Below are 132,500 nucleotides of genomic sequence, written 5' to 3'. Positions count from 1 at the left end.
AAGGCTGTTGTAAGTTGTTGAGTACTTACGTCTAGCGCGAGAATATTTTTCTAATTCATCTTCTAGTTGTTTTTGTATATTACTAATGTGTGCCAGTCTGAATTGTTGACTTTCTGCTGCACTTTCATCAATATTAGGATAAAGCTTCACACTGCTAGTCATCTTTTTAATGCAAAATATAAAATATTTATCTTAATTCTCACTGGCCAGTGTTTCTGCTAAGCTTTGAAGCTGTTCATTGCTTAACACCTTATCTGTATAGTAGAAAGCAATCAAATCAAGATAAGTAAGATTAATACTTCTTATTTCTGTTAAATTATTTATATCTGCGTTAACAACAACATTTTGGTTTGACGTCTGTTTTTTTATTGTGTTAGAATCCTTTTGAACAGCAATAAATACTCTGACTTCTTCAACATTTAATGGTCTCCAGTTGAGATTTATTCCTCTCATTAGAACAGTGTTTGTGGTTTCTTCCCTTTTCCTGACAACTATATCAAATATCATAGTTGCATTCTGCCCTATTGGAAGCTTGGGTATAAAATCGACAATGGTGTCAGCGTCCTTTTCAACACTTTGTTTTCTGTGAATGAGATAGTTGTTCTTATGGAAAGGTTTAACTGCAACTTCTCCCCTGCTGTTAAACGCAGGAACAAGGCTAACAATTAGTGGTTTAGCATTGATTGACTTACGGAATGTGTCGTCTTTTCCAACAAGAGTGTATGGACTCACAAATTCAAACTTCATTTCCCAGTCAATCTTTTTCATAACAGGACTAAGTACCCATTTTTTATTCTGATGTTTCCACATGTAGTATATGTCATCGACAATTGGATCAGGTACATTAACATCACGGATTTGACCTAGTTTGAGAAATCTTGGTTTCTTTTCATCGTCGATTTCCTTTCTCTTGTAATAACCAGTGTCTGTAAACTCGAATGCATACACTGCACCAACTTCAGCATTGCTCTCAAAGTCGATAGCGTCTGCTAAATCTTTCAACTCTATAGTTGAACATGCAACAGGATAAGCTATTGTAGGTCCACTCGACATTTTAATACTCAATATTTTATGGAACTATTTCCAATGTAATGTTAAACAAACAATCAACTGGTTGTCCACTTTGATTTTTCAGATCAATGTGTAGGAATTCATGACACCCTTCCTCCAAGTCCTTGAACTGAAGTGTCTTAAATGTTGGCACGTGCATTTTACAAAAAGAGGCATCACTCGGTGGAAGAATCCTAAGCAGATCAGAACGCTGATCATTAAACAGATTATAGGATGTGTTAAGCTCTCTCATGTGAACAAACAGTACACTGTTAACATCCATGTCAATGGGACGTGTTCCCTTGTATATTTTTGTAATTCCAAGCATATCAAGGAGTTTGGTTGGAAACTCAAATGATCTGTTTACTTCTCTAGTTTTGGGCATAGTAAGAGTAGCAATGAGACTTGCATGATTTAAACTCGCTGTAATACCTACTGGAGCAAACAATTCTTTCTCTAAAGTGCAGAAGTCATAGTAACCATCTTCTACAGAATGTGTTTTACCATTAATTCTAACCCAGTTGTTATTCTTTTTTTTACTGATATTATACCAAGTAACCTTGTACATAATTTCATGCAGTGCAACTTTCATTCCTCCATTTTGATTGTTGATAGGGTTTGCAAGTTTAACTGGCACACCAGTCTTCACATTTGTTAGTGTGATAAACATTTTTTATTCAACAACAAAAATGATTCAGTATAAATTCAACAAAGACGTTAAATACAAAACTGGACCATATTACAATCCAAAGACTATTTCTTTCCATGAGTTGGACTTTGCTGTAACAGAAACAGAATCCATTCGCGTTAAAGTGCCTGACCCATTCCATTCTTACCTAAATCCCCCAATCAAAAATGATAGTGTTCCAAAGATGTGGAACTCTCACCCAATTCAGTTCTATCAGAATCAGTTAAACTTTGCAATATTCTGTGCAACCACAGGATGTGGAGTGTCCTATGCAGACCACATGAATAATTCAAACTTACTGACAAAGTGTGTGTACACATTTCACGTTTACTATCAGTGCAGGAGAATCTTGTCTGAACTTCAGGCACCAATGCCGCATGAAAAGAGCTGGAACCCATTCAACAATAGGATAAACATGAAAGTGTATGAGCGTCTCTGCAATGAATTCAATATAGATTTTAAGACCGACTTTAGGCAAAAGCAAGACAAAAACCATGGCATGGGAACACTATATTTATGGGGTGTCCACAGGAGGTATAATTTTGATTACTGGCCAGGTCATACATCTTTTTCTTCAAATGTGCAGGTACAGTTAGGATCAATAGAACAACAGCACCACAATGCATGGACTACTTTTATATTAGACACCGGCAAAGGTTTCACTGGATCAGGTGTTGAAAGGATCAATGAATCTATCCGAACATATGCGTGGTGCTTGCTAGGCTCGCAGGCACAGACACGATCAAACATAATGAGAACAAGCACAGGGTTTGGTGCACAGAAACAGTTGTTATCAAATTTAGAAGATGTCATAAACTCTGCAGTTGATCTGCCTTCCAGCATCAAAAGGTATCAAGACTCTCTCCGTTATGCAAGATCAAAAGTTGACTTTGCTGTTGGTAACGGCCTTTACATGTTACCTTCTGATCTCCAGCTGCAGATTGGAACAATAACAAATTATAACAATGAAATCATTATTGCTAGTGACACCCAGCCGCTTGGAAAGGGTGAAGAACTGAATTCAGAAATCAGAACGATGTTACAGCCATATCACAATGAACAGAAACAAAGCGTGACAAGTGAAGATCACGCTGCAGGTGAAGATCATTCTGTCACTAGTGATGATCAAGCTGTTAGTATTAGTGATGATCATGAATCGCAGAAGACTGCTCTAGTAATTGGTGGAGTGGGTGTAGGCTTACTTTTGCTTTATTCTCGTTAGCAGAACACCTGCAATTAAAACTATTAGAGTCCAGAGATGTTCAGCCATGAAACCAACAACTTTACCTGCAAAAGATAACAGCCAGCTAACAATTGAACCAATGATTCCTGGAAGTGCATCCAAAGCTTTTGCTGCTAGTTTCTTTAATAGTTCTGCAATGTGTTTGAGTTGTTTCTTTACCCATCCCGGATCAGATGGAGGTGAAGGTGGAGGTGGAGGTGGAGGTGTGACAGTGCCACCTGTGAGTGTTAACACTAATGTGCTTATTGCAAATCCTAACGCAGTTAGTATACTAGCTATTGTGATTCCCTGCTCTCTGAAAAGCGTTCTAATTCTTTCAGCAAGAGTTGTGTCTTCGTAAAGGATTCTTTGAATTGTATTTTTTATTCTGCTGACCTGTGTTCTCAGTTGTTCTCTATTGTTACTTAGAACTTCTAACCTTATGGCTTTCTCCTCCTGCAAATCTTTTAAACGCTTAGAAATTCTGTTTTTTACTTCTTGTTCTAGGTTCAAATCATCAGCATCAGCAAGTTTTTGTTTCTCTTTGTTTATATCTTCATCCAGCTGACCTAGTTTTGACAGATTATTTGCTATTTCACCTCTGATGGTTTGTAGTGATTGATTAAGGGCTTCTATTTCTCTCATAGGTAATAGTTCATGTGGAGTCTTCAGTGAAGTTTCCTCAGAAAAAGAAGTCTCTATCTCTTGTATAAGTTGATCAGCCTCATCTGCAAGTTTATTAAGATCTTGCAATGGAACAGATTCTATTTGAGTAGCAGTTGGTAGTCCTAGTTCTGCTTTTTGAAGTAAGGAAACAACATGGGAAGGTGATGACCGTGTGCTAGGCACAATATCTAATTGCCTAAGTCGATTAGCAGTAAGTTTTTGTTTTAGTGAAACTTTTGATAGAAACTTAGCAGGATTAGATTTATATGTAAGTTGGACTTTTTCTCCTTTATCGCTAGTTGTATATAAATGATTTGCTTCCATTTTGAACTGGTTTGGATCTAAAACATCAGGTTCTTCTCCTAAACTTTTGTAGAAATCTCTAACTTTACCTTCCAGAAGTTCATGTCGTGCCACCTCATAATGCAGTGAATGATGGTAGGGAACCAAAGGGATTGCTTCGCTCATGTCGTCCGCTGGCTCAAATAAATCTTCAAATCCACCTTCTGCCATTTGTAACTTATTTTTTATTTTGAAAATAAAAAAAGATGGCACAATCGTTCGGTTCTGTTCTTGATCCTTACAGAAGGCTGAAAGAACCTCTCGGGGTAAAAGGAATAAGGCAAACAGTTATAGTTACAAATAATCCTTCTACTATTGATCAGAATGAAATACTTACTGTTAGGTTTCCTAATCTAGGTAAGAACGATGTTATTGTACCGGGCACTGTAAGACTATCATTCAAATTAGAATTAGAATCTGGCTCAGATGAAAATAGGACTTTGGCTTATAATGTAGGAAGAGCAATTGTGAGGAAGATTACTGTCAAACTGGAAGGGCGGGAAGTGATGTCATTGAATAATGCAGATGTATTTTTAGTTTATGCAGATAATTGGTTGACTGACAATGAAAAGAAAAACAGAGTGTTTCAAGGGATTCAGTCAGACAATGGGATAAAAGTTAGAATAGGAGCAGGAGATAAAGCTGACAATAACAAAAAAGATAACGCTGTCAATGTTGCTTTTGGAAACAAATTTTGTATTCCACTTGACTTTGAACTCATAAATTCACATCCTCCCTTCTATCAAGGAGCATTGCGTGACAGGCTGTCATACGACCTGACTTTCAATAGTTATGATCGTGTTATGCTTTCACAAGATCCGGAAGCAAAGTATAAGGTGTCTGGAATTTCTTTAGAGTTTGATGTTGTAAACCATCCTGAACTGGCTAGACTTATAGAAAATCAGTACAGTTCTAAGCTGCCTATCTATTATGAAAGAGTGTTGAATCACAGTACACTTTCAAAAAGCCAGGCTGATCCAATCTGGAACATTAACTTGAATACACCAGCTAGGTCAATGAAGGGAATACTTATGTTGTTTGAGGAACCAAAAGATTCATATGAAAGGCAAATAGAAAAGTTTTACAATCCACTAATCAATAGAGTATATTGCACAATTGAAGGGCAGCCAAACCAAATATTTGCATCTGGCATGCTGCCATACCAACACTATGATGAAGCAAGAAAGTACTTTACTGGAGGAAGATTGAAAGACCCAACATCTGATCTTGTGGCTAAAGATCTACATTTACACGGTGTTGGCGTAGAAGATTTCTTGACAAATAAATATGCGTTATGGCTGGATCTCAGAACAACTGACGACAACAAACTGCATGGAAGTGGAAGGCGAATTGAAAACGGATCAGAAGGAATCACAATACAAATTGAAAAGGAAGTAGGGAGTAGTAGTAAATCAGTTAAGATCTACGTGTTTGTTGTGTCAGATGCGCAGTTAAACATCTCTGAAAGCAGATTACAGGATATTGTTTATTGAACGTGTTAAAATGAAGTATCTAGATTTTCTTCCAAAAGATCCACACTGTTCTTTGATTTGTGGGGCAACAGGTTGCGGCAAAACAAGATATGTTTTGGATTTATTACAGACTGTTTACATAAATCACTTTGAACACATAGTCATATTCTGTCCAACCATAAAGCATAACAGAACATACAAGGAGAGAAAATTCATATGGTCTGATCAAAATATATTTATTGTAAATCCTTCTGATCGTCTAAATGTTTGCTTGGAGCATTATTTCGATCTTTTTCAGAACACACCAACACTGTTTATTATTGATGACTGTGCAGCAGAACGTGACATTGTTAGAAAGAAAAGTGCACTAGCAAAGCTTGCATTCAGTGGACGACATGCATTAATATCAGTTTGGATATTAACACAAAAATACAATGCAGTTCTGAAAGACTTTAGAGAGCAACTCAAAACAATAACATTGTTCTATTCAAAGGACCGTGACAGTTTTGAAGAGTGCCTTCGAGAAAATGATGTCATTGAAAACAAACAGGAGAGAGAAAGAATAAAGAATAATCTGAAATCTTCTAAGCACTCGAAACTGGTTTTAAAAACTGATCAACCAGTTCAGTATGTATGTTTGTAGAAATCCTTGCTAAGTTCTTGTCAAGTTCTTACTCAAGTTCTTGTCAAGTTCTTGTCAAGTTCTTACTCAAGTTCTTGTCAAGTTCTTACTCAAGTTCTTGTCAAGTTCTTACTCAAGTTCTTGTTAAGTTCCTACCTAAGTTCTTACTCAAGTTCCTACCTAAGTTCTTGTTAAGTTCCTACCTAAGTTCTTACTCAAGTTTAATTACTAGATTTTTATTTTATTCTGCATCAAAATAAAATGAACTGTGATGAATTGCTGATGCAGACTGCTACAGATATTGAAATCTGTGACAGTAGGACTATACCTGATAAAAAAGAAAGATTGTATTCACTTGCTGTTTGTGGAAAAACAAAACACTACCTTGGGCAGCAGTTAACTGTGGAAGAAGTACAACATCTTTCCTCAGAAGATATAGAAAAGTATCATGGACGGTATGAATCAGTGCTTGGTTCTAAGATGGTTAGAAGTATTGGACAGACTGTTATAGGTTTGTACACAAAGATTTTTGGACATTTTACACCTCTCGACTCGGAGGAAGACTTAACACATGATCTAACTCATGACCCTGTTGTTTCCAAGTCCCTCGAATCTCTTGCCTGTGGCCTGTATTATCGATTTGGTGCTTTATTAGTACCATTTGTTGCTGGATTAATTACTTTCAAACACATTAATTTTCAGAATAAAAAAGATGACAGATCAGTTGAAGCAGACAGTGGAGCAGACGAAAATACCAGAAGTGAACACAGTGACAAAGAAACCTGGTAGAGTAGAAGCAGGAAAAAAACTAGCCGAATGGAACAGACAAAAAAAGTTAAATCAAAAGGCAAAGCAGAACATTATGTCTGAAGTTGAGCAGACACCAAACATTCCTGAAGTGACTAAGGTCACACAAACTGATCAAGAATTAAAATCTTCATTTCTATCATACAGAAAAGTAGCTGTAGCAGCTGTTGTTGGAGGAGGTGGATACTTGCTTTACAAACTTTGGCAAGGCAAATATAAAGTGTCAGAAACACCAAAATCAGAAACACCAAAATCAGAAACACCAAAACCAACAAACAAAGCAGTACAAACAATAAAAAAGCCCACAGTAGTACCTGCAGTGGATTCATTTCATATGGAATAATTTTGATATTTTAATTTTGATAACATAAAAATGAGTTCTGAAAAGACAATAGTTAATCTAGTTTATCACGCTGCAGTGATTGGAGGCTTGAGTGTAGGTTACACAATGCTGGGTAAAAGTCTCCTCAGAATGAAACCAGCCGACTTGGGAAAGTTAGACTTCGAAGACGGTGCTAAACTAATTGGTGTTGTGACAGCTTCCTTTGCAACAAAAGACTTCCTGGTGAAGCAAGGAATTATTCCAGAAAATATAAACATGTAAGACAATAAAATGGCTAGCTTGGTTATGATGGTGGGAGGTGCGATTGTAAATGCGCTTGCATTTTCTGGCAGCAACTATTTGTTTTCTAAACTGCAAAATGGTGAAGAGAGGGAAAGGCACAACAAAGCCATGGAACAACTGGCGAAAGCACAGGATGAATACGAGAAGAAACGAATTGCGCAGTTAGACTTTATGAATGATAAACTCAGGCAGCAAGGACATGCAAACAAAACCTTTGACAATGTTGATGCAGCCATTCAAGAATACTATCTTGTAACTGGAAAGAAAATGAAGACAAGTGCTCCTCCAAAACTGGGTGACTTTTATCAGCCTTCAGAAGAGCAGAAGGTGGGCGAGATTGTTTTCATTGTTATTGGTATGGCTGTTGTTTACTTTATTGCGCGTGCTGTCAAATCTTAATATTCTGTCATTTAAAAAACCATGAGTGATGCTTTGTTATCTAAAATATATTATTCCCCAAAAGGATACTGGAAAGGAAGAACTGCTATTGACAAGCTCAGTGACGCAGCAGGTGTTTCTCAAGATATAGCAAAGAAATGGTTGTCAAAGCAGGCAGTTTGGCAGATCTATTTACCTGCACCAAGAAAAATTACACGACCACACTTTGTTAACATTAAACCGAATGACACTCATCAAATAGACCTGCTGTATTTACCGCATGACACAGTCAGAAGGAAGAAATATAAGTATGCACTGACTGTAGTTGATGTTGCAACAAGATACAAAGATGCTGAACCGTTGACAGAGAAAAGTGCTATAGCTACAGCTGTTGCCCTGCAAGAAATTTACAGACGTGGACCACTAAAGTATCCCAGAATGATTCAGTGCGATGATGGTAAGGAGTTTAAAGGAGCTGTCAACCAGCTTCTGTTAAAACATCATGTTACAGTGAAGAGAGGTATTCCAGGAAACCACAGGTCACAGGCTATTGTTGAGAGCTTTAACAAACAGTTGGCAGAAAAACTGTTTTCATATCAGTACCATCAGGAATTTTTGGACACAGAAAGTAAATTGCGTAACACTGAATGGGTCAAAAGATTACCATCAGTACTTAGAGCAATGAATCTGGAGGTATTTAAAGCTACAGGGTTAAGACCAGTTGATGCAATCAAACAGAAAACAATACCTGTTGCTCCAAAGTCAACAACACCAGTGGCATTACTACCTTTCAATCAGAAAGTCAGATATTTATATGTGTTCTGCGCGAACTTAGAATCCGGTTTCATTCTAGAATGGACCGGGTCCAGGTTGGAATTCTAACCCTGCGCAAGTACAGGGGTGCCATTCTAGAATGAAACCCTTGAATAAAGGGGGCCGTAATGTTTGTAGGTAAGACAGAGTTGTCTTCCCTTGAATTATCTCCACCTGCACCTTCCCTTTGATAAAATGGGGCTGTATTGTCTACCCCTGAAAAAAATCCTTTGGCGATCTTGCGATGTCATGTCATGTCAAGAAAGTTGACACTCCTGAGTACGCAATAAACAAAGGCAGACCATAGCAAGGGGGACTACCAGGGCGGTAATGTTTGCAGGGCAGTTGTTTTTGTGATGAGAGCCGGTTGCGGCTGCTTGCAATGTCAGCGCTGTCTCCCTCTGGGAAATGTCCGGTTTTTTGACAATTTTTTTGACAGACAGACAGACAGACGGTCAGTCCGACTAACCGACAGACAGACCAACAGAAGGACAGAGTGAGTTATAGAGCTGTTGTCACAGGTTTAAAAAAAGTTGACATTATATCTTCACAATTCAGAAGACCAACTTCTTGTATATGAATAAGATTAAAAGTTACAAGCGAGATCGGCAAAACACTGTCAGTCCGGAAATATCCGTTCGTAGCGATCAGTGCTGAGTGTCTCTCAAAATCGTAATCACTTTCAGAACATCACAATCCCAATTCACGATGTCTTTGAGTAAAGTGTAAAAAAACCCGAGAGAAAAAACCCAACCAAACACACAAAAAACAAAAACAAACAGAAAATCCACATTTGTGGCTTTGGCTGTTAGATAGTCTAACTGAAATGACTATTCCAACTTGGACCCAAATTCCAACCTTGCGCACGGCCGATTCTAGAATGGACCAGCAACAAGGGTTTCATTCTAGAATGGCACCCCTGTACTTGCGCAGGGTTAGAATTCCAACCTGGACCCGGTCCATTCTAGAATGAAACCGGATTCTAAGTTCGCGCAGAACATATGCACCCGGTGAAGCTGAGGGTGACAGCAGGAAGCGTGCAACGGATCCAATCTGGAGTATTGACATTCATGAAATCAAGAGAGTAGTAGAGACAAATCCACCTATATATTACTTGAGAGAACCAGCACCGCAAAGAGCCTTTGTAAAAGAGGAATTACAATTAGTTCCACGTGGTACAAATGTTAAATGATTTTTTATTTCAGATTTTATAGTGTTAACAAAAATGGAAGCTCTGAGAAAGAATTCTAAGCAACTTCATTTTTTTAATTTATATTTTTATTTTGAGTTATAAAATCAAACTCACAGCGATGGAAGACTCTGTATTAGAATCTTTATCGACAGTATTTGACACCGTTGAATTACAAGTAACGGATCCTCAAAATGTGCAGTCCAGTGTGCAAGACGCCATTGAACAAATTCCAAACAATTTGTTGATTGAACCTCCAGTAAAAGCGCAGATAGTCAGTTTAATAAAATACAAAACAGTCAGTGATGAGGTGCTAGAAGTTCATGTTTCAACCAGACAACTAGCACTTAATTCTATGGCAGAATTGAATGGAAACTGGGCAGATGAAATGATGAAACGGTTTGAGCAAGCTGCAGAGGATGCAAAGATGAAAGGATCCGGATGGTCAGAAGGTGAAATTCTAAAAATAGAATTGAAGCTAAGTAAATTTGCCCCCATCAGAGGTAGAAGTTACATACCTTTACCTCCTGCTCTTGTCAAAAAACGTGCTGTGCTGAACATAAAGAATGATGATGACAAATGTTTTATGTGGTGTGTTCTGGCAAGACTGTACAGTGTAAAGAAAAATGCAGAAAGAGTGTCTAACTATCATGCATACAGAAATAAACTAAACTTTACTGGTATTGAATTTCCTGTCAGCATTACAAGCATTGACAAATTTGAACAGCAAAACAAACCCATCACCGTAAATGTTTACACGTGGGATGAGGAAGATGAACTGAAACCAGTCAGAATATCAAAGAACTCACCAACGATTGGTGATTGTGATACTAACCATGTTGACATGTTACTAATGACTGATGGTGTAAAATATCATTACACTTTGATTCGTACAATGAGTAGACTGATGGCGAGCACAAGCAATCACAATAGTAAACAAGACTTTTGTAGGCGATGTCTCTTGCGTATTCCATCAATTATAATTCATGCAGCACTTATACACAAGCAACATTGTAAGAGCGTTGATGATGCGGTTGTGAAGTTAACAACACCACCGCCAGACAGCAAAGTGTATTTTAAGAATGTATGCAAACTACAGAAAAGTCCTTATGTTGTTTATGCTGACTTTGAATCTATCATTGTGCCATATGAAGGACCTTTACCAAAAGACCTACCTAAAACAGTAACTCTAAGTAATCATCAAGTCTGTTCATATGCATTTATTGTTGTTAGTTCAGATGGTAAACATTCTAAACCGCAATTGTACAGAGGACCTAATGCAGCAAAGAACTTCTTACAGCAAATGAACCAAGTGCGAAATGACTGCTCCAAACAACTGAATCTTTCAGACATTGTTATGAAACCTGAAGACCAAGAACAGTTTAACTCTACCACACAGTGTTGGATATGCGAACAAAGTCTAACACCAAACACAGACAATCCAATAGTAAGAGATCATGATCATGTAAGTGGGCAGTTCCGAGGAGCAGCACACAGCAAATGTAATCTACAATTAAAGTTTGATCCTAAGACTTGGAAGCTTCCAATCTTCTTCCATAACTTGCGCGGTTATGATTCACATCTGATCATGCAGGCAGTAACTGATGAATACAAAGCAAGATGCATTGCGCAGTCTTCAGAAAAGTACATGGCCTTTACTCTGAATAGTTTACACTTCTACGATTCTGCTCAACATCTGATGGGAACACTTGAGTCTTTATCTTCATCACTAACTGCTTTCCCAATCACATGTAAGTACTTTGACAGTGACTTAGTTAGAAAGGGAGTCTATCCATATGAATACATGGATTCGTGGGAGAGGTTTGATGAAGATGAGTTACCACCAAAGGATGCTTACTTCTCACGGCTGAAGGGTAAAGGTATAAGTGACGAAGACTATGAACACGCTAAGACTGCATGGAATAAATTAGGATGTAATACAATGGGTGATTATCATGATCAATATTTGTTGGCTGATGTTTGTTTACTTGCAGATATATTTGAGAATTACAGAAGAACATGTATGAAGCACTACAATCTAGATCCTTCACATTACATATCTGCACCAGGCATGAGCTGGGATGCATTTCTTAGATTTACAGGAGTAAAGATTGACTTGCTATCAGATCTACCTACACTTCAGATGATTGAAAATGGACTACGTGGAGGAATCAGTATGGCTTCACACAATTACTGCAAAGCCAACAACAAATACTTGGACGACTTTGATCCTATGAAACCTTCTAATTACATCATGTATCTAGATGCAAACAATTTGTATGGTTGGGCAATGTGTCAGACGCTTCCACTTCGGAACTTTAAGATCTATTCAGGACCATTTTCACAATGTGTTGTGCTGACAATATTAAAAGCAGGCCCAGACAGTCGAAAGGGATGGATACTAGAAGTTGACTTAGACTATCCACTATCACTTCATGATCTACATAATGATTATCCTTTAGCGGCTGAGAGGTTAAAAGTAAACCCAAGAGAACCTCCAAAGCTGGTGCCCAATCTGTTTCACAAAAAGAAGTATGTGTGTCACTACAGACTGTTACAGTTTTACATTAGACATGGATTAATTTTGAAGGCTGTTCATCGTATAATTTTATTTGATCAAGAACAGTTTATGAAACCTTACATTATGAAAAACACAGAACTGAGAACCAAAGCCGCTGATGCATCAGAGAAAGACTTTTTTAAACTGATGAACAACAGTTGCTTTGGTAAGACAATGGAAAACCCACACAAGAGAAAGGATGTTAGACTTGTTACAAGAGAAAATGAGGCCATCAAGCTGACATCCAAACCACAGTATCAAAACTTTAAATACTTTCATGAACAGCTGTATGGTATCTTAATGAAAAAACTTGTAGTCAAGCTTGACAAACCAGTATTCATAGGCTTTACTGTGCTAGAGTTGTCAAAACTGTTGATGCTTGAGTTTTTGTATGATTATTTGAAACCAAGATATCCCAAATCGAGAGTACTTTACACAGACACAGATTCATTCTTACTTGACATTCCAGCGGATGACATTTACAAAGATCTAGAAGCTGAAAGTCCTGCAGTAAAAGGAAAAGATTCTTTTTATGACACTTGCGACTACCCTAAAGAATCACCATTGCACTCAAATGTTAACAAGAAGGTTATTGGAAAGATGAAAGATGAAATGAATGGGAAGATAATTAAGGAGTATGTTGGATTGCGTGCAAAGATGTACAGTGTTGCAAGTGAGAAAGGGGTGGTTAAAAAAGCAAAGGGTGTAAGCAAACAGGTTGTAAAGTCGAGCATATCGCATGATAACTACAAGGAAGCACTGTTTCAGAAGCGAGTGTTTCACCATGACAACCCTAAGATCAGTTCCGCGCTTCATCAGATCAACACAACTATTGTAAACAAGAAATCTTTAGATGCTAATGACACAAAGCGCGTTTATTCATCACCAGAATATTCTTATGCAATTGGACACTGGAGAACAAACGCGACTCCAAATAGTCTGAGTGTGTAATAAGAATTTTTGTCAATCGGGAAAACCCGCTATGACAGCTTTGTTTTGACTGCAGCGGGGAAAAGGACGTTGCTTGTGAAAGGGGAGTGTTTGTGAAAGGGGAGAAGGCTTTGTTGAGTTTCAAAGCAGCCGCCAAGTACACTTATCAAAAGCTTGAATCAAATAAACAAGTCAATTGAATAAGTTAACACTCGGCGGCCGCCCGAAGGCAGCCTTTGAAGCGAAGCGAAGCGAAGCGAAGCAGGGTGTTGACCTATTTTGGCGCAACTGGCAGTTGCGTGACCTGATTGCAGTGTTAGCTCTAACTCTTTTTTCCTACTCTTGTGATTGCTGTTGATGTATATTTGGAACCATTGACGTCACTTTCTCAGCCCAATCGCGAAGCAGGGTGTTGACCTATTTTGGCGCAACTGCCAGTTGCGTGACCTGATTGCAGTGTTAGCTCTAACTCTTTTTTCCTACTCTTGTGATTGCTGTTGATGTATATTTGGAACCATTGACGTCACTTTCTCAGCCCAATAAAGCCTGATATCCTCATTCTTTTCAAACATGGTTTTGAGTTCTTTTCTCATGTTGAAGACTTCATAAAAAGACATCCCAACTGTGCTGAATTTGGCTCTGTATGGAAATAGTAAACGGGCAATCTCCCTCAATCTCCGTGCATACGTAGAAGAAATTTTAACGTTTCTTTCCAACCAGCCATCCCAGGTCTCATTATGAATGCCTTGTTCTGCTTCATAAAACTTAAATGCGATTTCTAGAACCATTCCATATTGCAAATTGAAGCCCATTGAAGTTGCCTCCTGTCTTTGTATGTGTCTATATCCCTCAACTAACTTTTCAATGGCACTTGCTGATGATGTGATATCTTCCGGATTAAAAAAGAACACTTCCTTCCTAACTTTCATGCTTACATCAACAATTTTTGACTTTAAATATTCGTGGAGTTCATTGAACGTCATTGTTGTTTTGGTTTTCTTTGGTTTTCCTCCATACAAATCTGAAAGTTTCCGTTTTGGGCGTGAAGGAAATTTAGGTAGTTTTCCACTCTGAGATGGCCCTTCATTTTTCATTTGCGATAATACTTCAACAAAATTGTTGAGGTAACTGAGGTGCTCTTCAATAGTTAAAAACTGCTCAGAATTCCATTCACTCAATGATTCCGGTATATCCATAGTTGGTGAATGTAAAATTAAAGTTGATGACTGTGTTGAAAAATCTAATAGATTTTGATGAGCAACTTGTGATTCAAGAATTTCTCTCTCTAATTCTTCAGAAATGCTATCTTGAGACATAAATATTTAGCAAATATAGTGACAGTAAAAAACACTTCTCTCACAGAAAACACAACTGCACGGCAGGCGAGTCCGGAATGAAATGGCAAAATCACTAGGCTATGTTACTATCAACACCAAGTGGTGGGCGGACGTGACGTAACTGTTGCTATCACATGATTTAATCTTGTCTTGCCATTGGAGGAATCAGTATAGAAGACAAGCTTGCAGGATGACTGTTTGTTTTTACCAGATCAATACGGTAGTCTTGGGCTTGGCTACGACGGGCAGATTGGATTAATATTTCAATGGAAACTAAATTTAGCGTTGTATCAGAGAAAGGGGGAATGTACGTTCTGGGTTACTGATTCCGACAGACCCGGCATTGGTTCAAAACAACCTTACTTTACTGTATTTTTTTTGTATGGATTTATGCAGTATTTTTCTGATTTTGTCGCATGTTTCATTTTAGTAAAAGTTTAGTCCAGAAGCCTATTTTGCGTTAATATTTAGGGTCTGTCGGAATCGGTGAGCCAGAACGTACATTCTCCCTTTCTCTGGGCTATATTCTGCCGCTTCTTTGGCAGCGACATCCGCCAGTTCATTTCCCCGGACCCCTACGTGAGAGGGGACCCAGAGAAATGATACGGATGTGCCGGATGAGATTAACTGGTGACATATAAAGAGGATTTCTCTTTGTAGCTCTGCCCGATTTGATGTGTTTCGATGCAGAGCTTGTAATGAAGAGCGCGAGTCAGAGCAGAAAACTACCGCACGCGGTGTGACTGGGAGGTCATTTATAAAAGTGCATGCCATGAGCAGGGCAAATAGCTCGGCTGAGAATATGGAGATGTCTTTATTAAGAGTATATTTCCTTGAGATTTTGAGATCTGGGATCACAAAGGCGCAGCCAACGCTGCCGTCTGCAAATTTGGATCCGTCAGTAAAGACTTTTAAATGCTCCGAGAATTTGTAGTTTAGGGTTTCTTTTGTAACAGTAGCTAGGTAGACGGGGTTATCTTTTTTGGTAGTATTATCTTCACTGTCGTATATGATAGTAGGGGTTTCCTCAAGCCAAGGCGGGTAGGAGGGCGGGGGGACCCTGGCCAGCTCACTGACCTTCACCCCGCTATCGGCTAGAATGCGGTTTACTGTGTCGGATAAGGGTAGCGTTTTGGCCAAGAGTTGAGTGCTATGTTTGGTGTTGGCCTCATAATTTTGGTGCTGAGGAAAAAAGTCAGTCAGGACCTCGCAGGCAGAGTTCTCTACCGCGTGGGCTCTGACAGCATACTGAGCTGAACGGAGTTTTATCTCATCCACAAGGGGCAGCCACCCACACTCGCTGTAGACTCGACTCTTACTCGCTTGTTGGGAGAGTCCCAGAGCTATTTTGAGCGCCCTGCACTCTATAATAGCCAGTTTTTTCATGAGCGCCGGGCGCGTCGCGAAATAAGCTTCGCACCCGTAAAGGAGGCGGGAGCGAATTAATGCCCGCACTACCTCTGTGACACACTTACGTCCTCTGGCCCAGGATTGGGACGCCAGGTAGCGTATGATATAAAGATCCTTGTTGGCCTTATTGATCAGATGTTCGATATGACTGGTCCAGTTAAGTCGGGTATCGATGATAACGCCGAGGAACTTAACTTCTGAGCTCGGTTTGATAATATCACAACCTATCTTTATACTGCAGTTCCTGTACAGTTGTCTACGGGAGACAACAAGAAAGACTGTTTTATTTGAGGCTAGTTGGAAGCCGTTGGTGTACATATATTGACAGAGGTTGTCGATTTTAGTTTGGTAAGAAGATAAGTCAACAGTGTTGGTAACTCTGTTATGGCGTGGTCTATTAGTGTCTATTAAGGCGAGGTCGTCCGCATACAGAAGTACACTGGCACCGTCAACCTTAACAGAAGTAATGTCATAGAGCATGATGCTGAATAAGTTTGGCGCGATGATACTGCCCTGGGGAACCCCCATGTCCAGCGCATGGGTTTCGGACACCGAAGAGCCCACTCGGACAGACATCTTGCGATTGCTGATGAAGTTTTTGATGAATTGGTACATGTGGCCAGAGACACCGATTCTGCCGAGTTTTAGGAGTAGACGAGCATGCCAGACGCTGTCGTACGCAGATTTAATATCAAAGAAGGTTCCAAGAAGAGAATTATTACTATGTGCCAAGGTCTTTTTGATTTTTTCAGTGACGTGCACAATGTGGTCCGCACACGAACGACCTTGCCTAAAACCTGCCTGGCATGTAGGAATGATATTGTGTTTATTGAGGTGGAACTCCAGCCTCTGGTTCACCACACGCTCAAAGATCTTGCTGAGGTGGGGGGTTAGTGATATGGGGCGGTAACTGCCAGGTAGATTGCCCGGTTTTCCGCTCTTCAATACTGCTACTACTTGTGAGTCTGACCACGCTGCGGGGATAGTATCCTTTAACCAGCATAGGTTGAAAAACTGAGTGAGCAACTTAACAAAGTTAGGTGGTAGATGTTTTATCATGTGATATGATATTGGGTCTAAACCTGTGGATTTTTTTGGGTCTTTCACAGAAGAGATGGCGTTTTGGACTTCTTTTGCCTTAAACATGCAGTTTATAGGCAACTGGTTGTCATCTGGGGGGTATGTGAAACCCTTCTCCTGATCTAACCTATAATTGAGTCGTTCAGTATCTAGGGATTTTGATTGACTATTTTTGGCAAAGGTATCTGCTAATAGGTTTGCCTTTTCAGAGTCAGTTGTGGTCATTTTATCACCCGATAGTAGTGGCTTTTCTTTAGTTCTGTATCTACATTTAAATCTGCGGATTTTCTTCCAGATTTTGCCACAGTCTTTGTAATCTTTAGTTTCTTTGTGGACAAAGTTTTCCCAGTTTTGAAGTTTAGCCTCAGCGGTGATCTGGTTAAATTGTATTTCAGCTGACTTCATATTCGTGAAGTTAGCGTCTGAGCAGTGCCTGAGATATGTCCTAATGTGATATCGCTTGTTTGCCAAGGCTTCATCACAGTCTGCATTCCACCACTCATTCCTTTTGGCCTTACAGTTAGGATTTACTGATTTAAGCGGAATGTGATTATTGGCAGCAGTGAGTATACATTGACGTATGTTATTGTAAGAGGCTTCGATGTCATCCGTAAGGAGAGTTTCCTCCCTGACACCCTCGAGCTCCGCACGGAAGCTGTCCCAATTTGCCTGTTTGTAATTGTACTTTTTTCTGACCTCCGAGTTATTGCGATTAGGGGCGAAGTGGCGGAAGGTAAGAACAATGGGTAAGTGATCGGAGCCGAGGGCGTCCGGGAAAACGTTCCAGTCGATGTCAGTGACTATGGCATTTGAGCAAAGGGAGAGATCGATTGCTGACGGGGAATGGTCAGCTCTGTCTGGAAGTCTGGTTGCCGAGCCATCGTTTAGTATACAAAAGTCAGTTTCCAAAATGACGTCAGCAAGGTTGCTATTGGCATGTTTGTATCTAGGGTTAGCAGAGTCCCACAGAGGGTGGTGATTATTAAAATCACCCATCACGCACCAGTGTGCCCTGCCATGATCCAGGGATTTTAGCCAGTCGGTAGTTCCTTTTTTATTACACCCGTGGGGGTAATATATGTTAACTATGTTGAGGTTTTTGGATCCTTTTATTTCGATTTCAACAGCACATGTACTGAGATTTTCTGAACTAGGGATGAGAGGTGCAAAGGGTTTGTAATTTAAGGAAGACTTTAGATAAATAGCTGTTTGAATGAGTTGCCCTGAGCCCTTTTGCTCTACTATGGGAGGGAAGTCAAAACCATCTATAGAAGGCAGTAGGGAGCGTTTTCTCTTGACTGACTGGATAACTAAGATGTCAGCAGAGTGATTTGATATATAATTATATAGCTGAGAGAAGTTAGAGTTGATAGAGCGACAGTTCCACTGTAATATGATAAATCCGTGACCGCTTTCACTTTGTTCAGCCATTTTAACACGCACAAAAAAGGTAAGTTAAAGGGCAGATTTAAAATAGGTTAAAAAGTGGTTTTGACAGCTTTCATATCCGTCACGGACAACTGCTTGGCACCAGCAAGGGCGCCCAGCGCCAGAGTGGCGCCGCCCGGAATGAAGCGTTCAACCTTGGTGTTGGAGAGTTGTGTGTATGTAGCTGAGAGGGAGTCGATCAGGTCGAGAGGACTCTGCATCTGTCTGGCCTTAACCATGAAGCCGAGGCACTGCTCGATGAAACCTTGAAGGCCTCTTTGTTGTTCATTTAAATTTGCATATTGCTCTCCTGTTTTTAGCTTATCTAGTGCAGCGTCGGCTAGCTCAAGCTCTGCCTTCTCCTGCTCCTCCCTCATCTGCTGCTTTATTTCCTGTTCAGTTTTAAGTTTGTATTCTCTGAATCTCTGGGCCAATCCCTCCTCCATTCTCCCCATCAACCTCTCGAAGAGCTGCTCTTCTTTCGAGTCCTCCTTCCTGTTCTGGGCTTTGCGTAGGAGGGAGGCCTTTAACCCGGGGGTCCCATGAAGCGGCGCCTCTGCCCGAGCCGTCTGAGACTTACAGGGCGCCTGGGGGCCAGGATTTGGATTTTGCGAAGTTGTTTGGTGCTTCGCGGTTGCAGCAGAACTGTCCGCATGAACTGGAAGGAGTGTATTGTCATGTTCGGTCATTTTGTTTTTGATTTCTTGTATTTTATTTACTTGCCCACCCAGGGGGGGTCTCTGGACAGCCAAAGAGTACCCGGACCGGGGGGTTGAGGTCCGCCGGATCGGTTGCGGAGGGGGACGCCAGAAGGAGTCCCTCATTTCCGCTGGGGCAGTCGCTGTTTTATTTTGTTGTTTGGCGAGCTCGCGCCGCGCCCGATCCAGGGCCTCAGAATATGGTATGTATACTTGTCGACGACGCCCTAGGTACCACATCACAAACAGAACTGTGCAATACACAGGTGTTTTGTACAGACACACTCAAACACACACACACACACAGAGAAGCCGTATATATATATCTATATCTATTGTATAAATATATAGAGATAGATGAGAGTGTATTTTTCGCGTGGCTATAAATTGATTCGACCTTTGCACTTTTACAGTGAGGACAACTTACGGGTCCAAGGAAAGCGTTCTGGACACTGCGATGACCTTCTAAAAATAGCCGGTAACAGAACGCCGGGAATATCCGAAAAACCAAAATCCACCAATAACTTCCTAACCGTGTGTTTGACTGGTCCCAATTTTTGTAAGGACCGTCTCAGGAATGTATCGAACCTGTTCACCAAGTTTGGTGACGATCGGTCCGTTCATTCTTGAACTGTAGTTGATCCCCCAAAAAAACCAAAATCCACCAATAACTCCCTAACCGTGTGTTTGACTGGTCCCAATTTTTGTAAGGACCGTCTCAGGAATGTATAGAACCTGTTCACCAAGTTTGGTGACGATCGGTCCGTTCATTCTTGAGATCTACTTGCGAACACAAACAAACACACAAACATACAAACAAACAAACACACAAACAAACAAACACACAAACAAACAAACAAACAAACACATCGACCGAAACCTATACACACCCCTATACCGGGGGTGTAAAGAGAGAGACAAACATAAAATTATCATGCTTGCGTTTTGGACGCATATTATCATAAAGAAAACAAATAATGGAACAATGAAGAACGAACACAAGCAAAACAAATATAAAACAAACTGACAGGCAAACAAACAACCACACAAGCAGTCAGAAAACAAACTGACAGGCAAACAAACAACCACACAAGCAGTCAGAAAAGCCCGAGAGCTACTCTGAATTTATCACAGACTTTTGTTTTTCAGAAGCTATTTTTCTTTGTTTCGCCCTGTTTTTGACCAACATATGTATACACGTGGATCTATGTACTAGTAATGGCAAACGTCGTCAGTCTGTCCGTGTGTGTGTTATCACAAAACTGAACCTTCCGGAACATTCCGGAGCTGTGTGTGTGTATGTGTGTGTGTGTGTGCGTGCGTGCGTGCGTGCGTGCGTGCGGTGTTCTCGTACCATCACGCTATACATACCAGTTCAGTTTTCAACCAGTCCAAGGCGTGGTTGATTCTGTCCTTCCTCTCCTCTGTCAGTTTCTCCTTCCTGCTCTCCACTCCTGCCGGATCCGGAAACTGTGGGGGCGCGGATGACTTTTCCAACCATTTTGACCGCCATTCCAGGAAGCTAGAAGTGCGCGTGCGCAGCTTTAACCTCACCGCTGTGGCTTTCAGCAAAGACATGTCAGAGTTCTCCGGCACTTCGAGAAAGTTAGGCGAGCTTAGTCGGGAGTTTGAAGGCGACACTGAGGGTGATGGAGTTTTACTTGTATTCGTTTTTTGAATCGACGAGGTCCTTGCATCATCGTTAAATGTTTGATTGGCTGATTTAGTCACGTGATTTGTTTGCTCTTGTTTGTGATTGGTGTCAGGGTGAGTCTCGTTGTCGCTACACTCGTCTATCTGGATGGTGATTGGACAGAACGTGTTCAGGTGGTTTTTGAGAGTCTCCGTCCGGGAGATGATTTCTTTGGACAAATGTTGCGGGTCGTCCATTAAGGACAAGCACCTGCGAAGATCTCTCTTGCCTCCCATGTTGAGATTGTCTCCACGGGTTGTTTTTTTTAGTTTTTTTTATTCTCTTTTTGTACAGTTTTTTTTTTAACATGTATATGCAGTACATTACAGGACATCACCTAACCGAAAGGACAGAATCATATAACAGAAAAGCACACTTGGACAATTACAACATACATGGGGTGGGAGGATGGAATGGGGAGGGGGGGATGTTCAGTGGTTTGGTGGTCGCATTATCAAAAGGTTTTAGGAACGAAAAAACCTAAGGGTTACATCAAAACGTGCATATACAGGCGCCAATCCTTGTAGAATTTATCTACTGTATTATTCACAACTGCGTTATACTTTTCACAAATAAATCTTTGCTTAAAGTTTCTACTAAATGTCTGAAAATGAGGGGTCTTTTTGTTCATTTTGGAAATATATACATGGTGTTTGGCACAGATTAATAACACATCAAAAGCTTTATCGGTGACTACATTGTTCGCCACTCCAAGAAGAACCAGTTCTTTAGACAGTTTTACATTGTTGCAATGGGTGCAGTTCGCCTTTAGCCAATTTACAAATTCTATCCAAAAAGTCTGCACTTTATCACACTCCCAAAACATATGTAAAAGGGTTTCTTCATTTCTACCACAAAATGTACACAATGACGTATCCACAATTTTTCGCAAAAATAGAAACCTTTCTGTGGGCAAAATTCTGTACAATAATCGGTACTGGAACCATCTCAGACAAGTGTCTTTTGTTGTTTTAAAAACATGTTGAAAAATAGCCTTCTTATCTAACAAACAGTCTAAAGATTCAGACCATTTTTCGATACATTTTGGGACCGTAGCATGTTCAATTAGTTTTTTTGTAAATAAGTTGTGTCTTACCTTTACAAATACATTTCCACACAATGGGCTCTGTCATAATAAAATGTTTATCAAATTCTAAGCCGATTTTTCTCTGATATTTCTTAACAGCCTGGATTACACCTTGATACAATACAAAATCGCCTCGCACATTTGGATATTTGATTTTAAACGCATTATAGGATAAGTATCCATTTTGTCCCAAAATATGACCAATCTGAGCTATTCCATTGTCGATCCAATTTTGAATGTACACTGTCTTTTTATCTCTCCGAATATTAACATTATAATGTAAACATTCTGATACAAAATCGTTAAAGGTTATAGGGTCACATTTTCCGTGTAGTTTCTTATAATGTTTAAAAACATTGGTCCAAAACGGGTTTTCCATTCTCTGCATCAAAACATTTGCAAATTCCTCTCCTCTCATATTAATTGTTGTAACAGATGGACATGCTTTAAACAATAATCTTGATATTAATCCAGTAAGACCATCAACTCTTTTTAACCAAACAATTTTTAGAGATGACAAAAAACTTTTCACGTCAACCATCTTTAATCCTCCATCTTCATAGGGTTGGGTGACCGTAGTTCTTTTAATTTTATCTCTTTTTCCATCCCAAAGAAATTTGAAAAAAATATTATTTAACTCCATCATAAACTGTTCGTCTGGATCAGGTAAATTAGTAAACAAATGTGTCAATTTGGAAATAGCCAAGGTTTTTAGGACTGTTATTTTACCAAAAGGTGTCAGGTTCCTTCTGGTCCATGAATTCAGAAGTTTTTGAATTTCCTTTAACTTATTTCTATAGTTAAGAAAAACAACCTCGGATACATTCACCGAAAAAATAACGCCAAGTGCTTTAAAATTATCCGGGTTCCAGGTAAAATTCATATCAGGCAAAAATCTTCTTTTGCAAAACTTTAAAGGTCCTAACCAAACTACAATTGTTTTATCATAGTTCATTCTCAGACCTGACAGTGATGCAAAATGTTGTAACACTTTTATACTTTCGCAAAAAGATTGCTCTGTACCATCAAGAAACAGACTGGTATCATCGGCGAATTGTGACAATAAAATATTTTCGCCAAGAATATTCATACCACCAATCTTTTTGTTCTGGCGTACCATAAGAGACAATATTTCAGCACAAATCAAAAATAAATAAGGTGACAGCGGATCCCCTTGCCGGGTGCCTCGACCTACATTAAACCATGCTGAATACCGACCATTGACTGAAACACAGGACTTAATTTTGCAATAAAAAGTAGAAATCCATCGTTTCATGTCATTTCCAAAGTTAAATTTGCTCAAAGATTTTTCAATAAATGACCAGGCAACACTGTCGAAAGCCTTTTCAAAGTCGACCATCAAAAGTAGGCCAGGTATATTATGTTTATTTGAGTAGAACAGGGTATCATATATTAATCTGACGTTTTCACCAATATATCTTCCTTTTAAGAAGCCTTTTTGATCATCATGAATCAAATTTGGCAAAACACGTTTAAACCGTTCTGCAATGCACGTTGATGCAATCTTATAGACCGTATTTAACAGAGTAATTGGTCTCCAATTTTTCAAAAGTGTTTTATTTTTTCCTTCCTTTGGAATACATACTATAACGCCCTGTCTCTGAGTCACTGACATTTCTCCTTTCTCAAATCCACAATTTATAGACCGTAACATAAACTTTCCTAAGTCAGAATAGAAAAACTTGAAGAATTCCGCAGTGTACCCGTCTGATCCTGGGCTTTTGTCGTTGTTTAATTTTTTCACAGCTTTGAGTAGCTCACATTGAGTAAGTCTACCTTCCAATTGTTTACTCTCAGCATCTGATAATACAGGATGAGCCAGGTTTTCATCAATCTCTTGATTTACCAATTCGGCTTCTCTTGAAGTATATAACTCCTCATAAAAAGTCTGTGCTTCCTTAACAATTAAAGCATTATCATGAATAACTTCACCATCATCTTTCTGCAAAAAACACATGGACTTCTGGACAAACTGTCTTTTCTCCAAATTACAAAAATATTTTGTATTTTTTTCCCCTTCTCCAATCCACTTCGCACGGGATCTAATTATCATACCATCCACTTTTTTCTGCCTTATTTGACTTAACTCCTGTCGTGTTTGCTCTAAAAGTTGAATATTATACTCTGTCAAGTTACTTTCCAAAGTGTATATTTGAGAAAGAAGATCTTTTTCTTTTCTGTTACTTTCCTTTTTTTTATATGAGGAATATGAAATGCATTTACCTCTTATTTCCATCAACAACATCTCAAAAAACAACTGATCATCAATCAATAGCTGTAAATCATCATCGTCAATCAAGTCAATATTGTCCACATTATAAACAGGTAAAGCATATTGTATCTTTACATCAACAATAACCTTCTTCACTATATTTACAAATTCCATGTCTGTCAACAGTGAATTATTAAACTTCCAAAAGGGTCTATCACGTTTAACAACATCAGTTCTAAAACTTACTCCAACAATTGAGTGATCAGAATAGTAACCTGGTGTAATATCCGCTTTCACAATCTCAAAACCTAACTGCTCTGACACAAGGAAATAATCAAGTCTGCTTCGCTGTGAACTATGAAACCGCCTCCATGTATACTGTCTCATATTAGCATGTAAGGCTCTATATATGTCAATGAGATCATACTGCTCCATAAAATCAACAACTTTTCTCCTACTATTGACTTTATAAGATTTGGCCGGGTAGTTTGTATCAACATTGGGGTTTATAACAACATTCCAATCACCTCCGATAATAATTAACTCATTATCCATCTGCACAATTCTCTCAAACAGTTTATCAAAAAAACCCAGGACAATCAGCATTACTTGGGCCATAAACATTTGCAAGGGTCAGACGTTTTTTCAAAATCTCAATATCAATCAAAATATACTTTCCATCATCATCTTTGACAATATTATGAATCTTATAATCAAAATTATTTTTAAACAATACAGCAACACCTCTACTTGCACGGGTTGTTGTTGTTGCTGTTGTTGGTGGTGGTGTTGTTGTTGTTGGTGTCGCTGTATTATTTTTCCCTTCACAAAGCAAATCTCAGCATGATTCTGCGGTAGCTATTGCGATTAAACACGCACTGATCAAATTTTTTCACACATTTCGATTTTTAGCAGTGGTTTTAGCAGTATATTATATTCAAACGGTACGGTTAAAACCGCGACACTTTTATTGCTGAAATCGATGTGACGAGGGAGAAATATAAATCCTTCCTCTATGAACGCACAAATGATTTGATGAAACTGAGGTTTAATGATCTCGCTGGGAACATCCGAATGATATGCCTTTAAATCACACACGTCTCTTCCTTTCACAGCAACTCGACGTGTTAAAAACACCTACCAAACAGTTCTAGACCTGTTTCAAGTTTCTGGACATTTATTTGCTGTTGTCTGGTCTTGCATGCCTGGCATTTCTGTTGGCTTCGGTCTGGGTCGTGTGTAAACTGCTGTGATGAGTTGTGGTTCTTGGTTTCTGTGAGGACATGAGGTTCTTTCTCGTGTGTAACCTATGGTGAGTTCTAGTTCTTGGGTTCTTTGGCGAGTTGCATCCCTTCCATCAGACACTCAGGGGGGCATATCTGGAAAGAGAGAGCAAACAGGTGAATCACAATCGGTCTACACTTTTATGTTTCGGAAACGACAGTCCTGCAACAACAGTTACACACACACGTACTCACGCACGCACACACACACACACACACACACACACACACACACTCACACACACACACACACACACACACACACACACACACACACACACGCACACACACAAACACACACGAACGCACATACACACACACACGCACGCACATACACACACACAAACACACACTGCATACACACACACAGACACACACACGCACACACACACACGCACACACACGCACACACACACACACTTTCTCGTCACAAAATATATCCGTTTTATGACATCACAAAATCTGCACGTCCTATTTCTTATCCCCTCTCTCTCTCTCTGTCTCTCTCTCTCTCTCTCTCTCTGTCTCTCTCTCTCTCCACCTCCCTCTCTCTCTCTGTCTGCTACTATTTGCGTGTCTGTCTGTCTGTCTGTCTGTCTGTCTGTCTGTCTGTCTGGCTCTCTCTCTCTCTGTCTCACTCTCTGTCTCACTCTCTGTCTCACTCTCTCTCTCCCTCTCTCTCATCCTCTCTCTCCCTCTCTCTCTCGCTCTCTCTCTCTTTCTCCTTCTCTCTCCCCTCTCTCTCTCTCTCTCTCTCTCTCTCTCTCTCGCTCTCTCGCTCTGTTTCTCTCTCTCTTATTCTCTCACCCCCCCTCTCTCTCTCTCTCTCACTCTCTCTCTCTCTCTCTTTCTCATTCTCTCTCGCTCTGTCTCTCTCTCTGTCTCTCTCTCTCTCTTTCTCTCTCTCTCCACCTCTCTCTCTCTCTCACTCTCTCTCTCTCTCTCTCTCTCTCTCTCTCTCTCTCTCTCTCTCTCTCTCTCTCTCTCTCTCTCTCTCTCTCTCTCTCTCGTCGCGATATAACCTTGAACGGTTGAAAACGACGTTAAACACCAAATAAATAAATAAATTAATAAATAAACTCTCTCTCTCTCTCTCTCTCTCTCTCTCTCTCCCGCCCACCACCCCACCCCCCCCTCCCCTAAAGCAATAAGAGCAGTCAAAAATATCTCCACTCAGAACGTGACAAGCTCCACTTCAAGATAAAACCCTTCATGTCACCCATGAGGACATTCGATACGAAATATATATCCCCTCCGATGTTTTCCAAGGACGGAATCGTGACACTCACAAGCACCCTTTAATCAATATGGCAAACAATTTGACCAGAAAGAAAGTTTCAAAGCAAGGAGGACCTTAGGCCAAAAAAAAATAGGTCTGTTTACGGTAACATAGGCCAAAAAAATAGGGTCGGTAGGTCGGGATTTTTTTTTTTTCCAAAAAAACATATTTCTACGTTATTTTGCCAAAAAAACAAGATTTTTTTTTCTTTTTTCCCAAATGCCAAATAAAAGTCTAGGGTCGCGCGAAAAAACTAGGGTCGGTCGGGTTACCGTAAACAGACCTATTTTTTTTTTGGCCTTAGCACCTTCAAACCTACACGCGATCACACCTGTAATGTGAGAATGTAATCCCTACTTCAAACAAAAACTGATACCATCTCTTTCAACTCGCCGTGAAAAGGTGTTGTTGTTCACACCAAAGTGAAACTACTTTTTAAGTCCCAGTGAAAAGGTGTGGTGTTTGAGTCTGGACAGAGAGCACCCCTGATAAGGATTGGCTCGAAATATTTAATCTTAATGTCAAACATGAGTGAAGCAGGTATCTTTTACCTGATGTCAACATGTCCAATAAACGAGGACTTTTCAATAGTGAGGTAATTTTCATTTTGCGTGTCTGCGGATCTGACACTCTGGTTACATATTTAACACTAGAATGAATACCCGCTTCGCCGGGTAGCCGGCTTCGCCGGGAAGAAGTACTTAGAGCCGTACGCCGGCTTCGCCGGGTCCGAACAATGGACCCGCCAAGCTTAGGTCCCTCCCAGATTCGTGGAATGGGAACAGCACGAAAATGATTCAGTGGCCATAATGCCATTCCTGGCCATATCGAGTCCCATCCTTGTCGACGAATGTAACCGTGTTAATCACCTTTGGAGGCGAACTCCACTCAAACAGGACTGAGCAAGTTATGGCTTCTCAACGGAAGGCCAGTACATAAAATTACACAAAAGCCGCCAGACCACATCACAAACAGAACTGAAGAATGCACAGGTGTTGCTCATATAGAGACACACACACACACACACACACACACACACACACACACACACACACACACACAAAAACACAGAGAAGCCGTATCTATAGAGAGATAGATGACAGTGTATTTTTCGCGTGGCTATAAATTGATTCGACCTTTGCACTTTTACAGTGAGGATAATTTACGGGTCCAATTTACGTTCTGTACACTGCGTTGACCTTCCAAAAATAGTAACAGTAACAGAACGCCGGGAATATCCGAAGACGCTCAGCGCAGTGGACAGCGCAGTGACATTCTAAAAATAGTAGTAACTTACAACTGAACGGGAAAGCCACACGAAGGAAGGGAGATAAACGCCAAACACTGGATAAGATAAGGAAGAGTTACTTATAATGGTGAAATGAACAGAAAAACGAAAATCAGTTCAGCGCTGCGCGCTGAGAGCACGTGTTGAAATATCTCATGGATGATATTGTGTCCGGGGTGTAGCTGAATACGGTGTCCAAATTTGAAAAAGATCCACCGAGAACTTTGGCGTTGTGATGTGGTGTAGCGGCTATGGTGTGTCGGTATGGGGGCCCTGGTAGCTGAGGTGGAACCAAAATAGCTGAGGTGGAACCAAAATCGGTTCCGCGCTGCGCGCTGAGAGCACGTGTTGAAATATCGACCAGGTTGTGTCGTGTCCCGGGTCTACCTGAATATGCCCACCAAATTTGAAGCAGATCCATCGAGAACTTTGGCCGTGCATGGCGAATACACAAATACACAAACACACAAACACACAGATACACAAACACACAGACACAAGTCGTATATATATATATAGATACTAAAGCTTTTCAAAGCACAACCAACACGTACCCGGTTATGATCATATTAAAAACGAACCAAGAAGAATCCCGGTATTCGATATGAGCGTGAAATAACCTGACATTCAGGTTACATATCTGAAAATAGTTCTAGATAAAGTTCAGAACAAAAAAGATAACCCCACCACCAAGTTGACACCGCTACTGGACTTCGTAGAGCACGCTCTAATTGGCATGGTCGAAGCCAGACAGAAACAAAGTCCAGGGGCCCTCATAGACTCACTTGTGGGCATGTTTGATACAATCACTGGCACCAGCCTCGGGCCCATTACACCCAGCGATATAATGCTGGCCCTGGGATCCCTGGCAGGATCAAAAGAACTAACTGCAAAAGAAATACACCAACTGAAACTAACCCTGTAATGGAGGGTAGGGGAACGAAAACACCCCCCTGTCTACTTTTCCTTTTCCTCTCCTCTTTTGCAATGGCGTCAAATAATATAACCCCAGCCCACGCCGGCAATAACAATAAACTAAACATATTACAATGGAACTGTAGATCAATTAATACCAACAAAGCACTACTGCTAAACTTCATAAAAGAACAAAATAGTGACATCCTGCTCCTACAATCACTCCATGTTCCTCTCTCTAAACTGCCGGAGATCCCAGGGTTCTATTTCCCTCCCACGATTGATCTGGCCGACAGGGATAGTGTTCAGGTAGCCACATATGTTAAAATTGGACTTAAATTTTCAGCGCTGGCCTCCCCAGTGACGGCAAGCGAACATTGCCACTCCTGCCTAATTCAGGTCAATATACCAAAATTAAAAAACCTAAATATTTTAAATATTTATTACCCCCGGGCATGCCCGCAAGAAAATACTACGTCTTGGCTACGGGACCTAACCAGTGACACCTGTCACTGGGTGATCGCCGGAGACTTTAACGAACACAGCAGACTCTGGCAGCCTAGCGAAACCAGACCTCACTACTTTTACTGTAAACTGGAAGACAACATAACTAACTCCGAATTATGTATTCTAAATGATGGCAGTGTCACTAGACTGGCTCAAACTAAAGACCAGCGCAGCACTGCTATTGACCTAACATTAACCAGCCCCGAATTACTCCCTCTCTCCGAGTGGACTACTTTCCCAGACACCCTGGGCTCTGATCACCTCCCTATTCTCCTAACCATTTTTAACGGCGGAACCGAACCCGAAGAACCTATCTTAAACAGCGCTTTTAATTATAAGAAAGCAGACTGGGCTCTTTTTAACTCACAGTTAACTACTGTTGATCTGAACGACGTCTATTCTGAGGACATCAAAACGTTTTATTCTAACCTCAGAGAAACGGTGTTAGACGCCGCAAAGGTCAGTATACCAACCACAAGAAATAGTAATAAACCAAAACTGTTTAAAGGCCACGATTGGTAGAACGAAGATTGCGATAAGGCAACAAAGTTAAAGCGATACTATACATCGCTATATCAAAAAAAGAGACAACTATAAACTGGGACCTAATGAAAGAGGCACAAGTAAACAGTAATAAAATTCTAGCCCAGGCAAAGAAAGACCACTGGGAGAAGTACATTTTAACATCAGTACAAGATCCTAAAGATATAGGCAACGTTTGGAGCAAAGTAAAAAAGATGCAAAATAAATATAAAGTCCCAGAACGACCACTCATTGTGAATAACAATCTCACAAAAAATAATAAAGAAAAGGCAAATGCGCTGGCAGAGGTCTTTGCAAAGGCCAGCCAGTCTAAATACCTACCGGACGACAGACTAAAGTTTCGTACGGACGCAGAAAAACTCTTTCCTAAATTAAATGAAAATAATGAGAATGTCATTAACAGCGCCCTTAAGATAAAAGAACTAGTTAAATGCATTAAGCGGATCAAAAAGGTAAAGAAAGCAACGGGAGCTGACCCCATTTCATATGCACTGATCCGTCACTTCCCACCCTCGTTTTTAAATGTCTTACTGCGACTTTATAACGGCTGCTGGGAGAAACAACAAATTCCTATGGCTTGGAAAGAAGCCCAAGTGATTGGCATTCCAAAACCTAATAAACCAAAATCCCTACCAGATAGTTATCGGCCTATAGCCCTCACCCCACACCTGGGCAAGGTCTATGAACGACTGGTAAAAGACAGACTAGACTTTTACCTAGAAAAAAATAACCTCATCCCAACATGCCAGGCGGGCTTTCGTAAAAACCGCTCGTGCCAAGACACCGTTGTAAACGTTGTTGACCGTATAAAAAAACACTAGCCCACCAGAAAGACACTCTCTTAGGCACCTTCTATGACGTGAAAAAAGCTTTTGACACCGTGTGGCACGCTAAATTATTAGATAAACTACAACACCTGGGTATCACAGGCCGTATCCTGCATTTTATTAAAGCTTTTATTTCAAATAGAACCATTAACGTTAAAGTGGGCTCAGCCATCTCTGATAAACATGTCTTAGACATGGGCGTGCCCCAGGGCTCAATTGTCGCGCCGACACTTTTTTCCATCATGTTATATGACATACACACAGTAAATGTGGGCGGGGCTACCGTTCTGCTCTATGCAGACGACCTCGCACTGCTAGACTCTAAAAGACCGTGTAAACAAGGAAAAACTGGTGTTGATATGACGTCCTATCAGAGTGCAGTCAACAACCTGTGTCAGTATATGGTAGAGAACGGCTTCGAACTCTCACCAGAGAAAACAGTTTTCATGGTAGTATCCAGAAAGACGGTCTTTAAAAAGATATGCTCTATTACAATAAATAACCAAATCATAAAACCCAGCACAACGGTAAAATTCCTAGGGGTAACCATCCACGAAAAGCTAACATGGACCCCCCACATCAACAACCTAATACAAAAAGCCTCAAAGGCAATAAACGTAATCAGATTCCTCAAAAATAAACCGTGGGCAAACAGCCAAAAAAGTCTAACAATGGTGGTAAGAGCCCTTGTCCGCTCGCGTCTCGAATACGGACAGGAATCTTTCTTCGCCGCATCTAAAAGCACACTGAAAAAACTGCAAACTACGGAAGTAAGGGCCTTAAAAATAGCGCTAGACATCCCAAGCTGGGCCTCTGTAAAAGCCACCTACAGAGAAGTGGGTTGGCTCCCCCTCGATGAGGAACGCCTACTGCGAACTACCCAATATTTTATAAGACAACAAAGAGCCCCTAACAGTGTAACTCAGACCATAAACGACCCAACCATTTCCTACAAAACTAAAGCTTATACAAATTTATACACCCCCAAACTCCACGAGAAAACCCTTCCCATCAAGCATTATGCAGAAAACCTACTCAACAACCTAAACGAGCAGATTAAAGACATAGAAATTATCCAGGCCCCAAAATACCCTCCGTGGTTATTGGAACCCCCAAACATTACCTCTAAGAGTAAACACAATTTAAAGAAGAAAGACCATCTGCTGTTCCTAGCCACACTGGCAAAAGAAAAACTAAACAGAGATTACAGCCACTTTTTAAAAATATATACAGACGGCTCGAAGCTGCCGGACGGCAGTGTGGGCTGTGCTTTTGTAATCCCAGAACTTAAAATTGAAAAGTGTCACGTTTCAATATATCACTTAAGGTGATTATGAACCGGTTAATTACTACTAATTAACTAACCACACCACGATCCACTCTCGCAGTCATACAATTAAATAGAGTCAACAAAAGTATAAGTTTCAGACGCCTGTTTATGTATAAACTCTCCACCTCCCTCGAGCCTTCACTCAAAATATGTTCCTTTTACGTTCTCAACACGTAAAAAAACAGTGTTCACTGACAAAATGCCAGTAGTATATAGAAAATTATAGTAACACGCTGAACCCGTGTAAATATAGTTAAATGCGAATGTTCTGTTCGAAAAGCTCTAGTTCGTGCAGGGGTCACACCCCACGTTGTCACTACTCCAATGAAATCATAGATACGAAAAGACAACGGTGGTCAACGGGGTGCGTACGACATGGTGCACTTAGCTTTATCTCTGCTGCTGCTGCTTAGCCGGTATGCTGGTTAGTCGGTTCGCTGGTTAGCCGGTCCGCTGGTTAGCCGGTTCGCTGGTTAGCCGGTCCGCTGGTTAGCCGGTCTCCTGGTTAGCCGGTCTCCTGGTTAGCGTAGCCCCAACAGTTCCCGCCAGAGTCAGCCGTGCCGATGTTACGGGAACGTAACGAACGAACGAAACGAACGAACGAAGGAAGGCTGCAAACAGAAAGCATCGGTGCACTAAACATGTCAGCTACCCCTCACCCACCACCTTAAAACATGTCATCTTTAAATATCTCATCGAGCACGTGGGCCTGCACAAAACTGACTTTTTACAACAACAAAACAGCCATTTTCCGTCCTTCTCTCCCTATCTGCAAAAACCATATACAGATTAGTATTTTAGCGTCACAGAGAGTAAATTATGCGCTAACCTGGAAAGAACAACAGAGAGTATTTCATTCCACAACACAGACTCATCAACAGCGTTAAATAATGATTTATTACCTCAAAAGCCTATGATTGTAACTCTCAATGGAAGCAAAGTCCGCCTCCTCCCTGGAACAGTCTCTGTTCGTCAACAGTGACCCAAAACGTCCAGAACCCCTTGTCGAATCCTTATGCGAAAGCCATCGCCGACGAAGGAAATGTGACGACTTGTCCTCAGCAAAATACGTGGCAGAGGAAAGGAATAACTTGTGGAAGTTCCCCTAGAGTGCCGAATATGATACTCGGTGAAAAACCATCATACTCTAGTAACTGTGTGTTAGGTCCTTCCCCTTCTGCCGCTGGGTGTCAAGTGTGTCGTCCTTGAGTCTCTGACAGACCACCTAGCCAAATACACGTGACTGACCTTGTCACCAAACCAGTCCAGCTATACACAGTTTTGCCTCCCCAAGCAGGAAAAAAGACACGAGAAACTCAATCCCTGAAAATCCCGTGCGCGCTGTCAGCTAAAAAAACCGTCAGCCCTATGACAGCAGAAACCTGCACTGTGAAGCTCGTGCGTTTCAAAACATCCGTGCTCGGGAGCACTGTCAGCAAAAACTCTGCTGTGTCCAATATCACGCACAGGCGCTTTCTATCATACATTGACCCAGAACAGGCACTCCACTGAGTGACGCTTTCTTGGTCTCTGTCACCCGATCGTGACACACCTCCCCTCTTCAAGACGAAACCTCGGTTTCGCTCACAGTCATGTTCTCCTCTACCGCCCGAGAGAGAAAGTCAGCTCCAACATTGTTGGCGCCCGGAATGACGCGTACCGTGAATTGGTACGGTTGGAGAATCAACGCCCAGCGCATAAGTCTGGCGTTTGCCAACCTTGCAACCTGAAGATATTGCAGAGGTTGATGGTCCGTCTCCAGACAGAAAGGTCGTCCTCAAGAACGAGCAACCCCTCGTTTCACCCCTGATAACTGCAACCTTCTCTGTCTTCTTGTCTTTGTTCTTCTGGTCTTTGTTCTTCTCCCCGTAGGCAGTCCTCTCTATGTAGGCGCGCAGCAGGTTGGCGTGGTACAGGCGTGCTTTCCCGTGCATCATGATCCTGTAGTCGTTCTGGCCCACTTTCGCTGTCACCTCAAAAGGTCCTTGCCACTGCAGTTGTAGCTTGTTGTGTTTGACAGGTAGAAGTAGCAACACCCGTTCTCCAATCTTGAAGCTGCGCGGCCGTGCCTTGCGGTCGAATCCTCGCGCGTAACGCTGTGCTGCTCTTCCCAGGTTCTCTTGAGCCAGTTTGCAGGTCTCTTCAATCCTGTTCCTGAGTTCTACTATGTAGGTCGCTGTCGTCTGCACCTCCTCGTCAGCTTCTTCGTCTGTCCAAGCCTGACGCAGGATAGCCATGGGACCGCGTACCTGTCTGCCGTACAACAGCTCGAATGGGGAAAAGCCCAAGCTCTCCTGAGGAACCTCGCGGTATGCAAAAAGCAATGCTGGGATGTACCTGTCCCACGTGCGTGGTTTCTCCTGAGCTAGTTTCCTCAGCATGGTCTTCAAGGTGCCATTGAACCTCTCCACCAGTCCGTTGCACTGAGCATGGTAAGGAGTGGTGAAGTGCTGCTCCAGTGATAGCAATCGTGCTGCCTCCGCCATCACTCCTCCCGTGAACTGCGTGCCTCTGTCGGTGAGTACCTCTGATGGAATTCCCAGCCGGGACCACATAGTAACCAGAGCCTCAGCTACTCGCGTGGCTTCAATCGATTTCAGAGGGATCGCCTCTGGGTATCGAGTAGCGTAGTCCACCATGGTCAAAATGTATCTGTTTCCGTCCTCAGACGCAGGCAAGATGGGCCCGATGATGTCCACTGCCACCCGACGAAAGGGTTCGTCGATGAGCGGCATCTTCTCTAAGGGGACCTTCCTCACCCTTCCTTTGGCAACCACCTTCTGGCACTTATCGCAGGACGCACAGAAACGTCGGACATCCGTGCAGATGCCTGGCCAGTAAAAGTGGCGCCAGACACGATCCGTGGTCTTCTTGGTACCAAGATGACCTCCCAGAATCGAGTCGTGTGCCGTTGCCATGACACCCTCGCGAAACTCGCGAGGCACGACAACCTGTTTGAATGTACCCTCTTGGTTGCTGAACTCACGGTAGAGCAACTTCTTGTCCCTGAGGAACCTTGACCTCCCATGCTTCCCGCTCAGCTTCACCTTCCCCGACTTCGCGTGCTCCCGAGGAGTCGCTAATGTCGGATCAGATGCCTGAGCCTTCGCGAGAAGCGCGGGGGTCACGTTCCCCAGGGCAGCTCGTGCAGCAGGTAGGGGTTTGAGAGGTTTGTCCTCTCGCTCCGCCTGTGCCCGCGTGAGCACTGAAATGACGTCGGGAGACCGGTAAACGGGAACCTCCCTGGTGACGCCGTCCACAAACTGAACCCGGTTTCCAATGAGCAGGTCGCATGGAGGATCGTCCATGACGACGGCCACAATGGTCCCCGTGAACAACGGGGTTACGACCTTGATCACTGCCGTGTTCAAGTCGTAAGCGTAAGATGCCTCGGCCATTCTCACCCTGATGCTGTCTCCTGTGTAGGCCATAGCTGGAACTAGACTCGCCCGAACCACTATCATGTCTGCCCCTGTGTCCCGCAGACCTTCGCCCTTCACTCCGTTAACGTAGACGTTGCAGTGGGGCTGGAAATGTTTCCTGGAGCACGGAACGCAGAGTTGTGGGATGGTGCATGAGCTCGTGACGTCCCTGAACTCCTCACTGCCAACGAAGTGAACGCCCTTCTGGTCAGCCTGTCTCTTGTGGCAGTCCTTCTTCACGTGGCCCCGCTTGTTGCAGTAGTAACACTGGATGTCAGTTCTGGAACTCGATCCCTTGTGTCCCTGATCGTCCTTCCCGTCCTTGGGTCCTGAAGAACCCGAATTTCCCGTTTTTCCTGGCCGTGAGCCTGAAGATTTGCCGGAGATCGCCTGGGCGTCCTCGTGCACTCTGATCCAGTCGGCTGCCTCCTGAGTAGTCTTGGGCTGGTGCTCCTGCACGAAGGTCACCACCTCAGGTCGCAGGCTGGACATCAGTTGTTCCATGACTATGAGGTCGGCAAGGTCGTTGACGGTCCAGTCCTTTTCGGCCATCTCCACCCAGCGCCGCAGGTAGAGATTAAGGCGTGCCACAAACTGATGGCTCAGCTCGCCGCTCAGTCTCTTGCTGTTACGCAGACGTCGTCTGTAGGCTTCAGCAGTCAGGTTGAAGCGCTGGAGTAACGCCTTCTTAAGTGCCTGATAGTCTCTCGCCTCGTCGTCATCCAAAGCGTTGTAGAGCTGCAATGCGCGTCCTTTCAAGCAGGTGCTAAGGCGGCTAGCCCACGTGGCCTCTTCCCACTTCTGGTCAGATGCAATGCGCTCAAACCGGCGTAAAAAGTCGTCGAGCTCGTCCTTGTCATCGTCGAACGTCGGCAGTCTCGTACGGTCGGCAACAAACGTCGGCGCGCTAGCCTGAGTAAGCGTACCCTTCTCGGCCTGTAGCCTAGCTAGCTCTAGCTGGTGATCGCGATCCGCCTGTTCCTTTCGGTCTAGTCTGTCACGTTCGTCTTTCTTTTCTTGTCTGTCACGTTCGGCCTGTCGTTCCCTTTCTTGTCTGTCAAGTTCATCTTTCTCTTTCCGTTCTTGTCTGTCACGTTCGTCTTTCCTTTCCTGTCTGTCTCGTTCAGCCTGTCGTTCCCTTTCTTGTCTGTCAAGTTCGTCTTTCTTGTCCTGTCGGTCACGTTCTTCTTTTCTTGTCAGTCGCTCAAATTCTTCCTTCCGTTCCACTTCTAAGCGTTTTAGAACGCTTCGGGCTCTAACGCGTGCGTCTCGCTCAGTCGGTTGCTCGCTCCCAGGAGTCTCGAAAGTTATTCTCCTCGTAGGAGATCCCCCTGTAGCCATGGTTAGTTTTAGCAAAGCTTTATTACCAAAGTAAGTCTAACGCAGCTATAGCTAGACCACGCGGTGATGAAATGGATAAAAAAATCCAGCAACCGGAAAATGCAGAAGAAAAATCCAAACGGTGTAGAACAAATCGCGTAGCCTACTTTATGGCTGCTTTTTGCGGTGAAACAAAGTGTTTCCCACAGCCGTGGCCTACTTTATCGGCTGCTTTTTGCGGTGAAACAGAGTGTCTCCCACAGCCTTGGTTAGGACAGAAGTCCTCGGACCCTTCCCCCCCAAAATTCCAACAAAGTCAAAATATGGAGAAAAATCCAAGTAAAACAAGACGGTAGAAATGTAACCTGTTACAGAATGCGAAACAACAATGTAGAGAAAACTGAGTAAAACGAATAACAAATCCGCTAACCCTGCTCAGCTCTCTGCAACGGAAAACTATGAACGTACAACAACAAAGATTCACAAACAAAGGAAAGGGAGGTAATCACAGTTAGCGCATACAATAACTCACAAATTACAATTTACATTCCCTGCAAGATGTGAATCGCTTAAGGTGTGGTATATGATCAAAACTATACAAAAAAGGGTAGCACCAAGCAGAAAATAAGTCGAGCACTGACGAGATTATCTGCTCTTAGTTATCCTTAATTGGTGGGTCTTTATCAGTCAGAAATTAACTGAGTAAATCCCGGCTTGGCCCCCATGTGTCACGTTTCAATATATCACTTAAGGTGATTATGAACCGGTTAATTACTACTAATTAACTAACCACACCACGATCCACTCTCGCAGTCATACAATTAAATAGAGTCAACAAAAGTATAAGTTTCAGACGCCTGTTTATGTATAAACTCTCCACCTCCCTCGAGCCTTCACTCAAAATATGTTCCTTTTACGTTCTCAACACGTAAAAAAACAGTGTTCACTGACAAAATGCCAGTAGTATATAGAAAATTATAGTAACACGCTGAACCCGTGTAAATATAGTTAAATGCGAATGTTCTGTTCGAAAAGCTCTAGTTCGTGCAGGGGTCACACCCCACGTTGTCACTACTCCAATGAAATCATAGATACGAAAAGACAACGGTGGTCAACGGGGTGCGTACGACATGGTGCACTTAGCTTTATCTCTGCTGCTGCTGCTTAGCCGGTATGCTGGTTAGTCGGTTCGCTGGTTAGCCGGTCCGCTGGTTAGCCGGTTCGCTGGTTAGCCGGTCCGCTGGTTAGCCGGTCTCCTGGTTAGCCGGTCTCCTGGTTAGCGTAGCCCCAACAGTTCCCGCCAGAGTCAGCCGTGCCGATGTTACGGGAACGTAACGAACGAACGAAACGAACGAACGAAGGAAGGCTGCAAACAGAAAGCATCGGTGCACTAAACATGTCAGCTACCCCTCACCCACCACCTTAAAACATGTCATCTTTAAATATCTCATCGAGCACGTGGGCCTGCACAAAACTGACTTTTTACAACAACAAAACAGCCATTTTCCGTCCTTCTCTCCCTATCTGCAAAAACCATATACAGATTAGTATTTTAGCGTCACAGAGAGTAAATTATGCGCTAACCTGGAAAGAACAACAGAGAGTATTTCATTCCACAACACAGACTCATCAACAGCGTTAAATAATGATTTATTACCTCAAAAGCCTATGATTGTAACTCTCAATGGAAGCAAAGTCCGCCTCCTCCCTGGAACAGTCTCTGTTCGTCAACAGTGACCCAAAACGTCCAGAACCCCTTGTCGAATCCTTATGCGAAAGCCATCGCCGACGAAGGAAATGTGACGACTTGTCCTCAGCAAAATACGTGGCAGAGGAAAGGAATAACTTGTGGAAGTTCCCCTAGAGTGCCGAATATGATACTCGGTGAAAAACCATCATACTCTAGTAACTGTGTGTTAGGTCCTTCCCCTTCTGCCGCTGGGTGTCAAGTGTGTCGTCCTTGAGTCTCTGACAGACCACCTAGCCAAATACACGTGACTGACCTTGTCACCAAACCAGTCCAGCTATACACAGTTTTGCCTCCCCAAGCAGGAAAAAAGACACGAGAAACTCAATCCCTGAAAATCCCGTGCGCGCTGTCAGCTAAAAAAACCGTCAGCCCTATGACAGCAGAAACCTGCACTGTGAAGCTCGTGCGTTTCAAAACATCCGTGCTCGGGAGCACTGTCAGCAAAAACTCTGCTGTGTCCAATATCACGCACAGGCGCTTTCTATCATACATTGACCCAGAACAGGCACTCCACTGAGTGACGCTTTCTTGGTCTCTGTCACCCGATCGTGACAAAAAGCGTTTTAAACTAAACAAAGGCATCTCAATCTTCTCAGCAGAATTGTATGCTATTCTCATGGCAGTCTCATTTATCAATGATATGCCTGTCTCCCCCACAGGCGTCGTAATCTGCACTGACTCTAAATCCTCCCTAGAAGCCCTGGTAATTCATGTTTAGGTCAGGCTTTTTAAGGATAGTCTTTATAGTATTGTTAGCCACAAACTGTATATAGAATATTGATATTTTATGATGCAACGCGCCGTATTGCCGCGTTTCGGTATATAGACGCGTGAGGCAGGAATAGCCTCCCTTGACCTATCGGCCATACTGTCTAGGGTTTGATCATTTTGTTTGGATCATACCTCGTAACACGTTCTTCTAGAGCTATATACTCACCGCCAAACATCAGTCTCTGAGCGCTTTGAAAAAGTATAATAGACAATAGAAATTCAACATTTCATTTATGAACAAAACAAATCAACATTTTAAATATGAATAACAAAAACATAACACCACCCCCACCCCCACCCCCACCAACAACAACAACAACAACAACAACAACAACAACAACAACAACAACAGCAACAACAACAACGTACCCTGAAAACGTTATTTTTCGAAAAGAGCGTTTCCTCTCTCTCTCCCCTTCATATTTTTGGTTTGCTTCTGATTTGATTTTCCTGTTCTTGTTTTTTATTTTTCTTACAACAACAACAACAACAACAACAACAACAACAACAACAACAACAACACCAACAACAACAACAACACCAAAATCAAAAATCCTCAACAAAATTGCAATCACGATCACCTGCAGAATCTCAATCTATGTTTTGCAGGTGTGTCAGAAGTTCAAGGATTATTGCAACGGGAGAGGAGGGTTCCCACAATGCTGCCCTGGACTTGCCTGTGTCAACGAACGTTGCACTGGTCAGTTCACCGGAAGTCAAGTCGGAGGAATTGGCGGTTTTAACAACGGAGGATTTAGCGGTGTTAACACCGGAGGATTTGGTGGCTCGGATAGTTCTGTCATCGTAAGTACGCATTCACATCGGCCAGCAGATCGCAGCCATTTCGGCGCATATCCTACTTTTCACGGCCTATTATTCCAAGTCACACGGGTATTTTGGTGGACATTTTTATCTATGCCTATACAATTTTGCCAGGAAAGACCCTTTTGTCAATCGTGGGATCTTTAACGTGCACACCCCAATGTAGTGTACACGAAAGGACCTCGGTTTTTCGTCTCATCCGAAAGACTAGCACTTGAACCCACCACCTAGGTAAGGAAAGGGGGGAGAAAATTGCTAACGCCCTGACCCAGGGTCGAACTCGCAACCTCTCACTTCCGAGCGCAAGTGCGTTACCACTCGGCCACCCAGTCTCAGTGTACGAGACATACGAAGACGCTTTTTATTGCAGTTTGCTCATTATGTATTTTCTGCATGCTATGGTCTAATTTCAGTGTACCAGATATACGAGGACAATTTGTATTGCAGTTTCCTCGTGGTCTTTTTTCAGCATGCTATGTTCTATTTTCAGTGGGCCAGACATACGACGAAGACTTTTATTGCAGTTTGCTCGTGATCTATTTTCAGAATGCTATGGTAAATTTTCAGTGTACCAGACATACGAAGACGTTTTTATATTGCAGTTTGCTCGTGATCGATTTTCAGCATGCTATGATCTATTTTCAGTGTACCAAACATACGAAGACAATTGTTATTGCAGTTTGCTCGTGGTCTATTTTGAACTTGCTATGGTCTATTTTCAGTGTACCAGACATACGAAGACATTTTTTTTATTGCAGTTTGCTCGTGATCTATTTTCTGCATGCTATGGTCTATTTTCAGTGTACCAGATATACGAGGACAATTTGTATTGCAGTTTGCTCGTGGTCTTTTTTCAGCATGCTATGTTCTATTTTCAGTGGGCCAGACATACGAAGACGATGTTGTATTGCGGTTTGCTCGTGGTCTATTTTCAGCATGTTATGGTCTATTTTCAGTGTACCAGACATACGAAGACGATTTTGTATTGCAGTTTGCTCGTGGTCTATTTTCAACTTTGTGTGGTCTGTTTTCAACATGCTATGGTCTATTTTCTGCATGCTATGGTCTATTTTCAGCATGCTATGGTCTATTTTCAGCATGCTATGGTCTATTGTCAGCATGCTATGGTCTATTTTCTGTGTACCAGACATACAAAGACAATTATAAGGGCAGTTTGCTCGTGGTCTATTGTCAACATTTGTGTGGTCTGTTTTCAACATGCTTTGGTCTATTTTCAGCATGCTATGGTCTATTTTCTGTGTACCAGACATTCAAAGACAATTATAAGGGCAGTTTGCTTGTGGTCTATTGTCAACATTTGTGTGGTCTGTTTTCAACATGCTATGGTCTATTATCAGCATGCTATGGTCTATTTTCAGCATGCTATGGTCTATTTTCAGTGCACCAGACAGGGCGACACCTGCGGAAGACAAGGACCCTGCTGCCCAGGCACTGTGTGTGTTCAGAACAACTTCAACGGTGGCTTCAATAATGGTTTCAATAATGGCTTCAATAATGGCTTCAATGGTGGCTTCAATGGTGGCTTCAACAGTGGAAACAGCGGTGGCCTCTGTACCAGCATTGGCAACCTCCCCGGTTTTGGCGTTGTGGGGGGCGTCGGTACTGGTTTTGGCACTGGGCCCTTCTTGGACCAGCCGTCGGCTGATAACAGTGATACTGTCGCTGATGGTACTGCTACTGGCTAAACGAAGAGAGAGAAGAAGAGTGAGGGGGTTGGTTGGACTGTGTCGTATGTAATTTTTTTTTAGAATACAACAAGTCGCGTAAGGCGAAAATACAACATCTCGTCAAGCTCAGTCGAAATCACAGAATAAAACTGAACGCACTGCATTTCCGCAAGACCGTACACTCGCAGCATCGTCTGTCCACCGCTCGTCGCAAAGGCAGTGAAATTGACAATCCAGAAAAGCGCGGTAGCGGTTGCACGCTTTTCTATATCTCTATTCTTTTTAACGTTCTGAACGTGTTTTTAATCCAAACATATCATATCTATATGTTTTTGAAATCAGAAACGGACAAGAAATAAGATTTCGGAAATTTTATTTTAATCATATTTTTTATATTTTTAATTTTCAGAGCTTGTTGTTAATCCGAATATAACATATTTATATGTTTTTGGAATCAGAAAATGATGAAGAATAAGATAAACGTAATTTTGAATCGTTTTATAAAAAACAACAATTTAATTACAATTTTCAGATTTTCAATGACCAAAGTCATGAATTAATTTTTAAGCCTCCAAGCTGAAATGCATTAAAAAAGTCCGGCCTTCGTCGAAGATTGCTTGGCCAAAATTTCAATCAATTTTATTGAAAAATGAGGGTGTGACAGTGCCGCCTCTACTTTTATAAAATGCCGGATATGACGTCATCAAAGACATTTATCCAAAAAATGAAAAAAACGTCTGAGGATATCATACCCAGGAACTCTCATTAGTAGTTTACTCTGAATCGCTCTACACACACACACACACACACACACACACACACACACACACACACACACACACACACACACACACTCATACACCACGACCCTCGTCTCGATTCCCCCTCTATGTTAAAACATTCAGTCAAAACTTGACTAAATGTAAAAAAAGTGAGGTGAACGTAACGTTTTGTTTTGTCAATAATTAAACGTTCCAACAAACGTACCTTTCTTGTTATTTCATTCTGAATTTTGGAACGTTGGCAGTCTATTTTTTAAATTTCTTATTTGCTTAGGTGTTAGTTGCTGCCGTCGAGAATGATATAAGAAATTATGGATTTTGTGTTGAGTTTATTAGATTCTGTGTGTGGAGTGAAAGTGTTAGTAAATACTCGGGATGTTTTGGAATAAAGGCTCTACACGGCCCAAAACAAACAAACTGTGAAGCCATGGATCTGAATGAGAAAGTTTTGCATGTCTATGTCTGTGTCTTATCTAGATTAAGATCTTGATTAGAATCAGGATCCGCATCTGAACTAGGATCTGGATTTGGATCAGGATCAACTAACACACACACACACAAACTTTAAGGCAGCGTCTAGATTTCACTTTGTAATCTCTAACATAATTATACAGAGAATGACGTACTTTTTGTTGGATACTTTACACGTTGTATACACCTTCCACACACACACACACACACACACACACACACACACACACACACACACACACACACACACACATACACACACAAACACATGCACACACACAAACACACACACATGCACACACACACGCACATACATACACACACACACACACACACACACACACACACACACACACATACACACACACCTAGCAACGAGTAAACAATAACGACCAAGGTCATGCTTTGAAAAGACTGAGCATGCGATTATTGATCACCAAAGCTGACAGGTTTTCCTCCCAAACAAAAAGGGACAAGTTCATGTCTGAGTTCAAGCGTGCGTTTCTGGAAACGCACTTTTGCTTTCCCTTGGAACCAAAAATAGATCTTGTACAGTGTGGGTAGACACACACAACCACGACAACTTTCATACACAATGCAATCAATCAATCAATATGAGGCTTATATCGCGCGTATTCCGTGGGTACAGTTCTAAGCGCAGGGATTTATGTTTTTATTTATTTTATTTTTATTTTATGCAATTTATATCGTGCACATATTCAAGGCGCAGGAATTTATTGATGCCGTGTGAGATGGAATTTGTTTACACAATACATCACGCATTCACATCGGCCAGCAGATCGCAGCCATTTTGGCGCATATCCTACTTTTCACGGCCTATTATTCCAAGTCACACGGGTATTTTGGTGGACATTTTTATCTATACCTATACAATTTTGCCAGGAAAGACCCTTTTGTCAATCGTGGGATCTTTAACGTGCACACCCCAATGTAGTGTACACGAAGGGGCCTCGGTTTTTCGTCTCATCCGAAAGACTAGCACTCGAACCCACCACCTAGGTTAGGAAAGGGGGGAGAAAATTGCTAACGCCCTGACCCAGGGTCGAACTCGCAACCTCTCGCTTCCGAACGCAAGTGCGTTACCACTCGGCCACCCAGTCCCTACCTTATTGCAAGTAAGGGCTGCGAACGTGACTTATTGCAAAGCAAACAGAAGATTTTTTATTCTCACCGCCCCACTAACCCGCAGTGTTTGTTCTGGGTAGTGTTTTGTGCAGTCGCTATAGTGCATGATAAGCAGACAGTTCGGAGAAGAAATCACAAGTTGGTTGTATGATTTTATGGGACAACATTAATGTATGTGACCGCCGGTCAAGGAAAGCATCTTAGCAGGTGGGTCAAGCACCCTGGAATTTGCACTGAGGTAAGTGATTGTGTGTGTGTGTGGTCAGTTTAGTTATCTTTTAATTTATCAAAATCGCAATGTGACAACGCAAGATAGCTTCATTCATTCAGCAAACAATATTAAAAAAAATGTATCAACTTGCCTCCAAAATATGGTTTTAGAAATCTATAATGTACAATTCACAATTAATTTTGTTTAACAATTATGTTTAACTGCGTGCGCGTGTGAGCGCGCATGTGTGTGCATATATATATATATGTGTGTGTGTGTGTGTGTGTGTGTGTGTGTGTGTGTGTGTGTGTCTGTATGTATGTGCGTGCGAGATTGTGTGCGTGCGTGCGTACGTACGTGTGCGTGCGTGTGTACGTCACTCGTGCGTGTGCATGCGTGCGTTCCTGTGTGCGTCACTCGTGCGTGTGCGTGCGTGCGTGCGTTCCTGCTTGCGTGCGTACCTGAGTGTGTGTGTGTGTGTGTGTGTGTGCGCGCGTGCATGCGTGTGTGTGTGCGCATGTGTTTGTGTGCGTGTGTTTGTGATTGCGTGCGTACGTGTGCGTGCGTGTGTGCGTCACTCGTGCGTGTGCGTGCGTGCGTGTTTGTGTGCATACGTGAGTGTGTATGTGTGAGTGTGTGTGTGTGTGTGTGTGTGTGTGTGATAACACGTATGTGTGTGTGTGTGTGTGTGTGTGTGTGTGTGTGTGTATGGAGGTCTCCCTTTTGCGTACTTCGGAGCGGTGTCACGTGATACGCAGAAATGGTTTGGAGGGCAAGAAGCGGAACGGCTAGCGTCAGTGCGCCGCTCGATGATTCGGGAGTGTGTGCATGAGTTTTCATTTTGTTATTATTCAAGAACTTGTAGTTCTATTTCTAACTTTGTATGTTTATGTGTGAAGCTCTTTAGTTTTAGATTACCTATTATTTCTGCTTCAGTGTGTGTGAGTTTTCATTTCATTGTTATTCGAGAAATGGTATTTCTAACTTTGTATGTTTATGTTTGGAGAAGCGATTCTTTTTTCCTTTTTGGGATCAAGTCTGGTGTCTGCTTTAGTGCTTACTTTGATATTACCTTGAACATTTATTGTGAACCTGTAAATGTGTAATGTGTGTGTTTTTTTTGTTCTTCTTTTTTATTTTTTTCTATTTCTTTTTTACTTTAGTGCTGCTGAAGACAGTAACTAAAAATTTCCCTGAATTCAGTGTTACGTGTTTTTTGTTTTTAATTTTTATATATGTTGACAATGACAGTTCAGTTAAATAAAGCGTTGAACACATTATATGTATTTTAATTTTTACCAATCTGTCACTCTGTGAATGTGAAGCTGGTGTGAGTGTGATATTTAACACATTACTTTTGATTTGTACCTAATCTCTGCCTTTGTTAGCTCCAGTAGGTGTGTTTTCAACAGTTTTGATCAATTTTGTGAAACGTTACTGTTTTGAGACAAACCAGACACATATTTTTCCGTTTAGGACAGCTGGGCTCAACATATTAACTTTGTTGACTAAACAAAGGAGCCATTACACAGATACACACTCATTCTGACAATCACTCACCAGATTCTTCACAATTAAGACATGTCTCAGATAAGACACACGCAAGCTTAAAAAAAAGTCAACAACAATGTATTTATTAGTTCTTACTAAAATCACATGCTTCAATAAAATAAAAAAAGCATAAACTATACAGACATGCTAACCAGCATTGATTAAGGCACACACTTGAGTCAAAAAGCTATGGCATTAACATAAGCAGTGTTGAATCTTGTTTCAAACTGCACATTTCAGTCAAAAAGCGAGTGAATCGGTGTTTCAATCATTAGCAAAATTAATACTGCTGTTGAGGTTTGGAATCAATGAACAATAACTGTTCACACATCAATACTGTCAAAGTGTAAAAAGAAAAGAACTGTACATGCACCCACATACTAAGCATCATATCTCAAGATCAAATAAGGAACAGTGTTGAGCCCTTGAAAATGTTTTCAATAATACACACTTCAGTCAGAAAGCAAAAACAAAAAAGTAAATACACACATTCCTGCCAGCACAAATCAGATAGATACATAAGTAAAATTAATACTGTTTTTCTGGTTTGGCATCCACAGAAGTTATGTTTCTGTTTTAAAGCACACACTTGTCAAGGTATTTATTAGTTCTTACTAAAATCACATGCTTAAATAAAAAATCATAAACTGTAAAGACATGCTAACCAGTCAAAAAGCTATGGCATCAACATAAGCAGTGTTGAATCTGTTTCAAATTTTACACTTCAGTCAAAAAGCTATGGCATCAACATGAACAGTGTTGAATCTGTTTCAAATCTGTTTTAAATTTTGGGATACAAAGCATGGGGGCCTCTTTATTTATTTATATTCCACATTGAATAAACACTGACACATGACCTTCAGGTCAATGTTCACCCAAATGAAGGGGAGGCACCCATTCCTCCACCCAAAATTCGAACCAAGGGAGAACCATTTTTGTTAGAGTTTCTTTGCAAACATATGTCGGTAGAAGTCCAGCATTTTGCATGGCAGCTGATCCAAATAGGAAAGGTAACAGTTCGACTGCCAGTCCCCAAGCACCTTAATGACCTCACCGGGAATCCCACAACTGAGAGCGTGGGTGGCACCACCTCTTCGGAAGCTATGGCTAGAGTAATCTTTGCCTGCCAGTGTTTTTAATTTGGCATCGAATTTCGAGCTGGCCATTGGAAAGGCCTGAGAGTTTGGAGCAGCGGGCGTAGTGCACTGGAACGATTTCACAACAGCTGTCACTGGACAGAGCGGGTGTGGTGCTATGCTTGGTAACACGATAGTGTGAGTCCGTTCTCGCCGCTGAATTGTTTTGCTCCAACGGACCACCACAGTTAAAGGCCTACTAAAGTGCAACATTTTTATTGCTTCAATGGAAAGAGCTGCATAACAGGATACCAAATATATTAAACAAAACAATTTCTTCCGCTCCGATCACCCGTAGTCGGCCTGAGAAAGTGCTCAATCTCACCTGTAATCAGCGAGAAGGGAAGCAACAGACAATTTTTTGCTACTGCTTCTCTCCCCTGCCAGTGACGTCATGAGTGGTTGATGGCTACCAGAGACTGCAGAGTACACAAACGCGGATGATGAGTCTGAATTGCAGCTTTCGTGCGAAAGCAATGACTTTGAATCGGAGTTGGAAACATCGGAACTACCGTATTCTGGAGCGATAGGCATAGAGCCATACCAGTTGGTTCGAGTGATGAAGACGAAAGACCAGCAGAAGAGGTTGATCGCAGTCGTCTGTTGTCAGGGAACGCATTGGTATGTATACATCACACCGTACGATTGAGATTCTGTATAAGTGTATTGATTTTTGTTGTGCAAACCCCTGATTTCGATCATCTTGAACTAGCGACGACAGTTGCGATTGTAAAGAATAGCTTTTCATTTTGTCAATCTTCAGTTGATGTGCAGATAATTTTGCAATCTGTACGTAAAGTACTAAAGATGCGTCTCAGTGTGACTGTGATTAGGCCAAAAAAAAAAATAGGTGTGGTTACGGTAACATAGCCAAAAAAAATAGGGTAGGTAGGTAGGCAATCACTTTTTTTTTTAAAACTTTTTTTTCTAATGTGTACAAATTAAACCTACCGTACTTTCCGGGTGACAAGGCGCTTTGTTATCTAAGACGCACCCCCTTCTTTAAAAAAAAATCCAGTCACCCATTGGACGCAGGGGGCCAATAGGGCGCACCAAAATGACCCAGTTTTTGCCATGAGAGGTGGTTCCCCTGTCATATCTGAGAGAGGAAACATTTCCTGCATCGGGGTCAGTGACCAAAGGCATTGTGATAGCTGGGTGGCCTTGTTAAAAGACACGACCTTCTTCCCAGGGGTCAATGACCCAGTTTTTGCCATGAGAGGTGGTTCCCCTGTCATATCTGAGAGAGGAAACACTTCCTGCATCGGGGTCAGTGACCGGTCAGTGACCGAGTTTAACAGAGTGGAAATCTGTGTGTGCGGCCAGATCAAAGGCAGGGCAGTACCTAGTAGCTGAAACATGCATTATCACAAGTTGTTTGACTGGTGCTCAAGCGGTCTCTTTGATTTTTTTGTATTTCATACACGGATTAGGCGCTTCGTTATACAAGACGCAGGGGTCGAACTCGAGGAAAAAAGTCGCGCCTTATGACCCGGAAAGTACGGTACTTGACAGGGAAATAAGTGTGCGACACGGGCGCTTTCGCTTTCATTGCGTTTTTTTGCACTCGTTTTTTTTTGTGTTTTTTTGACAAATGTAATAAAAAGTTATAGGATCGGCCCCTAAAAATAGGGTAGGTCGGGTTACCGTAACCACACCTATTTTTTTTTTTAGGCCTTAGGACGTCAGCCCGGTTGTTTTAATCCAAATCACATTTATTCATGTCAATGTACAACAGTGATTACTGGAAGTAGTGTGTCTTTAGTGTAAAAATGAGAGAAGGCTGACACATGAATGATGAAAAGTGTCAACTTGGTTTCCTTAATTGTCATTGCAGTTTGCACAGTGCATGACCAGTTTGCTTGTTGCTCACATTTTTTGTTGCAATTATTCTGAAGAAGTGGCTTTACACCTCGGCATGTCAACCATTCACACGATTTTTCAGCACACATGCACACAGATGTATACACAAATAATTCAAAGCAAAATGAAGATGTTTAAACAATGCACAACTTAATTTTTATTGAGCATGAAGAAATATGATCTTATGCACAAATAAATTATTCTGTGCTATCTTTTTTTTTATGAGGTGCCAGTGTGGGAACTGTGGTGTTATGGACACAATCAAGGAGTGTTGCTGCTGTACCGAGATAGAGGAGATGGGTGCTGTGATGGGGGAAGAAGGTGTGAACTGTATTACTCTGCATCCTGGGTTGCCTCCCCTACATACTGTTAATTGTGTTAGAATTTGCTGAATCGAGACTTGAATTCTGCGACTGCCTCAATCTTGTTGGGCTTTTCGAAATCAGCAAAGAGTGGTGGTGGCAACGGTTGAGCGCCTCGCTGTTCCTGGATGTATCGCTATATCTCCTGAGTAGTGTTATTGGATGTCAAATCGACAACCCGCAGCATCAGTCTCTCCACATATACTGCAAAAATACACAAAGACTGCTCTTAATGACCCCTTTGAAAAAAAATAGCAATGCACAGTTAGCTAAAACTTTTGCACGTATGTTTGTATATTTTTGTTATGTGTGGGCTTTTGATCTTGAACTTTAAAACAAGTCAATACATTTATTTCAATCAAAAAGGGATTCAGTCTTATTTCTTCCTCTATTTGAGGCACTGACTTTCATACTCATGCAGCTTCTTTCTCTCGTGCTTGTAAGTTGTATACCTCCTTGTTTGACATGAAAAGGCAAAATGACTGCCGGAATGACAACATAAAGTCTTTGCATGCAAAACTGACAAAATTGTTTAAAAAAAGTGCAATCCACTTTCACTTCCCAGAGGGAATAGTCTTTTTTGGACTTCCTGAAGCCAACATTGAATCGAGCCTTTCCCGCACCATCAGTTGCCTGCTCCCTGTTGCTGTTCTCGTTAAAATGCAGAGTAGCAAGAATGGTCCTGAAACAGTGCAACACAATATAATTTCTATCTCTCTATCATTAACAGTGGAATCATTTAAAGATCTAAAAAAAACGAACTTAGAAAACTAGGTCTAACATAGTTAAAGGGGAAAATTTTCCGTTGTAAAGGGGGGGGGGTCTAAAAAGGGAGTATTACTGTAGTAAATGAATTGTTGAGGGCCTGGTAAAGGGAAGCGGGCCCTTGCTCAATGAGAAAAAAGTACAGATTTCTACTCAGTTAGGCTTACCAGTCCATTTCATGGTCGCCCTCGCTGTGCATATCAACTGCCTCATCACAGGATGGAGTATATTCATCATCCTGCTCTGGTTCGCTGATATGAGATTCTGGGTCACTGCCAGGTGGGTCACTGTCATTGTCGGGTGACCTGTCTCAGCTCCTATACACATCAATGCAGCATTGTGTACCCTTGTTGATTCCTGGTAGGCTTTGTCGTAAATCACACTGCACACCTTTTTAACGGAAAATTGCATACATGTGTGAGTGTCGAAAAGAGCATAAATGTATGTGTTCCAATGTTTGACTAGCTATTCTGACTTGAACCATGCCACAAATCATGAACCATGAACTTCAAGTGTGTGCATGTGAAAAAATAAAAATGACAAACACCACAGTGCAGATGGTCTGATGCTTTCATGATTGAATGCCCAATCACCTTTATTTTTTACAGTTTAAAAATAATATTTGAAACAAGACTTGAACCTTATTTTAACAGTGATTTACCTACTTTTTGTTTTACTTACTTTTTGTTGCAGTAGAAGAAGGCCTTGGAGTGACTTGAACTTTCTTGTTTCTTTTTACTTTGCAATGCATCTGGAAGGGGAATATATATATATATATATCTGATAATGACATAGCTAATAGTAATTTAAGCATAGAATAAGCAGGCATGGGAATTGTCCGCCGAAAGGCAAATTTCCGCCGAATTATTTTTTTGTTCCGCCGAAAAAGCAAAAGTGTCCACCGAAAAATTAAGTGGGGGAGGCAAAAATGGTTCTAAAAACTGAATTTAATGGCAAATTTGGAGCTCAGATGACACCAAATTGCACCATTCTTTGTTGAGAAAAAAATTCCGGACCCCCCTAGTAAGGCTAGGCGCTTTGCGCCTTCGACATTGCCATTACTTAAATATTTTCAGCCTTTTTGACTTTTTTCAATTCCCATGCCTGAATAAGTTCATTTGCAAATTGGTTGCTTGATAATTGCACACACCAATTTATTGATTTTATATTTTACAAAGAACACGAAGCAGTTCTAAAACAGAAGGAAGTATATTGGCTAAGTTGATAAAATGTAAAGAAGATGTGTAATCACAAAAATTGATTGAAATAACACTGACAAGACTGAATGTGACAACAAACAGATCTATACTGGCCAACCCGAGAACTATACCTCTGTCTGAGTGCTGACATGTAGGGTATCGCTGAGAGGCTGATCAGTCACAATCACATCAATATGAGTTTGTGGTGAATCAGTTGAATCATCACAGGACTGAATATCAGGAGTCGCACCCGCCAACATGTCTGCAACAACCTGCAAACAAAAGCATTCCCCCAAAATTATACCAACCACCCATCGACTAAGAGACAAAACATCAAAACTTTATTTTCTAATAGCTAGTGCACTATCTTGACCATGATGCATACACCCTCTCATTCCCACACTAACATTCTCACTAACACTCTTCATATTCATAATCAATGCTCATACTGACGGTCTTTCCTTCTTCAGGTGCATTGCCTGATCATGAAATTTTAAAATATCTTGATCTTCATGTCCAGTAAGAATATTCTCAGTCAATACACAAGAATAATATTGGAAGAAAGTTGACGAAAACCATGCAGTGACATTTGTACAAATGCACAATGAATGTAAATTTGTCAGAAATTAAATGTAATGACTCCAAACATTGTGCAACTTCATAATTTTTCTCCTTACCCTTTGGCGTTCCCGTTTAGCAAAAGCTCCTCTGCTCACACTTTGGCCCACAGTGGTGGTACAAATCGGCGTTGTGATAGCCATTGTCAATTCTGTCACAGTGCACCTGGCTCTGGATACTGAGGTGACAGTACTTGACTTCGTCGCCGTCAAAAGTGATGTTGCCGTCAATGGTAGCAGACGACATGGCTTCTGCACTGTAGGCACTGACTTTGGAACTAGCCTACAACTCGTGTTTAATCCAAAGCTTGCTGCAAGTGCAACTTTTGCAGGATAGCAGTCAGAGTTAAAATGCAAACTGCATATTCTCGAATTTGGATTTGGTGTCCCAAACTTCGGACCAAAATCCGCTCTGGAAGTTTGCACAAACTTGACCCACTGCCTCCGAGTTTCGGTATCATCAGGAAACCTGTGCATGGTATGGCCCTTACCATGATTGTTGCTGCACTCAGCGACAGCACAGGCGAAGCCATATCTTCTCTGCTTCGAAGATGGAATCTCTTTTGGAACATACGTACTAGCAGTGGCAGCGCTACTATCACCGTCGGCCATGTTGCTCTTGTAGGCCGTGTTACACTCATGACGTCACTGGCACCGGGGGCTGTCTCTCGCAGAATGGACAGGTGCGCGGAATCGGTTTTTATTCAATAAAAAATCAGCCACGCAAAATTTTACAAAACGGTCTTCGGAACATTTACCAGATTGCTATTACACATGTTTTAGGCGAATAAAAATGTTGCACTTTAGTAGGCCTTTAAAGACCCATTCTCGTCAGCAATAAAACTGTCCCTTGTCAATTGCTTCTCAGGGTCAAACACCTGGCCGAACACATTGGACTTGCGTAACAACCCGAAAAAGAGGACAAGACATGCTGCCCAAAATATGCAGTCCTGTGTTACATGCAAACGCAACTTTCCTTTTATTTTCATTAACACCTCTGGTGTTATGGGTGTCTTCCGCTGCACAGCACATCCTTTAATCCGTTCAATGCCTTTTAGTGTACTTTTCACAAGCCACGAGTCTTGCATTGGGTTGACCAATCCACACTCTATGTGCAACAGCCTCACAATGTTAAGGTATTGTCTCACAGTTGAAGGCTTTCGAGTGCGCGCTAAATATGCAGCATATAATGTAACAGTCTCTTCATCAGCAGGCACCGGCGCAATACACAGTTTTTCACAAAAGTCAAGGTAAATCCTCAGATGCGTCGAATATGTTCTTTTAGTGTTTGTCGCAAATGTCTGTCCTCGAAAAATCGCCACTTCCCGTCTGAGCTCAACCTTGAGACCACTTGACTCTCCTAATGGACAGACATAACAAAGCCTTAGTAGACATATGTTTGGTTAAATCAAATATTTCTCCACCTTTACCATGCCACCAATTGGACAACAACACAAACAACTTAGCTATGTTGTCTCGTTCATGCAACCGAGACACAGTATCAGCCACAATATTGATGCTTCCTGACACAGAAATAGCCCGCACAACACAGTCATGTTTCGCACATATCCAAAACATTTGCCTGAGAAGCCTGTTCACAAACGCATTTCGCGAACGTCCCTTGTTGATAATGCCTTTTGTGACGGTACTATCAGTTTGCACTATTAGCGTTCTGCCTCTCCACAAGGGGGCCCACTGCTTCACAGCCTGAAAAACTGCACAAACCTCTTTATAATTTATATGCAGCTTTTCCGCTGCTGGCAGATCACAGTGAAACACAGTATAGAGCCAATCCCCTTGGCAGAATGCACCCGCTGCTTGATTACAAGCGTCCACATGTACGTGCACATTTGTTTGCTCGTTGAAAAACACAGTTCCGTTGAAAACTCGTAGATAAGTAAGCCACCACGAGAGATCGCCTTTAAAGCCTGAGGTCAATCTGACCTTGTGGCTTTGCTGCTGCAGCGGGGCGATTAAGTCCAGAATAGGGCGAAGAAAAAATTTTCCTCCTCGCACTGCCTGGCACGCCCAATTAAGAAGCCCAGCTATGCTCTGCAATTGGAGTTTCGTTGCCCGCTTTCTATGCTGAAACTGCCGAAGCCGCTCTTCCAGTTTGTTGAGTTTGTCTTTACCCAAGGACAAGGTGCTCGCCCGCGTGTCGATGTCCACCCCCAGAAAGGTGATTTTCTGGGTTGGCCCCACCACTTTTTTCCAGCTAATAAGGAACCCTAACTTACGCAACAACCTAATCAGACAATGCAGCGCTGCGTTGCACGTGTCGTACGTAGGGGCTACTATCAAGAAATCATCTATGTAAACTACCACATCTTTGTAACCTTTCCTGGCCATGCACCTCCTTACAGCTTGTGACAAGCGGTGAAATATAGAGGGTCCCAGACAGGACCCAAAGGGCAAGCGAGTATCAAACATATACGTAGAGTGAGTGTCATTATGAAACTTCCATTTCAATCCCGTTACGCTGTAATTATCAGGATGAATGGCGACTGAGCGATACGCTGATTTTAAATCCACTTTTGCACACCAGTACCCAGGTTTTGCTAGTCTACAAGCCTCTTCTAGAGTTTGGAACTGAACTGGGTCAGCAGAGACATAATCATTCATAGCTGCCCCACGTGGCCTGCTGGGGTCGTGAATGACCCGTATATCACCATCATCTTTAGGTATTGCTGCCAATGCACTCACAATGTCTGGCTTAGTGTTAGTAACAATATAATGTCCTTTGCTAATCTGGTCTAGGAGTTCTTTCTCGACCCCGTCTTTATGTTGTTTGGCTGACTGATGATTTCTAACTTCAACCTTATCTACCGCTATGTTTTCAGGTATCAAACGAAATCCGTGTCTAATTCCGTCTAGCAAATATTTTCTGTCTCTATCATGCCGCAGTTCTTCTTCCCACACGTCTAATTTGCTATTTATGGACCCTGTTTTTCCAACAAAATTCCCAGAAAAAGTTTTTTCAGTTCTAACTAAGCTGGAAAGTGGGGGACCTACCCTTGCTGAAGCCTGCTGCGCGTTGTCCTAGGCGATGCTAGTAGTCGCCGCGGCCGCTGCTTTACCGCTGCCTGCCAGTGCGTGATCTTTAGACGGATGGTCCGCCTTACCACAGGTAGCACAACTATGGTCAAAGTTGCACCTGTCGCCGTAGGTGCAGTTCCCTTTGTTCCACTGTAGGCAGAACGGTATTCCCTTCGCGTTAGTCCGACGCTTGTTCGGTGCCGCCACGTTGGTACCAGGTTGCTGGCGCTGTTGTCCTGTCCCTATGGGCTTCTCCCGCAACGCCACCACTGACAGGTGAGGAGTATCGGCCCCCCATCGATGGCCGGTCGCCGCCTGCAGACTCCTGTACTCGTCGTCGTACATGAGTACAGAAGCCCACGTGTATCTGCACGCCAGCTCCGACACCTTCACCGTGTAAGCAATGTAATCAAACACTGACTCTTCGGTGTCCAACTCTCCGTTTTTGATGAGTTCCGCCATTATTCGGCCGTTGGCCGCCATCCACATAGCTGGGCTCACTCTTTCGAGCTTTTGTTTTTGCCCTGCCATTTTCAGAGATATCCCTCCACCCAGGTCGATCTCTTCACTCTCCCTTGCCGCTGATGAAATAAAATCCACCACCCTAAGGGCTGACTCACCTGAGTCTTTTCTCCTGGCTGTCAGGTACACGCTTGGGTCCAGGTCGACCCTGTCCGACCGGGTCTGTTTGCCTTGACCCTGGACAGGCTGTAGCAGATCATCCAAAGTCATTCGGCTCTGCTTTTGTTTCTGAGCTGGAGCCCCTAGGGGGACACCGATTGTTGGTCCACACAAAGGCCCGCCACCATTGTCTTCTTGTATCTCTTTCACTGCTTCCTTCAAAAGCAGAAAGTCTGCCTTGCACAACCGCAGGTCTTTCAAGTCCTGGTTTTCAATCAAGCAAAGGCACTTATGGGCCTTTTGGCCAAGCAAGCCTTCTTTTTTCAATGCAGCTTGCACATCCTCTCCAATTTCGTGTTTCTCTATCCACTCGGATAGCGAAAACTCCATGCCGAATTGAAATTGCTGCTTTGCTGTAGCGCGGCTGGCGACTGAGTGACCTACAACTAACCCTCAGTTCCCTCCAGTTCCAGAGTTTCACCCTCCCTTCCTCAGTGACTACTTTCTCACGCCCACGCATACCCACCATCCGCACTCTACCTGCCCTCCCCTCCCCGCCGCTACCCCTGCTAGCCGTCAACTGTCAGATTTCCTAATTCTTCCGTTCCCATCCCTCTGCCCTAGATCTTACCCCCCCCCCCTCTGACCGTGAGAACTCTTACAGCTAAACTGCAATTTTACAAATTTTCACTTTAAAGCACACACTTGTCAAGGTATTTATTAGTTCTTACTAAAATCACTTGCTTAAATAAAAAATCATAAACTGTAAAGACATGCTAACCAGTCAAAAAGCTATGGCATCAACATAAGCAGTGTTGAATCTGTTTCAAATTGCACACTTCAGTCAAAAAGCTATGGCATCAATATGAACAGTGTTGAATCTGTTTCAAATTGCACACTTCAGTCAAAAAGCACATCTCAGACAATAAGTGAATTAGTGTTTCCAATCATTAGCCAAATTAATACTGCTGTTGAGGGTTAGAATCAATGAATGGTAACAGTTTACACATCAATACCGTCAAAGTGTAAAAAAGAAAAGAACTGTACAATACTACACACACCCACACACTTAGCATCAGATCTCAAAATCAAATAAGGAATAGTGTTGAGCCCTAGAAAAATGTTTTGAATAATACACACTTGAGCCAGGAAGCAAAAAAAGTAACTACACACATGCACGCCAGCACAAGTCATACAGATACATAAGTCAAATTAATACTGTGTTTCAGGTTTGGCATCCACATAAACAGTGTTGTTTTTGTTTAAAATCACACACTTGTCAAAAAACATAAAAGTAACTGTACACAGTTCTGTTCAGGTTTAGCATCACTGTAAACAGTTTCAAATCAGGTAGATACCAGTCAAATACAAAAATAACATAAAACTGCACATTGGTCCAACTAAAAAAAAAAAGATTCAGACTTGAGATCAAAAGTAAATAGTGTTGCATTTTTTTTTCAATCACACATTTCAGTCGAATTGCATAAAACTGTACACACATGCTAGGCAGAACATCGCAGACAATGAAAAATGTGTTTCTAGTTGTACATAACAACCCCATCAAATCAAATTAATACTGTCTTTCAGGTGTCGGATAAAAAGGAAACATTATGCAACAAGTATTCACCATCTTGAATGAAATTTAACCAAATCGTCGACGCAAATACGGAATCGCCGCAGCGAAACTTCGCGATCGGCACCACGCTTCCATGTTTTCGCTAAGCGGCGCGGTGACCTCTTGCCCTCCAAACCCCGGTGCGCACGAAGTGATGACGTCAATAGGGAGACCTCCATAGTGTGATAACACGTGTGTGTGTGTGTGTGTGTGTGTGTGTGTGTGTGTGTGTGTGTGTGTGTGTGTCTGTGTGTGTCTGTGTGTGAGTGTGCGTGTGTTTGTGTTCCTCGACGCGTGACAATATCTGCCAATAAGTTGAACAAAAACAGGGTTCAAGTGGAACAAAAGCAGGAGGGGGACAGAAGACATGTTATGAACTCCGTTTTTTACTGCGAAATTTTGGCCTGGGAGAAGTCACCCCATCCTAAGTTTCTCTTCACCTACCCATGAAGTATGCTTGAGGGCTTGACTAGACAACCCGATTGCGCCCATTACACGGCATAAAGAGAGCACCGTTCAACCCGGCCGATTCCGCGGCTGACGTCACGCGTCCAAGGGAAGTAATTTTCGAGCGGGCTGCATTGACTCGGCCAAGAATGCAAACTTTCTTCGATTAAAGACATTGTAGCATGTCTAAAGTCTTCGGACTTGTGTTATCAAGCTGTCAAAATCACCAAGTAACTTTTAAGTATAGTTTCAGTTACATGATAACTCTCTATGGCATCAACATAAGCAGTATAGAGAGGAGGTGGAACAGTTGGTTGGCTGGTGCTCTGACAACAACTTAGAGCTCAATGTCTCTAAAACCAAAGAAATGATTGTAGATTTTAGAAAGAACAAACTCGCACTCACCCCTTTAGAGATCAACGGTGTAAGTGTTGACCAGGTCGACTCCTTTAGATTTTTAGGCACAATCATCTCGAGCGACCTCACATGGGACAAAAACACAGAGCCCATTATCAAGAAGTGTCAGCAGAGGCTTCACTTCCTTAGACAGCTGAAGAAATTTAGACTGAACCAAGCCATCCAAAAGCAGTTCTATAGGGCCACTGTAGAAAGCATTCTGTGTTTTTCAGTCACCGTGTGGTTTAGCGGTTCCAGTGCTAGGAACAAGGAAGAGCTGGAGCGCATTGTCAGACAAGCGTCTCGTATTGTGGGTTGCGAACTTCCGTCAGTCGCCTCACTGTACAGCTCACGTTTAGCAAAGAGAGTTAGGGGTATAGTGGCAGACTCATCTCACCCAGCCAGCCATCTGTTCGAGCTCCTCCCGTCAGGCAAGCGCTTCCGCGCTCTGAAGAGCAGGACTTCTCGTTTCAGAAACAGTTTCTTTCCTGAGGCAGTCCTTGCGGCCTCAATGGTGGATCGTTCTTAATCTGTTAGATCTGTGATATGTGTCAGTTAAAGTTTTGAAATGGATCGAGTATCCTTAAATGAAATATCTTAATAGATGTAAGGGTTGTGTCCTGTGATTAACTGTGTTAGCATGTACTCGGATTTATTATATTGATGACTATATTTTTAGATATGATTTTTAGGGAATTCACTTATCTTTATCCATGCAACCTGGGATTGCTCCTGTCAAATTGGTGCTGGAAGAACAACCAGTCCGTTTTGAACTGTCTGGTTGGTGTGCGCACGTAGTAGGCTCAGTGGAATTGAACACTTTATCTGTACATAGTTGTTATGATATATGCGTGTGGAAGGAGTGTGAAGTTTTATGCATACACCATAACAAAATCCTGTGCTTTGCATTTGGTAAATAAACTGTTTGACTTGACTTTGAACTCATTCTAAGGAACAGATTTTGAGAGCCACAACCGGACAGCTGCCCTTTAAATGAAATTGGTCTCTCTGGCCTTTGGACTTTTCAAGAAAATGTTCAATATTCAAGCGCATGGTTTAAAGAGAAAGTAAAAAGAAGCTTGTATGACCAGTATATCCATAAATGGTTTACAGAAATTGGAACTAAAAATATGTTTTGGAATTATCGAATGTTTAAAAATATTTGTGCATGTGAAGACTATGTCACACACCTGCCATATCAGCAATGTGTTTCAATGATGAAGTTTAGAACATTAAACTACAATTTGCCTGTACAGAAAGAACGTTATCTTAACATCCCGAGGTCAGAAAGAACTTGCACCAAATGTGTATCACAAGACATAGGTGATGAATTCCATTATTTATTTGTCAAAAAGAAAGAGCTGGGTTGTTACCACCTTACTATTGGAAAAAACCTAATGCACTTAAATTTAAAAAGTTGTTTGCTACTAACAAAAAGAAATTGCTAAAGAATATGTTGGACTTTATTAATAGAATCTGTAACAGTTTTTCATTATCTGTTTTTTTTAATTTATTATATTAGCATATATCATGATTGTATTGATTGTATTTATTGTTCAAAATGCCCCCAGGGGTTATGGACTAATAAAACTTGACTTGACTTGACTTGACTCTAAACCTCTGTCTTTGTGAAAACTCACTTCATGTTTTTGTTTACGTTCTGGTGACTGACTTTTCCGCAACCTATAGGCTTTCGATTGTGCGACATGTTTGACTAAATTAAATGCATTTTGTTCCACTTCTTGTGCAGTGCCTCCGCGAAGGATTGTGTGGTTAACATCATTCTGAACAATGCTGAGTGCCACACGTTGAATTTGAAGAACGCATATCACAACTGTCAGCAGCGGTATTGGTGGTGTGGCGACGACTGTGTGTTGGTGATCAGACAGGAGAGCTTCGTCGTTCTATAATCAGCCTGTTGTAGTCGTGGTCGTTGACGATGGCGGAAAGTCGTCTGCATTGGGGAGACATCCTCGTCATCATCGCCTATTTCATCGCTGTCATCAGCGTGGGCATAATCGTGAGTATGAGACGATGACTCATTCTTGTTTTGCTCTACTTTATTGTGTTTTGTGGGTGAGAGGGTTGATGTTTGCAAAGTAATGGAATGTTTGTGGCTTCTTGACTATTTACAACATGGAAACAAGTGCTAAGTAAGCAACCCGATTCGTGGGAATGGGAGGTGGTTTGATATGCAATGAGTTTCAAACACACAGGCTCCCTGAGTTTTCTACCTTTATCTAGCCCCCCCCCCCCCCCCCCTCCCCCCCTCTCCGGTTCCTTGTCCTATGTCCATTTCTCCTGAAGGTGTTTTCTCCTCTTTTTTCCTATTGGCCCTTGAAGTGAACCCTTTCCGTATACGTTGTTTTCGTCTGCCAAACCAGATAATGCATGCGGCATTAACGCGTTGTTATTTGCAGTTATCTGAATAAAATTGTTTAAAACTAAGTGAACATGCCAAAGACGAAGCTCAGAATCGCGAGTACGTAATTTTATTTTATTTTTATTTATTTACGAGGATTTATATCGCGCACGTATCTCACCACACAAGGCGACTAAAGGCGCATGTTACCTTTGCACTATCACAATTTTTCACGGTGGCTTCATTTCCCTGAGAACACAAGTTTTGATGTTTTTAAAGTCACTAAAAACACTGACACCTCAGCCCCGGTATTCCGACATTTGTATTCCAATTGAAGCATAGCGAATCGTGTAACACTTAGTAAGCAGGTTTTGTCATGCGCAGCAACTCTTGACACATATTCATGCTTTGAGAGTAATTGGTCCTGACCCCGAATCAGACAACAATTGGCGAAGGGCGGTGATACGAAGACCTTCTCCGTGTTTGTGCATCTGCCTGAATTATCAAAGTCATTGGTGCACAAACGAAGAGTACTGTTTACGCCTGTCGGCCTGAACGTAAGCGGACTAGGCTGTCTTTTGTAAATACAAAGGGAGCTAGTCATTTTCAGCAAAGCCTGCTTTGAACTGTTCGGCTGAGGGTGACTGAAGAGCACTGAACTACTTTCCGTGGCTTGACCAGAATAGCAATACCACTACGTAAGTCGTATTATGTACCATGGCAACAACTGGTCAAATGGCGTCCTTACAACCCTCCCCACTCCAGCTCCCGCCCGCGAATGTGCGATTCCTAAAGGCCCCACTGAACGACTGACGTCACATGTCGCTTCGGTCTTTTCTGGAGGAACACCGCGTGTACATAATACACACTTCGATCTCGTAGCACTGCTCCTCCGTTCCCTTTCATCCTCCCAGTCATGTCTGGGTGTCTCGATCAGCCTTGACGAGGGCAAGGGTCAAGGCAACTGTAAATGCTCACTCCCTCCCGTGTAAACAATCTGACCTGTGGGGCATGAAGCACCATTTTAGATGTAAACAGTTACAACCTTCACAATTATGACAGATCCGTCCAGGCTTTTGTCTAGGATGGCCCCTGCACAAACAAAAGAAACAAGTCGCGTAAGGCGAAATTACTACATTTAGTCAAGCTGTGGAACTCACAGAATGAAACTGAACGCAATGCAATTTTTCACAATGACCGTACTCCGCCGCTTGTGCAAAACGGAGTGAAACTGACGAGCCTGTTCAGCGCGGTAGTGGTTTCGCTGTGCTGCATAGCACGCTTTTCTTTACCTCTCTTCGTGTTAACTTTCTGAGCGTGTTTTTAATCCAAACATATCATATCTATATGTTTTTGGAATCAGGAACCGACAAGGAATAAGATGAAATTGTTTTTAAATCGATTTCGGAAATTTGATTTTGATAATAATTTTTATATTTTATTTTCAGACCTTGTTTTTAATCCGAATATAACATATTTATATGTTTTTGGAATCAGAAAATGATGCAGAATAAGATGAACGTAAATTGGGATCGTTTTATAAAAAATATAATTTCAATTACAATTTTCAGATTTTTAATGACCAAAGTCATTAATTGATTTTTAGGCCACCAAGCTGAAATGTAATACTGAAGTCTGGCCTTCGTCGAAGATTGCTTGGCCAAAATTTCAATCAATTTGATTGAAACATGAGGGTGTGACAGTGCCGCCTCAACTTTTACAAAAAGCCGGATATGACGTCATCAAAGACATTTATCGAAAAACTTTAAAAAAACGTCCGGGGATATCATACCCAGGAACTCTCATGTCAAATTTCATAAAGATCGGTCCGGTAGTTTACTCTCAATCGCTCTACACACACACACACGCGCACACACACGCACACACACACACACACACACACATACACCACGCGCGACCCTCGTCTCGATTCCCCCTCTATGTTAAAACATTTAGTCAAAACTTGACTAAATGTAAAAACAAACATATATGTTTGCCTTTGTCTTGAGAAAATAATTACCACGCAAGGAATTCGTCATTGATAACAAAATTAATGTCAGTATCAACGTGGCCTCAAAGCTATACGTTGAACACTTTATCGGTGTGTGTCTGCCTGCCTGTCTGTCTGTTTGTCTGTCTGTCTGTCTCGCTCTCTCTCTCTCTCTCTCTCTCTCTCTCTCTCTTTCTCTCTCTCTCATATTTTCTTTTTCACTTAATCTTCAAAGTTAATTCAACATGAATTGTTTGCTGTGTGTTTCAGTCGTCATGTCGAAACAGAGGCAGCATTGGCGGTTACTTCTTGGCTGGAAGGTCTATGCACTGGGTCCCGGTGAGTATCCGTCTGTCTGTCTGGCTGTCTGTCTATCTTTATTAGCTGAAGGTCTCCAAAAACAATTATCGGTTTTTTTGCGCGCGGTCATGCGTGTCTCTGCTTGTCTGTCTTTCGATCGACATTCTTGTGTGCGTTTCGTAGTCTGTCTGTCGGTCTGGCTTTCTGTTGTCTGTCTGTCTGTCTGTCTGTCTGTCCGTCAGTTTGCGCGTATGTGTGCTTGTGCTCGGGTCCATTTCTCGGCTGTCCGCAGACGTCTGCCGATCTCTTTCTGCCTGTCTGCACGTTGTTCAAAGCTGGCGTGCGAAAGTAACTTACTGTGTGTGATTTGAGTTTATAATGTTGAGACAAGTATGTCAGGTTTGAGGATGCGAAGTTCTGTAGGTTTCGACTACAGAGTGGTGTGTGAAACCAACAGTAAGCGCCTTTGAGACGATAGTGCCCATATGTTGCATTCGAGCGATGGGATTGTCGTATTTCAAACGAGGTGATTTGCTTGCACAGTCAGCGTTGACCATCTCACAACAGATCTGTTATGTGGATTATCGTGCGACGTTCGAGTCGGGGGCAAGGAATCGCTGGAAGCAAAGATGAGTCTTTTTCCATTGTCACCTTTCAGCTGTTTGCAGTTAAGTCCACGTAAAGTGAAATGTTATTGAATTAAATGAAAGCTTTTTATGATTTAACTTTTGTGAAAAATCATAGCAATTTCAAAATCAATTTTCCAAAACATATTTACAAAAAACATGAAAAAGTTTAGCATCAAATTATAGCACAGCAGGGCACTGCTGGCCGATTGTCTCCCCTGCCCTTCTGTTGGGTCAACAAAGGGGCCATAAATACAACTGTACAAAAACATGAAAAAGTTAGCATCAAATAGCACAGCAGAGCACTGCTGACCGATTGTCTCCCTTGCCCTTCTGTTGGGTCAAGCGAAGGGATTAAAAGTAGCAAATTAAACATCAACTTGCCAAAATATATTTACCAGGGAATAAGAAGAAAAAGTTTAGCGTCAGTAGCCCAGCAGAGCAGCTGACTTAATGTCTCCCCTGCTCTACTGTTGGGTGAAACAAAGGGGGCCCTTTGCGGGTCGCAAAAACGATTGAGGCAGACCTACAGAAACTGATAAAAATAGTAGAATGAGCCCGGGGATTACTTCCCTCGACCTGACCCTAAGGATCAACCAGGTTAGTAAGTAAACCGAAAAAATAATGCCAGCTGCCACAGTCGCGGGCTACTCAACCCAAACCACTCAGGGCGAAGGGAAGTAGGCTGTGGACCGATGCGATCTGTGAACTAAAGCTAAAGCTTCGGTTCCGGACCTGTCAATGACGGTACTGCACCGAAGCTCAAACGGTGGTGTCAGCTCACCCTGGCATGGCATGCAAGAAAAACAACAACAGCGAAATGTACAGCAGGAAACTGATCGGAACATACGAATTATCTCTCTTGACTATTACAATGGACATCAACCAGCGACATGAAACAAAGCTCCAGCTCCACAAAGTTACAAAATGCATGCCTCCATGATTGATAGAATGGAGGAGGGGTGGGTGGTGGAAACATTTTCACCAAATACAAAAACATGACCTTTCAGCTCGCTGGCATCTTGTGTAGTGACGCTAAGCTAAGCTGTGTGCGGGGCACTGTCCGCCGCACAGGTCAGTTCCAACGGTCCGCTACGAGCCAATCAAAGAAAGGCGCATGCCATCACACAAACTGCCCATCGCCACGCCAGCGTGGCGAGAAGCTCTTTTGTGTAAGTGCATGTGCTAACAAACTGAATTACAGCTGGTTACTGTCCATCAGAGCTGAACTGGACGCGCACTCATCCGCTCGTTCCATTCTTATCAGTCACTCCAACAAATTAAATGTCCACACCAGCTGTTTGCAGTTAAGTCCACGTAAAGTGAAATGTTATTGAATTAAATGAAAGCTTTTTATGATTTAACTTTTGTGAAAAATCATAGCAATTTCAAAATCAATTTTCCAAAACATATTTACAAAAAACATGAAAAAGTTTAGCATCAAATTATAGCACAGCAGGGCACTGCTGGCCGATTGTCTCCCCTGCCCTTCTGTTGGGTCAACAAAGGGGCCATAAACACTTCCCTTTTGCCTTAAAAAAGAAGTGTTGACCCCACAGGAGGTAGGGAATGAGATGGACTGAACTGCAAATTACCTGAGCTTGCTTTTAACTGTACACAATGCAAACATACACAGTTCTGGACTGTCGTTATCTCCCGTGTCTCGGGGCGATCTTTTGCGTCCGCGAAGTACCAGGCCTGAGAACCCTCGAGACCTGCAACATAAGAAAACAACACCGCGGCAGAGAAAAGCGTGTGTATTGCATATCCAGTAACGTAAAGTTCAGTGTACCAATGATGGACTGCAGATCTCTTAACTGTACTTTTTTGTTTTCGCAGGTAAGCCTGAATAGCATTTGGCTAACTTGTCTAGCGGGAGTCTGATCTCCATTCGTCCACCACTGTGGGATCGTCTAAAGCTGACTTCAAATTTTTTGGGTTTGACCTAGGCTAAAGAACCCTTGTAGCCAATGTCGAAACCATCCCTAAAAACCTGAAACTAATCTGTTGGCGAGATCCGGCCTGTAGCCTTCGAGCCACTTTTGCAATGGCTCACTTTGAACCGGTTTTGGGCCCGCCCCAAATCTTCTGTTTGATTCTTAATGGTACCAGTGATGGTAGGCCCAGCGCGGCTGATGTAAACCCTCCAGCTATGCGTTCGGTGACTGCAAACGTGGCTGCAGTGCAGGCTTGGGTGGCCAGGTCCTCGCCAGGTCTGCCGACTGTTGGGGTGTCTGGCTTGTTGTTGGGGCGTCAGTGTTGGCCGGCCCTGCCATTTGATTGGGCTGGGGCGTCTGGCAGGTGTCCCTGACCTGAGCCGCAACTGCCCGCTGCTTCAATTTTTCCCTCCAACGCCTGGAGGAGCTGGGCCATCCCAGGAGGTGGTGTCCCTTGTGCCTCTGTAGCCACTGTCTGTGCTGAGGTTGGGCTGGAGGATCCCCTGTCCTCGTCTTTGTAGCTCTCTTATTTGCCGGCCATGTCTGCCTATTCTGGGCTGCAGGTCCAGGGCGGGTAGGCTTGTGTTTTGGCATCTAACCGACTGAGGAGAGAGCATCTTTGATCGTAAGGACTGGCTTAAACTGCTCATACCCGAGCTTACTACAGGCTGCTGGTGCCCAGGCAACTGGAATAAAAATGGTTAAAACGACAAGGTTGTTGGTGATCAGGCAACTGGAATTAATTGGTTAAAACCATGAGGCTGTTGGTGCTCAGGCAACTGGAATTAAAGTGGTTAACACAACCAGGCTGTTGGTGCTCAAGCAACTGGAATAAAAGTGGTTAACACAACCAGGCTGTTGGTGCTCAGGCAACTGGAATTAAACTAGTTAACACAACCAAGCTGTTGGTTCTCAGGCAACTGGAATAAAAGTAGTTAACACCACGAGGCTGTTGGTGCTCAGGCAACTGAAATAAAAGTGGTTAAACTGAGTTTCATGCGAAAAACGTGTGGCTGTGTTTCAAGCGCACTCAAAACGGCTGTGTTTCAAGCACCTCAAAACTGTGGCTGTGTTTCAAGCGCACATAACTGGCTGTGTTTCAAGCGCCGAAAAGTTGTGGCTGTGTCTCAAGCGCACGCAAAATGGCTGTGTTTCAAGCACATCAAAATTGTGGCTGTGTTTCAAGCGCACATAAACTGGCTGTGTTTCAAGCGCAGAAACGTTGTGGCTGTGTCTCAAGCGCACGCAAAAAGGCTGTGTTTCAAGCACATAAAACTTGTGGCTGTGTTTCAAGCACATGAAAATTGTGGCTGTGTTTCTAGCGCACATACACTGGCTGTGTTTAGAGCGCAGCAAACTGGTGGCTGTGTTTCAAGCGCCCCAAAACACGATTGGAGCTGTGGCTGTTGGTGCCCAGGCAACTGGAATTAAGTGGTTAAAACAATGAGGCTGTTGGTGGTCAGGCAACTGGAATTAAACTGGTTAACACACCAAGCTGTTGGTGCTCAGGCAACTGGAATTAACGAGGTTAACACAACCAAGCTGTTGGTGCTCAGGCAACTGAAATAAAAGTGGTTAAACTGAGTTTCATGCAGCAAAATGTGTGGCTGTGTTTCAAGCGCACTCAACATGGCTGTGTTTCAAGTACCTACAAAGTGTGGCTGTCTTTCAAGCACACATAAACTGGCTGTGTTTCAAGCGCAGAGAAGTTGTGGCTGTGTCGCAAGCGCACCCAAAATAGCTGTGTTCCGAGCACATACAAATTGTGGCTGTGTTTGAAGCGCACACAAAACACGATTGGAGCCGTGGCTGCTGGTGCCCCGGCAACTGGAATTAATTGGTTAAAACCATGAGGCTGTTGGTGCTCAGGCAACTGGAACTAAACTGGTTAACCCAACCAAGCTGTTGGTGCTCAGGCAACTGGAATTAAAGTGGTTAACACAACCAGGCTGTTGGTGCTCAGGCAACTGAAATAAAAGTGGTTAAACTGTGTTTCATGCAGCAACATGTGTGGCTGTGTTTCAAGCGCACTCAACATGGCTGTGTTTCAAGCACCTACAAATTGTGGCTGTGTTTCAAGCGCACCTAAACTGGCTGTGTTTCAAGCGCAGAGAAGTTGTGGCTGTGTCGCAAGCGCACGCAAAATAGCTGTGTTCCGAGCACATACAAATTGTGGCTGTGTTTCAAGCGCACACAAAACACGATTGGAGCCGTGGCTGTTGGTGCCCCGGCAACTGGAATTAAGTGGTTAAAACAATGAGGCTGTTGGTGCTCAGGCAACTGGAACTAAACTGGTTAACACAACCAAGCTGTTGGTGCTCAGGCAACTGGAATTAAAGTGGTTAACACCACGAGGCTGTTGGTGCTCAGGCAACTGAAATAAAAGTGGTTAAACTGAGTTTCATGCGAAAAACGTGTGGCTGTGTTTCAAGCGCACTCAAAACGGCTGTTTCAAGCACCTAAAAACTGTGGCTGTGTTTCAAGCGCACCTAAACTGGCTGTGTTTCAAGCGCCGAAAAGTTGTGGCTGTGTCTCAAGCGCACGCAAAATGGCTGTTTCAAGCACATCAAAATTGTGGCTGTGTTTCAAGCGCACATAAACTGGCTGTGTTTCAAGCGCAGAAACGTTGTGGCTGTGTCTCAAGCGCACGCAAAAAGGCTGTGTTTCAAGCACATAAAACTTGTGGCTGTGTTTCAAGCACATGAAAATTGTGGCTGTGTTTTAAGCGCACATACATTGGCTGTGTTTAGAGCGCAACAAACTGGTGACTGTGTTTCAAGCGCACCAAAACACGATTGGAGCTGTGGCTGTTGGTGCCCAGGCAACTGGAATTAAGTGGTTAAAACAATGAGGCTGTTGGTGCTCAGGCAACTGGAATGAAACTGGTTAACACACCAAGCTGTTGGTGCTCCAGGCAACTGGAATTAACGAGGTTAACACAACCAAGCTGTTGGTGCTCAGGCAACTGAAATAAAAGTGGTTAAACTGAGTTTCATGCAGCAAAATATGTGTCTGTGTTTCAAGCGCACTCAACATGGCTGTGTTTCAAGTACCTACAAAGTGTGGCTGTCTTTCAAGAACACATAAACTGGCTGTGTTTCAAGCGCAGAGAAGTTGTGGCTGTGTCGCAAGCGCAAGCAAAATAGCTGTGTTCCGAGCACATACAAATTGTGGCTGTGTTTGAAGCGCACACAAAACACGATTGGAGCCGTGGCTGCTGGTGCCCCGGCAACTGGAATTAAGTGGTTAAAACAATGAGGCTGTTGGTGCTCAGGCAACTGGAACTAACCTGGTTAACACAACCAAGCTGTTGGTGCTCAGGCAACTGGAATTAAAGTGGTTAACACAACCAGGCTGTTGGTGCTCAGGCAACTGAAATAAAAGTGGTTAAACTGAGTTTCATGCCAAAAAATGTGTGGCTGTGTTTCAAGCGCACTCAAAATGGCTGTGTTTCAAGCACCTACAAATTGTGGCTGTGTTTCAAGCACACCTAAACTGGCTGTGTTTCAAGCGCAGAAAAGTTGTGGCTGTGTCTCAAGCGCACGCAAAATGGCTGTGTTTCAAGCACATACAAATTGTGGCTGTGTTTCAAGCGCACCGAAAACACGATTGGAGCTGTGGCTGCTGGTGCCCAGGCAACTGGAATTAAGTGGTTAAAACAATGAGGCTGTTGGTGCTCAGGCAACTGGAATTAAACTGGTTAACACGACCAAGCTGTTGGTGCTCCGGCAACTGGAATTAAAGTGGTTAACACAACCAGGCAGTTGGTGCTCAGGCAACTGAAATCACAGTGGTTAAACTGAGTTTCATGCAGCAAAACGTGTGGCTGTGTTTCAAGCGCACTCAACATGGCTGTGTTTCAAGCACCTAATACTTTTTGCTGTGTTTCAAGCGCACATAAACTGGCTGTGTTTCAAGCGCAGAAAAGTTGTGGCTGTGTCTCTAGCGGACGCAAAATGGCTGTGTTTAAAGCACATAAAAATTGTGGCTGTGTTTCAAGCGCACACAAAACACGATTGGAGCTGTGGCTGCTGGAATTAAGTGGTTAAAACAATGAGGCTGTTGGTGCTCAGGCAACTGGAATTAAACTGGTTAACACGACCAAGCTGTTGGTGCTCCGGCAACTGGAATTAAAGTGGTTAACACAACCAGGCAGTTGGTGCTCCGGCAACTGGAATTAACGAGGTTAACACAACCAGGCAGTTGGTGCTCAGGCAACTGAAATCAAAGTGGTTAAACTGAGTTTCATGCAGCAAAACGTGTGGCTGTGTTTCAAGCGCACTCAACATGGCTGTGTTTCAAGCACCTAATAATTTTTGCTGTGTTTCAAGCGCACATAAACTGGCTGCGTTTCAAGCGCAGAAAAGTTGTGGCTGTGTCTCTAGCGGACGCAAAATGGCTGTGTTTAAAGCACATAAAAATTGTGGCTGTGTTTCAAGCGCACACAAAACACGATTGGAGCTGTGGCTGCTGGTGCCCAGGCAACTGGAATTAAGGGGTTAAAACAATGAGGCTGTTGGTGCTCAGGCAACTGGAATTAAACTAGTTAACACAACCAAGCTGTTGGTGCTCAGGCAACTGGAATTAAAGTGGTTAATGTGTGTTTTGAGCCATAGAAAACCCCTTGGCTGGGTTTCAAGCGCAGAAACGTGTGGCTGTGTATCCAGCGCACCCAAAAACATTTTAGAGAAAACATCATAATTATGCATTTCCCCCACATATAAGTTTTTCAAGCGCATACAAGATAACTGGAATAAAAGTGGATAAAACAACAAGGCTGTTGGTGCTCGAGCAACTGGAATAAAAGTGTATCAAATAACCAAAGGGAAGTAATCGCTCAATGCATACAACATGTGTAATAGAGTAAGCGAGAGTTGTACGGAACCTTCTCTCCTGGCACCTGAGAGAATAACAAGCATTGAAATGAACAAGCGACTTTCGGATGGCAGCCGATGACCACTGGCTAGGCGTCAACGCAACCCAAAATATCAGGTGCAGCGTGGCCCTGGCTAAAAATAGCCGCCACGCGTGTACCACCCCAGAAATCTGAGCCTTCCCGTGTAACCTATCGGAAAGTAGGTCGCTGGTACACGGCCCGTCAGTGCTTCTGCGAGAGTCTGGTCACAAACACAGCGCTGGAGACTGTCTGCCTCCAGCCAAATAGGTCACGCTGTCAGCGCGGCTCGTACACGTGTACAGCGTTTGCTGGCCGCGATCAGAGCGCTTCGTACCGATTGATACATTATGTAACTGCCCTATTCAGACAAATGTACGCCGTCGGCCGCAAACAAGCCTCTTTTCTCCTCCTGAAATTGAAACTTGTCATGGCACCAAACCGTGACGTAATGCAAGTCAGCACTGTGTTCTGCCAATTTGGCGTTAATATCTGGCCCAGGCGTGATAGCGTTGCTGTATTGTGGCCGATAAGCCCCGCGATCCTCTGTAATCGGCGGTTGGACTGAAGCCAGGCAGAATGCCACAAACCACAACTTGTTTAACTTTGTAAATCCCATGGAGGAGGCCAGCGAATGCCAGCATCGTCAAGGCAAACTCCTCAGCATCCATAGGTTCTGCAAACCTGAAATCATTTCCCCCAAGTTGTAAGATCACAACGTCAGGTGCAGTGCGAAAAATCTTTCGCAAGTAGTTGGATCCGGCGCCATCTTTTCCAACCAATTGCTGGAGGCGTAAGCCTCCCCTGCCCACAATGTTAACGTACATTTGGCTATCAAGTTTGAAATCAGGACGCATGCGAGGATCGCATCCCGACTCAATGCATTCCCGCAACCGTCTGCAAATGGAATGACCAAAAACATATGCTTGTAACATCGTTGTAACATCGTTAAAAACCAACAAAGAAATAAAACATTTTCACCAAATACAAAAACATGACCTTTCAGCTCGCTGGCATCTTGTGTAGTGACGCTAAGCTAAGCTGTGTGCGGGGCACTGTCCGCCGCACAGGTCAGTTCCAACGGTCCGCTACGAGCCAATCAAAGAAAGGCGCATGCCATCACACAAACTGCCCATCGCCACGCCAGCGTGGCGAGAAGCTCTTTTCTTTCCGGTTGTTGGTGCATATATTATTGTGCGGACAAAATGATGCGACGGCGAGTGTTTTTTGCCTCCAAGATTTTGTGGTGTGGGTATTGTTTTGCTCGTTTCATACCCACACCAAAACCTGAAACACACCCCACCCCACCCTCCCCCTCCCCCACAATCAGTCCATGAACACAAACACTGACACACACAAATTAATGATCAAGTTACCCCCCCCCCCCCCAACCCTTCACTTGCACACCTGCAACGCAGACGATCATATTATTGATTAAATATTCATATAGGTCAGTGTTGGGTTTTTTGTTCTTGTTTGTGTTATTGCAGAATCGGTTTTCTCTTATTGCTACACGTGTCTCTTCATTACATTTCACCATCGCCCTACCACCCTGCCCCTCTCGGTATTCCACCCCTCGGTTTTCAGTGGTAAATATTAGTAATCGAATATTGAAGCTACGTTGAGTCAAAGGTCACAGAAGATTTGCATCGTGCAGCACTGCACGAATTGGGTCAAAGGACACAAACGATTTGCATCGTGCCGCGAAGGAAAGATAATCGCGATCTTGTTTCTCATTGCCTCTCTGTTTTTCATTAGACTTGTCATTCTGCTTGCTCGGCTTTGTCAGATGTCTTCATTTCTTGTTGCTATGTTCTTTGCTTTTTTATTATTATTTTTTTATTTGCGCTTAGTTTATTGATACAACGTCTTGTGCACGGGTCAAAATGTGTGTGTCAGGGGTCAATTGGTTCGACTAAAACTTGACGTTCGTGTTTCAAGTCTCCAAACAGAGATACACGCACTCCATGACTTTGTGAGAAGATAAAACATATCGATAGGTTTCATTTGTTTGCGATAAAGCATAAATGTATGACCTTTGATGAGGTAGTTTTGTTTTTTGTTTACATTTGCCAGTTTGCCAGTTCGTATTTGGAACTTGGCAAAGCAGTGTTGTCTGTTTAGGTCTGGGGAAACGCCAATGAAAAGAGCCGAAGAATCCTCGAGCGTTTCTATTGGGTTTGCTTTTGATTATCCATGTAATAGGGCTTCCTGCAACTATGGTAACCGGGGATTTATTCCCCGGGGAACATGAGATTTATTTCCCAGGTGCTTGTGAATGAAAACTCGTGAAAATGATGACAATTTGTATTGTCCTTTGTTTAACTAACTTGTGTTTCTTATTCTTCAGGTGGGAGCCTCCCTGTTCGCCAGTAACATTGGCAGCGGTCACTTCGTGGGGCTGGCCGGGTCCGGTGCAGCCAGTGGTATCGGTATAGCCGTCTTTGAGCTGAACGCGAGTTACACATCGCGGTTATTGAAACATATGTCAAAATTAACGGAATGTGATAGTCCTATTTGAACAGAAGTCAAGTATTGCAAGTGCGTTAGTTGTCTGTTCTAGAACGTGTTTTATTTTTACAGCATGTTTAGATTGTGTGGTGTTCGTGTGTGTGTGTGGTGGGGGGTGGGGTGTGAGTGTGTGTGTGTGCTTGTGTATGGTGGGGGGTGGGGTGTGAGTGTGTGTGTGTGTCTGTGTGTGTGTCTGTGTGTGTGGGGGTGGGGTGGGGTGTGAGTGTGTGTGTGGTGGGGTGTGAGTGTGTGTGTGTGTGGTGGCGGTGGGGTGTGAGTGTGTGTGTGTGTGTGGTGGGGGGTGGGGTGTGTGTGTGTGTGGGGGGGGGTGGGGTGTGTGTGTGTGTGTGTGTGTGTGTGTGAGTGAGTGTGTGTGTGCGCGTGCGTGTGTGTGTTGTCTGTCTGTCGGGGAGCGGGTAGCAGAGGAGGAGACGAAACCAGAGTATTAGGGTGCGCGTACTTTGAGGGGGGGGGGGGGGGGGAGGGGGTAAGGAGATGGTGTGTTTTAATGCAACCTCTTGTGGGGCTATATTTCCTCAGAAACTAAGATTTGTGATGAGTTCCTCCGTGAAGGTCTCTGTACAGGATCTGTTCTGTTTTACAGGCCATTTTCATCCTGATGATCCTAGGATGGCTGTTCGTACCAGTGTACGTTGCTGCCGGGGTGAGTATTTTTTAAAGCAAAAAAAACAAGTCGCGTAAGGCGAAAATACAATATTTAGTCAAGTAGCTGCCATTTTTCAGCAAGAGCGTACACTCGTGGCATCGTCAGTCCACCGCTCATGGCAAAGGCAGTGAAATTGACAAGAAGAGCGGGGTAGTAGTTGCGCTAAGAAGGATAGCACGCTTTTCTGTACCTCTCTTTGTTTTAACTTTCTGAGCGTGTTTTTAATCCAAACATATCATATCTATATGTTTTTGGAATCAGGAACCGACAAGGAATAAGATGAAAGTGATTTTAAATTGATTTGGACAATTTAATTTTGATAATAATTTTTATATATTTAATTTTCAGAGCTTGTTTTTAATCCGAATATAACATATTTATATGTTTTTGGAATCAGCAAATGATGGAGAATAAGATAAACGTAAATTTGGATCGTTTTATAAATTTTTATTTTTTTTTACAATTTTCAGATTTTTAATGACCAAAGTCATTAATTAATTTTTAAGCCACCAAGCTGAAATGCAATACCGAACCCCGGGCTTCGTCGAAGATTACTTGACCAAAATTTCAACCAATTTGGTTGAAAAATGAGGGCGTGACAGTGCCGCCTCAACTTTCACGAAAAGCCGGATATGACGTCATCAAAGACATTTATCAAAAAAATGAAAAAAACGTATGGGGATTTCATACCCAGGAACTCTCATGTCAAATTTCATAAAGATCGGTCCAGTAGTTTAGTCTGAATCGCTCTACACACACACACACACACAGACACACAGACACACACACGCACATACACCACGACCCTCGTTTCGATTCCCCCTCGATGTTAAAATATTTAGTCAAAACTTGACTAAATATAAAAAGAGAACAAGAACAAGAACAAATACTTTGTCTGTCCATAGATGTGTATTGACAGGATCGCCAACTCGTTGCGCGCGCTCAGCAAGTAGCGGAAAGCGGAAAAGACGATTTTGACAGTAACTTTACTTCCGGTGCAGTCTTTCAACACATGGAGAAGAAGGAGAATTTCGAAGGGGAGGTGGAGTTTGTGGCTGAGGTATGTGAAAAGCAAACAAACCAGTACAAAAAGATCATTGCTGATGATTGAAATGAGTCATGTGAATCAACAATAAAGATTCATTGTGGACGGCACGTCATTATTTTTGTTTTTAACACTTGAAACGCGAGAGCATCTGACACACTGGTAAATCCGAAGCTGTGCACGCAAGCTGATCAGCAGATCGTTTTTCTGCAGATATCTCGCTCACATTGGCCACTATTTTAGCTCAGCGAACCGACAAATTTGCAACAGAACAATTTCTGAATGTTAGAAATTCGGCTGTAGGTTTATAGATACCCTTTCTATTCCATGGTTGTTGTTTTTTCAGGGGGAAAGTACCGACATCTCAATCGCTGAAAAGATGACAGCATCACCACAAAAGAAACTGCAAGAATTGCCAAAAGTAAGTAAAAATATTGACAGATCTATGTAAAAGACTATGAAAATTTAGAACTGGAACAACAGATATTCAAGAAATAACCGATAAGTGAAAAATTATAACTGAACCATCGATTGATTTGAATACTATACTGTTCAAAAAAAGAAACGCATAGTTGCTACTTGCCAAATTTGTTTTATTTTTCGAAAAAATTAACAGAAAATCCAATATTTAGATTATTTCTTTGAAATTTGGTATGGACACAGTTGAATGCACACACAGTTCATTTGCATCTTCAAATCAATCAGTCAATCAATACGATTGGGTGCCGAGGCTGTCAAGTCAGTAGGGGGTGTGACTGCCTTGAGCAGCAACAACTGCCCGGCACCTTCTGGGCATGGACTGGATCAGATGCCGGATATCTTGCTGTGGGATGGTGTCCCACTCCTCCTGAAGTGCCTGCAATTGATCGCGGTGATTTGCCGGCGCTTCTTCTCGCCTGCGCACACGTCTGTCCAATTCATCCCAGAGGTGTTCTATCGGGTTCATGTCTGGCGACATGGATGGCCAGGGAAGCACCTGGACATGGTGGTCGGTGAGGAACTGGGTGGTGAGTCGTGCTGTGTGCGGGCGAGCGTTGTCCTGCTGGAATATGGCATCCTGGTCAGCCAGAAGAGGAAGGGCGTGTGGGCGCAGAATTTCCTCCACGTATCGCTGGGCAGTTATGCGCCCTTGGACGTGCACCAGGGTGCTCCTTCCAGCGGTATTGATCGCCCCCCACACCATGACGCCTCCACCACCATGAACGGGTGCCTCATCCACACAGTTGGGCGCGTAACGTTCGTTTACTCTCCGGTAGACCCTCCTCCGACCATCATGTCGCTGGAGCAGGAAGTAGGACTCGTCGCTGAACCACACGTGTCTCCAGTGATTCCGGACGGTCCAGCAAAGGTGCTGGTTGCCCCACTGCACTCGGTTCTGGCGATGGCGGCGGGTGAGGACAGCTCCTCTGTGAGGTCTGCGAGCTCTCAAACCAGCTTCATGCAGGCGGTTCCGCACGGTCTGGTCCGATAATCGGTGTGGCCCGGGGAGAGCCTGGACAGAAGGTGAGGCCGACAGGAAACGATTCCGGAGGTGGCGGAGCCGTATGAAGCGGTCGTGAGCAGCAGTTGTCGCCCTTGGTCTTCCCGCTCGTGGCAAGTCAGCAACGGAGCCAGTGGCTTGAAACCTGACCCACAGTCTACTGATGGTGCTCTGGGACACGTGGAAGTGCCTGGCGATTGCACTTTGACTTTGGCCTGCTTGTAAACGACCCAATGCAATTTGGCGGTCTTCTCTGCTCAATCGGGCCATCTTTCGTCGCTGAATTGTCGTCTGATTTCTTTGTGGCGAACAATCCGCTTTTATGGGTTTTGGAAGACATGGTGAGAGCTCAATATTCCCCGAGTTTCACGAGATTTCACTGAAGCATGACGAGTGGTCATGCCAAATGAGCAATTTTGACATTGTAGCCACTGATAACGCATGCGTCACGTGCAGAGCTCACTTGTGGCAATGGACGAAAAGTCGACGACCAGATAAACATTTTCTGCAGTTTGGTGGATATCCTTGTAGCCATATAACTAAATTAACCAAATATTACAAGCTATGCGTTTCTTTTTTTGAACAGTATACATCATGCATGGAAGTTAAAAATGGTGCAGGAACTGAAGTCAGATCAACACATCAAAAAGATCAGTGCAATATATTTGTTTTCTCTCCCTTCTAGCATAATTCTGTTTTGATATATATGCTTGATGTCTTCTGTTGTTTTTAAATTCATTGTCACTTCTAAATTGCATGCTTTATTGCAAAACGCTTGTTCTTTCTGCCTTTCAACTGCCTTTCACCGGAGCTCAGAGAGCTTGTCGACCTATTCTCCACCAAATCGTTCAACTTCAAACGTCTATCAACTGCCATTAATTAGCTATCATCCAGCTATTTGTATGGACAGTTAGACTTATTTCTCTAGAAATTTAGTTTTACTAAGGGTTTATTGGTCTGCTTTTTTTCAGACATACCGTCCCGCACCAGAATTGCCAGAGGTTGTTGCAACTACAACTTTGAAGAACTGTGTCGTGATGTTCAGCAGCTTCCCGAGTCGTGGTGCCTCGCGAAGAACGAGGTGAACCAGGTGGTTAAGGTTGTTGTGCTGGAGCCTGGAGGCCAGCTTGGTTAAGGTTTGACTTTGACTTTGAGTCAGCATTTTCAGTGATTTTTCTACGCAGCTGATGGTGTTTGGATTTAAAGTGTAAAGGAAAAAGTCCCCCCCCCCGAAGCAGCGTGCTGCAGTTTAGACTGGCTTGGCGACAGTGTTGAAGTGAGTGACAAGTAACATTTTCAGAAAATCGCTTTGTGTTACAATTATTCAACACCAATTCTGAGCCAAGAGAATGATTTTTTTTTTCATTTGGAATGTTGTGTTTTATAGGTTAGGTGTGGAAATTTGGATTTGACTGTAAAGCTCTTTAGCAGAGAATGTAAATAAACTTGACCAAGAAATTATTGCGACAAATTTCAAACTCCCAAATTAAAGCATTGATTAATTCCCGTTAATTAATTAATTAAATTAAATGTCACAAGAATTTATGCTTTAATTTGGGTGCAACATGTTGAAACTTTGTTTGAGAATGTATCTACTTCATTGATTACATATATGCATGTGTATAAATAGGAATCTTTCTTGTGTCAAATTGTGTGAATTGAGACTGAGTGAGATAGTGAATGTTGGTACATTACAGGGCCGGACTAAGCAAAGAGGAGGGGGGGGGGGGGGGGCGGGGGGGGGGTTGCCAATGGTGGTCCAGGGGGATGTTCCTCTGCCCCTTGTGGGGGTCAGGGGGCAACGCCCACTTAAGCTGAAGGGTAGGTCATATTCTGAGATAGGAAAATGGTCGCTCCTTGCATGAAACGGCATAAAATAAACAATAATACATTTTTTTTAAATAAGTGAGGTACATGTTTAGGGGGGGAGGGGGGGTTGCGCAACCCCCATAATCCCCCCCCCCTGGTAGCCCTAGTCCGGCCCTGCATTAATTGTCACTGTATGGTGTGTGTGTGTGTCACTGTGACCAAAGATACATATGCTCTATTCGAGTTCATACAACTTCCAATTCCATTCAAACGTTAACAAAGTGTTGCTTTCTTTCTTTCTTTATTTATTTGGTGTTTAACGTCGTTTTCAACCATTCAAGGTTATAACAAAGTGTTGCTGGTATGCGACTGAACATGTTCTATTAGGAAAGCAAAGCAAATTCCAGTGTACATAGTGGTCAACATAAAAACAATCAGACGCATCGATGCAAGACATTTATCAAGTGGCTGACAATTGATTTTGAAATGAAAACTGTTTGCAAAATATCTCGCTGTCAAAATTATATCTTGAACAAGTACACAAAGGAATTAGGTTTGAACCATAGCAAAATGAATATGTTTCAAATTTTCATGTTGCAGACTTAAATTAACATGGACTCATGAAAATACAGAACAGGCCACTGAACAAGCCATGTGATACAATACTGAACCAAATACTGAAATAGGAAGAGAAGTACATTTTAACGACAGCAGATTTTAACACCAAAAATTGACACCTAAGACAACAATCAAGAAGTTCAAATTCAATGTACATGCACTTGATCAGATAGGATAGTTTGTACTGCATGAAGAAAGATCCACTCCGTAGACTCCTTTGCAGCGGTGTGTTGCGTGCCGCACGGGTGTTTGCACCCCGCACGCTGGAGCGGTAAGTTGAGTGGGGTTTGTGTCTCGATAAAACAGCTTCTTCTATAAACATTTCGTAACTTTGCACATTAAGATATGTCTTGTTAGATCCGTTAGTGTTTCTTCTACACGCCGATGTACTTTTTGGGTGCATATTTTGAATATTATAGCCGTGATTCTGTAAAATATCACGCCTGTAACTGCACAGAAGCAAATTTCGTAGCATTCGCAACAAATTACTGGTGTAAACTTTAATGTGAAGAACTGCCATCAGTTCCACATAAACCTGAACCTTTCTGCAGTACTGAGGCTGAGTTCCAAGCTTCTAGGACCTTGCAGACAGCGAAAAGCATTCGGAGAATGAGAATTATCCTACAACTTCTGTGTTTGCCCCCCGAAGCTACCGTGTTTTGCCCCCGCAGCTGCCGTGTTTGCCCGCCGTTTGTGTTTGACCACCGACCCTGCACACTCATGTTTATGTCCTCTAATTGGCTTGGAGCTATTTTGCAGGAACCATGGAAACAGTAATTGCAGGCAGCGCCATGGACAGCTTCTTGGACATCAGTGAAACCATAGAAGTTGTGACAACCCCACCAAAAAGTATGTCGACGCCCCAAAAAAAAGAGTACGTATTATAGGTTTCATGTTAATATAGACGTGTATGTTATTATCTTGTAATTAATTAATTAATTTACTATTTAAAACAAAATTTGAATGAGAAAGACTGTCAGATCCTGTTAATTTTCTATTTATAACCATAAATACATTACACTGATGAGGCAAATATTGATGGAAATGTCTGTTTCATGTTACATGCCACATTATACTCCCTTTGTACTGTTTCAGTGTCGCAGCACACACACACACAAAAACGTGTACTTTTATATTTGTTTAATCTTTTTCTTTGTCTTTACCGTTCATAGGTGCTGATTCGACAAATCACATGTGCGAACATTGTGGTATCACTTACAAACACCAGAGGACGCTGACACACCACATCAAAACCAAGCACATCGAAGAAGGGGATGGGAAGAAGTTTGCTTGCAGTCAGTGCACGAAAAGATACTCCAGAGAAGTGGATCTGAATGCCCACAACAAAATCCACTTAGGGCAAAAACCCCACACTTGTAAAAAATGTGGGAAAGGCTTTGCCTGCCGCAAGAGCCTCAACCCATCTAGGCACAGCTGCAACAAGGAAACAAACCCATTTTCATGCGTGCATTGCAACAAAACCTTTGCATAAAAGCTGCAATTGTATTCTCATGTTTCCTACACACACACACAGAAACAAGATTATTTGTGCAAGGCTTGCATGATGCCTTTCAGACACAGCGAACAGCTAAGGCGGCACAAAACAAAATGCCTGGCCCAATAATTTGCTCAGTTGGATATTTCTTTGATAAAGCACACAGTGCAATGTATGTTTTTGTTTGATTTGTTTGCTTTTATTTTATTTAGGAAAAAAACGTACCCGTGGTATGGTGTGAGTGCCAATAATCTGCTCAGTTTTATAAAATTATGTCTTTGATAAAGCACCCAGTGCAATGTATGTTTTGGTTTGATTTGTTGTACTTCAATTGGTGTTGGTGTGTGAGACTGAATGCTGTGTGTGTCGTGTGTATTCTTTTCACTATATGGTGTTTAAAAGTTAGATTGTGTTCAAACGTTTCATGCTAAAGCTTTTAAACACTTCTGTTGTAAGTGTAATATAAATAACATATTGTGCCACATTTACAGGTGTTTTGGTGGTGTCATTATATTGTTAATATGTGTGTTTGTCTTATTGGAGTGGTTGACGGAACCATAAAAGCATTCCATTAAAATTGAATTTTATTTGTCTTATTGGTTCTGTTGACGATTTGTATGGGTGTGTTGAACAGCAATGAGTTTGTGAAGGATATATATATGGTTTCACTGATGTCCAAGAAGCTGTCCATGGCGCTGCCTGCAATTACTGTTTCCATGGTTCCTGCAAAATAGCTCCAAGCCAATTAGAGGACATAAACATGAGTGTGCAGGGTCGGTGGTCAAACACAAACGGCGGGCAAACACGGCAGCTGCGGGGGCGAAACACGGCAGCTTCGGGGGGCAAACACAGAAGTTGTAGGATAATTCTCATTCTCCGAATGCTTTTCGCTGTCTGCAAGGTCCTAGAAGCTTGAAACTCGGCCTCAGTACTGCAGAAAGGTTCAGGTTTTTGTGGAACTGATGGCAGTTCTTCACATTAAAGTTTACACCAGTAATTTGTTGCGAATGCTACGAAATTTGCTTCTGTGCCGGTACAGGCGTGATATTTTACAGAATCACGGCTATAATATACAAAATATGCACCCAAAAAGTACATCGGCGTGTAGAAGAAACACTAACAGATCTAACAAGACATATCTTAATGTGCAAAGTTACGAAATGTTTATAGAAGAAGCTGTTTTATCGAGACACAAACCCCACTCAACTTACCGCTCCAGCGTGCGGGGTGCAAACACCCGTGCGGCACGCAACACACCGCTGCGAAGGAGTCTACGGAGTGAGATCATACACAACACACTACAGAGATCCTTCCTGATTGTTCTCAACATTGTATGTTTTCAGCTTTTTCCTCAAACTCCTTTCTTTACATGTGCATTTCATTTTGTCCAACATTGTATGTTTTCAGCTTTTTCCTCAGTCTTTACTTTCCATGTACATTTCATTTTGTCCATCATTGTCTTCAGTTTGTGGTGGAGTCTTATTTAAAAAAAAACAGAACATTTTGCAAAGTGTCTTCTTGAACAGCTTGCGAAAGATCAAATGAATACAAAGTGTCATAAAAACACACCGGAACAGCATCACTGTTCCTGCATGGTTCAATAAAGTCATCTGCTTTTGCCTGTGTGTTGATGCACAGGTTTCACAGAAAATATGTTCCATGGACATCAAATCACCAAAGGGAAGTAATCGCTCTTTATGCATACGACATGTGTAATAGATTAAGCGAGAGTTGTACGGAACCTTTTCTCCTGGCACGAGAGGATGAAAGTCGCTTGTATATTTCAATGCTTGTTATTCTCTCAGGTGCCAGGAGAAAAGGTTTTGTACAACTCTCGCTTACTCTATTACACAGTCATGTCGTATGAATAAAGAGCAATTACTTCCCTTTGGTTATTTGATATCATCAACGCTTTGCCTCATTCTGTTTAAGATTTCTGCTTTGTGTTGCATGGACAGACACATCTGCAATACATTGGGCTTGACAAAGGTCAGTTTGCCCTTGTTCAGCATGCTTGTCATGTCAGGGGTGGTTTCACTGTAAAATTCAGGTGCGCAAGTCAGGGCTTCCAAACACTGCAATTTCTCATCTCTGTACGCACTCTTTTGGAGACACCAAACTCTGTTTTAGCTTTTTGGCAACACATACTCCAACATACTTTGCATTGTACTCTTCATCCTCTTTGATTTCTAATGCACTTACTGGTTCCCTAGTCCAAGCGAAGCGAGCGAAGCGAGCGAAGCTAGGTTGGTCCCACACTAGAGTTGATTTCAACCAAATGATGTGTGTGTGTTAGAACCCCTAAAACTTTCACAGTTTTGACTCGACTACAACAAAAATTGGCACAGGCAATGTTATTGATCCCAGGAAGGTTTTAAGACATAAATCGTTTTGATCCGACATCGACAACGGCAGTTACAAGCGCTTCCAATTTCTAAGTCATAACAAAGAAGGAGGTCAAACCCAGGTCAAGAAGACAATCAAAACTCATGACGTCAAACTCATGACATCATTCAACACATGACGTCAAACTTGAGGATTCCATTTCAAAGCTAAAGTCTTTGTGTACATCAAATCTGGTAGCACGAGATGTTGTAAGAGACACCGTGAATTACTTGCAATCCTGGTGAGTTGGTTGATATGATGGACGACAACAACAACAACAACAAGAACAACAACAACAACACCTCCACCACCAACAACAAAAAAACACCACCACCACTAACAACAACAACAACAACAACAACAACAACAACAACGACACCACCACCACAACCACCACAACCACCAACAACGAGATGTTGTAAGAGACACCGTGAATTACTTGCAATCCTGGTGAGTTGGTTGATATGATGGACGACGACAACAACAACAACAACACCTCCACCACCAACAACAAAAAACAACAACACCACCACCACCACCACTAACAACAACAACAACAACAACAACTACAACGACACCACCACCGCAACCACCACAACCACCAACAACGAGATGTTGTAAGAGACACCGTGAATTACTTGCAATCCTGGTGAGTTGGTTGATATGATGGACGACGACAACAACAACAACAACAACACCTCCACCACCAACAACAACAAAAAAACAACACCACCACCACTAACAACAACAACTACAACTACAACGACACCACCACCACAACCACCAACAACAAAAATCCATTAAAAACCGTTATTTTCCATTTCTCAACCGATTTTTATGAACATTTGTGAAAAGGTCCGTTGTCCCTTACTGAAGATATCGAGATGTTGGACGAGACTTCGTTATTTACTTGTAATCAGGTAATCTAGGTGTACATCAAATCTCGTAGCACGAGATGTTGGACGAGACTTCGTCATTTGCTTGTAATCAGGTAATCTTGGTGTACATGAAATCTGGTAGCACGAGATGTTGGACGAGACTTCGTTATTTACTTGTAATCAGGTAATCTAGGTGTACATCATATCTCGTAGCACGAGATGTTGGACGAGACTTCGTCATTTGCTTGTAATCGCTCTCTCTCTCTCTTTCTCTCTCTCTCTCTCTCTCTGCCAAACATATATGCATTTACCATCCAAAGCACTGCATTTTCCGAGGTATGATATCATAAACACAGAGAGAGAGAGAGAGAGAGAGAGAGAGAGAGAGAGAGAGAGAGAGAGAGAGAGAGAGAGAGAGAGAGAGAGAGAGATAGAGTAAACAAGTATGAAACAATAACAACAAAACAACAACAAGAACATTACACACAAAAAAGGACAGTATTGTCATCAAAACAACAACAACAAACACAACAGCCACAACAACAACCACAACAACTGACAAGATTTCTAGGTGTGGAACCTCTCTCTCTCTCTCTCTCTCTCTCTCTCTCTCTCCCTGACAAACATATATGCATTTACCATCCAAAGCACTGCATTTTCCGAGGAAAGATATCATAAACAGAGAGAGAGAGAGAGAGAGAGAGAGAGAGAGAGAGAGAGAGAGAGAGAGAGAGAGAGAGAGAGAGAGAGAGAGAGAGAGAGAGAGAGATAGATAGAGTAAACAAGTATGAAACAATAACAACAAAACAACAAGAACATTACACACAAAAAAGGACAGTATTGTCATCAAAACAACAACAACAACAAACACAACAGCCACAACAACAACCACAACAACTGACAAGATTTCTAGGTGTGGAACCTCTCTCTCTCTCTCTCTCTCTCTCTCTCTCTCTCTCTCTCTCTCTCTCTCTCTCTCTCTCTCTCTCTCAATGATGGCTCCTTCGCTTGGGGTATGCAGTGCCAGGCACTGCACTTCTACTTAATTTTTCTTCATAGGCCTTTAAGACACCAACAGTATAAACATGTTCAAGGCAATCCAGGCTGAAACTGCGGGGGATACTGTCAACTCAGTAATGCCTGAATGCTGGGTTGAAAAAGCAGAGTAGTACCTGGCCCACGCCTTCTCCTTGGCAGCATTCCCAACCTTGCCTCAGGGAACTAGGCAGTCATGAAGAAGCAGAAGTTTCTCTTCCAGATCTGCACCTAAAACACAGAAAATAAAATATTATAATTAAAACACACAAATATAGCAGAAATCAACCCAAGAGTGAAACTGAAGATGTGGATGCATGCACACAATCAAAACCAACACACGACAACAACCCAAAACTACACTTTACATGAATGGATGTGAACATATTAAATTTTGTATTCCATTTGTCGTTATAGAACGTGTTGACAAACCACTTTCATGAATCCTTATCATGTCTTACAACTATGACATGTGCTATTAATGATCCTAAAAACACATGAAATATTGTAGTGGCAGGCATGTACCTGAAATAGTGTAGTGGCAGGCATGTACCTAAAATATTTGTAAACAGTAGCCTCTCTGTGCAACGAAGCAGTATTTTTGCTCGAAAACTATGAATGAAAGTGATCTTTCAGGTACTGGGACTTTGCAAGCTGATTTTTTTATACCGCCTTACTCAAAAACTTACTTTTCAATTACTGAATTGGTCGACAAGCCCTCTGAGCTCCGGTGAAAGGCAGTTGTCATTCTTGATAGATGCACAAGCGTTCTGCAATAAAGCATGTAATTTAGAAGTGACAATGAATTTAAAAACAAAGACATCAAGCATATATCAAAACAGAATTATGCTGGAGGGGAAAGAAAACAAATATATTGCACTAATCGTTTTGATGTGTTGATCCGACTTCAGTTCCTGCACCATTTTTAACTTCCATGCATGATGTACATTCAAATCAATCAATGGTTCAGTTATAATATATCACTTATCGGTTATTTCTTGAATATCTGTTGTTCCAGTTCTAAATTTTCATAGTCTTTTACATAGATCTGTCAATATTTTTACTTACTTTTGGCAATTCTTGCAGTTTCTTTTGTGGTGATGCTGTCATCTTTTCAGCGATTGAGATGTCGGTACTTTCCCCCTGAAAAAACAACAACCATGGAATAGAAAGGGTATCTATAAATCTACAGCCGAATTTCTAACATTCAGAAATTGTTCTGCTGCAAATTTGTCGGTTCGCTGAGCTAAAATAGTGGCCGATGTGAGCGAGAATTCTGCAGAAAAACGATCTGCTGATCAGCTTGCGTGCACAGCTTCGGATTTACCAGTGTGTCAGATGCTCTCGCGTTTCAAGTGTTAAAAACAAAAATAATGACGTGCCGTCCACAATGAATCTTTATTGTTGATTCACATGACTCATTTCAATCATCAGCAATGATCTTTTTGTATTGGTTTGTTTGCTTTTCACATACCTCAGCCACAAACTCCACCGCTCCTTCGAAATTCTCCTTCTTCTCCATGTGTTGAAAGACTGCACCGGAAGTTAGTTAGTTAGTTAGCTGTTGCTTTTCGGGTCCAGCGGACCATAATAGGCCAAATCAGGACCCCACAAGTTAATCATTGCACATTTTTAGATTAAAACACTTCTAATACATAAAATCCGTAACGTCACCCGAAGGCAACCAAAAAGTCAAAGCAAAACCCTATATGTCAAATAAACTAGGTTGTTTTAAAATTCAAATCTTACAATAAAGACCAGACTCCTTTAAAAACTCAAAAAGAGCTGAAGAGCTGACCTCTGTAAAAATACTTTTCAAGCTCGAGGTGCCAAAATACTTTTCTCGTTGATCATACAGATCAGCACACTCGGTGAGAAAATGACTCACAGTAAAACCAGTATCACAGGCGTGGCACCATGGTGCCTCTTCTCTTTTAAGCAGATGAACATGAGTGAGATAAGTGTGACCAGTATGTAACCTGGCCAAAACACTTTCTTCTTTTCTACTTGAAGCCACTAAAGGAAGTGGCTTTAAAAGGTCAGGAAGAGTTTTATACAATTTGTTTTCTGTGCAGGCAGACCAACGGTCTTGCCAGAGTTTTAAGCTGTAACAAAGTGTCTTCCTACGCAAGTCAGTAAAAGGAACAGACTGCTCAGGGAGACGAGGAACCGCCAAATCTAGAGCATCCTTTGCTGCCTTGTCAGCAACCTCGTTGCCATTTATGCCCATATGACTGGGCGCCCACATAAAATTGATAATCTTGCCTTCAGAAATAAGATTAGTATGAAGGTCGTGAATGTCGACTAAAAAAGGATGAGTAAACTTTCTGGTGGATATCGCTTCAAGAGCTGAAAGCGAATCAGATACAATCAAAAAAGACTGATGTCTGGATTGATAAATTAATTTTAATGCCAAAATGATGGCCCTAAGTTCCGCCGAATACACCGACGAACCATTAGGGATCCGGAGTTGAAGTGGTTGATGTAATTTCTCGTTAGAAACTGCTGCCGCAGCAGCTGAATCATCTTTGAGAGAGCCGTCAGTAAAAATAAATTCATACTCTGTGTACTTTGAGCACTGTTCAAGAAACAGCTGCCTAAAGACAGAGTCCGAGGTTTCATTCTTCTTGAAAGAAGTTAGGGAAAAATTGACGGTTGGGTTTTCCAACTGCCAGGGTGGAGTGTTTGTTGTCAAAGGATCGTCACAGACAGAATCAATATCTATAACAGCCCTTTCACATTCAGAAAGCATACGTATGCCGAAAGTTGGTATTTCAGTAGGTTTGGCTAAAAATTTGTCCTTCAGAATGGGATTAATAACACATTCATGAGCAGGGTTTTCGGGGTTTGCCTTTAGCTTAAGGTAGTAGTTCATGGAAAGCCGGAATCTGCGGATCTCCAGAGGAGGTTCTCGCGACTCGGCATACAAACTATCCACTGGTGTTGTGCGAAAAGCACCCAAACAAACTCTCAGACCCTGATGATGGATGGGATCTAAGGCCTTGAGGACATTTCTCTTTGCAGAACCATAAACAATACAACCGTAGTCCAGCTGTGGACGGACAAGAGACCGATACAGACGTAACAATGTTGCTCTATCAGCCCCCCAATCCGTGTGACTAATAACTTTGAGAACGTTGAGACCTTTTTGACATTTGGTTCTTAAATACTTGATGTGGGGTAAAAAAGTAAGTTTGCTGTCAAAAATCAGACCAAGAAATTTGACTTGTTTAGAAACTTTAATCTTATGGTTGTTTATGAAAAGAGAAGGCTGAAGAACTTGATGTTTTTTCCTGTGGAAATGAATACATTCGGTTTTAGCCAGGGAAAATTTGAACCCGTTCTCTTGAACCCATTTTTGAATTTTGGAAATACACAGCTGAAGCTGCCGTTCAACCCCAGCTAATGTTCTTCCCTTGGCAGAAATTTGAAAATCATCAACAAAAAGAGATTTGTCGATGCCAGACTGGACGTGTTTGATGATGTTATTGATTTTAATGTTAAAAAGTAACGGTGATAAAATACTCCCTTGAGGAACTCCCATCTCCTGTTCAAAAGAATCGGAGAAAGTAGAACCTACTCGGACCTTAAACTCTCTTTCGGCAAGAAAATTTGAAATAAAAATGGGAAGATTCCCATCAAACCCTAAGGTTTTAAAATCTGATAAAATACCATGCTTCCACGTTGTGTCATACGCCTTTTCCAAATCGAACAAGACGGACACAACGTGCTCTCCGCTTACCAGAGCGTTACGAACAAACGATTCAAAACGAATCAAATGATCCGTTGTACTCTTATGTTTTCGGAAACCGCACTGGACTATGTCCAAAGCGTCGATCCTTTCCAAGTGCCACAGTAACCGCTCATGCACCAGTCTCTCCATCGTCTTACAAAGACAGCTGGTTAAGGCAATCGGCCGATAATTATTTGGATCCGAATGATCCTTTCCGGGTTTCGGAATGGGAATAATTATGGCCTTTCGCCAGTCAGGAGGAAAAGTTCCAGTAGACCAGATATGATTAAAAATAGTTAAAAGAACTGTAAGGACGTTTTCAGGGAGATGACCCAAAAGTTGATAATGGATATCATCCTGCCCTGTAGCTGAGTCATTGGATTTTAAAATGGCATCCTTTAACTCGTCCATCGAGAAAGGAGAATTGTAATCTTCCAAATTGGCAGAATCAAAGGAAACGGGGGTAACTTCAGATTTATCTTTAACTTTTTGAAACTCTTCAGAATAATGTTCTGAAGAAGAGTTATGATTTATTGTTGAAGCCAAGATATTCGCCACATTTTTCTTGTTGGTTATTACTCGACCATGTTGTTTGAGGCATTGGACAACCTCTTTACGATTTTTACCTTTAATCTTACGGATAATCTGCCATACCTTCTTGCTTGAAGTTTTGAAATTAAGTTTAGAACAGAAATTGCGCCAAGAGGCTTTTTTACTCTTTTTGTAAATAAAACGGCTTTGAGCTCGAAGTTTTTGGTGAGCGATCTTATTGGCTGACGTAGGGTATTGGAACATATGCCGTTGAGCTCGTTTACGCTCCTGATTGACAGCTTGGCACTCTTCGTTAAACCAAGGTGTTTTTGGACCTTTGGGTTTAGAGGAAGATTTGGGTATGCTGTCTTTTGCACATTGCACCAAAAGGGTGGAAAAAGTTAAAGCCGGGTCTTCAGAATTTAGAACTTCTGGGGTTATTTGTCTTGAAGTAGAAAGACGAAATAAATCCCAGTTAGCTTTAGAAAACTTCCAGTGTGGAAGGGCTTCCTCGCCCTGATCCTCTTCAAAACTGACAAAACAGGGAAAATGGTCACTTCCACACAGATCCGAATGGACAGACCATTTCAAATCAAGAAATAAAGATGGGTGGCAGATAGCTAAGTCCAAATGAGATTCTTCTCCAGATTGAGTTAAAAAAGTACCCGCTCCGGAATTTAAAAGACACAAATCCAAGTTATCGATGACATCTTCGATAATCTTTCCTTGAATGTTGGAAGATTCACTCCCCCAACGTCGGGAATGGCCGTTAAAATCCCCTACCAAAAGGAACGGGGTTGGTAATTGATGTATTAAGTTTTCTAGGTCATTTTTTGTGACCGTAGTAGATGGCGACAGATACAAGGAACAAACAGTTATAGCTCTATTACAAGAAATGCGAGCCGCTATTGCCTCAAGGTTAGTGTCCAATTGGACCTGATTAAAAAGGAAATCAGAACGGATACAAAGTGCATTACCGCGACCTGTAGACCGCAATAAGCAGCTATACCCAGGCAGCGATATATTTTTGTTAGGGCCTATAAGCGTCTCCTGTAAACAGATTGCAATAGGATTACTTTTCAAAAGGAGATGAAGTTCCTCTTGATTGGCATTAAGACCTCTGATATTCCATTGTATTATAGAAGCCATTAAAAAGGTTTAGTATTTTAAAAACAAATAAAACTTTATTCAGTGCCCGATCCTCCACCCCCCCTCCGACGCAGGGTAGAACCGGTTTGATTCATCCATTTCCGATTCCCCACCCTCGTCAGACAAGAGGGAGAAAGGGTTTGTCAAAGAAATGAGCGATTTGTCTCCCTTTTTTATTCGGGTAGGCAAGTCAGGCCTGACCCTGGCCTTGGGAGACCTCGAGGATCTTCCCTCAGAGTTTGATCTTGGCGGGTGGGAGGAAAGATCCGATCTGCCGATCGAACCCGTCCGCCCAACCCCCGAAGACCCGGCCGAATGAGTGGAGGATTTTTTCCCCCATTTGGTTTGGGTTTTAGCGGCTTTATGCACGGCCGCCTGCGTGACGTTAGTGACGCCAGTCGGAACTGTTGTCTGAACCTTCACACTCTCGGCAACCGTAGCCGCCTTTTCACTGGTATCGGCAGCAACAGCCGCCTTTACTCCACCCTGGTTAATATTTGCCACGACAGTCTCAAGACGATCAATCTTTTTAATGAGAGTGTCCAAGATTGTAGTCACCTTAGTGAGAAAGCTCTCAAGAGACGAAGGTGTAGTCGGTGTCGCAGAAGGAGTACTAACAGCCCTGGCGTATGTGGACACCGAGGGCTGTGCCATCTGGGACATGACCTTTTGTTTCGCCTCACCGAAAGAGCATCCCTCCGTTGTTCTCATCTTTTGAATGGCTTCCTCCGTTTTCCACTGGGGACATTCTTTTGAAGCAGAGGAGTGTTTACCCCCACAGTTGTGACACTGTTTGGGTCCCTCGCATTCACCCTCATGTTTTTCCTTTGTGCAATCTCTGCACATTTCCTTCCCCTTGCAGTTTTTGCTACCGTGGCCAAACCGTTGGCAACGATAACAACGCAGAGGGGAAGGGATGTACAGAGAAACCGGAATACTTTCAAACAGAACAACAACTCTTTTGGGTGCAACAGCTGTACAGAAAGTTAGGAAGAGAGTGTTTGTTTCCACTCTCTTTCCTTCTTTATCCGTTCTGGACACTCTGTGAACGTCGATAACTCCTTGTGATGCCAACCCATCCTTCAACTCCGCACAGCTCATACCTTGGAAGTGGTATGAGCGTGCCACACCCCGAGAGGTGTTCAGGTATGAGTGGCTTGTCACGGAAATCGTGAAGGAGTTCGATCCAACGCTCAGGGCGGAACCATGGCGGGACAAAAGAAGATCCGATACCTTCCTGGTGGGGCAATCCACCAAGAAGCTACCATCCTTCTGACGTTTCACTGACTGAACTGATGAGGAAACCCCCTGAAACCACTTCTCGAGAATAAAAGGTGAAATCCTTCTTTGACTAACACTCTCAAAATGAACTATGAGGAATCGGGGCCAAGCGCCCCGTACCCCTGCTGCAGCAGCAGTAGTTCTAGATTCATCCTCGCTGTCAGAATCGGGTCTGTCTTTCCTTTTCTTGTTTAACAAAGTTAAAGATGTCATAACACGCAGGCTCAATGAGGTGGGAAATACACAGTCACCCTTGTGAGAGCCCCCGTGACAAGGGAAGGGCCTAAAACTGTCATTTGGCGTCGACCCAAACTAAAACCAAACGCATGTGCTTACGACTGAATACTAAGGTGTCAGCCATTCATCCCCTGGTCACACATGACAAACTCGGGATTCACCATACTTTAGAAAATAAGTGAAGAATTTTATGGGTGAGAAAAGGAAAGTAAAAGGATTTTGGGGAGGCAGAAATAGAGAAGAAACAAGAAAAAGAACCTAATTAGGTTCACGGCATCGAGAGTGATGCGACCTTCTCTCTGAAGTTAGTAGAGAAGGCTCCCCCATCCACCACCCGGGGGACGCGCCTCTACGCCAATTAGGGGGCGCGAGGTGCACCGGAAGTAAAGTTACTGTCAAAACCTCTCGCAGCCGCAGACGGAAGTTCGAAACAGGGCCAGCGTTGGCGCGCGCGCAGAGTTGGCGATCCTGTCAAGGGATATCTATGGTCTGTCTTTATAAAATAGGAAACTGTCTTTAAGCCTGCCTCACATAATTTTATACAAAACAATATTGCACGCAAACATGCAAATATAACATTTAAACATTCGATTAAACATTCGAGATGCAGATCGCTGGTGTTTTTCATACTTTCACATGAAATCTTGCATTGAAGGCTACTATCCATCAACAACTTTTAAATCCCAGAACACCAATAAAGAAAAGAATGGATGAATAATTAGTGAAAGACAGGTATTTTAGTCGGAATCTAATTAACTCCGTTTAGCTTAACAAAATCAACGCATGTTTTACTGTGCACACAGAGTTTAAGCGATACTTTATGTTGTATTATTATGGATTGAAGCCAACGCATGTTTTACTGTGCACACCGAGTTTAAGCGATACTTTATGTTGTATTATTATGGATTGAAGCCAACGCATGTTTTACTGTGCACACAGAGTTTAAGCGATACTTTATGTTGTATTATTATGGATGGAAGCCAACGCATGTTTTACTGTTCACACAGAGTTTAAGCGATACTTTATGTTGTATTATTATGGATTGAAGCCAACGCATGTTTTACTGTGCACACAGAGTTTAAACGATACTTTATGTTGTATTATTATGGACTGAAGCCAACGCATGTTTTACTGTGCACACAGAGTTTAAACGATACTTTATGTTGTATTATTATGGATTGAAGCCAACGCATGTTTTACTGTGCACACAGAGTTTAAACGATACTTTATGTTGTATTATTATGGATTAAAGCCAACGCATGTTTTACTGTGCACACAGAGTTTAAGCGATACTTTATGTTGTATTATTATGGATTGAAGCCAACGCATGTTTTACTGTGCACACAGAGTTTAAGCGATACTTTATGTTGTATTATTATGGATGGAAGCCAACGCATGTTTTACTGTTCACACAGAGTTTAAGCGATACTTTATGTTGTATTATTATGGATTGAAGCCAACGCATGTTTTACTGTGCACACAGAGTTTAAACGATACTTTATGTTGTATTATTATGGACTGAAGCCAACGCATGTTTTACTGTGCACACAGAGTTTAAACGATACTTTATGTTGTATTATTATGGATTGAAGCCAACGCATGTTTTACTGTGCACACAGAGTTTAAACGATACTTTATGTTGTATTATTATGGATTGAAGCCAACGCATGTTTTACTGTGCACACAGAGTTTAAGCGATACTTTATGTTGTATTATGGATTGAAGCCAACGCATGTTTTACTGTGCACACAGAGTTTAAGCGATACTTTATGTTGTATTATTATGGATGGAAGCCAACGCATGTTTTACTGTTCACACAGAGTTTAAGCGATACTTTATGTTGTATTATTATGGACTGAAGCCAACGCATGTTTTACTGTGCACACAGAGTTTAAACGATACTTTATGTTGTATTATTATGGATTGAAGCCAACGCATTCTGTTCTTCTTTGTTTTCTTGCTGGACTTTTCTGGAGAAGTGAAAGAATCCTCGCGTTCTGCTTCTATTTTCACGATTTAATATTGAAATGAAAGAAATGTAACATGTATGTATACCTTTTTACCTGTGCAGGTGTTCACGATGCCAGAATACCTGCGGAAGCGGTTCGGCGGACAGAGGATTCGTATCTACCTGTCCGTGCTGGCTTTGCTTCTCTACGTCTTCACAAAGATCTCCGTATGTTGTTTTTTTGTTTTTTTTTTAAATTGATTTTTCCATGAAACAAGGCGATGTTAAAACTTCAATTTAAAACTTAAAATTGATGGTTTACAAGTTACATCAAACCCTGCTTTTTTGTGTGGAACCCGTGACATCATCAACGTAAACTGATTGGTGTGACGGATGTTTGATAACTGAGTAGTTTAACCAAGAAGTTGACATATCTTAGTATTCAAATGTTAATTTTAATTCATCAATTAATTATTTTGATTTATTTTTTGCGCAGAAGTTGACTTATGTTGGTGTTTAAACTTGTTACTTAATCAAGTTATAAAATAATTAAGTGAATGTTCTTTGCAGGCTGACTTGTATTCCGGAGCCATCTTCCTGACACAAGCATTGCCGGAGTTGAACCTCTACGTGGCTGTCATCATTCTATTAGCAGTGGCCGCCATCTTCACCATTGGAGGTGAGAAAGTTCAACTCGTTATCTTCCGGTTTGACGCGCAGGGGGGGAGGGGGGAGGCATGTCTGTGATTCAATGATCTGAAGAATGCAAGTTTCCAGTACAAAGGACTTAACTTCTTACATACTGCCTGACTAAAATCTTTACAAAAATTGACTATATTCTATACAAGAAACACTCAAGGGTAAAAGCAGAATCCGTTAGTCGCCTCTTACGTTATATGTTGGGGAGCATCGGGTACATTCTTCCCCCTAACCCGCGGAGGGGTATTAATTACAATTGTTTTTGATGGTACTAAGTTGATACTGGTAAAGAAATTTGTAACGATACATGTACAGATATTTGAGATTCCTGTTCATGTTGTGATTTCAGGCACTCTTTGTAGCCTTGCACAGGCACCGTAACACTTAACTCGGTGCTACAACACCGTAGGGTTATTCAAGGCTGACATCATTTGATAAAAGGATTGTATTGTGTTATACCCTTTCAACCCCGTAGGGTAATTCAAGGCTTATATACGTTTGATAAAAAGATTGTATTATTTTTATACCCTTTCAACCCCGTAGGGTCATTCAAGGCCAACGTCATTTGATAAAAGGATGGTATTGTGTTATACCCTTTCAACCCCGTAGGGTCATTCAAGGCTGACATTTGATAAAATGATTTTATCGTGTTATACCCTTTCAACCCCCGTAGAGTCATTCAAGGCTGATATGAATTAAAGAAAAGAAATGGCAGAATAAACAAAACTCCCCAGCGAGTGCAATTGTGATCAGAACACCACAGATCCGAGCAAGGTTGAAAGTTAGGAATGTTCAAGACTAGAGGCCCGAGTTATTTCCCTTAGAAGTTAAAATTATGGTTGGTTTGAATATCAGAAAAACAGTCAATGAATGGAGTTCAACTATAGACCCACACTTCTGCACCCTTTCTCTTGTAAATGGTTTTTTTTATATAAAAACACCCAGTGTAAGGGGTCTTTGTAATTGTGTTACCCTGCCAAGATCATCACTTAAAAGAAAATATAGACCATAATACTTTGCTTACCATCTGCAATTTATGTGTAGCCGTGTGGAGATTTCACGGCCACTGTCTTTGCTTTTCTCTGCCAAGCCCTGTCCCGTTTATTCCCCGTGAGGCGACCATGTGTGTATCACTGTATGTCTTTGTTGTACTTGTGCTTAGGATGCATGTGTCGTGGTTGGTTGAATGTTTACATGCTGATTGGTTAATTCGTATTGTGCGCGCGCATTCGGCCCCCGATAGCGTGAGGCGGTCAGTCTGACCCGTGACGCGAAGGTGACAAGACCCTGGGCGGTCTGTGTGTGTGTTAAGCGATTTGAGACCGGCGATTTGTTGAACGGCCCCGCCATAACTTGTTTGTTTAATTCTGCATTGAAGAGTGAACTACACTGCCTTCTTCTGGTGTATTTTAATAAAGACATGTTAGATCAACCTCTGTCTCGGCGTCTCATGTGAATACTTCCTGGCCTATCCCCCCTTCCACTCCACCTTATCACATATGTAAACAAATGCAATGGTGTGTGTCTTCATTGTGTTTATTTGTTGCTTAACGTCCAGCCGACTACGCAGAGCCATATCAGGACGAGGAAGGGGGGGATGAAGGGGTTTGTTTGTTTGTTTATTTGTTGCTTAACGTCCAGCCGACTACGCAGAGCCATATCAGGACGAGGAAGGGGGGGATGAAGGGGTTTGTTTGTTTGTTTATTTGTTGCTTAACGTCCAGCCGACTACGCAGAGCCATATCAGGACGAGGAAGGGGGGGATGAAGGGGTTTGTTTGTTTGTTTATTTGTTGCTTAACGTCCAGCCGACTACGCAGAGCCATATCAGGACGAGGAAGGGGGGGATGAAGGGGTTTGTTTGTTTGTTTATTTGTTGCTTAACGTCCAGCCGACTACGCAGAGCCATATCAGGACGAGGAAGGGGGGGATGAAGGGGTTTGTTTGTTTGTTTATTTGTTGCTTAACGTCCAGCCGACTACGCAGAGCCATATCAGGACGAGGAAGGGGGGGATGAAGGGGTTTGTTTGTTTGTTTATTTGTTGCTTAACGTCCAGCCGACTACGCAGAGCCATATCAGGACGAGGAAGGGGGGGATGAAGGGGTTTGTTTGTTTGTTTATTTGTTGCTTAACGTCCAGCCGACTACGCAGAGCCATATCAGGACGAGGAAGGGGGGGATGAAGGGGTTTGTTTGTTTGTTTATTTGTTGCTTAACGTCCAGCCGACTACGCAGAGCCATATCAGGACGAGGAAGGGGGGGATGAAGGGGTTTGTTTGTTTGTTTATTTGTTGCTTAACGTCCAGCCGACTACGCAGAGCCATATCAGGACGAGGAAGGGGGGGATGAAGGGGTTTGTTTGTTTGTTTATTTGTTGCTTTACGTCCAGCCGACTACGCAGAGCCATATCAGGACGAGGAAGGGGGGGATGAAGGGGGCCACTTGTCAAGCGATTCCTGTTTACAAATGCACTAACCCATTACTTGTGTCCCAGCAGGCTTTAGTAAAACTAAATTAATACCTACTGGAAGATTACCAGTTTCCAGTATGTTAAAATAGGCTTAACCTATCTACTGCTGGACTTACATCAGAACACTAACAGATTAAACTATACATGAATCGCGAGACAAGCGGCAAGAGATGAGATTTTTGGAAAAAATATAGGTGAATGAGCAAGAAGGCAGAAAAAAGAAAAGAATTCATGAAGAAAAAGAGAGCATGACAGTAAAGAGGAACCAAAAATCTACCTAACAGCAAACTAGAAAGCTCCTGCGGTTCCAAAAACAGGAGGGGCCTTTAATTTCATAACCGCAGTGCCCCACTGTGCCCCACAGTGCCCCACAGTGCCCCACAGTGCCCCACTGTGCCCCACTGTGCCCCACTGTGCCCCACTGCGGGAGGTGTGTGTCATCATTGTTGTCTATGAATTCATGCTTCTGCTTCATTTCAGTGACATGTGGGACATGCAGGCAAACAGCTAACAGGGAAAACTTCTCCCAGCTGAGCCTGGACATTGGGGTAAGACTTTCAGCCATCTTGTTTTTGTTCCCCACTGTTGTGCGGCTTTCTCCCAATATTATTAGCCCTGCGGAGGTGACGTTACATGTCATATGGACAGTTATGAGAGACATTTAGATTTCATTCAGTGCTACAAAGAAAGTCACATTCTATATCAGGTTATGAAATCGTGCTTTCCTATTGTTGAGGGTTTTTGTTTGTTTGTTTGCTTAACGCCCAGCCGACCACGAAGGGCCATATCAGGGCGGTGTTGCTTTGACATATAACGTGCGCCACACACAAGACAGAAGTCGCAGCACAGGCTTCATGTCTCACCCAGTCACATTATTCTGACACCGGACCAACCAGTCCTAGCACTAACCCCATAATGCCAGACGCCAGGCGGAGCAGCCACTAGATTACCAATTTTAAAGTCTTAGGTATGACACGGCCGCCACGACCTCCCGATCACGGGGCGGACGCCTCACCACTAGGCCAACCGTGCCGGTGTTGTTGAAGGAGATGTTCGAAAATAGCTGCCAGGATTGTAAGCTGTGTGGTAGAGTTAGAGCCCCTTTTACTGAGTCAAGTCTTTTCAAAAAGAAGCAAAGCAAGTTTCACGCTGCCAATTGGCTTTAATCTGCGATCAAGACAAAGATCTTTTTGTCTTGTGATGTTTATTATGTAGTATGGATTGGTTTTCATTGACTCGCACGAGTATTTAGACGAGTATAAGCAGCACAACAATGTCCTTTAAGGCAAAACGCAGTCAAAAGCGTAAATTATGCCATTCAATAGTGTGTGCTCTTACAGAAATCTTGAGGTCATGGTTGTAAAACCAAGGTAAGAAAATAGTGCTAATATTTCTTCATCTTGAACGTTTGTGGTTTGTGTCTGGATGGTAATTTATTGTTTCGTCTCTGCAGCAGTAAATGCTATTCAAGAACGAATGCATGAAGAAAATGATGTCAAAACACAGGAAAACTAAATTTGAATTAAATGGTATGCCCTAAAAACAATAACATGACGTTCGCAAAGGTTGTCCCCGCATATCGACGCCACTTCAGGCGTGCTTTGCGCTGTTCTGACCTTGGATTGACCCGTTTCAATACGATATTGTGCCATACTGGCTTGTCAATTTCACTTCATGTTGCACTGGAAAAGTGAGCGATGTCTATGCCGTGGGATTGACAAAGCGTTATGTCTTGTTGACAAAATACAGTGCGTTCAGTTTCATTCTGTGAGTTTTACAGATTGACTAAATGTTGTAATTTTGCCTTACGCAACATTTTTCTTTTTCCTTTGAGCTTGACGGGAGGGACGGGATGAAGTCCACCCTTGGAATTCTAACTTAAACAATTGAAATATGTTATTTGTATTTTTGACCAAAATATGACGTTTTACACATATCTTGCAAGAACCTTGATTTTCTTGATCTGTGTCAAATATATTTTTTTCTCAAAAATACAAATGACCTAATATTGTTAATGTAGCATTTATTTTAACATGGCTTCTTCCGTGGTTATCATTATACCTGACGGTGTTGTATTGTTGGTTGTGCTTGACAGAAGCGGAACGAAGGGAAACCTTTGGACAGGAGCTAGTGGTGCTCCTGGAGCTTACAACAGGGCACGAGCTGTGCTTTGACGGTGTCGTCGCCCAGTACAGGCGCCATTTCCAAAAACCCCTGCGCTGTTCGGATTTGGGTTTTACCCGGTTTAAGGCGCTGTACGAGAGTCTGTCACACATTGTGGAGGTATGAACAAGTTGTTCTGCAGATATCTGTCCGTTTTGTTCATGTGCGACTCACTTAAGTAATCAGTGTTATAGTAATGAGCGGTGGTCATATCTTTGACTGGGTGACAATTTGTTTTTTTTATTTAGAAGGCGGTCCAAAAAAAGCGTCTTATTTTCTTTTTTATCTCATTTTTGACTGCAAAGAGAGATTTGGACATTTGTACACCAAACCTGATTGGTGGAAGATAATGTCTTGCAAATTTCGTAGGAACGGGTCTGCCCTTAGTAGTTAATAATGTTCTTGTGTTGAATGCCTTCAGACCGACACGTAGAAAGGATGTGTGAATCCAAGATTCCCCAACACACTCGAGCCAAACGCTGAGATGTCTCTTTGTTCTATGCCTTCAGGTTGACTGTGGGCCGAGTGCTGCGCCTCCCAGGCAACGCAGCAGCTCGGCTCACCTCCCTCCTCAACAAGGCTGCAGATGGCACCCCGTTGCCACTGGGGGAGCTGTGCCATAGGTACATAATGACCTACGGCACAGACCTGGACCCCCAGGAGGTCCTCGCCATGAGGGACACTTTGCAGGTGAGACATGATAATACTATATGCTCACGCGTCGAAGCTGTTATCTGTTTACTAATCTTAGCCCCTGGATTATTTTTAGTTTTTGTAGTGATATTTGTGCAGGTGCATTTATGACTATTTCGGGCTTCAGTGTATGAGTGCATCTGTTTGTGTGTGTACGGGCTGTGTGTGTGTGCGTGTGTGTGTGTGTCACTTCACGACTTGAGAGTTCTATTTCTTCCCTAATATAAATAGAATACTTATATTTGTGAACTGTCTCACTTTCAATTGTATGAGTCGAGCTTCGGGTTGCAAATAAATCGCACATACCACACATCGCGCTTCTTCTGCGAACATAACTTCTTTGCTGGCGTTGAGTTTCGTTGTGCGCGCGCATCCGAGCGGGCAAGAGAAAATGAGGTGGCAAAGAGAAAGTGGTGGGCTTTGTTCTCTCTAAATCTAGCTACTGTTTGCAGACACTCCGCGGACTTATATTAAGCCTAGCGCAGAACCGCGCGAGGTGACATGCGACTCATTTCGTGGTGGAGGGGCATATTTGTGAGACAAATACTTTTCCAACTCAAGGAAAGTAATAAAAATCACTCACTAAACCACCTTGAAGTGGAGTACACCAAAAACGAAATGAACAAACATCCAAAAAATAGAACAGTGTACGATTTCCAACAATTGAAAGGCAGCAAGAGAGTGAGTGAGAGTTTCATTTTGTGAATTTGACAGATTGACTAAATGTTGTAATTTTGCCTTACGCAACATTTTTCTTTTTCCTTTGAGCTTGACGGGAGGGACGGGATGAAGTCCACCCTTGGAATTCTAACTCAAACAATTGAAATATATTTGTATTTTTGTCCAAAATATGATCTTGCAAGAACCTTGATGTTCTTGATCTGTGTCAAAAATACATGTTACCTATTATTGCGGGGATATAGCTCAGTTGTTAGCGCGCTGGATTTGTATTCAGTTGGCCGCTGTCAGCGTGAGTTCGATCCCAGGTTCGGCGGAAATTTATTTCAGAGTCAACTTTGTGTGCAGACTCTTTTCGGTGTCCGAACCCACCCCCCGTGTACACTACATTGGGTGTGCACGTTAAAGATCCCACGATTGACAAAAGGGTCTTTCCTGGCAAAATTGCTTAGGCACAGTTAATAATTGTCTACCTATACCCGTGTGACTTGGAATAATAGGCCGTGAAAGGTAAATATGCGCCGAAATGGCTGCAATCTACTGGCCGTATAAAATTTCATCTCACACGGCATCACTGCAGAGCGCCTAGAACTGTACCCACGGAATATGCGCGATATAAGTTTCATTGATTGATTGATTAACATTTTTTAACATGGCTTCTTCTGTGGTTATTATCATACCTGACGGTGTTGTATTTTTGGTTGTGCTTGACAGAAGCCGAACGATCAAACATCTTTGGTCGGGAACTCCTGGTCCTCCTCGGACAGACAAGAGAGGAGCAAATGTCCTTTGACAGCGTTGTCAAGGAGTACAGGCGCCACTACAAAAGACCTCTACGTCGTCAAGGCGTACAGGCGCCACTACAAAAGACCTCTACGTCGTCAAGGCGTACAGGCGCCACTACAAAAGACCTCTACGTCGTCAAGGCGTACAGGCGCCACTACAAAAGACCTCTACGTCGTCAAGGCGTACAGGCGCCACTACAAAAGACCTCTACGTCGTCAAGGCGTACAGGCGCCACTACAAAAGACCTCTACGGTGTTCGGATTTCGGCTTCACGCGATTTAAGGCTCTTTCAACAACTTAGACTTGTTAGCCTTTGGGCCTTTTACTATACTGCATGGTACATCTGTATCTGTAAGTAGTGCATGGTTGTATGTATGCTATCCACACCAGGACAAATACAAATGGCTGTTATGCAATATGGCGGGTCTTCGTCACAGCTGAGGCAGCACTGTCACGCTCTCATCTTTTAACCAAATTGGCTGAAATTTTGGTCCAGTTATCTTTGACGAATCCAGGACTTTGGTATTGCATTTCAGCTTGGAGGCTTAAAAATTCATTTTTGATTTTGCTCATTAAAGTTGTCATTAATTTCAATTTTTTTTAAACCGATTTTAAATTGATTGCATCGTATTTTTCATCAAATTTTGAATCTGAAAATATATACATATGTCATGTTTACTCTTAAAATGTGATCACAATTAACACAAATAAATTAATTAGTGCTACGATTATAATTTATGAAATCGACCGAAAAATTATTGCATCTTATTCTTTATCATTTCCTGATTCTAAAAATATATAGATATAGGTTGTCGTTTAAAAAAAAAAGCTCAGAGTAAAAAACAAACAAAAAAATACAGGAAAGCGTGCTTAGCGCAATATGATATCGCCCTATTCTGGCTTGTCAATTTCACTTCATTTTTCACGAAATAAAAGAGCGACTTCATTCTCGACGAAGCTGTATTGTCTTGGTGAAAAAATTCAGTGCGTTTCAGTCCGCAAGTTCAACAGCTTGACTAATTGTAGTAGTTTTGCCTTACCCGACTTGTTTTGAGTCCATAGGAGTTCAAATAACAGCTGGTAATCATACCTGCAAAGTGTCCCTCATGGCGAGGACCTCCTGGGGGTCCAGGTCTGTGCCGTAGGTCATTCTGTACCTATGGCACAGCTCCCCCAGGGCCAACGGGAGGCCACCTGCAGCCTCTTTGAGGAGGGAGGTGAGCCGAGCTGCTGCGTTGCCTGGGAGGCGCAGCACTCGGCCCACAGAGTCAACCTGAAGGCATAGAACAAAGAGACATCTCAGCGTTCTGCTCGAGTGTGTTAGGGAATCCTGGCTTCACACATCCTTTCTACGTGTCGGTCTAAAGGCATTTAACACAAGAAAATTTTCAACTACTAAGGGCAGACCCGTTTCTACCAAATATGCAAGACATTATCTTCCACCAATCAGCTATTGTTTGGTGAACAAATGTCCAAATCTCTCTTTGCAGTCAAAAATGAGATAAAAAAAGAAATCAAGACGCTTTTTTTGGACCGCTCTCTAAATAAAAAACAAATCGTCACCCAGTCAAAGATATGACCACCGCTCTCATTACTATAACACTGATTACTTAAGTGAGTCGCACATGAACAAAAAACATTTGCAGAAAAACTTGTTCATACCTCAACAATGTGAGCAAGGCTCTCATATAGGGCCTTGAATCTGGTGAAACCAAAATCGTTGCACCGCAGATTCCTTTTGAACTGGCGCCTGTAGAGCGTCCCCACACTGTCAAACGACAGTTGGCGATCTGTCGTCTGCGCCAGGAGCACTAGTAGCTCCTGGCCAAACTGTTCTCTGCGTTCCTCTTCTGTCAAGCACAACAAACAATACAACACCGTCAGGTATAAGGATAACCACGGAAGCAGCCATGTTAAAAAATAAATGTTACATTAACAATAGGTAATTTGTATTTTTGTATAAGCTTTTCATTGAAGCAATGTTATTTATTTTTCACAAAAATATAGCTCAGCCATGATAATATTAGCTAGATGTAGAGAGAAGAACAAAGCCCACCACTTTCTCTTCGCCACCTCATTTTCTCTTGCCCGCTCGGATGCGCGCGCACAACGAAACTAACGCCAGCAAAGAAGTTATGTTCGCAGAAGAAGCGTGATGTGCGATGTGTGTTATGTGCGATTTATTTCCAACCCGAAGCTCGACTCATACAAAGTATAACTGTTGAAAGTGAGACAGTTCACAAATATAAGTATTCTATTTATATCAGGGAAGAAATAGAACTCAAGTCGTGAAGTGGCACACACACGCACACACGCCAGGGGTCGACACTAACTTATTTGGCCTGGGGCCACACTGGCCCCAGAGATGGAAATTGCTGGGGCGGAAAACAAAAATCTGGGGCCCACTCTCAGTATTCACGTGCGGCAATGCATTGTCTGTTTTTGGCTCACGTAAGTGTAGCCTATGCGATGATAAACTTTGTCTGTCTGTCTGTGCGTGCGTGCGTGCGTGCGTGTGTGTGTGTGTGTGTGTGTGTGTGTGTGTGTGTGTGATAGAAACTTTAACATTTCCGAGTCTATGGATTACGTCAGTCTCGGTCAAAAGTGTTTGACGTGTGTGATAGAAACTATTTGAAGACGTCACATTATGACGTAAGAGGGTTAGACGTCACACAAAGGAATTACTGAACGTCTCGGTCATTGTTATTGTGAGCGGGCCGAGACTACTTGGCAGATCCAGGGTCTCGCTTTCTTGCACAGTTTCACCTATGCTTACTGTGTGTGTGTGTGTGTGTGTGTGTGTGTGTGTGTGTGTGTGTGTGTGTGTGTGTGTGTGTGTGTGTGACGGAGTGATTGAGTTTGTGTTACTGTTTGTCGATTTCTTACGTGAGCCTTGAAGGCTTCGCCTCTTGTTCTTCATCGAACTGAAGCCAGGGAAATTCTTTCAACCATTTGACATTGAAATTACGACAGCGCTTCACGCTTATGGCTGCATCGGTCTCCTTTTTTCGTTTCTCTCCACCCTGTTCTTCATCTTCATTTCCATGTCTTTTTACACCAGGGATGTGTCGCCACATTTGGCATTTGAAGGCGATACTTATCTCTCATGCTAAAGAGCACAATCTGGGAGCTATTTCCCTTGCGGCTTTGTCCTTCGACGATTTCAATGGTTTTTTTTTCTTGACTGCGGCATTGATCGTAACGCAAATTTCAGTGACGACTTTGACTGGCGATTTTTAGTGATTGGCTCTGGCATTGGAATTTTCGGTTTGTCAGTTGGAATTTATCCTGGGGCGGAGTGGGCCCCAAGCTTCGGCAATGTTTGGGGCGGAACACAAAACTCTGGGGCGTTCTGCCCCCCGCCCCCGCTAGTGTCGAACCCTGCACGCACACACACACACACACACAAACTGCACGTACACACACAAACAGATGCACTCATACACTGAAGCCGGAAATAGTCAATGCACCTGCAAAAATATCACGACAAAAACTAAAAATTAAGTAGATGTGCAACGCCAAGGCACTGCATACCCCAAGCGAAGGAGCCATCATTGAGAGAGAGAGAGAGAGAGAGAGAGAGAGAGAGAGAGAGAGAGAGAGAGAGAGAGAGAGAGAGAGAGAGAGAGCGATTACAAGCAAATGACGAAGTCTCGTCCAACATCTCGTGCTACGAGATATGATGTACACCTAGATTACCTGATTACAAGTAAATAACGAAGTCTCGTCCAACATCTCGTGCTACCAGATTTCATGTACACCAAGATTACCTGATTACAAGCAAATGACGAAGTCTCGTCCAACATCTCGTGCTACGAGATTTGATGTACACCTAGATTAACTGATTACAAGTAAATAACGAAGTCTCGTCCAACATCTCGATATCTTCAGTAAGGGACTACGGACCTTTTCACAAATGTTCATAAAAATCGGTTGAGAAATGGAAAATAACGGTTTTTAATGGATTTTTGTGGTTGTGGTGGTGGTGTCGTTGTAGTTGTTGTTGTTGTTGTTGTTAGTGGTGGTGGTGGTGGTGTTTTTTGTTGTTGGTGGTGGAGGTGTTGTTGTTGTTGTTGTTGTTGTCCATCATATCAACCAACTCACCAGGATTGCAAGTAATTCACGGTGTCTCTTACAACATCTCGTTGTTGGTGGTTGTGGTGGTTGTGGTGGTGGTGTCGTTGTAGTTGTTGTTGTTGTTGTTGTTAGTGGTGGTGGTGGTGGTGTTGTTGTTGTTGTTGGTGGTGGTGGAGGTGTTGTTGTTGTTGTTGTTGTCCATCATATCAACCAACTCACCAGGATTGCAAGTAATTCACGGTGTCTCTTACAACATCTCGTGCTACCAGATTTGATGTACACAAAGACTTTAGCTTGGAAATGGAATCCTCAAGTTTGACGTCATGGAAGATGTCATAACATTTTGAATTCAGCTCCTTGTGTTGAAGAGAATGATGTCATGAGTTTGACGTCATGAGTTTTGATTGTCTTCTTGACCTGGGTTTGACCTCCTTCTTTGTTATGACTTAGAAATTGGAAGCGCTTGTAACTGCCGTTGTCGATGTCGGATCAAAACGATTTATGTCTTAAAACCTTCCTGGGATCAATAACATTGCCTGTGCCAATTTTTGTTGTAGTCGAGTCAAAACTGTGAAAGTTTTAGGGGTTCTAACACACACACACACACACACACACACACACACATCATTTGGTTGAAATCAACTCTAGTGTGGGACCAACCTAGCTTCGCTCGCTTCGCTCGCTTCGCTTGGATAAACCAGGGGCTAAGTTAAGTAAACAGATAACAGCTTCGACGCGTGAGCACATAGTACTATCATGTCTCACCTCCAAAGTGTCCCTCATGGCCAGGACCTCCTGGGGATCCAGGTCTGTGCCGTAGGTCATTCTGTACCTACGGCACATCTCCTCCAGGGGCAACGGGGTGCCCTCTGCAGCCTCGTTGAAAAGGGAGGTGAGCCGAGCTGCTGCGTTGCCTGGGAGGCGCAGCACTCGGCTCACAGAGTCAACCTGAAAGCATAGAACAACGAGACATCTCAGGGTTCTGCTCGAGTGTTAGGGAATCCTGGCTTCACACATCCTTTCTACGTGTCCGTCTGAAGGCATTCAACACAAGAAAATTATCAACTACTAAGGGCAGACCCGTTTCTACCAAATATGCAAGACATTATCTTCCACCAATCAGCTATTGTTTGGTGAACAAATGTCCAAATCTCTCTTTGCAGTCAAATGAGATAAAAAAAAAAATAAAAAAAAAGAAAATACGACGCTTTTTTCGGACCGCCCTTTAAATAAAAAACAAATCGTCACCCAGTCAAAGATATGACCACCGCTCATTACTATAACACTGATTAATTAAGTGAGTCGCACGTGAACAAAACGAGACATATCTGCAGAAAAACTTGTTCATACCTCCACAATGTGCGACAGACTCTCGTACAGGGCCTAAAACCTGGTAAACCGAAATCAGAACAGCGCAGGTTTTTTTTGAAGTGGTGCCTGTACTGGGCGACGACATAGTCAAACGACAGTTCGTATCCTGTCGTCTGCTCCAGGAACACCAGTAGCTCTCTGGCCAAACGTTTCTCTGCGTTCCGCTTCTGTCAAGCACAACCAAAAATACAACACAGTCAGGTATAATGACAACCACGGAAGAAGCCATGTTAAAAATAAATATTGCTATTTCATATGTTACGTGGATTTCCATTGGTCAGTTGGGCAAAACTGAGCTCATTGTAAAAAGTGATATCGACGACATTTCCGTCGATATCAGTTTTGATATCGACGACCTCTTTATTGCTTCCCCACTTCAAAAACAAAAACACCTGAATTTAAAAACAAACAAATATATATGAAAATGTAATGATCCCAGAATTTAGTTGAGCAAGTGACTGAAGACTTTTTGAAAGAAAAGACATTTTTAAATACTGAAAAGTACAAGAAAAGAGTGAACAAAAAGAAATAATCAGAGGGAGGGATGTGGAACAGCCAAAACTGAGACAAATACTTTTGTAATTTCTGTACAGTAAATACAACATGTCCAGAGAATTAGCAATATATCTAACATTGACTGACTGTGTGACGATATCTTCTGCTATTGGTCTGTTTCGACAGTGATATCAAAATCTCGACCTCCGGTCTCGATTTTGATATCACTGTCTCAACAGACCATAGCAGAAGATATCATCACACAGTCCGTCAATATTGGGTAATGTTACATTAATAGGTAATTTGTATTTTTGAGAAAAAAAATGTATTTGACACAGATCAAGAAAATCAAGGTTCTTGCAAGATGTGTAAATCATCATATTTTGGTCAAAAATACAAATAACATTTCAATTATTTAAGTTAGAATTCCAAGGGTGGACTTCATCCCGTCCCTCCCGTCAAGCTCAAAGGAAAAAGAAAAATGTTGCGTAAGGCAAAATTACAACATTTAGTCAATCTGTCAAACTCACAGAATGAAACTCTCACTCTCACTCTCTTGCTGCCTTTCAATTGTTGGAAATCGTACAATGTTCAATTTTTTGGATATTTGTTCATTTCGTTTTTGGTGTACTCCACTTCAAGGTGGTTTAATGAGTGTGATTTTTATTACTTTCCTTGAGTTGGAAAAGTATTTGTCTCACAAATATGCCCCTCCACCACAAAATGAGTCGCATGTCACCTCGCGCGGTTCTGCGCTAGGCTTAATATAAGTCCGGGGAGTGTCTGGTAACAGTGTGTGTGTCACCTTAGTCACAGGCTTACAACTCAAACAGTTTTCGCTCTTTTCTAAACGGTTTTCACCACTGAATAGAGCATAAAAATCTCGTCATGAAAATGTAAAAATATGAAAATCATGCAAAGGTCAGGTGACATGCCACTCATTCCGTGGTGGAGGGTCACAAATGTTCTGAGAGTGGTTTTTGTTTGTTCTTTCAGATTTTCACCATAGCGATCAAGTACCAGTGTTAGGTACAAACAGTTGCATTGAATTAAAGAAATGAAAAGTCTGTTCGTTGGGTGAAACTTACCTGTATGTCAAGAGTTTGGGACATGAGACAGGACTTTGGATTCAAAATTATCGTTGGTTTGAAACCAGAAATTAATAGTTAAGAAATTAAGAAATCCGTAAGAAAAACTTTATCAGGAATTTCTGATTACCTGTTCTTAACTTATCTGCCATGAATGTTTGTGCATCTCGATAAAAAGTTTGAAAATAAATGAGTTTTATTCAGTGATGTCTCATTACCTGCTCAAAACTTGTCCACGTGATACTGGCGTATTGAGGCGCTGGACAGATGCACCACTTGCAGACATAGCAGTAGGAAGTACGCAGGTGCCTGAAAGTGTTGCATTGCCGTCTTGCCCTAAACCCGTTTCTCACAGCCCCACAAGGAGGCGGTGTTGAGTGTCGGTGGCTTCGCTTTATTTGGTGTTTAACGTCGTTTTCAACCACGAAGGTTATATCGCGACGAGGGAAAGGGGGGAGATGGGATAGGGGAGATGGGATAGGGGAAAAGGGGGGGAGATGGGATAGAGCCACTTGTTAATTGTTTCTTGTTCACAAAAGCACTTAATCAAAAAATTGCTCCAGGGGCTTGCAACGCAGTACAATATATGACCTTACTGGGAGAATGCAAGTTTCCAGTACAAAGGACTAAACATTTCTTACATACTGCTTGACTAAAATCTTTACAAACATTGACTATATTCTATACAAGAACCACTTAACAAGGGTAAAAGGAGAAACAGAATCCGTTAGTCGCCTCTTACGACATGCGGGGGGCAGAGAAATAAGGATGTGGAAAAGACTTTTGGTAAGTGAAATAAAGGTGATGGATCCAGTCAGGTAGAAATAAGATAACAAGAAAGGAATTGGAAAACAGCATGCAGGGCGAGTTTTCTTGGAAGGAAATATAGGTGAAAGGACTGGTAAGTCAGAAATAAGACAAAAGAAGAAGTAAAGGGGTTTCTTTACTTGCTTTATTTGGTGTTTAACGTCGTTTTCAAAAGTAAAGGGGTGGGGTAGCTCGGTGGAAACACTCCCGCCGCGTGAAGGCGACCCCATGGGAGCTGTCGGTGGCTGCGGCGCTGTTTCAACTCTGGGAAAACCAGTCACGCGGCGCAGTGTGGAACAGAAATCTGAAAACAAAATGATGTTGATATTAGGATCAGTAGGCCTATATTCGTTCAAGCGAATATTAGACGCATATGCACATTACCATCTCCTCTCGGTCAGCTTTCTTACTTGTCCCAGAAAGATAACAGCAAAATCTCCCGAATAACTCCCTCAAGATTATTGTAGCGCTTGACATTTGCGGAGATACATTTAGTCTGAAGTTAATTTTACATGTCACGCAAGTGTATGCTGTATTCACTGGCGTGTACTTTTCTTCTGGAAGAGGGGGGGGGGGGGGGGTTACGGAGTAAAGGAAGTCCATAAAATTCCGGAAAACAAGGTCATTAAATGAAAGGGGCGATTCTTAAAATCAGGTTGGGAGGGTCAGTCTTGAAAGGTGGTTTCCACTTTCTTTATTTGGTGTTTAACATCGTTTTCAACCACGACGGTTATATCGCGACGAGGGAAAGGGGGGGAGATGGGATAGGGGAAAGGGGGGAGATGGGATAGAGCCACTTGTTAAGTGTTTCTTGTTCACAAAAGCACTAATCAAAACATTGCTCCAGGGGCTTGCAACGTAGTACAATATATGACCTTACTGGGAGAATGCAAGTTTCCAGCAGAGCACAAAGGACTAAACATTTCTTACATACTGCTTGACTAAAATCTTTACAAACATTGACTATATTCTATACAAGAACCACTTAACAAGGGTAATAAGTGAAGAATTTTATGGGTGAGAAAAGGAAAGTAAAAGGACTTTGGGGAGGCAGAAATAAAGAAACAAGAAAAAGATCCTAATTAGGTTCACGGCATCGAGAGTGATGCGACCTTCTCTCAGAAGTTAGTAGAGAAGGCTCCCCCTTCCACCACCCGGGGGACGCGCCTCTACGCCAATTAGGGGGCGGAGGCGTGGTTTCCGCTGTACAAACTACAAAACCAACGACGAGAGGACACAGACAAATAGATGTTTTCATATGGGTAATCTTGAATTTTAGTGTGTTAAATTCATGTAACAGAATGAACTCCGATGAACTGTACGAATGCATTTCGTGGTAATCTTGAACTTTAGCGTTCACACAAACAGCATTTTGAACGATACAGACATTTCTTTAAACGTGAATTTCTTTGTCGTTCAAAAAATGACGCAAACAGCAGCAGAGAAACAATGGGATGGTCTGTGTTACACTGAAAAGCCAAGGAAATAAAATCAGTTTCGTCTTACCTCAGGTCCCTGTCGCCATTGGCTTGAACACGTGGCACAGGCGACGCTTCTGCATGAAAAAAATGATTTGATATGGAAGAAACTTGACTCGACGTGCTGCTTGGAGACCGAGAGAATGTTCGAGAATTAGCCGAGTCACTGACAGTCACAACTGTATACACGAATTCCGTACAGCGTTATTTAATCATACTGGACTTGTAATTTATCGCGCGCAGATCGAGTCGTCTCTGTCTACTAGAAGTTACCCGCCAGACTTGCAAACGACAAATGAAACGACTCAGGCTTTGAAACGAACGTGTTACGCATTATCCCGTGCTCCGCACGCTTTTCACGAGTTTCTCTGGCTGCAACTTTGTGCTGACTTCAGCGTCGAGCACAGACCTTCTATTACTGGCAAAAATCGTGAACGGAGTGCGGGGGGTTGGGTGGGGGTGCAGAAGGAGGAGGGGGGGGGCTGGGAAGGCTCTAAAGTAAAGAAAGGGCGTGGAGGAAAGAGTGACAGAGTGACAAGGAGACTCAAAAGTACATTTGTGTGAAAGGGAGATGTGCGATCATCGCTGGGACAATGAGTTAGCATGCGGTACTAACCAAAAACCCCCGCCCCCCGCGCCCCTTCACCCCCCTCCCTCGAAAAACCCGTTTTTGGTATGATAATGATAGTGTACGTATCAACCAGCACACAAACACTGACACACGCACAGAATCAATAAGCTTCGTTAATATCAAGTATTGAGAGTTCATGTTGCACCGCTGAACCACTGTGTGTGTGTGTGTGTGAGTGTGTGTGTAAGTGTGTGTTTGTGTGTTTGCGTGCGTGAGTGTGCGTACGTGCGTGCTTGAGAGACTGACAGAGAAACATACATACCGGTAGAGCAGCGAACTGAGAGAGAGAGAGAGAGAGAGAGAGAGAGAGAGAGAGAGAGAGAGAGAGAGAACAAGAACAAGAACAAGAACAAGAACAAATCTTTAATTGTCTAAGGCCACAGCCCCTTACAATAGTGGTTAAAATAACAGCAATAGTATCTGCACAGTTATAAATTATAGTCACGCATAAAATTCAACAAATACACTAAAACCCTGATGACATGTCACTGAACCTCATTTATAAGGGTTCGTCTCTTCTGTAGCATGAAGAACACAAATCTGCTGAAGCTGTTCATCACATTTTCATCAATATTGCCACAGAAATACACAAGTTGTTGTTGCAGCGTCTTAGAGTTCGAGATTTTCAAATACTTTGCTCGAAGGTCTTGATAAAAAGGACATAAAAATACAACATGGTGTTCATCTTCTTTATCAGCTGTACAGAGAGGACAGTTTCTTGTCGTTTGGTTTGGTGCGTACCGAAACTTGTGAGCGTTGATTTCGGATACTCCTGCGCGGAAACGAGTAAGAGCAACTCTGTACTTAATATCTTCGATTAATTCAATGTATTTCTCTTTTTCCAAGCATGTTTTGTAACAATTATAAATGTCGAAACGTTCACTGCATTCTAAAAAGGAGAACCATTCTTGACAAAAACAATCTTGTAAACGTCTTTTTAACTCTTGTAAGAAACACTTCTCATTCCCAACCGTTCCGTACATCCACACAGCAGCAAAACCATTACAACATAAAAGACTCTGCACATGTGAGACCCAATTTGTGTGGCCCTTCGATGCCAAATTACATAAAGCTTTATATGCAATCTTGGAATATCTTGAATCAGGTTGCTTCAGCAGTGTAAACCAGTATTTCACACATCTGACTGCAGAGTTAATATACAGCGGATGTCTTCCCAATTCACCATACACAATGTTGTTTGGAGTTCGAATTGTCACTTTCAGAAACTTTTTACACGCAAACAGGTGGACCCTTTCCACAGAGTCATACTTTCCATATCCCCATAGCTCTGAACCATACAAGAGCATAGGGGCGATCCGTGCGTCAAACAGTTTGAAAAACACCTTTGCCGAATGGCAGCCAAGTCTGTTCAGTAATCTAACGATTTCGATCATTCCCTTTTTCGCCATGGTTGTCTTTGTTTCTACTGCAATGTTCCAGCTCAGTTGGGTGGAAAGGGTTACACCGAGATATTTAAACGAGTTCACAATCTCAAGACGATCCATTCCGTAGAACCACTTATATAGCTATTCTGATGAACACGTGGGGGAATTCGGGGGCTGTGATTGGATGGTCTCTCCTCATCATCAAAGCATATTGCTGCCGAAGTCGGCCATTTTACTCAATATCCAAAAGCATAATTATTGAGAAAAATGGCCGACGCATGGTTCCGGTTTACACATCTGTACCACGCGGCGATGTTTCTATCGACAACAGCATACACTGACAACTTAAAAAGCTGTTTCAACAACTGTGTTGTGAAATCGAATGCACTTGGAGTCAGTTTTTCTTCCAAAGTCAGAAAGCGTGTAGCGGTGTGCATGTCTGCGCGAACATGATGCGCGTAAGACGTTTGTCTGCTATCAAAACCTGAGATCAACGCATCGACGCAAAAACTGTCATTTTGTAAGTTTGGAACAACAAATCAAGGTCATAACAGCTATATAATCGCTATTATGTTTTCAGCGTAGCAATAGGGTCCGATATTTAGACTCGAACAAGTATAATGCGACTCGTCTTCGACTCGTCGCATTATACTTGTCTCGTCTAAATATCGGACCCTATTGCTACGCTGAAAACACAATAGCTGTTACTCTTTCTGTGCAATGTGCCCGCCCTTTCTAAAAACCATGACCTTAGTCTTTGTCAAGTTCACGTTCAGACACAGTTTATCTGCAGAGCAGCGCAGGACATTAAGCTGGTTTTGTAGGCCTACTACAGTGCTGGATAACAACGCAATGTCGTCAGCAAAAAGCATTACAAACAGTTCTAACTCAGACGGAGATAAACGTATCCCATGTCTGCCTCGTTGTATGACATCCTGTGCCAGTTCGTTGATCAGAAACGAGAAAATTGTCGGTGAGGTTACACAACCTTGCTTAAGGCCTTGCATACATTCAAAGAAATCAGTGTATTCGTTTCCGCACAGCACGCATGCTTTCACATTTTCATACATGCTCTTTAACACCTTAAATATTTTGCCTTGTATGCCTAATCGAAAAAGCACTGACCAGAGCACGGGGCGCTTAATGCTATCGTAAGCCTTACAAAAATCTATGTAGGCTACATACAGTTTGGCCTTTTGTGAAAATTGTTTCTGGACGCAAGCGTAAAGGGTAAACACATGATCAATAGTTGAGTAATTCCTCCGGAAGCCAGCCTGGCTTTCATCTTCTTCTTCTTCTTCTGCGTTCGTGGGCTGAAACTCCCACGTACACTCGTGTTTTTGCACGAGTGGAATTTTACGTGTATGACCGTTTTTACCCCGCCATTTAGGCAGCCATACGCCGTTTTCGGAGGAAGCATGCTGGGTATTTTCGTGTTTCTATAACCCACCGAACTCTGACATGGATTACAGGATCTTTTTCGTGCGCACTTGGTCTTGTGCTTGCGTGTACACACGAAGGGGGATAAGCCACTAGCAGGTCTGCACATAAGTTGACCTGGGAGATCGGAAAAATCTCCACACTTAACCCACCAGGCGGCCGCGACCGGGATTCGAACCCTCGACCTTCCGATTAAGAGGCCGACGTCTTACCACCCCGCCACAGCGCCCGTCTGGCTTTCATCTAAAATGTTATTATTTTCTGACCACACATGCACAGACAGGTGGTCGTTCAGAACAGACATAAAAATTTTGCTCACCGTACTGGTGAGGGAAATTCCTCTGTAATTATCAGGGTTATCACAGTCTCCTTTTTTATGTAACGGCACAATAATGGCCTTGGACCACTCTCTTGGGTACACCCCCTTCTCGAGAATGTTGTTGAACAATTTAACTAAAAAGGGTAAAATAAGACTTTCAGACACTTTCAACATTTCATTCGACACACCATCAAACCCTGCCGCTTTACCATTTTTCAAATTTCTGATTGCTTTACTAATTTCAATTTCAGTTATTTCACTGTCAAGAATTTCGTCACTGATACCTGTATCAGGCAACTGATCGTCTTCGGGTTCACCTTCAATTGTATCGGTGTTTAAAACATCCTTAAAATGTTCGTACCATGCCTCTTTTGGTACGGAGTTGGAGTGCACCTCTTTTCTATTACATTTCCTTATTTCCTTCCAAAATTCCATTGGTTTATCAGCAGAGAGCAATAAGTTATGAACTTGTTTTGACCTGTACTCTGTTCGCTTTGTTCGAAGAAGGTCTTTATACTCCTTTCTGACTTCAGCGTACTTTTGCTTTGCTATCTCTTTTTCTTCTTTATCTTCTGTTTTAATTCTTTGGTAACTTCTCAGCAACCGTCTCGCAGATCGCTTCTTTTCCAAACATTCAACATCAAACCATGAGGACGCACTTCTACCTTCAGCGTCACCTCCGACTTTATTGGTAATGCACTTTGCCGACTGTAACATTGCTTTGTTAGAGAGAGAGAGAGAGAGAGGAGAGAGAGGAGAGAGAGAGAGAGAGAGAGAGAGAGAGAGAGAGAGAGAGAGAGAGAGAGAGAGAGAGAGAGACACGCTCTGAGGGTTTATTGTCATCAGCTTAAAAAGCCCTTTAGACAAAGGGAGTTACAATATGTACAAAGATATACTGACAATCACACTGAACCAACCACTCTTGCACAAGCACACCCACATGCACACACAAAGACTCTTTCTGTCCCTCTCTGTCACACGTACACACACACATGCGCACACACATACGCACCAACTCACACACACACACACACACACACACACACACACACACACACACACCCTTGCGTGCCCACACCAACTCTTAAAAAAAAATGAGGTAACCGTCGTACGTTAATTGTAATGTTCAAAGACCAATCGCCTCCGCTTATACTGTAATTGCGCAAGTAAACGGAGCTGCCATCGTGTGAAGGCCAGTCCACACTAGCGCGCATACTGACACACACACACACACACACACACATACACACACACACGCGCATACACACGCACACACACACACACAAACACACACACACACACACACATACATGAAAACAAACACACACACACACACACACACACACACACACACACACACACACATGTAATTTGTTTTTATCGTTTGTTTGGGGTTTTTCTTCTTCTGTGGTATTTATCCGTACATGTAATGCAGTACTTTGTAACATTGTACTGTTAGTGTTGACTATAAAATAACTTCTGTCCGGGTCATGTTTGAGATTGTTTGTTTTTAAATGTAACCAATTTTGTGCCTAAAATCTTCGCCCTTGAGTGATAAAGATAGTTCGTTCACACGTACAGGAACCTTTTTCTGTTTTCCCAAGCATCCACAACGCTAGACTCGTTGTCAAATGAATGTGTGTATTCAAAGTAAATTGTCAGAACCATGACACACAAAACCATCATCTGCGTAGTGTAAAGACAAATGTCGAAGAGACCCGTTACTGAATGTTGTTCAGAAAAGTAAGGTGTTAGTTTTATAAACAAAACAAAAAAAAACGTTCCAAAAAAGATGGTTCTGACACTGCTCGTAGGCTCATCTAGCTGCAGCTGGATATCAACACAATAGACGATGTTCGGAAATAACTGTCGGTTTTGTATGGATTGTGAAAGGGTGATTACTCCTGCTTTTATTGAGGCAAACTTTCCCACGTGACATTACGTATCTATAGGTCATTCACTACCGAGGGGTGTGTCTCAAACACGTGGATAAAGGGCACGTGTAACAAGTTTGCCTTAATGGAAGCCATAGTATAAACTATTTCATAGCCCATCCAACCCGACAGAGTTATTTCCGTAGTTCAAGGACTAACCGGAGAAAGGAGAAAGGAGATACCACTATTGAATTATAAATGAGAACCGTCATATAGAACAAACAAGTCGCGTAAGGCGAAAATAGAATATTTAGTCAAGTAGCTGTCGAACTCACAGAATGAAACTGAACGCAATGCCATTTTTCAGCAAGACCGTATTAGACTCGTAGCATCGTCAGTCCACCGCTCATGGCAAAGGCAGTGAAATTGACAAGAAGAGCGGGGTAGTAGTTGCGCTAAGAAGGATAGCACGCTTTTCTGTACCTCTCTTTGTTTTAACTTTCTGAGCGTGTTTTTAATCCAAACATATCATATCTATATGTTTTTGAAATCAGGAAACGACAAGAAATAAGATGAAAGTGTTTTTAAGTTGATTTGGACAATTTAATTTTGATAATAATTTTTATATATTTAATTTTCAGAGCTTGTTTTTAATCCGAATATAACATATGTATATGTTTTTGGAATCAGCAAATGATGGAGAATAAGATGAACGTAAATTTGGATCGTTTTATAAATTTTTATTTTTTTTTTACAATTTTCAGATTTTTAATGACCAAAGTCATTAATTAATTTTTAAACCACCAAGCTGAAATGCAATACCGAAGTTCGGGCTTCGTCGAAGATTACCTGACCAAAATTTCAACCAATTTCGTTGAAAAATGAGGCCGTGACAGTGCCGCCTCAACTTTCACGAAAAGCCGAATATGACGTCATCAAAGACATTTATCAAAAAAATGAAAAAAAAAAGTTCGGGGATTTCATACCCAGGAACTCTCATGTCAAATTTCATAAAGATCGGTCCAGTAGTTTAGTCTGAATCGCTCTACACACACACACACAGACAGACAGACAGACACACGCACATACACCACGACCCTCGTTTCGATTCCCCCTCGATGTTAAAATATTTAGTCAAAACTTGACTAAATATAAAAAGTAAACAATACATACCTCACTTCGCGGTGCTTAGACAAAGGGTACCACAGCATCACACTCCTAAATTGTCCACTAATGATATGGTTTTATAAGTTTGTTATATAATCTTATTGTTCGATTGATTAAAAGGGCACGATATAGCGTCATTAAATCAAGAAAATCAAAAACATATGGTTTTATAACCGAAAAGACAGGTCTACAAACCGTTTCTTCAACAAAAAAAACAAAAAACAAAAAAAACCACTCTTCCTCTCTCACTCCCAGACGCAAAACCCCGTCACAGATACGCCGCGGCAAGAAAAGGGCAGAAGACAGACGTGCTGCTTCACGGACTGAAGAAACAAGAACAAGTCAACCTGTCGAACTCACAGAAAGAAACTGAACGCAATGCAATTTTTCAGCAAGACCCGGTATACTCGTAGTATCGTCAGTCCACCGCTCGTGGCAAAGGCAGTGAAATTGACAAGAAGAACGGGGTAGTAGTTGCGCTGAGAAGGATAGCACGCTTTTCTGCACCTCTCTTGGTTTTAACTTTCTGAGCGTGTTTTTAATAATAACAAGAAATTCCTCCGAGGTAGGAAAAACACCCCCGTTGGTCAAAGGGAAATAACCATTCTCACTGCCACCAACTGAAAAGGTTATTTCCCTTTGACCAACGGGGGTGTCCGTCTATAAGTCGTATAATTTTAATCCACCAATAACTCCCTAACCGTGTGTTTGACTGGTCCCAATTTTTGTAAGGACCGTCTCAGGAATGTATATAACCTGTTCACCAAGTTTGGTGACGATCGGTCCGTTCATTCTTGAGATCTATATGCGAACACAAACACACACACAAACACATCGACCGAATCCTATACACACCCCTATACCAGGGGTGTAATAACAATAACGGGCATTTATAAAGCGCCTTATCAGAAGTTCAAAGCGCGTGACAACAATACATGTATACAAAATTCATACAATCACTGTCAGATTCAAACAACACATCATGCACATCATACACATTTTTAATCCAAACATATCATATCTTTTTGTTTTTCGAATCAGGAACCGACAAGGAAATTTAATTTTGATCATAATTGTTATATTTTTAATTTTCAGAGCTTGTTTTTAATCCAAATATAACATATTTATATGTTTTTGGAATGTAGTGAACTCACTGCTAACCAGCATAATAAAATAAAATAAGATAAAATAGAATTAACATTATCATATCAAACACTTGCGACCGCACATTTCGTCAAGCTAAGTGTTGTCTAATGAGTGTGTGTCTGTGCACTGAAAAGACCGTTGGGTCGAAATATTTGTGAATGTTAGATTTTGTTGGTCAAATTAAACGTCCAACAACTTATTTTTCTTGTTTTTAGATTCATTCTCTCCACTCACCAATATCACATCCTTGTCGTTCCATGATGTCTTGTAGAACATCGCAGATTGCATCGGTGGCTTCCGAAGGCGCCCTGCATTCATACTGCTCCACGTAACGACGCTCCAACACGGGACACGGGTGATTGTCCGGGTTGGCAGGCTGGTGGCCATAGTACCCGTCATGAGTTGGTAGGCCGTGGGACAGGGTGAGGGTGGAGGCTCCGTGGGTCTTTGGGAACGAGGGTATTGTGGGGGAAAATAGTGTGTGGTTTCTCAGTAAATGAGTCTACCAAAATTGTATTCTGAAGGCTTACCACACCAGGAAATAAACAAACGAGAGCTAAAATAAAACACACGTACGTACGCTCGCACGCATACACGTACGCACGCTCACACACACGCTATCACAAACACTCTCTGTCTCTTTCTCTCTCTGTGTGTGTCTGTCTCTCTCTCTCTGTCTCTCTCTCTGTCTCTCCCTCTTTCTCTCTCTCTCTCTCGCTCTCTCTCTCACACACATACACACACACACACACACACACACACACACACACACACACACACACACACACACACACACACACAAGCCGTGTTAATTCTAGGACCATAAGCCTAAAATTAGTACTACGCTGGCGTTGGCTCACATGTATGTATAGCTGAAAGCTTATGGGTGTCGGCAGGCGTTTGCGCATGCGCTTATGTCGTCATCAGTTTGTGTACACAGAAAGTTATGACATCCGTCACCCTATGGGAGGGGTGAAGGCAACATTGTTGTTCATCTGTAGAAAGTTGTGAAATCCGTCACCCTATGGGAGGTGTGAAGGCAAAATTGGTCATCACTGAGTTTGTGTAACACAGGAAGTTGTGAATTACAAAATTGTTCAACAAAAACATCAGAGATAGAATTGTGCAGGGTCAACCTCAACAAACTCAAACCGAGCCATGCATACTTACCTGTATTTGAGTGACTTATATACCAACATTTTTATTTCTTATTTTCAGCACAGGTGTAGGAAAAATCATGAACCAAAATGTTATTTATTTTCTAATTTAACATTTTTTTTTACAAATGTGACCATGTTCTTTTAAACAAACAGTGACATTAAACATTGTTATGTTAAAAAACAGAAAAAAGAAAAAAAAGCTTTTGCGCACAAATCAGAAAATACATTGTACATTTTACTAAACCGTGAGTTTCTGTGGCAAAGCCCGACCGAGGAAATTGCACTGGTTTTATTTTTAGATCAGTGGGAAATTTTCAAGAACAGACGCTTGCATTTGGATGTGTCCAATGATAGTAGGTTTGGTTGTGATCAATCAGAATAATGTAGGCAGGGATGTCGTTAGGCGTCGGACATCGGACATAGATGAAAATCCCCAAATGTCCGATTCACATTGCCGCATGTCGGTCAGATGTCCTATGCGTTTTAGCCTGAGCGTGGTCATTGTCCGATATGTACTCCATTCCTTCGGACAGCGCGATATTCGTTAATTTTCATTTCAAGATACAAATCTTCTAAAAGACCGAACGCTCTCGTGTTCAGCTGACACTGAAGTTGCCAGTACCGTGTGCGGATCTTTTCGATTGTTGGGAATTCCCGAACCGTCTCGGTGCAGCGCACTGATCTAAACTGAATAGTGGATTATTTTTAGATCAGTGCATGCTACAGGAGTACGGGAGACAACTCCAACTGACTAAATTTGTCGTCTGCTTTTGTTTTCGATACGAGACGAAGCACTGACTTATGCCGCTGAAAAAAACTGAAATCAGCATTAGATCAAACCGATCAACTTTTATCCAAATCATGCAGTTTGTAATCAAAGTAAGAGCTCTGAAGTTGTTCATGTTGATTTCTTTTTTGTGGTTTCTTTGAAAGTGAAACTAAACAAATACAACATTATGCGCACACTGTGTTGAAGTATTTACTATATTGTGTGTGTGTTCTACAGCGCCCGCGCGTGGGTGTGTGTGTGTGTGTGTTCGTGTGGGCGCATGACTTTGGGGTTCACATGGTTTGTTTGTTTGTTTGTTTCAGACCCACACCCATATACACACATTTCACATTTAAACCATTTGTCGGCCCCCTGTCGATATTTATCGACTAAGTTCCTTTGTGTTGCATTGTTGTGCAAGATGACTGAGTGTGTGCAAGAAACCACTTTGACCATTCACCTAAAAATTACATGAAGGAACGTCTGGGAACCTGCTGATTTGAATCAGCAAATTTTCTTTATCATTATGTCTACTTACATCGGAGTACAACATTCGGATTAAGCAAAGCAAAGCCCACGACCAGCTGAGTGTCTCGCGACTGGGGTGGGCTGTGATTGACCGTTGACCTCACCCCGGCATTGAAACAACAGAAGTGGACGGAGGGGGTTATGACAAAGCAACTCTCCCGCTGAGAGGGACAGTTAGACACCGACACTTGGTACCTTTTTGTATCAGTGAACGAGCGCGGGCAGCCTCTACTGGAAGCGCTTTGGAGATAATGATAGGGTTTACTCTGTCGAGTCTTCATATAGAACCATTATTCTTGCGTGCTCCGCCGCTGGTGTTATGCAATATGTCTAGGTTTCACAAGAATTCCTTGTTTTGGTCACCGACACACTGAACATTTCTGTACGCGAAGAACTGTCACCATTGCATTTATTTTGCTCTTTTTCTCATTTTGTTCATGTTGTTTGAACACCGTGTTAACTATTTACAGGAACTTCGTAACTTGTTACTAAAACTAAAAGTTCCGCAGCAGAATCGTCACTGCATATGACATTTTGTTATTTCTTGCAATGTTTTTAATTGTTACTCGTTCTTCTCACTCTCTTCGTGTTGTTTTTACACTTTGCAAATAGTTGTGTTTGTGTGTGCTGTAAGTTCCTCACGAAACACATTTTCCGCCACTCTGCATTTGACATAATTTTAAAAATGTCGGGTCTTCTTTGTTTGAATTCTTTGCACTCTGTTCATATACATGTTATTCTGTATGTCTTCTTTGCAATAAAATGGGTATCTTTTACTCAAAGTTTCTCAACAGGGAGATCTTGCAGTGGCATGTAACATTTCGTACTTTCGTACAGTATTCTTTGTTAGCTCATTTGCGGTCTTTTGCTCAAAGTTCTTCAACAGGGAGATCCAGCCCCATTGCATTTGACAATTTTCAATCTTTATTATGGGGGCGAGGACGCCCCCATTCTATACGGATAGTTTCGAGGTTGACCATGGGCAGCGCCATTTTGTTGTGAAATACGTCATCAGTTTGTGTACACAGGAAGTTGTGACATCCGTCACCCTATGGGAGGGGTGACGTCAAAATTGTTCATCTGTAGAAAGTTGTGAAATCCGTCACCCTATGGGAGGGGTGACGTCAAAATTGGTCATCACAGAGTTTGTGTAACACAGGAAGTTGTGAAATACGTCACCCTATGGGAGGGGTGACGTCAAAATTGTTCAACAAAAACATGATATGTCGCTTTGTGCAGGGTCAACTGCAACAAACTCAAACCGAGCCATTCATACCTAGCTGTATTTGAGTGACTTATATACCCGACATTTTTATTTCTTATTTTTAGCACAGGTGTAGGAAAAATCATGAACCAAAATGTTATTTATTTTCTAATTTAACATTTTTTTTACAAATATGACCATGGTCTTTTAAACATACAGTGACATTAAACATTGTTATGTTAAAAAAAAGAAAAAAGAAAAAAAGCTTTTGTGCACAAATCAGAAAATACATTGTACATTTTACCTACAGGCCAAACCGTGAGTGTCTGTGGCAAAGCCCGACCCAGGAAATTGCACTGATCTAAATTGTCAAGAACAGGCGCTTGCATTTGGATGTGTCCAATGATAGTAGGTTTGGTTGTGATCAATCAGAATAATGTAGGAATAAAAATGTATGACAGTTTAGTATGATGACATGTAATTCACATATGCTGAAATATGATATTATACATCATGTAATATTATTATGGCTGTTGCCATGACCATGAAACCCAACAAAGGTTTAATGTAATGTAATTCAAAATACCAAAACCGAGCACCTATTAATCTCGTCTTTGCGCGTGAAGATTGAGGCCGTCTGCCAGTAGCGGTTAGGTCATACAGTGGAACCCCTCTCTAGCGACCTTTAAAATGTTGACAAAAATCGGTCCTTGTGGAGGGGGGTCCTTACAGAGGGAGGGGGGCGGAGTCAGGGGGCCACAAAGAAAGTCAGATTTAAAAAAAAAAAGAAAACAGAGAAGTTTGAGTTGCTGACGACCGTTCCCTCTGAAAGCAAACTGCTTCGATTTCATGTTTGTCCTTGGTGTCCACCAGTTCTGGTGCATGTACTACCCTGGCCAAGTTTCCTCTCAAGACATCAAAGAGACCGCCCCAGTATACTCTACAGCCTCTGGGCGAACCACCTCTCATAGCTAAAACTGGGTCAATGACCCCTGGGAAGAAGGTCAGTGTCTATAAAATTTTACTCCTAGGCCTGCGGCCAGGGGGGGGGGAGTATACCGGTACCATTTGAGAATCAGACCAAATGAGAATTGAACCATTTGAGAACATCCTTTTTTTTCAATCACTACATCGAAGGCCTGCGGCCCGGGGTTCACATGGGTTGGTTTGTTTGTTTGTTTCAAACCCACACCCATATACACACATTTCCCATTTAAACCATTTGTCGGCCCCCTGTCGATATTTATCGACTAAGTTCCTTGTTCGTCTGTTACTAATAACTTCATTGTTCTTCATTGCAAAACGTTGGGTGATCTTTTACTGCCTACAGTGATGACCATATCACCAAGAAAATTACATGGTAATTTGCATCAAGATTGCAGTATATTTCAGCCGGCCAATGATTGACAGTGCACTGCATCAGATCTGCTCTCATTGCTTTACTTATCATTGCAAGGCTCAGAACAATTCATGGGAGCAGTGAGCTGTTTTATGCTATGACATAACTGAACCCAAGTGACCTGGATACCATTTTATTTTAAGGAACATCGCTTTGAGGGTTTTATGTTTTGTGCAGATTGCTCATTGTCATAATACATTGGGTGGCTGCTTCATCCGAGTCACCTTGTGTTACATGTTACTGTGATTAGGCCAAAAAAAAAAAATTGTCTGTTTAGGGTAACATGACCAAAAAAAGTAGGGTCGGTAGGTAGGTAGGGTTTTTTTTGTTTTTTTGTTTTTTTTTGTTGTTGTTGTTGTTGTGTAAATGCTATGTTGGCTGAACATTCACTTCTTATATTTGATGAATACATGTTTCAAAACTAACGTATAAATAAAACAGAGAGAAAGGGAGAGAAAGAGAGAGAGAGAAAGAGAGATTCTATAGTGTATGTTCAAATTCACTTATAATACCTCTTTTTTTTTTCTTTTTTTTTTTTGAAATCAAAAAAAAGTTTTTGGGTCGGCGCCAAATCGATAGGGTCGGTCGGGTTACCCTAAACAGACAATTTTTTTTTTGGCCTTATGTGTGGATTGGTGCTTCCTCCTTTTTAGTCACTTTTCTTCCACTGATGATACCGTGATTGAAGTTGCTGCTCCCACCTTTGATTCCCGTTTCAGTCGTTCATTTTTCTGTATATGAGTGGATTTGGGGTAATTCAAATGACATAGTATACATTAATCAACATTAGACAATCAATGCCTTCAATACAGCAATTGCAGGCAGGATCAGGACATTTCCCATGGATGAATGCGTTCATATCATTGATTAAATTTGCGCATATTGCGCAAGTGAAACTTTACAACGAAGGGGTTATTTTTTCAGTCATTTGAATTTAACAAATATTTTGATAGCTGTTGTGCATGAACTTTAGTTCGTCCACGACCATTCTACAAAGTTTCGAGTCTATAGGTAAAATGGTCGGACATTTACCTTTTCTCCAAAACTGAGGTGTTATCAAATTACACCTCCGAAATTGTCAATGGCGCGGAAGCTTTCCTGAATAGGCATGGCGTTGAACCCAGCTCTAACTGCTTTCTTCAGGTCACCAATGATCTAGGGGATGAGGCGTGTGTTTGTGCATACTCTAAAAATACGACTATGGCTGCACCATTGGAACCCCTTTCATGACCGTGCCTAAACATGGCAAAATACGGTATAAAGGAGTTAGTTTGATTTTACGTTGGAACGTTCTTTTATGCGGAGTTCCATTCTACGTTTTCAAAGTCGCACACACAACTAATCCCCCCTCCCCCCCCCCCCCCCCCATGTTCTACAACATGTTTTGGCCCTGTTGATCTCTGATCAACCCTTTTTTCTTGTTTTACCTAAATTTGAGTTGAGGTTTGGGTAGGAGGGGGGGGGGGGGGGTGGGGGGTAGGCAGTGTGTGCTTCCATGAATAAGGAGTGCTGGGAGCTTCTCTTGCGATCAACGTAAGCCGAGTTCACCACTCCCGCCTCCCTCCCCACCCCCTCCGAAAACGGAGAATGACTGCCTAAAATGGAGGGGGGGGGGGGGGGGGGTCTTATACACCTTACAATTAACTAAAGGGAAGTAAACGCGCGCTCTATATGCATACGACATGTGTAATGGAGTAAGCAAGAGTTATACGGAACCTTTCTAGTGGCACCTGAGAGAATAACAAGCGACTTTTATCCTCTTTTTTATTCTCACCTTTCCAAGCGTGTTTGGACATTCAGACAAGAAAAAGCAAAGTTTATCTATTCATGTATCTACTCCATCCTGACCTCAGGTCAAAATGAGTTCGGCTCATTCTCTCCCTGACATGATGCCTTGAGTTTCCTTGTCTGGCACACACACACACACACACACACACACACACACACACACACACACACACACACACACACACACACACACACACACAATTCACATAATAATCACGAAGTACATGGAGTGTTGAACAATTAACAGAAGCCACCCGCCATTACCAAAGAACAGTTCAATCGGAAAGGTTTCGGTTCATAAACACTGCAGTTTCCCAATCTCATAAACTCTTGATTAATGGCACGTGAATAAATCTAATAATAAACCTAAGTATATATATAGCAATAATGTATTGAATCAACCTTTACAAAATTTGGAGAGCCCGACTGTAGAAGAGATCACATTTGAATAATCTCCACCCGTGACCGTGTCTTGAGCGAACATTTGTAAAGGGAGGCTACTTGTACGAAACTATGTATACAGCTTACACGGATATTCTCTCCCTTGGGATATTTTATAACATGTCTTCTTGAGTCCAGATTTTGCTCTGGGGGGAGGAGCGCGCTGATTGTTTGTTAGAGTGCAGCAGAGCGCGCATTTTCTAAAATACGGGCACGCACGCGCGGGTACCGATCGACACATGCACGCACGCACGCGCACTCACGTCCACAGAAAAACACACACATACGAAACCGCATATGCACAGCCACACACACACATAATTCGTAAGCACGTAACAATACCTTCGTAATTTATCCCATTTATCTTCACAAAAAGATCATCCAAACAAAAAACATAGAAAAAACTTCATTGAGACCATAACTGCTAATAAAAACATACTGGGCGAAAAATCAACTGAATTTTGTGGCATTATACCATTATGTCACATGAGAAAAACTGCCGAAACGCAACACAATTCCGGAGATTTTAGTGTTATGCATAACACGGTAAAACATCGAGTTTTGGTGTCTGCGTACTGGACGTTTCCGCTGGGATTACGGACGGCTATTCACGTCGTGTTAAACAAGCAAAATACCAGATAACGTCTGGAATTGTTATTGCAGTAACTTAAACTCGAAGTTAGCTGTAGGTGAGACCATAACTGCTGATAAAAAACGTTAACACACTTTAATAATCTTCACTCGTCTCCTCCGGGAAACAAATCTAAAGGGAACTACTTTTACGAAATTACCGATGAAACTCGATCCATTTGATTGTTTGGTTGGGACTGAGTCGATCTCTGGCGTTGGTGCGCACTGATTGTATATAATTGTGTTGCAACGCGCGCATTTTCTTACACACACACACACACACACACACACACACACACACACGCACACACAAACACACAAAGTACACACACATAAAGTACACACACATAAAGTACACACACACACAACCACACACACACAAACACACACACACACACACACGCACACACACACATACACACACACATAAACACCCCCCCACACACACACACACACACACATACACACACATACACACACACACACACACACACACACACACACACACACACACACAAGAAACTTACAGCTGGCACATTCAAATATTTATTTTACCATTATATATACATGTACAATGCGAAAACCTCTTGCTAACAAGGATCACAGAATCCTTCGTTCTCTCATGTCCAGCCAATATCACTTGCGGGCCAAGCACACGAATGAACACTCCCCCACTACGAATCGATCCTACCCCACAGCCACCAACAGTGGTCCTCATAAATAGGTGATTGTTACGGAAAGGTGAATTATAGAGAAAAGAACTTGGAGGCATTTTCCGGATATAGCCCCCGCGGAAGTGACGTTATTTGAACATTTTTCGATTTATTCAGTGTGACGAAGAGTTAAGCTTACACGGGTCTAAATTTAGCTATTGTCAACTTGGTCCTAGATCCTTTGGGGTGGTCGTAACAGGCAGGTGGCCGCTTTGAAGAGGTGGTCGCTTTGAAGAGGTGGTCGCTATGAACAGATGCTCGTTGTGAAGTGGGGGTCGTAATGAACAGGTGGTCGCTGTGAAGAATAGTTGGACTGTGATACCAGAGTTCAACTCCTGGTGAAGGGGTAAGAACTGGGCCTTTTGCTTGGCTTGGAAGATATAAGTCATGTTCTTTAACATCGTATACACAACAGAGAAGTTGCGGCATCACAGAAGGAGGCTGAGGTCCCGAACACGAAGTCAGTTTAACGCGCATTCAAACCTCGCCATCACAGTTCAGAGTTGTTAACTTCGAAGCAGTCTGTCCACGTAACACACTTGGGAGCATGTAAGGCTTGAAAACGTTGACTCAGCATGAAAGTGCTTGCTGTTCTCTCAGCATGAAAGTGCTTGCTGTTCTCTCAAGGGCCAGGAGATGGGTTCCGCATCACATACACTTACTCTTGTTGCACATGTCATATGTATATTCATAGCGCTTTGTTCTTCAGATTTCACTGACGAAGTCACGCAAACATCAATACAGTGATTATCAGAATTATCAGATGCTAATAATCAAATCACCGGAATAGCTGGCTTCGCCACCAGCACATATCTGTTTCTACTTCTGTGCGTTTGCAGGCTGGGTGAAGACTCCAGTTGCAGTGAAGAAGAAGAGGACTGTTCGCTCGTGAATGGCGACAGATGATGTCTATCTGTTTCATGGAGCAATACACACGTCAGGGATGGAAGCTTGTCACAAATGCCGCTATTGTCATGAGATGGCAAGCAAATTTCGCGACAAAACATTTGTCAGAAAACTCACTTGCAACAATGCAAGAAACACTGCAGGAGTTGGTACTTCAGTGTCGCAACTGACGCCTTTTTTGCGACAATGCTAGCCGTTTTTGCAACACAGAAAGTCTACTTTGCGACAGAACATGCAGAAACCTCACTCGCAACAATGGTATTAACACTGCAGGGGTTGACACATGTCGCAAGTGAAACATTGCAAGTCGATTTTGTGATAAAAACATTTTTCACAAACCTCACTCGCACCAATGCTAAAAGCACAACAGACATCGCCCTGCAGAGATGTGCCGTGTCCCCCCCCCCCCCCCCCCCAATACCCTGCTCACTTCGATCCTCGCAATCAACACATGTAAACTTTGCGCGCTAAGTTTAATCCGGATCACCCGAGCTGCTTGAGCGGGGTGTTGTTCAGCATGTAGCTAAGGTCACAGGCTTTCAACCTCACAGAGCTATCTCGCCAGCTTCTTCAAAAGCTACACTTTGAAAAAACCGGTTGTTTTTTCTGGCGATAGGTTAATTGACCTCAGTACCTTATATAATTTGCCCTGAGAAAGTTTGCTTCATTTTTTGCTGAATTCATTTAACAATGTACACCACCCTGTCGCCCACCTATAAAAACCGCGCACGGGCTTTTTCTCTCTCATTCGGCTTCTTTAACACTTTGGAGAAGCCGGCGTTTTTCCTGGTAATATGTTGACCTCAGTATCAATTCGCTCTGAGAAGGTTTGCTGCCTTTTTATTCTGAATTCATTAAGAAAACAGGGCCGGATCGGGGGGGGGGGGTTCCTGGGGGGGGGGGGGGTACCTGGGGTTCCGGAACCCCCCCCCCCCCCCCCTGGCCATCCAATGTACCTCTCAGAGAGAAAAAAGTGTTGAAAATGTGTAATTTTGATTCCCAATTGCAAGGAAAGACCAAAAAATGACCTCACAAATGCAACATTTTCTCGGCTTCTGGGAGACTTTGCCCCCCAGACCCCCAGCGGGGCATTGCCCCTGCACCCCACCGGGGCCTGGGCGGCCCCTGGACCCCTGCCTTCAGTTGGACCCCCCCCCCCCCCCCTCAAACGAACTTGGTCCGGCCCTGGAAAATGACACCACTGTCGCTCACCTCTGAAAACCGAGCAGGCCGGGCCATTTCTCTCCCAGCCGGATTCTTCAACGGCTACACTTGGGAGAAGCTGGCGTTTTGGTTGCGTTTCAACAAAACAAAAACTTCACTCCTTGGCCGCTGCAGACACTGACGACGTGTAATTTCTAATTTCACCAGGCTGGCGTTTCTTCGGTGACAGTTTGACTGCAGTACCAAATCGCTCCGAGCAGGAACAAATAGGACTTTCATCAACACGTGGAAAACCTTCTCGCACTGATGTTCATTCGAGTCACTCCCAGCTGCTTGAGCGGGGTGTCGTGCAGCATGTTACTGGGAAGGTCAAGGACATCGGAAAGTTCCTCCTGCTCCTCCAGATCTGATTGGAGGTCGTCCAGCAGCTCTCGGTGCTCCTGGCAGCTTCTGCGCAGGCGCAGCTGATGAATGTCGTGACGTAGGCTGAGCAGCTGTCTCGCCAGGTGCTGGTCCATACTCTGCATTTCTTTCTGTGTGGAGAGACAAAAGTAGAGGTTACCGTAAAATCCCTAGCAAACGCCCAGTATCTAGCAAACGCCCACCCCCCACTTTTGGCCAAAAGTTGTGCAGAGGGGTCAATACCTAGCAAACGCCCACCCCGGTTTAAAGAAAACAAGTTTTAGGACAGTCGGCCTCCTATATCTACGATTGGTGCACACTGTTTGATGGTTCTCCTTTTTTTTTTTGGGGGGGGGGGGGGGGGAGGGGGGATAAAATTACGTCATGCCCCACAGTGAAGTCGTTCAGTGACGTTTTTTAATGAGTGTTTAACACTTCTCTATGTTCAGCCATGCCGAAGCACGAATCCTTTGTAGTGACATACGCTCGTTCAAACTAAAAGCCTTTAAATATCTTGAAAACGAAGCTGCAGACAATGTTTCGGTATGTGCCCGCGAGTTTTCTTCCAGAAGAAGCTGAGAGTGGAGACGACAGTGAAGACGATGATGTTGACTTCGAAGGACTAGAATGAGCCCACGATCATCAACCCTACCAGATCTCCAAACAAGAGAAGAAACTGTGTTTGTGCTGACGTCAGTCCGAGAATGACAAGAATCAAGGTCACTTGCATTGTGTTGTTTTTTTCTTCTTTTTTTCCAGCAAAGATTTATTTGTGTAAACACACGGTGTGTTTAATTTTCATTAAAATTGCATAAATCACACGGTTGTACCAGTTTATTTCTCTCGTGAAAATGTGATGACACGTTATCTTGCAAAGGGGTGGATACCTAGCAAACGCCCACCCCCTACTTTTACCCGAAATTTGTGCGGAGGGGGGGGGGGGGGGAGGTGGGCGTTCGCTAGGGATGTTACGGTACAATCCGAATCTCAGTGAGTAATAGCAAGATCTAGATGTGGCACTTTTTAGCACGTGTACGAGAACGTGTACGGGTAACGTCATCAAATCTAATTTTTACGTCACGCGTTTGCCAAGATCTACAGTTTTGGTGGGAGAAAAACAACGTATGATTTGGAACATCAGAGAAAAAGAGTGAGTCACGAGTGACGCAATATCTACACGTACGCACAGGTCTTTGCTACACGTTCGATCATCTAGAACTCTGTAATAAAGGCCCACTTTGCTACACGTTCGATCATCTAGAACTCTGTAATAAAGGCCCACTTTGCTACACGTTCGATCATCTAGAACTCTGTAATAAAGGCCCACTTTGCTACACGTTCGATCATCTAGAACTCTGTAATAAAGGCCCACTTTGCTACACGTTCGATCATCTAGAACTCTGTAATAAAGGCCCACTTTGCTACACGTTCGATCATCTAGAACTCTGTAATAAAGGCCCACTTTGCTACACGTTCGATCATCTAGAACTCTGTAATAAAGGCCCACTTTGCTACACGTTCGATCATCTAGAACTCTGTAATAAAGACCCACTTTGCTACACGTTCGATCATCTAGAACTCTGTAATAAAGGCCCACTTTGCAACACGTTCGATCATCTAGAACTCTGTAATAAAGGCCCACTCCGCCTCGTAAAATCAGTTGACCTCACCGTCTCAGATCTGTTCAGGCTTTTACTTGGGATGATATCATCCCTCTACTTGTTCACATACCCACAATCAACATGGGATGATATCATCCCTCCACTTGGTCACATACCCACAATCAACATGGGATGATATCATCCCTCCACTTGGTCACATACCCACAATCAACATGGGATGATATCATCCCTCTACTTGGTCACATACCCACAATCAACATGGGATGATATCATCTCTCCACTTGGTCACATACCCACAATCAACATGGGATGATATCATCCCTCTTCTTGTTCACATACCCACAATCAACATGGGATGATACCATCCCTCTACTTGGTCACATACCCACAATCAACATGGGATGATATCATCCCTCCACTTGGTCACATACCCACAATCAACATGGGATGATATCATCCCTCTACTTGGTCACATACCCACAATCAACATGGGATGATATCATCCCTCCACTTGGTCACATACCCACAATCAACATGGGATGATATCATCCCTCCACTTGGTCACATACCCACAATCAACATGGGATGATATCATCCCTCCACTTGGTCACATACCCACAATCAACATGGGATGATATCATCCCTCCACTTGGTCACATACCCACAATCAACATGGGATGATATCATCCCTCCACTTGGTCACATACCCACACTCAACATGAGATGATATCATCCCTCCACTTGGTCACATACCCACAATCAACATGGGATGATATCATCCCTCCACTTGGTCACATACCCACAATCAACATGGGATGATATCATCCCTCTACTTGTTCACATACCCACAATCAACATGGGATGATATCATCCCTCTACTTGTTCACATACCCACAATCAACATGGGATGATATCATCCCTATACTAGTTCACATACCCACAATCAACATGGGATGATATCATCCCTCTACTTGTTCACATACCCACAATCAACATGGGATGATATCATCCCTCTACTTGTTCACATACCCACAATCAACATGGGATGATATCATCCCTCTACTTGTTCACATACCCACAATCAACATGGGATGATATCATCCCTCCACTTGTTCACATACCCACAATCAACATGGGATGATATCATATCCCTCTACTTGTTCACATACCCACAATCAACATGGGATGATATCATCTCTCTACTTGGTCACATACCCACAATCAACATGGGATGATATCATCCCTCTACTTGGTCACATACCCACAATCAACATGGGATGATATCATCCCTCTACTTGGTCACATACCCACAATCAACATGGGATGATATCATCTCTCTACTTGGTCACATACCCACAATCAACATGGGATGATACCATCCCTCCACTTGGTCACATACCCACAATCAACATGGGATGATATCATCCCTCCACTTGGTCACATACCCACAATCAACATGGGATGATATCATCCCTCCACTTGGTCACATACCCACAATCAACATGGGATGATATCATCCCTCCACTTGGTCACATACCCACAATCAACATGGGATGATATCATCCCTCCACTTGGTCACATACCCACAATCAACATGGGATGATACCATCCCTCTACTTGTTCACATACCCACAATCAACATGGGATGATATCATCTCTCTACTTGTTCACATACCCACAATCAACATGGGATGATATCATCCCTCTACTTGTTCACATACCAACAATCAACATGGGATGATATCATCCCTCTACTTGTTCACATACCAACAATCAACATGGGATGATATCATCCCTCTTCTTG

General features: G+C 42.6%; 4 protein-coding genes and 4 long non-coding RNA genes across 10 annotated transcripts in view; 3 read left to right on the top strand and 5 right to left on the bottom strand.

Moving 5' to 3' along the window:
- The window catches only part of LOC138980361 (protein FAM167B-like), a 40,152-nt gene extending 14,413 nt beyond the window's left edge, over positions 1-25,739 (bottom strand). The window contains exons 1-2 of the mRNA XM_070353231.1: positions 25,081-25,739; positions 20,689-21,257 (exon numbers count right to left, since the gene is read on the bottom strand). Coding sequence (XP_070209332.1) covers positions 20,689-21,246 — 558 coding nt within the window. The 5' untranslated portion in view covers positions 21,247-21,257; positions 25,081-25,739. The remainder of the gene's footprint in view (positions 1-20,688; positions 21,258-25,080) is intronic.
- Positions 25,740-40,159: 14,420 nt separating this feature from the next.
- Positions 40,160-43,274, top strand: LOC138980904 (uncharacterized). Its single transcript, XR_011460486.1, has 2 exons — positions 40,160-40,369; positions 41,788-43,274. It is a non-coding gene; the product is annotated as an uncharacterized lncRNA (long non-coding RNA).
- A 1,283-nt stretch (positions 43,275-44,557) lies between these two features.
- Positions 44,558-98,651, top strand: LOC138980367 (sodium/glucose cotransporter 2-like). 2 transcript variants are annotated; one of them, XM_070353235.1, is made up of 9 exons: positions 44,558-44,712; positions 60,044-60,313; positions 62,916-62,984; positions 72,753-72,857; positions 73,518-73,577; positions 93,328-93,432; positions 93,775-93,883; positions 96,853-96,920; positions 98,468-98,651. In XM_070353235.1, the coding sequence occupies exons 2-9, from the start codon at positions 60,233-60,235 to the stop codon at positions 98,501-98,503; spliced, it is 633 nt and encodes a 210-aa protein (XP_070209336.1). In that variant the 5' UTR covers positions 44,558-44,712; positions 60,044-60,232; the 3' UTR covers positions 98,504-98,651. The 2 variants fall into 2 exon arrangements, with proteins under 2 accessions (XP_070209336.1, XP_070209335.1); XM_070353234.1 differs by lacking the exon at positions 44,558-44,712 and having other exon boundaries at positions 59,881-60,313.
- Positions 49,827-53,834, bottom strand: LOC138980359 (uncharacterized). Its single transcript, XR_011460300.1, has 5 exons — positions 52,239-53,834; positions 51,693-51,833; positions 51,044-51,113; positions 50,530-50,752; positions 49,827-50,279 (listed from the first exon to the last, which is right to left on the bottom strand). It is a non-coding gene; the product is annotated as an uncharacterized lncRNA (long non-coding RNA).
- On the bottom strand, positions 84,381-85,852 carry LOC138980903 (uncharacterized). Of its 2 annotated transcripts, XR_011460484.1 has the most exons (4): positions 85,800-85,852; positions 85,394-85,468; positions 85,015-85,095; positions 84,381-84,556 (listed from the first exon to the last, which is right to left on the bottom strand). It is a non-coding gene; the product is annotated as an uncharacterized lncRNA (long non-coding RNA). The 2 variants fall into 2 exon arrangements; XR_011460485.1 differs by having other exon boundaries at positions 84,382-84,556; positions 85,394-85,814.
- On the bottom strand, positions 95,509-112,740 carry LOC138980371 (uncharacterized). The gene is made up of 2 exons (XR_011460309.1): positions 112,158-112,740; positions 95,509-96,510 (listed from the first exon to the last, which is right to left on the bottom strand). It is a non-coding gene; the product is annotated as an uncharacterized lncRNA (long non-coding RNA).
- LOC138980370 (uncharacterized) lies at positions 99,056-101,645 on the top strand. Its single transcript, XM_070353239.1, has 2 exons — positions 99,056-99,225; positions 100,621-101,645. Exons 1-2 carry the CDS (start codon positions 99,166-99,168, stop codon positions 100,972-100,974), a joined length of 414 nt encoding a protein of 137 aa, XP_070209340.1. The 5' UTR covers positions 99,056-99,165; the 3' UTR covers positions 100,975-101,645.
- Positions 112,741-128,702: 15,962 nt separating the features above from the next.
- LOC138980358 (protein FAM167B-like) overlaps positions 128,703-132,500 on the bottom strand; it is a 16,577-nt gene continuing 12,779 nt past the window's right edge. The window contains exon 2 of the mRNA XM_070353228.1: positions 128,703-129,205. Within this exon, the coding sequence (XP_070209329.1) occupies positions 128,951-129,205 (255 nt within the window). The 3' untranslated portion in view covers positions 128,703-128,950. The remainder of the gene's footprint in view (positions 129,206-132,500) is intronic.

The sequence above is a fragment of the Littorina saxatilis genome, linkage group LG11 (genome assembly GCF_037325665.1).
Source record: "Littorina saxatilis isolate snail1 linkage group LG11, US_GU_Lsax_2.0, whole genome shotgun sequence".
In the NCBI taxonomy this organism is placed as follows: domain Eukaryota; kingdom Metazoa; phylum Mollusca; class Gastropoda; order Littorinimorpha; family Littorinidae; genus Littorina; species Littorina saxatilis.
This window is presented reverse-complemented; position numbering and strand designations above follow the sequence as displayed.

What these genes read in the sequence shown, in the direction of transcription:
- LOC138980367 (XM_070353235.1), top strand. Translation starts at nt 60,233, where the DNA reads ATGGCGGAAAGTCGTCTGCATTGGGGAGACATCCTCGTCATCATCGCC. An exon ending in CAGTGTACGTTGCTGCCGGG is followed by an intron (nt 73,578 to 93,327) that starts GTGAGTATTTTT and finishes TTACCTGTGCAG; the next exon opens with GTGTTCACGATGCCAGAATA. An exon ending in ACGTCTTCACAAAGATCTCC is followed by an intron (nt 93,433 to 93,774) that starts GTATGTTGTTTT and finishes TGTTCTTTGCAG; the next exon opens with GCTGACTTGTATTCCGGAGC.
- LOC138980370 (XM_070353239.1), top strand. Translation starts at nt 99,166, where the DNA reads ATGACCTACGGCACAGACCTGGACCCCCAGGAGGTCCTCGCCATGAGG. An exon ending in CCATGAGGGACACTTTGCAG is followed by an intron (nt 99,226 to 100,620) that starts GTGAGACATGAT and finishes TGTGCTTGACAG; the next exon opens with AAGCCGAACGATCAAACATC.